Genomic DNA, 125,106 nt, shown 5'->3' with positions numbered 1-125,106 from the left:
TTTCTGACTTTTTAAAATTATAACTGTAACACAAATTTAAAAGGTCTTATCATAAAAAACCCAGAGCCAGACACTGGGGTGAAAGCTGAAAGATCAGAGAAGCAGAACAGCCAACCACTAGCTTACCTCTACAAAATCCTCAGCCTCAAGAGATCGAGTTCCTGTTTCCTCATATATACCTTATATACCTTATATACCTTTCTGTGTCCTGCCATATTACTTCCTGGGATTAAAGCAAAGGCATGGGATCTCAAGTGCTAGGATTAAAGGTGTGAGCCACCACTGCTTGCTTCTGTTCCTCTCATGTAGCCCAGTGTGGCCTTGAACTCACAGATATCCAGATCTATCTCTGCCTCCTGAGTCACAGGATTAAAGGTGTGTGCCACCACTACCTGACCTCTATGTCTAATTTAGTGGCTGGCTCTGTCTTCTGATCCCTAGGTAAGCTTTACTGGGGTACACAATATATCACCACATATAACTTTGTTTTTTGAGATAATAAATTTACATAATTTTCCCCTTCCCTTTTCTCTCTCCAATACCTCCAAGTACCCTGCCCCCTTGTTCTCTGTCAAATTTTTTTCTTTAATTATGTGTGTGTATATTTATTTAGGAATATATATATGAATATGTGCATACTCCTAAATAAATAAATACATACTGCTCAGTCTATAGAATGTTACTTGTATGCACACGTTTTCAAGGTTGGTATTGGATAACCAGTTGAGGCGGTTTTCCCTGGGGAAGACTATTTCTTCTGCTTTCAGCATTCCTCAGTAACCTGTAGTTCTTTGTCTAGGGTTGAGGCCTTCTGAGCTTTTCCCTTTTCATGTTAGCATGTCTTTTGGTGTTGTCCTTGTTCAGCTGATGTTTAGGCAGCCATGTGGTGAGACTTCATGGCTGTAGCTTCCCTGTTGTTTCTAGGAAATACTGTCTCAGAGCAGACTTCTGTTCCTCTGGCTTTAATCTTTCTGCCTCCTCTTCCACAATGATGCTTAGGTGGAGGAATTGTGTTGATGTATTTGTTGGGACTGGGCTCTACAACTGCATTGTGATCAGCTATCGTCTATAATGCTCTCCATCTGTTTTTGCAAAGAGAAGATTCTTGGATGAAGGGTAGAGCTATATTTATCTATGTGTATAAGGACAGATGTTTAGAATGTATTAGGGATTGTGCTGGTTTGGTAAAGTAGCAGCTGTAGGTTCTTCAAGATCCATGATTTCACTAGCCTTGGAAAATTGGCTAGATTTCCAGTACCAGGCATGATTTTCTTCTTGTTGAGCAGGTCTTAAGAACAATTACAGAGCTGTTAGTTACTGTGTATATTGATTAGACAGACCTATTAGGAACTAACACCAAGTTTGCAATGATACATTGGTGTTGCATTAAGACAAGAAATAAAAGCACTCCCCCTTGGAGTCATTTTACCAAGAGTGAGTCCAGGTTTGAATTCTCTACTTCATGTTCCCTGTATCACCCATCTTCTGTCTGTTGCATGAGTCTGAATCTGTGCCTGCCTGAAGAATGTCGTCTTGTGAATCTGTCCCTGTGTGTAACTGTCCTGCATATGTGTGTGCCTGTTGTGTGGATGTTCCTCAAAAGGGGCTTTGTTCTGTATTTATTGAACAGCATAGAAAGGATCATGTGGAGAAAAGAATAAAATACTTCTCAGAAATCTTGAAAAAGTTATTGGTTTCAACTGATCCCAGTTGACCCATAGTACAAGCAGTATTATAAATATTGTTTCTCAACTAATCTTCATAAATGAATGCTTTCAACCTTTAAGATAGCTGGTTGCTTCCCTCTTTCAGAAGCTTGCATAGAACCTTCTGGTACCATGAAAGTTAGTCTTTAGGGAAGAGATTCGCAAGTCAGATCTAAGTTGGGTCCTCTAGGCCCTATGTCTGAAGTAAATAGTGTCTTCAGCAATAGGGACTTAACGTCTCACCTCTGTGAGCAACCAAGGGCAGTAGCAATAGCCAGTGTCTTTTGGGAGTCTCTTGGACAACTCTGGCCAACAAATCAAAAGAGGGCTTCCTGTGCCTGGTGTTGGGGGTCTTGCCAGTTAGTCTCTGGCACTTGGAGGGAGCACTGCCAGCTAAAATGAGAAATTTCATTTAAACTTATATAAGTGAACACAGACTGATATGTATTATAGGTGTTTTAGCTAGATACACTGATGATTCTTGGGACTTTTTCAGACATCCTTACTATTATTTTAACATCTTCCTCTCCTTCCTGTATTTATGCCCCCTACCTCACACACACTTTCTGATTTCTTTTTATTTTTAGCTTTGCCTTCCTCCTCTGCTTTATAGGAACCCAATCTCCAAATTTTCTATTGCATTGTATTTTTCTAGTCTGTTAATTTTCATTTCTTTTGGTTGATGTGAGTATGGACATTGTATGTTCCACTTTATCAAGCTCCATCTGTCCCCTGAGACCATCTGCATTGAACCTGGCTTGCCATTTCATCTCGACTGGGTGACCGGCAAGCCTAGCATTCTCCTGTCTCTGTCCCCTAAAGTCTTGAAATTACTGGTACACACTCACCCTGACTTTCATGGAGTGCGAGGAGTGGAGACCTCGGGTCCTTGTGTTTCCACAGCTGGCATTCTAACCACTGCTCCATCTTCCCAGCCCCTGCAAGTTTTCTTCCTAAGAGCTTTCTTTTCTTCTTAGAGAAGTCTTTGTTTGAGACAGACAATGTAGCCCTGGCTGCCTCAAATTCATAGAGATTGGCCTGCCTCTGTCTCCTGGTACTGGGGTTAAAGATGTGTGCCACCATGCCAAGGGAGAATCCTTTAAAGAATCCTGTTCCGGTCCATAGCTATAATAGCTATATGTCTTTTAAGATATTATGTATGAGCCAAAGCGGCTCAGCAGGTAAAGGCACATGCTGCCACACCCGACAGCCTGACTTCAGTCCCTTGGACTCACATGATAAGAGGGGATTACTATAACCTGAAGTGACTCTGACTGCCATGCGTGTCATGGCACACATGTGCACACATTGAAATGCACACTAATAAAAGTTTAATACACTATTTAAATGTGTATGTGTACCTGCACATACAAACATTCATGTAGATATTTTCCTTCAAGGCCTCTCTCTGTTCTCTCCCAACCCCACCCCAATCTTGCTGTAGTCTTTCTCTTTAAAGTTTGACGCTTTCCTCAGAATTATAGATCTTGCTCATCTATTCTTTTTAGGTTTTTTGTGACAGGCTCTCTCTGTGTAGCCCTAGCTGTCCTGGAACTTGCTCTGTAGCCCAGGCTGGCCTCGAACCATGAGTGATCCACCTGCCTCTGTCTCCCAAATGCTGGCATTAGAAGCATGTGCCACCACCACCCATTTTGCTCATTTATTCTTACTGAAGAGTGTGAGAAAGGGTTTTTCCAGAACCTTCCAGAAAGGAAGGCACTTTCCATTCTGCGCTAGGACCTTACATTTTGCCCAGGCTGTCCAAGTTGGCTTGTTTAGTTGCCCTCTCCTCTGCCAGGCCAGGTCTGCACTCAGTCCTCTCACAGTGCAAGCCTCCCTGAAGTTTGTCCTTAATTCCCAGCAAAGCACTGAACTTTCAACACCATATTTCCTGTATGTTGGTGCCTACATGGATATTTTAATTTGTTACATGGACAGAAAAATCTGCATCTGTATGGTGTTTTGTGCCCCACTGGTGCTAAGTAAAGATGCCTTATTGGCAACTGAGTCTAGGATCATTAATTTTGTGTGTCATTTAAAGATACCACTGCATCAGCCAAAGGGTGTGGTAGAACTTTCAGAAATACAGATCAGTTGTTTCTCGAGCTAAAGCAGAGGAAGGGTGGGGGTTCCTGGTGTGGCTTCTCTTAAGCTGTTTGATGGTTATTCGGGTTGTCAACTTGACACACCTGGGAAGGGGGAATTGCCTCCATCAGATTGGCCTGTGGGGGCATTTTCCTAACCGCTAGCTGATGGAGGAGGGCACAGGCCGCTGTGTCAATGCTACCACCGGATAGGTGGCTGTGGGCTGTACTATAAAGCAGTTAGAGAGCCAAGGGAGGCAAGCCAGAAAACACTGCTGCTCCTGCTTTCTTCCCTGTCTTTCCTGGTTGATGACTAACCTGTCAAATACACCCTTTCCTCCCCTGAGTTACCTTGGGCCATGGTGTTCATAGAATCGACAGAAAAACTGAACAAGAACACTATTTAAAACACTATTCAGAGTTGAAAATCTGCCCAAATTTGCACTTCCTCCCAGCTTGCTCCTTGCTATCACCACCCAGATTTAGAGAAACGAAACTGGAAACTAGAAACTACCAGTGGTGCTTCCGGGAGTGCAGCTGCATAGCCATGGCCGAAGAGACACCACGGGCTGGTGACCCAGTCCCCTCTGGTGAGTACCAGATGGGTGGCGGCCAGCAGGAAGGGGCCACACTCCACTTTCCCTTTCCCCAGCTCTGGGAGCCTTGATTACTAGGGAGACTGCAGGCTGCTGCTGAGTGCCAAGGTCAGAGAGAGCCAGGCTTACAGCAGCTGGACAGCAGCTGGGAAAACTGTAGGCACGGCAGGCGGTGGGGTGTGGGGGGGTTGTGGGGGAGGTACGGGGTAGACCTCGGGAAGCTGAGACCTCTAGGTTGCCTGGTTCCATCCTCTTGGGTCCTTGCTTCACAGATTCGGGAGCTGTGCACGTTAACGTTAATACTCAAGACATGCTGTTGAAAAAGTTGAGATGCTGCCAATGTGGAAAGGGGACCCGGTCTGGGGCAGTTGGGGAATACTGAGGAACAGGATGTGGGGGTTGCGAGTGGCTATATGTTTCAGAGAAGCTGGAGTTGTGCAGGCTGAGGTTTCCGGGCCACCCATGGTGACAATCTCCTTGTGATGGTATTGTCTTATCTTGAGGGCACGGTGATCCAGGTATTTGAGAGTTTTGCAATCCAAAGATTCCCGGAATTGTCTTAGAAAAACATGAACTCAGGAATGTAAAGGCAGTCCTCTTCTGGGACAGGAAACAAGTAATCCACAGAGGACAGCAGGAACAGAACAAAAGCTGGTGGGGACAGGCTGTGGAAATCTGGCCCAAAGGTTAAAGCAGGAGAAAACAGACACAATAGGGAGGCACTGATGCCAAGCCTTTTCAACCCCTTCAATCACTCAGCAGTGATTACAGTGATCGCTGGTGCAAGCGAAGTCAAGGTTTTCAGCAAAAGCAGCCTTGTTTGTTCATTTATTCATTCATTCATTCCGGCTTGTGACCACCCCCCCACCCCTGCTAGCATTTTTTTAAAGATTTATTTTGTGTGTATAAATGCCTTGCCCGAATATATGTCTGTGTACCACGTGTGTATTTGATGCCTGTGTTATTTAGAAGGCATAGGACTCCTCCTGGAACTGGAGTATGAGAGGGTCATGAGTCACCATGTAGGTGCTGGGAACCAAACGTGGATCCTCGGCAAGAGCAACAAGACTCTTGTCTACTGAGTTGTAGCATAAATCTTAAATGGTCTTATTAATAGAAACAACCTGGAACCAGGTATTAGGGTGAACGGTGGAAGATCAGAGAAGCAGAACAAGCCACAGCCACCTCACCTTACCATTTCCTCAGCTGATCCTCAGACTGGAAGCCTCTGAGTCCTCATCCAGAATGAATCTTAGCTGAACTGTTGCTCAAAAGCCTAAAAGCTTAGCCAGCCTAGTTCCTGGTTTTCATGCCTTATATACCTTTCTGCTTTCTGTCATTACTTCCTGGGATTAAAGGCATGAGTCACCATGCCTGGCTATTTCCATTGTGGCCTTGAACTCACAGAGATCCATGCCTCTAGAAGGCTAGTATTAAAGGTGAGTGCCACCATTTTCTAGCCTCTGTATCTAGTGGCTATCCTGTTCTCTGACCCCAGATAAGTTTATTAGGGTGCACAATATTTTGGGGAACACAATACCACCACACTGAGCCATCGCTCTAGTCCCTGTTATGTATGTCTGTACATATGTATGTATTTATGTGCAAGTGTGTGTGTGTGTGTGTGTGTGTGTGTGTGTGTGTGTGTGTGTGTTCATATGCCATGTGTGTGGAGACCTCGGAGCTGGAGTTACATGTATTTGTAAGCCTCCCCAACCTGAGTGCTGGGAACGGAACTTGGGTTCTCCAGAAGAATAGCAAACACTTCCTCTCTCTCTAGCCCTTGGTCCTCCTTTGTCAAATCAAGAGTCAGTCATAGGTAGAAAACTTGAAAAGTTGTTCCAGGCAGAGAGGATGGCACAAATAAGGGTACCAATCTCCAAAATACATGCTAACCACTAGCCAGGTGATCAACTATTTCATTTCGCTAATCTGTGTATGGGCTGTAGGGCTCAAATCTTCCTTTGCTCTTTTCCCTATCTGGACTATTTCACTATCTCCAATTTGTGCTGAACATATACTCGTGCATGTGGCTACCCACTGGTGCATGGTGGACCTACCAGGAGCCACACCCAAAAGAAAACTGATACTCCCTCCCCCCCACAAACCATCAACTGACAGTAGCTTCTCACTTAGGGGTGGATACTCATGGTTATCCCCCCACCCCCTCCACCATGCCAGCTAGAATTTGACTGCTTTGATCTTGTGCAGGCAGCCACAACTGTACTCACAGCTGCAAACACAGCTGCTTTGAATGTATGATTACAGCACTTTCTGTCCTGTCTAGAAGACACTGTTTCTATGGCTCTTAGAATCTTTCCATCCCCTCTTCCAGTGTTCCCCGAGCCTTGGGGGAGGTGGGGTTACTGTGGTTGTCTTATTTATGACTGAGCAGCCCACAGACATATTCTCTACACTTTGAGGAGCTGTGAACTTTCTAAGACTATTGCTGAAGGCACCACACTTTTTAATCATAGGACACAGAGAAATTAAGCAATTACCAGGAAGTTCTTACCTCTTGGCTAGCTTTCATAGTTCTGGAAGTTGTCATATAGCTTGTTTGAGAATAAAAGACATCAATGATGTTACCCAGCTGTGAACACTGTGAGCTTCAGTAACAACCAGCATGGCAAGATGTGTTCATGGGTGCAATGGTGGTACAAATGTTATAGGGGTAACCAACTGATCTCTTCTTGGATTTAAGGCCTGAAGGAGGAAGCACATATACCTGGTACTCTGTTTAACCAAGACCCCATGGTAAGGGAGCTTCCAGGCCCCAGGGGTGAGCCTCCTACCACTATTTTTGCTAAATAGATATGGTATCAACCTTCACTCTAAATTCCCATCTCTTCCCATAGGTAAGTGCAGCTCTCAGACATCACTGGAGAATTTCTCTGTGCATTTTATGCTTTTCAGTAAGGCCCCTGGAAGGTTTTCAGTGACATGGTAGCCCACCTTTGTGGCTTGCTCTGTTGCTGTTGATAACACTGGCTTAGAACACCAATCAGAGGCTGTACCACACAAGCAGTGCTTTTTCCCACTCACATTGCTGATTTGGTTGTTGTTCCAGGAGTTAAGATTCTACCATAAAAACAGACGTCTTTAAGACTGGAGGAGCTAGCAAGGCCACGAAATGCTTTTCTGTTTTTAATCTGAATGTTATTTATAGGGGTCTGTCAGGTTACAGAAAAGATGGAAAAAAGGACATGTGCCTTCTGCCCTAAAGGCGAAGAATGGAGTGTGATGTACTTTGCACCATCGGAGAATATAGCCGCTCATGAAAATTGCTTGGTAAGTTACTTGAAAATATCTTTAAAACGACATGCTCAGTGGTTAAGAGCATTGGATGCCCTTCCAGAGGACCCAGGTTCCATTCCTAGGACCCATAGGGTGGCTCATAACCACCATAAACCCAGTCCCAGGGTATGTGATGCCCCCATCTGGCCTCTGAGAGCATCAGGCACACGTGATAATAGATTTACATGCAGCCAAATGCCCATACATACAAAACAAAGATAAAAAAGCCACACTCGACACCTCCACCAGTGAGCTCACTTCCAAGGCACACTCTACCCACTGAGTCATCTCCCAAACCTCCATGTCATGATTTCTTAAATGATTTTTTTCCTGTTTTGTTGAGTTTTTCTGGAGAATTCTATTGTAGTGATGATTAGGAGCAGTTCAAGAAGGGGGCCTTGTCTTGGTTCTATCAGGAGTATAGTTTTTAGAGTCTTATTGAAATTTGCATATAGAGATCCACCTGCCTCTGCCTTCCTAGTGCTGAGACTAAAGGTCTGTGCCACCACACCCAGCTGTCAGAGCTGTTTTAAATATGTATCACCTGTCCTGTAAACTTACTATTTCCTAGCAAGGGCATTCTCTCGCCTAAGTACAATTTAGCCATCCAAATCGGCCATTAGCATTGGGTCTATAGTACCATCTTACCCCAGACTTGAGTTTCCACCTGTGACCCTAACAACATGACAAAGGGTTGAAACATATAGATTACATGGAACTTTTACCCCTTAAAGGCTTTTCCTTTTAACCTCTTGTGTACTTATATTTTTTTCTTGTTGTTAAACCATTTCTCATGGACTGTTAATTTACCGGTATTTTAGTAAACTTTATTGGCATCCTTTTCAGAAACAAAGTGCAGCTGACTGAAATGTGCAGTTGAGTTTTGAGACACGTGATCACTGTCTAGTCTGAGAACTCCCAGCGCCCCAGAACATCTCCTCATGCCTCTTTGCAGTCAGCTCCCACCTACTCCAAGTCCTTCGAGACTGATCTTTTCTCAGAGGCCATGTTACAGAACTGCAACAGCACAGACTCTTTAGTGTGTGGATTCCTTTGCTCAGCAGTGTTGCAGAGATGCCTCTATGCCATGTGTGCATTTGGACCTCTTTGGGTTCTAGATCTACGTATTCATCCAAAATATTCAGAAAAAATGCCCCTGTACTGAACATACATGCACTTTTCCTTACCTTGTTATCATAACAATTATAGTAGACAACATTTCCATAGCATTTACATTGTATTATTCCAGAGATGATTTAAGCACACAAGAGGGCAGGCATAGGCTGTCTTAGTTAGGGTTTCTATTGCTGCAACAAAACACCACGACCAAAAAGCAAGTTGGGGAGGAAAGGGTTTATTTGGCTTACACTACCATATCACTGTTCATCATCGAAGGAAGTCAGGACAGGAAATCAAACAGGACAGGAAATCTAGAGGCAGAAGCTGATGCAGAGGCCATGGATGAGTGCTGCTTACTGGCTTGCTCTCATGGCTTTGCTCAGCCTACTTTCTTATAGAACCCAGGACCACCAGCCTAGGGATGGCACTACCCACAATGGGCTGGACCCTCTCCCATCAATCACTAATTAAGAAAATGTCCTACAGCCAGGTCTTAATGGAGGTGTTTTCTCAACTGAGGTTCCCTTTCAGATAACTCTAGTTTGTGTCAGGTTGACATAGACTAGCCAGGACAGGCTGTATGCTTAGGAGATACCATTCTATGTAAGGGGAACTTCAACACGAGAGGACTTAGGTTACCCCAAAGGAGGTCCCTTGAGAATAGCAGATGAATGTATCAGTGTTTGCTTCCCCATTTTCTTATTATTTTATTATATGGATGTGTCATAATCAATTTATCTACCCATCAACACATACATTATTTCCAGTCTGAGGTTATAACAAATTTGTAATGAACATCTATATCTGATCCTTTGTCTCCTATATGCTTTTATTTCTCTTGGGCAGACATCTACAAGAATTTCCACTTCCTAATATAAGTGTACATTTAACATTTAAATATTTATCACTTGAAAGCCAGTCTATTGGGTGCATGCATATTGGTATTGCCATGATTTTAATTTGCATGATGGTTAGTTATGTTGGGTATCTTTTCCATGGTTTTTTTTTTTTTTTTTTTTTTTACCATTCTGAAGTATCTATTTGAATTGTGTGCCCCTCCCTGTGTTTTGGTGGTGCTGAGGATCAAATCCACAGCCTGGAAATAATAAGCAAATGTTTTATCATTGAGCCATAACCTCGACCCTTGTCCATTAAAAAAGAAAGGTGTATGTGTGTGTGTGTACACATGTGCCACTGCTTGCACGTGGGGGTCAGAAGATGGCCTTCTCAGGCGCTTGCACTCTCCTCCACCTCACTTTGAGGTGATCTCATTCCTCCTGCTGCAGATGCAGGCTTCTGGCTGGTTCTCTCCCCTCTGCCTCTGGAGGATACCAGGATTGCAGGAGCGTGACTTGAGCCCTAACATCTGCCTTGTTACACTGGTTCCAGGATCTGAGCTCAGGTTGTCAGGCTTGTTCAGCAAATGCTTTTATTCACTAAGGCTTTTTCTCTGATACCCTTGTCCATTTTAAATTGAATTGTCTTATTGAGTTATAAGGTTTCCCTATATTCTAGATACGAGCCTTTGATCAGATCTATATATTGTATTTTTTCCTATTCTCTTGCTTGCCTTTAAAAAATTCCAGCTGTTTATTTTTTTTTATGCATATACCACAACAGGCAGGTGGAGGTCAGAGAACAACTTGCAGGATTCAGTTTTCTCCTCCATGATGTGGGTGCCAGGCTAGCCTCAGGTCATCAGGCTTGGCAGCAAATGCTTTTACTTGACAAGTCACCTCATTGGTCCACCTTTATATTCCAGTGTCTTTCAGAGAGCAACTTTTATCTTGATAAAGTACAACATATTAATGTACTAAGCTTGCAACTGGAGCAGATCAGCAGATACATAGAGACCCTACATTGAAACAAAGTGGAAAGAGAACCAACTTCCAAAGTTGTTCTCTGCCCTCACTTGCAAGTGTTAACATTTTCATTATGATTTCTGATTCTTATTTAAAAAAAAAAAAAGCTTTACTTATGTGTCACAGAATTCTTCTTGTGTTTATGCTCTTTGCTATCTGAGTTTAGGTATTATATTAATCTTCAACTGGAAGCAGGCAGATTGTTTAGGTCTTCTATGACTCAAATGCCAGCTACCGAGAGCTTGAGAGCTGGTAAAGTTCTTTCAGCATAAGTGTGAGGGCCTGACTTCAATCCCTAAGACCCATGCCAAATGTTGAACATGGTGCTGTGTGCTTGTAATCCCCTGCTGGGAGGGACAGACAGGAGGGTGCTAGGAGCTGGTCAGCCAGATGAGCTGAATTTGTGAGCTCTCCAGGTTCTGAGAGCGACTGTCTCAAAAAACAAGGCAGGAAAGGGCTAGAGAGATGGCTCAGTGCTTAAGCTGCTCTTGCAGAAGACCCAGGTTCGGTTCTCAGCATCCAGATGTTAGTTTACAACCAAGTGTAACTCCAGTTCCAGGGATCCAATGCCTTCTTCAGACCTCTGCAGGAACGTGTGATACACATACATGTATGCAGGCAAAAACACTTGTAATCATTGGGGGGGAAGTAGAGTACTAGAGGAAGACCGCCAAAGTAAACCTCTGGCCTCTACATGTACAGAAGGTTATGTGGGCATGCACCCCACCTCCTAACCCCCGCCCCTGATTTAATACAATTTAAAAAAGATTTTAGTGTGTGTGTGTGTGACCTTCTGGGGCTGGAGTTAAGTCAGTTGTGAGCTGCTCAAAGTGGGTGCTGGGAGCTGAATGTAGGTCCAATGAACACTAGAGGAGAAGTGTACATTCTTAACCACTGCGCCATCTCTCCATCCCCTAAGACTGAAGAGGAAAGAAACTTGTGCCAGATAAAACATACAAGGGGGTTGGTGGCTAGCTGTGGTAGCCCATACCCACATTTCCAGTGCTCCAGAGGCCAAGGTCCAGGCAAACTTGGGGTATATAGCAAGACCATGTCTTTTAAAAACATCATAAAAGCCAGGTGTAATAGCCTTTAATCCCAGCACTTGGATGACAGAGACAGGTGCAGCTCTGTGAGTGAGTTCCAGGCCAGGCAGGCTACAGTGAGACCCTGTCTCAACAACAACTAAAAAGAAGGGTTGTGGAGGCAGGCATGGCTCTCGGAGTTTAAGAAGTGGGTCCCGGAAAGCTATCAGGCATGGCCTCTTGTCCTTGCTTTTACTCCTCTGACTGCTTGGCTTCAGCCACTGCCGAGCCTGTTACACCTTCCTAAGCTAGGGAAAGAGCGGTGTAGGAGCCACTGTCGGCCCGGGGTCAGAGTCAGTGGAGATCAGTTACAAAGCACAAACCCTGTCTGGAGACAGATTACTCACAGAAGTCAGATGACTCCTGTCTGTTCATGTACCTGCAAAGTGGCCAAGACCCGGAACCATCGTTCACTCTGCACTCCTTGTAAGGCCTTTCAGTACCCTCTCTGACTTGTATTGGTCAGGACTACTACATACCAACTCTGGGTTTTTTTCCCCCCAACCTGCAGCTGTATTCATCAGCACTGGTGGAATGTGAAGCTCATGATAATCTTAATAAATCTAGAAATTTTGCTGTGAAATCGGTAAAGAAAGAGATCTGGAGAGGAAGAAGATTGGTAAGTTGACATGTTTTTATTTCTCACACAGGATGAATCTTGGGGGCTACAGTCAAAGCAAAGTCTGGTAGGGGGCGCTAGAGAGATGGTTCAGCAGTTAAGAATGCTTGCTGCTCTTCCAGAGGACCCGAGTTTGGTTCGCAGCAACCAAATGGTAACTGACAGCTGCTTGGAACTCCAGCTCCGGGGCATCTGGAACCTTTCCTGGTGGCTTCCACAGACACCTGCACTAGCATATTCACTCACTCAGACACACATACAAAGAAGTAAAAATAAAACTGTTCATTTAAAAAAAAAAAAAAGCCTGTTGGTAAAGTGGGGTTAGAGTAACATCCTGGAGAGCTGAAAGTAGGACTGTGAGGAACCGAGACTCAGCTAAGCACTGTCTAGTTACAATAGCCCATCACGCACGCAAGTAGGCTTCCGATGTTTCTGTCCGAGAGGAAACCCTCCAATCAGACAGGCTTTGACAAGGCCCTTAATGGCATTTCACCAAAGCAAATGCCAATTTCAGCAGCTCAACAGCGCCACCTAGGTTCTTCCTTCTGCTCTCTGGCTGCCCCCAAAGGCAGCTAGCTGGTCCTCTGGCTGCCCCCAAAGCAGCTAGTTGCTCCTCTGGCAGCCATAAAGCTGTCTTCTGACTGTCTACTGTGGCTGCATGTCTTATCACTGATCAGCATCTGCCTTGGAGCTGTGGTCATAAGGGGCCTGTCCCTGGGAGGGTATCCTCCTGGGGTCACTGGGGCTCCAGGCTTCCTTTGTAAAAGGCCATTTGCAGATTAGTAAACAGGAGAGCAAGTCTGAGTGCCTCCGGGCCGACCACAACCACAGTCAAGTATGAATGACTGGGGACACACTGGTACATGCTCTTTGTGAAGTGTCAGGATCTGTACCAGCAGGTTCTATGTAAACTCTCCTTCTAATTACAAAGTGGCAGGACACACTCAACTGGAACTTTATTCTTACCATTATTTGCTGATTGGATAGAATTAAGGAAAGTTATCGTTAGACTCTAGAGCAGTGGTTCTCAACCTGTGGGTCACAAGCATCAGAAAACACCTATTTCTGATAGTCTCAGGAACCACCAACCATAAATTTAGTTTCGTTGCTACTTCATAACTGTGATTTTGCTACTGAGCATCAACGGTCCTTAAGACCGTAAGAAAAAGGTTTTCTAGTGGTTGTCATCCACAAGTTGAGAACCGCTGTTCTAGAGGTGGCCTACATACAAACAGCCCAACTGCAGAATGAGGGCAGTTGAGTACAGTAGAATATGGAGAAAGAGCTTGTTCTCCCCGAGAGTTTTCAGACTTTCCTGTTGGGAGAACTTGGAGATACATCGGAAGTGAAGGATAACAGTGGGAGGAACGCAAAGTCATGTGAGGTGATGGCTGCCCACTCACTGACAAGTGTTTCCGGAACCTTGCTATCTGGACAAATGCTCAGTGTCCTCGTGGGGGAGAGGCCAGTCCCTCCTCATGGGAGGAATAGACCAGCAGTGTACATGCTTTGGGAGGGATCAGTAGTACCCTCACAGGAAGGCTCCTCCTGAAGCAGGGCCTCTGCACCCTTTCCAAGTGTGAAAAAGAAAGATAAGGAGTTCCCAAGGGAACTAACTGTCTTAGGGTTATCATTGCTGTGGTGAAACACCAGGACCAAAGCAAGTTGGGGAAGAGGGGTTTATTTGGCTTACACTTCCATCGTAGTCCATCATAAAGGAAGTCAGGACAGGAACTCAAACAGGGCAGGAGCCTGGAGGAGTGCTGCTTACTGATTTGCTTCAAATGGCTTGCTCAGTCTGCTTTCTTTCTTTTTTTTTAATATTATTTATTTTATTTTACAATATCATTCAATTCTACATATCAGCCAAGGGGGGGGGTTTCCCCCCTCCCCTTATCCCCAGCCCTCCCCCCATTCCCACCTCCTCCAGGGCAAAGCCTCCCCCGAGGACTGCGATCAGCCTGGTAGACTCAGTCCAGGCAGGTCCAGTCCCTTCCTCCCAGACTGAGCCAAGCATCCCTGCATAAGCTCCAGGTTTCAAACAGCCAGCTCATGCAATGAGCACAGGACTCGGTCCCACTGCCTAGTTGCCTCCCAAACAGATCAAGCCAATCAACTGTCTCACCTATTCAGAGGGCCTGATCCAGCTGGGGGCCCCTCAGCCTTTGGTTCATAGTTCATGTGTTTCCATTCATTTGGCTATTTTTATTCAATAATTGAGTAAATCCGAAATTTATTATAAGCCACAGTCGTCCTAGGGACCTCCATGCTATATATACAGTCTGCTTTCTTAATGGATCCTGGGACCACCAGCCCAGGGATGGCACCACCCATCATGGGCTGGACCCTCTCCCATCAATCACTAATTAAGAAAATGCCCTATGGACTTGCCTGCAGCCTGATCTTCTGGAGACATTTTGCCAATTGAGGTTCCCTCCTCTCAGATGACTCTAACTTGGGTCAAGTTGACATAAAACTAGTTAGCATGGGCACAAATGTGCAAAAGTGTTAAAGGCCAGGAGTGGGGCCCACTAGATCACTGACAGCCTGTGGTATCACTGTGGGTATTCTCTTTACCAGATCCCTCACACCTACATAGTGAAGTCATCACCTAGCTCAGTAACAAGTGTACACCAATGTTTCACTGTCACAGGCAGTGCTGAGTCAGACATTTCTGTCTAACCTACTCGAGTACTTCTGCAGTGGACCTCTGACAGCTCAGAAGTCCATCTTAGAATGGTGACCTGTGTTGACAAACTGTCTCTGGGAAAGGCTATGCCCATTTAAGCTTCTCTGTGTGGTGGGCAGTTCCTGCAGAGGAGAAAGCCTTACCTTGTATCTCCCTGACCCCTGGAAAGGTTAAACCCAGCTGCAGCAGTTCTTTAGGAAGCCCTCTGCAGTCTGGACCCACATCAGTCAGCCCACCAACACAACACACCTCTTCCTCACTCGGTGACTGTCTGAATAGAATGAGTGGCACTAGTACTTACACCGTGCAACAGCTGGAGGAAAGTCTCCACTGTTCTGACACCCAAGTCAGAGCTACAAACCACAGCAGGGGCTTGGCCGCTTCCTGATTTACACTCCTCCCTCGGCATCCACTCATCTCTGAAATCTCTCCCTACCCAACAGCAAGCTGAAGACTGTCCTAATTCGACTCCTTATCAGTAATCACCATTCACTCACTCACCACCCCCCACGTCCCCAAGTACCTTATTTCTCCTTCTGAGCAAACAGACACCTCCTGTCAGCCCCTCTTCCCATATGCCCTGCCATTTTCTATTCCTCTGCTCAGCTGGAGAGATCTGGAATACCTAAGCCTAGGCTGAGCTTCTTCCCGGGTCTGAACATGACCTAGGTGGCTTCATCCGCCTCACCTGGCTTTAACACCAACATCATCTACTTGTCCCCTCTCTAGAATTCCAGACCACCACCATCTCCATGGATACCCAGGTCAGCTCTCATCCAATTGGCTAAGAGCATCACCCCCCATATAAACCTTTAGCCCCCCCCCCCCCCCCCCCCCCCCCCCGCAAACAGCACCACCATTCACCTATCCTTCAAACTTTAGGTGTAAGGGTCATCTTCCCCTCACCCCCTCCTGCTCCACACCACGGCCCACTCGATGCTCCTGCATCCTCCAGGAACTTGCCTCTCAGCACTAATCCATTACAGTGAAGGGGCTGCTGTAGCTCTCCAGACTTGTCAAAGGCTAATGCTTGGTTTTTCTCTTCCACTGCCCCTACCCAGCTTATTCTACTCCTCCAAGCTTGTTCTCCACATGGCAGTCAAAATATTGATGAGTTTTTGCCACTTAGGTAGAAAAAAAAAAACAAACAAAAAACTATCTCCGTACTCTTGCCAACAAACCCTGCATGACCTAGCACTTTGCAGACACTGCTCACTCCCTGTACCCAAGTGGCAAGAGGCCATGCTTCCTGTACTTCTAGTAAATTTGCCGATGGGAGGTTCATCCTTGCCACAAAGCCTCAGTGACCTCTGCTTAGAATACATTTCTCTTTTGGTTCTTCTGTTCTTTTTCTTTTTGCATGCCAAAGGTTCTCGGTGTTTAGGTTTCTGCTCCTCTGTTCCTCTCTGCAGAGCCGCCACCTCACTGGGGCTCAAGTTTAAGAACATGACGACACTCCTGCTTTGCTTTACTCCATAGAACATAAAAACCACTGTTGTGTGCTTGATTTGTTGCAGTCTGGGGAGCAACCCCAGGTCTTGGGCTTTTTAGGCAAGATTACTTCTGCTGACCTGCAATTACGTGGTGTTTGAAATTTTACTTTATGAGATCATGTATATTTTCCTGTAGAATTTTCATTTCATTTTGTTTGTCAACTTGACAGAAGCTAGGGTAATCTCGGAAGAGGAATCTGAATTGAGATAATGTCTCCAACTAGATGGCCCACAGACAAATTCTGCAGGACATTTTCTTGATGATTGATGTGGGAGGGTTCAACCTGGGCAAGTCATGAGGAGCAAGCCAGTAAGCAAGCAGCACTTGTCCATGGCATCTGGTTCCTGCCTTGACATTCCTCAGTGATGGAGTATGACCTGGATGAGATAAACCCTTTCCTTCCCAAGTTGCTTTTGGTCATAATGGTTATCACAGTAACAGACAGCAAGCTAAGACATCCCCGTAACTTTCGTATGCGCAGGTACCTTCTCTGCCTTACCTACTCCTGCCTTTCCTTGTCCAAAAACAGTGGCTGCAACATCACAGCCACCATGTCCTCAATAACTAGTTTGACTTTACCTGGATGAAATGCAAAAGATGAGTCACTTGCTCTTCATCTTCTGTGGCCCCCACACTGGGGTACTATAGTTTAACCCGAGACTCAGCCATCTAGGGCAAATGCTTCACCACTGAGCTGCCTGTCTACCCTTTCCCCATTTCCTCCTTTGTGGGAGCCCACAGTGACTCCAGCTGTGGCTTGATTCCAACTTGTCTCAAAGTCAGACTTCAAGCTTGTGTTTGCTCCTTAAGGCTGCATAATAGAATGTTTGCCAAAGGCATGGTTACTGGATGTTTTGCTCCTCAAGGCTGCCAAATAACAGGATGTGGTTACTAGATGTTTTGAGAATTAAGGAGGTGTTTATACTTGTTTGTTCCTTGAACCATGGTAAGGAAGTCTTTTGACCCCTTGCCTTGAGTATAAAAAGGCTATGAGAAATAAATTTGGGGCTGCTGCAATATTCACTGAGTGCCCTCCGGATTCTATCCTATGTCTCTATCTTTTCTTTTCTGTCTATGTCTTTTCTTAATCTCACTCCCCTTTCAGGTGCTGTTTGACAGGTCGGCTGGTCCCAACACTCCTTTCCAACCAGGATCTTGTTAAGATGCTTATATTGGTCTTGAATCTGCAATCCTCCAGCTTCAGCCTCTTGAATAGCTGGGACTGTAGATGTGTACCACCATATTGGGCTGAGGGAATCTAAATCGTAACCCTTTAATTTACTGTGACTAGTTTACTTCCTGTCTTTCTTCACCTTTAACATCTTCAGATTTTACTCATCCCTGTAAAAACCAGAACCACCAGTTCTTATGCTTTTCCTTTGGGGCTTCTGTTGCCTGTGTTTCTTGGATAGCCCTCCTTTGCTATAATGCCATTAATATTGCTGTACTGCCATTATAATGCTTTAACCACAGCAGAACTGACAGCAAGTGTATGGTGAGGCAGCAGTCTCATGGTTTTCCCTGTACATGAAGCTACACTGTTCCTTCACAGTTAGCCACTCTTGTATGCTCGGGTTTAGAATTCTACTCCTATCTTAATCTTGTTTTTCACCTACTTTTGAATTTTCCTTATGTGCTTGTTTGTGCTTACCTGGGATACCGTGAACACTGTCTCTTGCTTTATGGAGTAGCCTCATTGTGCTTGAACCTCATTCATCTAGAGGATGGTGCCAATCAGCCTCGGTCATGGCTAGGTTGCCCCTCATCACAGCAGAAAAACTAGCACTGCTCAAAAAGGTTTTCTGGAGCTACCCAATGCCAAACTATCTCTACATCACCTTCATATAAAACCCGATAGGGAAATAAATCAAAGGATCAAGATAAACATTGTACTGTTGTGTTTTTGTTTGGTGTCTACAAATTTGAAACAGGTTCCCTTTATTTCATATTATCCCCGATAGTAACCTTGTAGAAGTTACACCACCCCAGGGAGACATGTCTAAGAGGAAGTCATAGTAAGTGCCAGCTGAGGTCACACATCTCAGTGGTACAACCAGGAGCTGCTCTGGCCTCAGGTTCCAGGTCCCCTAGCTCCCTGCCTAGGTAAAGAAGCCGGCCAGTTTTGCTCTTTAGAAATCTCTATTCAAATGGAAAGATTGTTTTTTGAAGCCAGCTATGCCTTGCATTTACATAGACCATGACCAACTGTGTGCCAGGCCTTCTATCCCAGCTGGTTGCAGTTTTGCTGAAACTTCCAAGTGGGTTGGCAAATTTAAGTCACTTTTAGTGTGGGTATGAAGGCTGGGATATACCAGTGGTAGCCGGGATAAAAATGCAGGGCTGCTGACTTAAATGACATTTAATGACACCCTTACTTCTTATCAAAGGAACAGGTACTTACCCAGTATGATCTGTTCTTCTATAGAAATGCACACAATGTTCTAAAGGAGGAGCCACCGTGGGATGTGATTTACCAACCTGTTCCGAGAATTACCACTTTTCCTGTGCCAAGAAGGTCAACGCAGTTCTACAAGTTGATGAAGTTGAAGGAACTTACAAGTAATTCAGCAGCTTTAAAACTACGAGGTGGAGGGGGTGGGTGGGTGGAGAAGGAATGGCTGGATTGTGACATACTTCTAAAGCTTAACTTATGCAAGTGGTTTTCACATGAGAACAGGATTTCCAGGACACCCACCAGGAACTCTGCTTTACAACATTTCTGCATGACAGGAAAAAAAAAAACCACTCAAGGTTTTGTCTGATTCTCTAACTAAAGGTCACCAAGAGCCAGGAGCCAGTTCAAGCCTGTTCTTCGGCAGCAGGAAGAGACCGCCTTTCACTTCATCCGCAGGCTTGGGGGTCTATACTGCCACCCGGTGGGGATGAGTTCTCTTCTTCCAGTGTTGGGCCCAGGTCTGGAACTCAGGTTCAGATCTGATGACAAGCCCTTTACCTGCCGGTCTTCTCACCAGCCCCTGGGTTGTCAGTTCAAGTTCCGTCCAGTTTCGCACTGCACTTGTAATATTTGGTTTGCTGTGAAACTTGGAACCTCACTTTGATTAGTTACTTTCACAAAGAACTCACTCTGTATTACAGTAGTCTTTAAACACGCAATCCAATCAAAGGGACTGAGGTCCCTGCTGTATCTAGCTTCTGTTTTTGAGACAGCATCTCACTAAGTAGACCAGGCTGCCTTGAACTCCCAGAGACACCGAAAGTTTTTTTTTTTTTTTAAACTATATTGACCATACTGGAAATAATTAACTCAATTAAAAACAAACTTTTAAATTGTTTCCACAAGGGACAGGTGGGCTTCTCTGCAGTTTAAATTTTCATTTGAACACTGAGGTGCATAGAATGCCTGAGGTACCTCCCAAGGGACTAAGAGACTAAGAGAATGAACCTACGAGGAGGTGTCACCAGCTTAGGGGAGGCACGCAGAAAGGCCGCTGTGACCACTCCCACAGGGGGGTGCTGAGGCAGGAGGAAGGGGCTTTGCCTTGACCTGAAAACTGCTGGCTGACGCTGGGGATGGGGAGGGCATGGGGAGGAGGGTCTGTCCTAATATTTCCTGTACTTTAAAAAAACTTACAGCCAAACATGGTAGTACATGCCTAAAAATCAAAGCACGAGAGGTGCAGGGCACAAGTTCAAAGTCAGTCTAGGAATTTGAGACTAAATGAGAAGGGCGCAGAAGTACCAGGTCTAAAGGTCCACTCTGACCTGGACGCTGCTGGGGAGGCTGCACAGAGGGGAGGACACGAGGTCCCACAGCGCACATGAGGGCAAGCCTAGGGGCAGGAAGTCAGTCTCTTAGAGCTCCCTCACGCCTGCTCTCCAGCCCGCTATGCCTCGTCCCTCTCTGAGGATGCCCATGGAAGATAAGCTCCAGAAGGCAGGCTCTGCTCTTCGGTCTTCTCCAGATGAATGCACGTGCTTCTCTATTACTTTTGAAGAGAAACAACAATCTGGGTAGTCAGACTGACGCTTGAACATCTTAGACATTAGTTCCTTAGACGTCTCTCATCACAGCACAGGAACTAGCACTGCTTAAATACTGACTCAGTATCCACGCCCTCAGACAACAGAGTTCCCTTTCTAACGCTCACAGGGCACAGTATTGGCTAGTCTCACCCACACTTGATGTGGGTTAATAATTTTACTCAGACTTACATACATTCCTTTTAAAAATAAATACTTTCGCCGGTGTAGTGGTATGCATCTTTAATCCCAGCACTGGGGAGGCAGAGGCAGGTGGATCTCTACAAATGAAAAGATTCAATGATTCTTTGAAATTCTGTATTTTTAGATTATTTTGCCAAAAACATGCTCCAGAACTGCCAGGGACCAGTCAAAGTGGTAAGTTTCTAAAGTGGGTTTAAGAAAAGTTAATTATTTAGATAAACCATGAAATAATCTAACTTCTTCTGAATTGTAATTTTATATGTACACCTGTTTGTATGGAGACCTTACAGAGGGCTGTGAGCCACCATGTAGGTGCTGGGGACCAAACCTGGGTCCTCTAAAAGAGCAGCCCGTGCTTTCAACCACTGAGCCGTAGTCATTATACTCACTGGAAAGTACCATTAAAGAGCTGCTTGCCATCACTGTATATGGACAGGGAATGATAGTAATGTGTGTATGTATATACACATATATGTACACACACAGAGAGAGAGAGAGAGAGAGAGAGAGAGAGAGAGAGAGAGAGAGAGAGAGAGAGAGAGAGATTGATTCTCTGTGTAGCCCTGAGTGTCTTGGAAATTGCTCTGTAGACCAGGCTGGCCCTGAACTCAGAGATTCTCCTGCCTCTGCCTTGCAAGTGCTGGGATTAAAAGTGTATCAATCTTTTTTTTTTGTTTTTCGAAACAGGGTTTCTCTGTATAGCTTTGCGCCTTTCCTGGAACTCACTCGGTAGCCCAGGCTGGCCTCGAACTCAAAGATCCGCCTGGCTCTGCCTCCCCAGTGCTGGGATTAAAGGTGTGTGCCGCCACCACCGCCCGGCCCAATCTTTTGCTTTATACACTCTAAGATTTAAATGGTTTCTATTTTAGCTGAGAGCCCAAGCTTGCAGAAAAGGACAGCAAAGAAGAAATGCCTCCCATCAGGCTCCCCTGAACAGGTAATTTGACTTATAGATCTAATTTCTTCACATAAAGTCCTTCTGAATGTCAGAGGCTCACACTTTACAGATCAGTGGAGGAGTTGGCATTTGCACCATCCTCCATGTGTGTTCTTTCCCTAGATGAAGCTGAAAGTAGTCTTAGGGTGGCCTCTTGGGAAGAATCCTGACGTGTTAGAAGCATCCTGAGATTAGTAAGAAGCTAGAAGCTCAGGAGATGGCATCATTTCCTCAGCTTCTACCAAGCATCCCTTGGCACCATGTTGGTGAAAACATCTGACCTTACAGGCTACTTGGTCCTAAACAGGCCGAGAGTACAGAGAAGCATTCGTTCATAACCAAGTGTTTCCCAGCTGCATGTCCACACCTGACCTAATTTCTAACTTACAATTTTCTGGGTTAGTAGATCTAAAATATGAAAGAATTTGGAGAGATTTGAAAAAGTATTTCTATCAGTTCATATAAACTAAATTAGTAGAGGGTAGCAATCTTTCCTTATTGTTTATTTAAGAGTTGTTTTGCAGGCCACAAACAGCCTACCTCATAGGTTTCAGCTATTTGAGAGTGCCATTTGGATTCAGGAGTTTACCAAGACTAACCCCCTCCCCCCAAAAAAGTTTGTCTAATACATTTGTTACATTTGATTAATACATTTAATTATATAGCAAAACATTTTTATGTGGTATTCAAAGCCAATATGAAAAGTCAACATAATCTGGTTTTCTCTTCTAGCCACCAAAGAAGTTCAAAAGACGTATGAGAAAAGAGCCCGGCAGCCACAGAGGTTTGTTTTCAGTGATGGCTGAACAAACACGGTGCCTCCAAGTATTTATAAAAATGTCGACCCATCTCTTCATGCTGGTGGCGTGCTCTGATCTTTAGTCTTCAGGACTTTTGGTACCTAATAGGAACAGAAGTCTTTCTTTTGTTATAACTATGCACTCTAGTAGAACTCCCGCCATATAAAATGACTGGAGTCGGAAAGGCCCGCTTCTTCTCAGCCTGAGGAGACACAATTACTAGGAAAGGTGGGTTTGCCTGAGGCCAGCATCCAGCAGTGTGCTACCACTCACTGACAGGTGGCTTTTGTTCTCTAAGAAGGGATGTCCTTACAACATAGCATCTGTGACAAAAAAGAGGGGCTGTCACCTCAAACACTTGAAGGTAAATTTTACAAAAATCACATTAATTCATACAGTTACTATAAGCAGAGAAAAGTTTTTATTCTTTGTAGCATTTGCTATTTGAGTTTCAGAAAAATCGGACAATTCTGCTCACCCATCAATGGTAGAGTATAATCACCACGTGATGCGAAGAGCTGCCCTAGGACCACTTCCTTCTAACAATGCATTCTCTGTTCTTAGATACAACTGCCAAAGTTCCTTTTCTCAAGAAATGCAAGGAAGCAGGACTTCTTACTGAATTATTTGAAGGGATACTAGAAAAACTTGATTCAATTCAAGGAAAACTCCTGAGTGAGACCGCTTCAGAATCAGGTACTGAATCGGCTAAATGTAAACAAATAGTAGAAAACAGAACATTTTCTTCCCATGCCTTTCCCTCCCTTCTTTAACCCATTCTTTACTAACACTCATTATGGGATGGAGAGATTACTCAGTGGTCAAGAGCACTTGCTATTTTTGCAGTGGATGTGAGATCAGCTCCAAGCATCTACATGGTGGCTCACAACCATAACTCCAGTTTGAGGCGGAATCTAACACTCTCTTTTATCCTGTACAGTTACTGGGCATGCACATGGCACCCATATGTACACGCAGGCAAAATACTCATACACAAAATAAGTAAGACTGAAAATATTAAATTATTGCCAGATCTACTGTCAACAATAATCAACAAGATATGGAAAAGTCAGATTCTTTAGTTGGTGGCAAAAATGCACTGAGGCCTGGTAGGCTGTTTCCCACAGGTACACACAGCTGAATGGGTTGTGTTTGTTTGGCTGGTTTTGCTGTTGCTGCAGCTGATGTTTTAAGATGTACTTTTACTATTTTTAATTATACACACACACACCCCTATGGGGGGGGTATGAACAGGGGGCGCAAGTGCCCATAGAGGAGGGAACTGTCTGAGACCCTGGAGCCAGCGGTCTTACTGGCAGTTGTAAGCCACCCATGGGCGCTGGGAACAGCCTCTAGGCTATAATTTTCATGTGCATCAAATTGTATTCCTTAATAAATCAAGGGTTTTAAAAAATTATTAAGGGCCTGGAGTGACAGTTCAGTGAAGAGCACATTCTATTCTTGCAGAGAACCTGGGTTCAGTTCCCAGCACCATGTCTAACAGCTCACAACTGCCTGTACCTCAAGCTCCTGGGGATCTGACACTTTTATGGACCCTGAGGACCTACACCCATATTCTCTCTTTCTCTCTCTCTCTCTCTCTCTCTCTCTCTCTCTCTCTCTCTCTCACACACACACACACACACACACACACACACACTCTCTCTCTCTCTCTCTCCTACACATACATTTAAAAATTGCCTCGTGCACCTGCCACAGCACACACGAGGAGGTCAGAGGACAAGGAGTCGGTTCTACTTCCACCATGTGGGTTCTGGGGATTGAACTTAAGTTATCAGGTGGTAGCAAGCACCCCTACCTGCTGAACCATCTTGCCAGACCATGGAGAATTTGTTTAGATCAACTCTAACTGAAGTTTGTTTGTTTCTTTCTTTCTTTCTTTCTTTCTTTCTTTCTTTCTTTCTTTCTCTCTCTCTCTCTCTCTCTCTCTCTCTCTCTCTCTCTCTCTCTCTCTTTCTTTCTTTCTCTTTTAAATATTTATTTATTTATTATGTATACAGCATGTATGACTGCAGGCCAGAAGAGGACACCAGATCTCATTACAGGTGGTTGTGAGCCACCATGTGGTTGCTGGGAATTGAACTCAGGACCTCTGGAAGAACAGCCAGTGCTCTTAACCTCTGAGCCATCTCTCCAGCCCTGACGTTTCTTTCTTAATGAGCTCCTAGGGAATAAAAAGGGTCACTTACAGTACGCAAGTATATAGTTATATACTGTGACCTCCTACAGAATGAGCTAAAAGCTTTAGTTACTTGTTAGGGGAATCTGGATGGTTCATACTGTAAGTGACAATGTAAAATCTGGACTTATTAAAATGATTTTCTGTATGCTAAAACCAAGAGATAAAACTACAACTAAACATTTCTAAGAGCTCATTTGTTACATGATTTTATTTACTTATTTTCTGAAGACCAAGAACTCTCAAATTTGTGGGTGCCTTATGATCACTTGGGGGCTCCCTGAAATAAGTTCCAGCCACACAGAAATACTGAGTTGCTGCTTCTCAGGGGTTCCCTGAAGTACTGTCCTGCACTCCTCGGCTGCTTACTCTTCCATATTGGGGGTGGTTTTCTGGTTTCTCCCCGTGTGATTCACTCCCATCAAATTAACACAGGAAGTTGTTTTCCCTCTAGACTATGAAGAGATCGATACTTTACTGTTTGACTCTGGACTGTTTGAAGACACATTAATAAAATTCCAAGAAGGTAGGTGACTCATAAAGTAACCAACAGTGTGTTTTAGAGGCATTTATGATTCAGATCAAAATGTCATGTGACAAAACAATTAACATACTTCTAAAAGACAGTTTTTACCAAATGAAAAGAGCCCATTACAACAACAGTATGACACAGCAAGAAAAACATGCAAAAACCATAGGTGCACACAGACACCGACGATAGACAGCTGATGCCATAGAAATAGCAGTGATTTATAGGTGGATGGATTATAGTTGTTTTCCAGGTAGACACACACATTCTTATGTAATCAGAAAAACTGACTGACAAGGCAGAAACAACACAAGGTTTTGATTCTAAAACTGCAGAGTATCGACCCATGTACAGCCAGGCACAGAGGCTTCCTGCAGCCTCTCTGCCCCCGCAGCAAGATGGAGGCATCAGTGGACCCATCCTGCAGCATGCCTCCTTCTCACTTGGAAGAAATGTCACTCTTTTCCTAAGTTTATCTTCAAAGCTCATCTCTTGAAGCAGAGTACTGTAATCCTAAAAATCATCGGGGGGGGGGGGGAGCAAGAATAGCCAAAATAAGTTTTTTCTTTGTTTTTGTGTTGTTTTGTTTTTAAAGAAACAATGGTAGTACACAGGTGGGAACAGTTAGCTGGGTGCTGTGGTGCAGATCTATAATCCCAGCAGTTGAAAGGGTGAGGCAGGAGGATTGCCAGCCTAGGCTACACAGTGAAACCTTGTCTAAAAACATAGGCGGCATGCGTTTATTCTGCCCTTTCAGAACTACAGACCACTATGCACGACACCCACAGACACGGTGTGGGCCAGATTCCCACAGGATTGGTGTGAATGGCCCTGGGGTCACCGCAGACCACACTGCTCTACCATGTTCTTTTCTACAGATGCGCCTATCAGTAACAGGGTAGCACAGTTCTCTCTGCGGAGAACACAGTTTGCCTGTGCCGCCTCAGTATGTACAGACTCTCTCATTTTGGTTTTCTGTTACTCATTCCTATTTGAACTCTGAAATATTCATTTTTTTTTAAAGATTTATTTATTTATTATGTATACAGCATGTATGACTGGAGGCCAGAAGAGGGCACCAGATCTCATTACAGATGGTTGTGAGCCACCATGTGGTTGCTGGGAATTGAACTCAGGACCTCTGGAAGAGCAGTCAGTGCTCTTAACCTCTGAGCCATCTCTGCAGCCCGAAATATTCATTTTTACCAGCAGATTGCATGTCTGTTAAGAATAGCTTGAAAACACAGCCTTCAGAAAGCTGTGTTTCCTATGGTACTTCCATGTGTCAATTAGTATGAAAATGACGTGTCTGGAGCACGTGACACACCCAGGACTGCACAGAAGCAGTGGGGAAGGCCATCACCTGACACAGTGCCGTTCCGGTCTGGCTGAATCCAGCCCAGTATTTCAAGCTGACTGCAGGTACGCTGTCCTGTCGACAACTATGAACTTAGAACTTCAACTGTGACGCTTTCACACCTAACGAAAATGACCTTGGTAGGTTTCTACAATAAAAGCTTTCCCTTTCCTAAATCACACCCAAAGGTGTGATGTAACAAATGTCATTAGAGCCAGAGATGTGCTCCTGAATGAGTTTTGGGAGTCTAGCTACGTTCTCTAGTCTCTGAACGAATGGATACATTCTGCTATAAAGGTATGCAGTCACGTGTGTTAAATGCTGGGGTTCCATCCTGAGTCAGAAAAGGAAGCGAAGCCCTGGAAAAAGCCGTTTCTGCTCATATCACTATCTTTTTAATTGAGGCACAACTACTGTCGAGTGTACATATGAACTGATCCGGACTAGAGACAGCACATTACTTCTAATCAAATTACTGCCTAAGCTAAAGCCACTTTCTTTCTTTTCAAAGTAATAAAGAGTAAAGCTTGTGAACATGAACAAAGGCAGAGGCTGCTGAAGGAGCAGCTCGAAGCACTTGGGAACTTAACACAAACTTTGTGCTCGTTTCAAGAAAATGGAGACCTGAACTACTCCAGCTCTACTTCAGGATCCTCCCTGTTTCCCTGAAGACCCCCAGTTCAAATGCCCAGTCTACTGAGATGCAAGCAGGCTGGAAGACAGCCTGTGACAGCTACGTAGGTCCCTATCCCCCCTGACCTGCTACTGCTACTGCTGATTGCTTTTTACACCTGACTGGGCGTTTCTTGTCTCCTCTCGTCATCCCACTTGCCTACTTTTTCCGCGCCAGTAAAAACGGCTCCTCAGGTCAACTGGGTCAGCTGAGAACAGATCCCCCCATCTGTCATCCAAGGAGAGAGGAAGTCTTTCTCTTTGTGGCGCCTTCCCTACCCACCCCAGTCAACCACAGCAGTACCAGAGCCCTTGCACATCCTGTGGTGAAATCTTAGAACGTTCTCTCGTCCCTGCTGTCCCTCCAGTAGGTCTCATAATAGCCTTCTCGCAGTATTAATAACTCCAATAGAGTAGAGCAGAAACCCATTCCCGTGGCTTGCTGTTACCGAGTTTCTGCTCACTACCACATTCCCAAGACTTAGCAAACTCAATAAATGTTTGTAAAATACATTGTAATGAGTGACAGTTTATTTAATACAGTTCACAGCAGCCCTCAGCTGTAACAATGTAGAATACACTGCTTTGTTTTACTGATTTTACAGGTCCTCATCAGTCTTTTTAGAAGCATCTTTTTGGCCACAGTTGTTAGTACAAGAGCATGTGCCATCTTCAAGACAAGCACCATCACTTGAAACTTGGCTCTTTGAATATGAGCATCATTAAGAATTTGGAATGGGGAAGAATTAAGACATTTTCCCCACCTAACAATATGCAACTCAGATCTGTATGCCTACATTGCTCCTGACCCTTGACTCCTTCACATTCAGTTCTGATTTCCTATCATGATTCTCAGGTCTATAATAATGCTAGCTACCAGAACGGGACTGAGCTGTGCCCCCAGTTTGGAATGAGTGCTCAAACATGCTTGTTAAAGAATCATTCCTGGTGCAATGCTGGTACCAACGCCAGTCTAAGTCACTTCATGAAAGGGAACCGGGAATGACTGCAATCTGACCACCCATCAGCATCAGCTGGGACACTTCCATGTTAAAGCTTCCTCTCCTGCCTAGATTCAGCTTTAACCTGTCAATCACAGTAAGTTATGTGGCACAAGGGAGCACCACTGAATTGGGTTCACAATGCTGGCAAATATTGGGCAAACTGACCAAATAGGCCTGCTCTCTTCTTATTAGTGAAAAATGAACGAAATAATCATACCCACCATTTCTATATAAGAAAATGTCTGGAAGCCCAGGGTCTATTAGATGGCACCGTGGGAAGTAAACATTCCCTTATTCAATGCTGCATTTTGTAGACCTAGGGGAAGGCTCATCAACACCCATGTTTAGCTTACTGTTTTATAGATGAGCTAAAAACAAGTTGATGGTTTTTCCCTATTCTACACAAACCATCTACAGAACAATTGTTTGTTGGGTCAACTCCATTTGGTTCCATTATTTCAAAGCAAACAAACAAACAAACAAACAACAAACTGGTGAGATGGTTTAGCACTTGCCACCAAGCTTGATGACCTGAGTTTAATGCCAGGAACCCACACAGCAGAACTGACTTCTACAAGTTGCCCTTTGACCTCCACAAGAGTGCCATGGCATATGCACTCTTGTACAAAATTAACATTAAAAAACTTTATATCCCATTATATCATTGGTTGTTAACCCAATCTCCACTTTCCCCTAATAACTGATATGTATCACAACTGATACAGCTGCTACTTTTCATTTTTAAGTATTCCCAATTCAAATGCATTTCCCACTCTGATAATTCAACTGCACTCTTTTAACAGAAATAAAATCTTTAGGTTAGGTGTAGTTGAGATAGTTGAGATGTTGTGGTATTCACAGTGGTATCTATTTTTATTCTAATATTGCTAATTTTTAAAACTGTGATACAATATACATACAAAATTTGCCATTTCAATGCTTTTAAGAATATCAGCTTGTCTATGAAGCTTTGCTAACTGTAAAATAAACTATGCTTAATTCATACAGCTGTGTGAGACTCAAATAAAATAATGTGAGGAAAAAAAGAATATATAGTTCAGTAGCATCAAATATAGTCAAACATCATCATTCATCCAAAAACCTCTTCCTCCTGCAAAACAGAAAGTGCCCATGTAACTGCTCTGCCCTCTCCAGCCCTTGACAACCACCCTCTTTCTACCTCTAGGAACTGGACCACATACTGCTTGCCTTTTGGTGGATGACTTTTTTTTTTTCACTTAAGTCCACAAATTAATCCATGTTGTCCCAAAATAACAAATTCCTTCCTTTCTAGGCTGTATACTGCTATATTGTAAAGGGAGAAAACAACCACAAGTGTACACGCCTACCTTAAGAGATTGTTTATTAATATGTCATTCAAGAAATTACATAAATGCATCCTAAACACTCGAGTATCAAACATTGTTCCAGTAAGTTCAAGGATACAGTTTAGATATTGTAAGAAATGTGACTTCTCTGGCTTCCATTATTACATCAGAAGAAAACGTTAATTTCAAGAATAGTTTTTGTTTCCTATGATTAAAAACAAAACCAAATAGAAAAATAAAAAGATTGTATTAAAAAAAAAAACCACTCAAACATCTTTAAAGGACTTGTTCTTTCACTGTCTCACACTCACTCAAGCTACCCAGGAAACCGAGAAGTGTGTCTTCAGCTGTATCAGGACTCAGTATGGTTTTGTCTGGTGGACTATCTATGGATATGCATCTACAGCTGTAATTTGTGCTTTTTTGTGCGGAGAGGTTTTCAAGTAAGAGCAATAGTAAACACACTAAAGTTGCCACCTTGAGACCCTAAGTATACTGCACTGTGGTTATACAGATGTCCTATTACAACAAGTCAAATTAATGTGCAACTCATCGTCCTAGGAGGAAGAACTGTCACTGAAGAGCCAGTTCTAACTTACCATACACCAGGCAACAATCACTGTGACACGATCAAGAAAAGGAGCTTGGAGTTCTGGGTTTGATTTCTTTTGCCTGTCAACAACTCCTATCGTTGGTTCCTCACTCACCACTCTACCCTGACACACACACTTTGAAGCACGGCTGCAACAGTGCCTGCAGCCTTGTTAACGTGGCTCTGAACTCAGGCTAAGTCCAAAGGTCTTAGTTAAGCGGGAAACAGAACACACTACGGGAACACACACACATGTAAAGGAGTTCATGGAGCAGACAATGCCTTATTCTGAAAGCAAGCTCAATGGGTGAAGCTGGGACACCAACATTCCTATACCCAGTAACATTCACAGCCAGATCTAAAGACAAACTATGACTTGGGGAACCCTATTTCAAGGCTAAAGTAAGCCAACAAGTATTCCTAACACAACTAAAGAAAAAACAAACTGGAAGGTGAAGCTTCAAATAAATTTGTGATGGAATTTGGCCCAGACCTCCCCCGAAAGGGAACATTCTATCGAGGCCTGAAAGAAGGGTGGTTTTAACAATCGAGTCACAAAGGGGCAGGTATGTATGGAGAGTTTGCCACTGTGAGTACTTACAGGGAGAGGTTGGGGTAGTGTACACTGCAGTCTCCAATGCGACCCTAATGAAACAGTGCTGGGAACGGGTTAGGCGAAGCCCAGAATTAGTGGCGACTGTAACTTCTAAACCAGTCTCCTTCATAGAACAGAGCTTCTTTTACCGTGAGCATCTCACAGGTAGTTCTAGTCCTGAATCTTGAGATATCTAAAGCTTTCAGTTTTTATTACACTTCTTTAAAAATGGTGTGCACGTGTGTGGTCATGGAACATGTATAGTGGTTAGAGGACAACTTGTAACATCTGCTCTCTCCACCACGTGGGTCCCAGGGACTGAACTTAAGTTCAGGCTTAGTGATAAGAGCCTTTACCTGCTGAGCCATCTTTCCAGCCCTAGGCCCACATCTTAAGAGAACCTCGGCAAACCTAAACAGTTCTGGACTGTTGAAGTGGGTTTAGTGCATATTCGACAATATTTCTTAGCCTCCCACAGGGCTGGTGCCCCACAGGAAGGTGGTGACAGTGAGCAGCTCTCAGGGAGCACCGGGCAGGGCTTCTCCTCCCCAGGCAATGGGAAAAGGCTTGTTGCCAAAGGCCCAGGGACATCTCACTGACTTCCTTAATCCAAGTTCAAAAGATCCTCTCATCAAAACTAAAAAATCAAAAGCAACTAAGCTTTCATCCTTTCACAGCGTTCAGCCCAATGTAAGAAAATCACATTTGACCGGGCGTTGGTGGCGCACGCCTTTAATCCCAGCACTCGGGAGGCAGAGCCAGGCGGATCTCTGTGAGTTCGAGGCCAGCCTGGGCTACCAAGTGAGCTCCAGGAAAGGCGCAAAGCTACACAGAGAAACCCTGTCTCGAAAAACCAAAAAAAAAAAAAAAAAAAAAAAAAAAGAAAATCACATTTAAAGTATACATATCTAGAAACAAGAGTTGTGAAAAACAGGCTCATAAAAAGCAAACATCCTTCATATATTCCTAGAGAGCACTGTCTCTGATGTGACAAAGGCAACCTGGTGGGGTTTTACCTGCAGAATCCCATCACCCACAGTGCCCCAAAGCACTCACACCCAGCCCAGCAGCCTCGGGCTTCAGTTCTTAAAGGCTCCACATTTACTGGCTTTAGCAATGAACTCCTTTAGCAGGGGGCCATCCATTTGCCAAAACGCCGCAGTCTGTGTAACTTCTGTCAAATGATTGATGCAAAACTTAAAGCAGAATTCTTCTAAATCCTGGACATACACAACAAAAATAAGAACAGGAAGAGGCCTTTGTTTATTAACTGTGAACTGTTTCTCGGCAAATCCCCTCATCCCAACTCTCTTGCCCTTCCCAGAAGAGATGCTTGAGACTAGCTAGCGCAAGCCAGGCAAGCAAGATGACTACATGTCATCAGAAAACCACCTGCCATTTGCTCATAGGAGTAAAAACATGGTTTTCTTAACTCAAGTGTCACACACACACACACACACTCATTAGAGACCTTCCATGGCCGTCCTATAGCACACGTATCTCAAGACATTGTACAAAGCCCAATGCCACTTTAGTCTGTACATGTTTTGTTACATTTAAGAAACCAGAAAAGAATTAGAATGTGGATCAGTTTAAAGAACAGAAGGCTTTAGGAAATAGACGAAAATTTGTACTCTACCTAAAATGATATTTAAAAAGAAAATCTCCAAAACTTTACTATCATGGTCTAATAAAAATGAATTCATTTTTAAAGTCTCACATAATATATTACATCTTCCAGCATGCTATTAATAAGCTCCCAGTCAACGCCAGACAAGTCTATTTACAGAGTCTCAGGTGGGCAGATGAATGAAAGTCACCAACTACCAACATCAGCCAGTAAAGCGCCATACAGAAATGGTGTCCATGGTAACACACCCATTCACTCCTGAAAGCCCCCAGTAATGCCTGCCAAGTCAGAAGTGCAAACACACACTTATTACACAAATTGTATGTATATAAAGAGCACTCCAACATATTAAAGCAAACAACACTAAAAAAGAAAAGAAGCTTTTTTATCAAAACAGCTTGATTTTTTTTTGCATTGGGCTAGCTGGTAAGTTGTGAGAAACTCTAAACAGAAGGGTCTTGACTTCCTGTTTCTAGCTGCCCTGAGATAAGAATTCTAGATAGTACAGAGAAGACCTCAGCAAACGGAGCAGGGAACAGAGTTCTTCTCTCTGCACTGAGGCATACTTCTGTGAACATCTGTATTTCCTTACTATAGGATTCTCTGTCCCAGACAGAAGAACATCCTACTTCAAGAAAACTCACCCAGACGAAAAGCCACTAAGAAAGAAGCCACAGCTAATTTGTCTCAGTCAGCTGCTGCTCAAGTTTTATTTTCCAGAAACTCAAGGGCGTTTACAGGGTTAGCACATCTATGGATCCGGGTTTGTTTATTTTGCTTTTTGTTTGTTTTTGGTGGTTTATAAATAACTTTAAAGACAAGGTCGCACTATGTAGCCCAGAATGACCCTAATAAAAACTCACAGTTCTCCTGCTTCATTCTCCTCAAGTTGGGGCTTATAGGCAGGTACCACCACACCTAGCTAGATCCATGTTTCTTTCTTATTTATATTTTAGTTGCTTTTTTGGGGTGGAGAGTGGCACAGGCAAGCCTGGCAAACAAGTGAATTCCGAGAACAATTTTCAGGAGCTGGTTCTCCTTTTCCACCATGTGAGTCCTGGGAATTGAACTCAGGTTGTCAGGCTTGGCACCCTAACCACTGAGCCATCTCATCAACCCTGAATGCCTCTACCCTCACCTTCTAAGAATGCACAGGACATGTTCATTTGCAAATGACCAGCTCTTCAATGACCTGGACATGAAAACTGCAACTTTTACATAGCTAGAAACTAACCATCACAGAATGGTTACACTTCAAATATAAAACATTCCAAAAAGGGACCATCTTACCATCTTAAAAAAAAAAGACGTTCACAATAAAATCCAAGTAGATGAAGGGGGCATTTAATTGGCAGATGAAAAAAGTTCATACATAATAAAACTAAGGAATCTTAGGCTTCATGGACAGGGAGGAGGAAAGGATGTAAAATTGAAAGGTCTTCTTTGTACTAGAAACTGAAATTTATAAATATCTAGGGCAGATCCAGTGTCAGATTTACTGTAGTTAGCAGGGAACAACAAATTTTTAAATGACATTTTGAAAAAATATTCCTAAATTAAAAAAGAAATAACTTGGAGGGGCACACAGGCCCGGAACTCCGAGGACACCGTTAGCAGGCGGTTCTCCCCTTCTCCGCGGCGGGCACCTCTACCCATCGAACCATCTATCTCACAGGCTCTTGGTCCAAGTCTTTTGTGCTGAAATTATTCCAATCATTAGACAATCTGAAAACCAGTCTCCTTCAAACACTGGCCCAGGGCCCTGACATTCTGGTTTAAAGTGCTAAAACACCAATAGAGGCAGTCTTATGTAGCCCAAGACTTCCACAGTGCCTAGTCAAACACTGCCGCGTCTTCAAACGGCCCCTCAGCTAGTGCTGCCCCCGGCGTTTAAACACAAGTCCCCCAGCAACACTTAACAACTGCTCTGCTGAGGCCGCGCTTTCGCTTCTCACCATCAGTCTGGGGACTGTGGCTCCTCCCAGTCCACTGTAAGGCGTGTCAAGTCTGACAGCCTTGAGACTGTCATTCCTAAGACTTTCAACACGGCTTTAATTCTGCAGGCACAACTACCAAGCCTGCCCTTCTTTTGTACATTAACTTCAAAAGTTTCCTTCTCAGGGCTCATGGAGGAGTCGGTCACTATAACAAAGCAGGTAACTGAGCAGCAGGCAGCCTTCATCTTCTGAGCACCAGCCGTGACCCAACGGCATCTGCTACCCCAAAGTTAGACTTCTAAAACTGGTTTTTGCAGTTGATTACCAATCTCAGTCACTTCCTATCAACTAAAGTATGTAATAAATGGGTTTGATTTGAACACCTAATACTATGGTCACTGACTACATTCCAAAGTTTTAAGGAAATAAAATGTAAAAGTATACTCATCGATCGTATAGCTCAGTATCAAAATCTAAGAAGTGTATCATAATGATTCTGCTCTATTTCCATGTTTAACGTGACATGTTTGTGAAACTTAAGGCTTGTTTGTTATCTTGAATACTTTGTATGAAAGTGCCCCTCTGTAGTGAAGTGCTTCAACCGTATTGACTCATTCAGTATGTTTTTGGGGTTTCAAACGAAATACTCAATTATTCAATTCAGCACATATTTTTGAGTGCTGGCTCTGGTCACATGGTGATAAGCTCCAGGTAATCACGTTCATTTGTAGTCTCTCTAAAGGAACGGTTCTTTTTTTTTGGTGGTGGTGGTGGTGGGGGGGGACAGAGAGGGTTTCTCTGTGTAGCCCTGGTTGTCCTGGGACTCACTTTGTAGACCAGGCTGGCCTCAAACTCAGAGATTTGCCTGCCTCTGGGTCCCCAATGCTGGGATTCAAGGCTTGTGCCTGGCTAAGTGAAAACAAGCGCAGGACAGGGGCTGCTGCAGCTGGAAGTGCACTGAGTTCTTCCCGTAAGGTTGGTTTTTGTCTTTTCTTAGACAGGGTCTTACTGTGTAGCCCTGGCTGGAGTGCAACACACTATGCAGAGCAGACTGCCTCAAGCTCCCAGAGATCCTCCTGCCTCTGTCTCCTAAAGTCTGGGATTAAAGGTGTGTGCCTGGCCCTTTCCTGTAAACTTTAAAGGTTGATTTTAGGTGAAAGTGGGGAACAAATTTCCAGTAACAGGATCTAAGCTGCAGCCTTTAGTCAGGTTGTTCGGGCTGTTGTAAATCAACAGGACTGAGCACAGAACATGGAGAAGAGTGGAGAGGCACAAGAAGAGTCTGCAGTCAATCCCCAATGGAGCACTGTGAAAATGCAGCCTAAAGAGACAGCATTTGGACCAGGCAGGCTCAAAGCGTGACAGGAAGGGGAGGAAAACAAACCACACCTCCATTTCCATTAGCTACAATCGACTCTGACCGTCTTCCCATTTGTTGTCAGGCTCGAAAGTCAGCTACAACTGACCTTGTGAAATATTTATCATAAAAAAACCACAAGCAAAAATAGGATAGGTTTTGAAAATAAAAGGCATAATGGTCAACTCAATCCCTAAGTGTGATAGATAAGAAGTTTATCCTCTGTTACACCTCAAAGGTCACAATGTGTATCTTTAATAAATTTCCGGCTACCAGAGACTGCCTTGTCAAGTGACAAAACACCTCTAAAAGATAGGCCCATGGTGTACTTAGCCAAGCTAGCCATTTCGACCCTGTTATTTTTGACGAATCTGTCCAACTAACCAGGTCAGCTATGAGTTCCTTAACTATCTCTACTGCACCCTTTTGTGGCACTGTCTTCACGATTCAAGAGCATCTGCCACACATCACGGCTTGTGCCTGCTGCTGCAGCACATGGTGAATCAGGTGCAGCTTCTGCCATGCGGCGTCTATATTCTGTGGCTCTGCTCAACTTCAGGAAAGTTCAGTGCCATACAAACTCCAGAACACCACTCGTCAGACTCTAGAAATCTGAAAAAGCCAGATTTGACATTCAACTAAGTATAAACAAATGGGGACTGCTGAGACGGCTCAGTGGGCAAAGGCACTGTCTGCATAAGCCTAACAACTGACTTCGGTCCTTGGAGTCCATGCAAAGACGGAGGAAGAGAACTGACTCCTGAAAGTTGTCCTCCAGTCTCCAGACACACACACACACACACCAAAAAACAAACAAACAAACAAAACCAAACTTTAAAATAAAAAATAAAAAGAGGGAGCACACAGTAAGTTCTTTACACCAGAATACTGAGCTCCAGGACAATGACAGAACTGCAGACCCACACAGATACAGTCAAACAGCATCCAGGGCTTCTGCCAGGGTGGACTCAGCAGAGTGGGTCTGGAGAAACAGATGCACTGACATCAGAAGACTAAAGCACGCTGCCTGCCAGTCCAGGAGTCCAGCACTTTACACTCCCACTGTGCAGCCTCCAGCCAATTAGTTAAAAGCAGAAGCAGAAACACAACTGATCCTGAAACAGTGAACAGAGATGTAAAGAAGCAAGGCTGGATCTCATCGGAGGCTTGTCGCCGAGTCACTAAGGAGAGGTGACTAGCCATGCTCCTTGTGCCACAGGAGAGAGGGAAGTGGGCTGGCGGGAGGGAGCTGGGGTACTTCTGTTACCTCTGCATCATATCTGACCGCAGCAGAGAATAACGAAAAAGCGTTCTCCACGGTAATGCCCCGCTTGATGATGTGCTGACAAAGCCTCTTGAGTCTGTTTTCACAGTACGATGTCGCCAAGTCCAGAAGACCTGAAAGGCAGGAGCACCGAGGTCACACCAGCTCGCAGTACCCACGACAGCTGCTAACACGCCACGTTCACTTCACGGGAGTGGTTTCTTAGCAAACACTATTCTGAACCTGAATCAGCATCTTTTTATTCCATTTCTCAATATACCTGTCCCGTATACACAATTTCTTCCACAGTACAAAGAGAAAAAAAAAGGATTCTCTTTTGTTTCTAAAAGGTTAAATGCATTAGAAACTCATCCTTCCATATTAAAATTTGAAAATAAGTTTACAGTTACAAAGTAGGTCCATAATTGTAAACAACAGTAGCAGTTTAGAGATGTTTACTTCACACATTATCTTTAAGTATACAAGAATCAATACACCTGTAAACTACTATGTGTCACTGGTCTAAGAACAGAAGAAGTCATGGGCACATGGCCTGGCAGGTCCCAGTGCAGTACCTATGGCGTCCTCGGGTGGCAGATCCACTGTGTCTGTGTAGAGGTACTGGAGAAAGGCACGGTACACAGGGTAAGAAAACTGGTCTATCTCTATCACCTCCTTCATGTCCTCATTCCAATAGGACTGGAACATGGATCGGAAGTGCTCACACCTACAACAAACGCAAATAACAGGTATTACAGGTATCCTTTTCCTTCTGAGCTGGCACAAGCTGAGGTCATTCACTATTAGTCCCAAAAGTATTTGCTATGCAAGGACTTTCATGTACAATGCTGCTAACTGTACTCATCTTGATATCACCATTTAACAGTATCAATTAGATAGAGAGCACTTGAACTGGTTTCCACCAGTCCCGGTTCTAATCACAGAAATGCATCTTGAACAACACAGTGAGGGCTGGCGATGCAGCTTAGTGGCAGAGTGAGATATGGTACAGAAATACACAATATTCACTCAGAGTCCTAAAAAAAATGGGGTGAGTGATAGTTACTCTGTGAAGTCTGAAAAAATATTTCTAAGCAAGGCATAATGGATGTAACAAGTCATAAAAGCTATATGAGAAAGATGTACATACACATATGCACATACAGAGTCATAAGTAAAACATCTTTTCATCCACTACTGTGGTTTATACAGTTATTGCTCAAGGTAATGAATGACATACGGCTATGCAGTTCTCTTAAAATTTCTTATTCTGCTGCTTCCACCCACAGATGCTGGGAGGCAGCAGTTTTCTGCAGTGCAAGGGCTTCCCACAGGCAGACAAGCCCTCTACCAACCGAGCTGTGCCCCATCCACAAATGGGCTTCCCACAGGCAGACAAGCCCTCTACCAACTGAACTGCGCCCCGTCCACAAATGGGCTTTTAACTGATTTTCCTGAAGACATAAATAGCAAATTTAATGACTTGAGTTCACGTGTATTCTCTGTAGAGGCATCTAAGTAAGCGATCATTCAATCATTGCTAATGAATGCTCAGTCCTCTCCCATTTATTTATAAGTGACTCCTGCCACTTATTCTATCTAAACAACTTTTCTTTAGTTGGCAATTTATATTCCTTATTATATGAGTTTTCTGTTTGGGAAAACTCAATCTTTAATAGTAGAAAAGGATAGATACTGATATTTGCTCACAAATTTAACACACAAATAAAATTAAGTAGCTACAAGTGCTGTAATTAATTTATTAATTCATTTCTTCTTACTGTTGGGGAATCAAACCGAAGGCACTGCCCACGCTAGGTAAGTGTTTGACTACTGATCTACATCCCCAGCACAATGTGTAATTTGAAAACAACACAAGAACTAGGGGTACTTGCCTGGCATGCATAAGCACTGGCTATAATCTGCAGTACTATAGAAAACTAAACAACAACAACAAAAACCAACATAAATATTTATACTCGCTGGGCAGTGGTGGCGCACACCTTCAATCCCAGCACTCGGGAGGCAGAGACAGGTGGATCTCTGTGAGTTTGAGGCCAGCCTGATCTACAGAGCAAGATCCAGAACAGGCTCTAAAACTACACAGAGAAACCCTGTCTCGAAAAACAACAACAAAAAACTTATACTCGCTAACTTCCTAAAAGTTGCATGAACACAAGCAAAAGATACTCTTTGATAACAAGTAAAACTGATAACTATCTGCCGAAAATACTAAGTTGTCAGACTTCTTTGTACTGCTATAGCCATTTCTTCTTAAGTGTCTATCCTGTGGTGTAATAAACAAATGGAAATAGCAAAGAGAAAGTCAAGTTACTGATGGCTCTAGACTCATGCAAAAATACCTGATTTTCAAAACAGCTTTATGGACATGAATGTATTTCCCATCAATTCGAAACTTCAGATCAGCAGTTTCTGGACTGTCAAATTCTTTCTTCAGTGAGTCTGCAACTGTTAGAAAGTCTTCATGCTCTGAAGGCAACAGACACACTGTTAACACAAAGCTCAGGAGACAGAATCAGACATGAGAGGCTTTCAAAAGGTAATTAGGGTGCATAATTCCATTCTATTTCTGGTCAATAAAGCTCATGACTCATTTGACAAATCAAACTCATAGTATTAAAGTAATTGATCTATAAACTATAAACAAAATGAGTATCTGGAAAAGTCAAAAATAACAGTCTTCGTGTATAATTAAACATGAAAATATACACTAAAAAGAAACCTCATGCTGGGCCGTGGTGGCACACAGTTTTAATCCCAGCACTCAGGAGACAGATGCAGGTGGATCTCTGTGAGTTCGAGGCCAGCCTGATCTACAGAGTGAGATCCAGGACAGCCAGGGCTTGTCTTAAAAAACAAAAATAAACAAAAATAAATAAATAAACAAGCCTCACAGGTAGTCTATGGGGATACAACTGCTCTCATAACCTGAGTGGTTTCTCTTCTGGGATGAACTGCTTACCAGTTTTCCTTGACTCTAACACTGACAACATCTTTGCTCTGATTTGAGTCCAGGATGGCATATTCAATCACGGTGAATTTACCTTACCATGCAAACAATTCTTAGGTGGAGAAACTTCTTACCATCTGATATCTAAACATTTCTCTTAACCCTGAAAATTAATGCTGTAACAATAATCCTACCATGCTATCTAGAAGCAGCCAACTTTCCTTCTAAGGACTCAAGCATTCTGCAGGAAAATCAATGACGTGCCGCGACATGAGCTGCTGTGTGAGTCTATCTAGGGAGCATGGTGTTATTGTGAACACAGTCAAGGATCCAACACAAACCCATCCGCTACTCTCTATGGACAGAGGAACAGAGGAACAAAGGACACTGAGAAAGACCCACCCAGAGGCTGGGAACTGTTAAGCCAAAGTGGACAGGTCTGTCCTGGCTGAGAATGATGACTGAGCCAGGAACACTGTGGCTTTGAAATAGTAGGGACTTCCCCACAGGACAGCCTCCCCTGACCCCAGAGCAAAGAAGAGACAAATGAGGTGGGCAGTGCCCAGGAGATGGGTGAGGGCTAAGCACTCACCCGAAACAAAGGTTTTATGGGTGCCTCAGCAGCTCACCACAGGATGGAAATAACCATTCCTTCTTTGTCCGTGATGACCATATAGCCTGCTTTTAGAGAACGATTTCTCTCTAACAACTGAACTCACATCTAGAGGAGAAAACCCTTCTGACTTAAGTGGCTGGAAGGAAAGAAGCAATTTACAAGCTAAGATCAGTGGCTAATTTTTCCCCCCTCTCCAAACAGTATAAATACTGTTGTGAAAAAGATATCTGCATTTTAAGATCAAGAACCTGGAGAAACCTTTCCTAGCTAGGCCAGCTGGAGCAGTCCAGGGAAATCTCAGGCTGTGCTGTACTGGCCTGTTTGACTGTGTGTGCTAAACATAAATGTAATTACGATCAAATGGTCCCACTCACTGACCCAAATGTGTGTCAGTCATTGTATTTACTGCAAACATACATTGTGTTATACTAACTGAGCTGGCAAAACAATTTAAAAATGGTTGTTGTTCCTCCTGAAGTTTAGTAGCAGCTTAATTCTTCCTTAACATCTTCCTCCCTCAGGAAAAGGGCATGTGGATGAGGTGTGGCTGCTTAGTGACTTGTGGTTGCCTTTGAGCAACAAAAACATTTGGAGCTTAATATAAAACAGTGGTGCAAAGCATTACGAATGGACTAAATTCCACTTGACTGTATTGGTTAATTTTGTTATTAAGTATGAATTCATCTAAAAGTACTCTGGGAAGAAAAAAGTCTATGGGAGTGTTTCATGACCTTTGAATAAATCTGATTATTATTCAGGAAAAGCATTAAAACTAGCATACAGAAAAGCCGAGAACCAAATCTGCAGGGACCAGGACTGGGTTCCCCAGGAGGGAGCAGGCCCCAGTGGCTCACCCACAGACAGGAGGCGCCAGCAGACGGCAGGCGTGGCAAAGCAGGCAAAGACGTCGTCGGTGCAGGAGAAGTGGGTGAGGTGGGGAAGGACCACCGACTGGCCCCGGCACTGGCCCCACATGTACACGTGCCCGCCCTGGGTCTTGGCGGCAGACGTATGGCTGGAGTGACAGGCTGCGATCTCTACAACCCTGAAACATTGAAGAAAAACTCATGTTACTTCCTTAGCACAAGAGCCTCCAGCACATCCAGATAGTCATCTAGAAATTCATGCCTGAACACCTCACAAGTCAGCCCAAGGTCAGTGAGGGAAGCAACTAACCCTGCCTTCAGAAGCAAAGGTCAGAAAGAGCTCCTCTAACCCTCCACTTCCTCTCTCCCTCGTCTCTCTCTGAGGGCCACACTTCTCACCTAAGTTCGCTCATCCTAGGTAGGAATAGATACATATTACATACTGTTGTGGTAAACTTGAAAAGAGACTGGAAATGAAAGTCACTGAGGACAGTGGACAATGACAAATGTCTTCACTGTTCTGGGAATAGAAACAGTAAACAGACAAAACAGTGGGGCTGGAGAGATGGCTCAGAGGTAAGAACACTTTTTGTTCTTGCAGATTACCTGGGTTTGTGTCACAACACCCACATGGCGGCTCACAACTATCTGTAACTCCAGTTCTAGAGGATCCAACACACTCTGACTCCACAGACACCAGGCATGCACATACATACATGAGGGAAAACACTCATACAAATATATTAAAAAATTTTTTAATTAGAAAAAAACGTATTTTGTGCGTGTATTCATGGAGGAGGGAGTTAGGATAGTGTGCAGACCTGTGTCAAGGCCAGAAGACAGCCTCAGGAGTAATCCCTCAGATACCGTAGTAAAGCTCTTTATTGGGATAGAGTGTCTAACTGGCCGGAACTCACCAAACAGGCTAGAATGGCCAGCGATTACAAGTACACACCAGCACATCTGGCTTTTTAAGTATGGGTTCTGGTGATCAAACTCAGGTACTTACAAGCACTTTCCAGATTTGACTATCCCTCTCCTTTCTACTATCCCCCCTTGTAAATATTATCTTCAATAAACATTTCCTTATAGATACATTTCCCCCCTCACCTCACCCAGCGTTCAAGTTATTCATTAGGATGAATACTACTGCACTGAGGTTCATGGGCTCTGGACATTCCAAAGGTCTGACCAAAAGGTCATCAGGCCAGACCAGCTTCATTTTCACAGTGCTCCTAGGGCAGGCTCCCAAACAAACTGCATAAAACCTCACAATCTGATGAACAAATATTAAATACCTATTCCAGAAGCAGACATTAAACCAAATCAATATTTAAGTAGATAATGTCCTTTAATTATTTAAAAGTGAATTTAGTCGGGACAAAGTTAGTGCTACACTCTGAATTTCAGTGTGATCGCAGACCCTAAATAACCTCCCTACACAATGGACAGTTCCAAGTCTTCAGAACTAAGATGCCTTAGTCTCTACCATCTCAGCTGGGTGCCTCAGAACTTGGCAAGTTCAGAAGACAGGGCAAATTTACATGTTCATTCTGACTTAGAAGCCATTATGAGCAAAATGAGAATGTTAATAAACAAGACTCACAAGTCTCCAAGCCATGGCATGGCAAATTTACCTTTCTTTTTCCACCATGATGTGTGTGGGGCTTAGCAGGTTGTTTTTGCTGCCAGTGCCCAGCTGCCCGTATGTGTTAGCTCCCCAGGCATAGAGCAAGCCCTCATCTGTTAGTGCGAGAGTGTGTGCATAGCCGCAGACAATCTGAAAGGAAACACAACGGTTACTACACCAGAAGACAGGCAGGGCCGAGCAACCGCCTGCTCAGGCCACAGTCGGCCTCTGCAGAATGCCAGGTCAGCAGCATGTGTCGACTGGCATCTGCAGGATACTCAGAAGCATCAGGGAAGTCTAATTCTTTGGCCACTTCTTTATGAATTTCTTTACCCCAAGAAGAAGACCATGGGCTTCCCTTTTCTAACAGAAAAATAGAAAGGCTAAAACATTCCATTGAAAAGTGAAGGCATAAAGAACTGCTCGAAATGAACGACACAAGAATTAACCTCCAAACATCTGTCATCAGAGCAGGGAAGGCGGGTGGGGTTGGCTGCAGGAAAGACAATGTGTACCTGGTTCACACACACGCCGTGCAGCGCTGCCACTCTCACTGGGGTCAACTGGTTGCCATTGTTTCCCAAGCCCAGCTGTCCATTGCCATTATAGCCCCAGCCATACACCTGAGAGAGAGGAGAGGAGAGGAGAGGACAAGCTGTGGAGACTGCCAAGGGGAAGAGCAGTCCTGTCCTACACAGATCAGATACTCCAAAACCTGTACTGTACACTACGTGATCCTACAAGTGCAATTTGGAGGTTCTGGGGGTGAAGACTGACTTTATCCCCATTCCATGACTTCACAAATGAGAAAGTTGAGGGTCATTAATGATTAGCAAGCACCTACCACATGTCCTACACAGTAAAAGGCACAGGAAGGAGTCTTTTGTTCAAGTTTAACAAAGACAATGAACATGTGCACACTTGGTGAGCAGGTAGTAAGAATTGTTTCTTAGGAAGAAACAATGTGAGGGAAGGCTGCTAGATGATGGCGTTCCAGACAGAAGGCACACAGAATGTCACAGGCAGAGATAGAAGAGAAGTAGATAGAATAGTAGAGACCCGAGCAGGGCTAGATGATGGTGTTCCAGGCAGAAGGCACACAGAATGTCACAGGCAGAGATAGAAGATAAGTAGATAGAATAGTAGAGACCCGAGCAGGGTTAGATGACGGTGTTCCAGGCAGAGACAAGATAAGCAGGTACAATAGTGGTAGAAGAAAAGAAGAAAGAGCCAGATAGTAAACTTAGAAAAGTTAAAAAAGCTAGGCAGTATGTACATGCCTGTAATCCCAGCTCTAAGCATGTGAGGCTGAAGACTGCCACAAATTCAAGGCAAGCCTGGGCTACATATCAAGTACCAGACCAGCAAGGGCTACACAGTAAGACACCACCTCAAAAAACAAAACCAAACAAAGGGGCAAACAGACAAACAAAAAAACAAAACAAAAAAAGAAAGTGGGATACATCTAAGAATTTTTACTACAATATTAAAAAACAGAAATTAAATTTGCATTTTAAAAGATCACAGAGACAAGGGTGAACAGGTGACAGACAAAAAAAAAAAAAAAGACTTTTTACATGTCCCATCAGTAAACAAGTGAGCTCTCATAAGACTGAGGTAAGAAGTGACAGGGGACCAGGAGACGGACTGGGTGAGAAAGGGACTGAACAGGAGAATCACAGAACTGGATGGTCCCGCGGGTGTTTCAAATGGCAGGCACCATCTGTTGAAAGTAGCAGCCGGCATAGGCTGGCTGGGAGGGTCAACAGTTTGGAATATCCAGCGTGGGCCATAGTAATAAATTCTAACCAAGAACAGATTTTTAAAAGGTCAAGTTCAAATTAGACGCCTATGACTTCTGGTGGCACCAAGCCCCACATGGATGCAGGAAATGCACAGTGGGACTTTCAGGACAAAGTAAAGTAGAAAGGGGCAGAGTGTGAGAGGTGGCTACAGGCAATCTCAGCAATGCCAGAAATGTAACAGGCATTGGAAATCTGGCAATAGCTTAATATTCTTAATGGCATCCTTCTTGATCTAAAAATTCTATGCTGGGAATTTATTCTATAGAAATACCTAAATAACGTACCAAGATATACATATAGTAACAGAATGTAATAATAATAATAATAATAATAATAACAATAATAATAAATCATTATTCACAGCAGCAAAACATTAAAAACAACTGAAAAGCCCTTCAGCAGAGTTCCAGGTGTTCGGCACCCCCAGAAGCAAAACTAAGCAGCATTCTGGGAAGTGCTACAGAGACAGTCTGAGACAGCACACCGGCAAAGCACATGCTGTGAAGTGAGGCAGGGAACTACAAGCCACAGAATGACAGAGAGGGACAGCAATGTATAATTGTCAGTGTTATATAATTGTTAAATAAGGTAATTAAACTCATCCGTACATAACTGCTTATAAAGAAAAGTCCAGAAGGACACACATGAAACTATTAATGAGATTAGGAAAGAGATATTTAATGTTTACTTTATATGCTTCACTGTCTTTCCCTTTGTAAAAGTAAGCACATAATAATCATTTTAAAGTTAAACTTAGTGCTCAGCAGTTAAGAGTGGTACAGCTCTCGCAGACCATCCAGCTCACTTCTCAGCACAGAAGGCTCCCAACAGCCTATAATTCCATCTGTAGTAGGCCTGACAGCCTCTTCTGAACTCCATGGGCACACTGCACTCGTGTGCACACACAGACACACATATCCACATAATTAAAAAATAATAACAATAAATCTTAAAGAAACAAAAGCAAGAAGAACACTGAACGGAGGGTACTAGATGATTGCCCACAGAATTCTAAAGTATTCAAGGATAATAGCAGGAGTGAATACAAAAACTCAACTTAGGTGAGTACTCAGAAACATGTACAGCACCCCAAACCCACTGCATGATGCCATACACAAAGACTGTATCATTTCCATGCACCAAGGAAAGCAAAGGTGGTACGTGGCCCACTGAAGTGTCATCAGTAATTTCATAGAAGTAACCATCAGCTCACAAGGGACCATGGTGCAGGGCAGAGGATAGGTTTACAGAAGTAGATAATGACGATCAAAAACAAGATGCTTCCTCCAATAAAACATGTGAGATGCTGTGGGTGGTTTAGTGAAGAATTCATTAGCTGACTTTCAAAAATGTACAGATGACTCTTCCACTGGAAGAAAGGCAGTTCTTTCTCAGCCCATAGCATTAAATCCAAATACCTATACAGATACCTATACAAATACCTATACAGATTAGACTACCCGGATCTAACATTTACCCCACCATCTCCTTTACCATGTGGCTACGGGGATCTTGCAAAAACTAAAATGAAGACACATTAGAATTTTTACTGCAGTCTTCAGACTTGAAGTCCTTCTGAGGATTGAGCACTTGCTAGCTGGTTCTCCTTTGCGTCAGTTAACCAAGACAAGCTCTCCTTCCCTCCATGCTGGATCCTTTGAATGTAGGTGGAGGGGACGGAGAGACAGAGTACGAACCTCACCACTGTCCAGAACAGCCATGGAGGAGGTCTGACCACAGGCAATGGTGACCACTCTCTTAGTGTGTAAACAGTTGGTGACTTTCCGAGGAGTTGGCTGATTCGCTGTAGATCCTGACCCCACCTGACCACAGTTGTTATAGCCCCACGCAAACAACTACAAGAGAAGGAGCAAGGAAAACCAGGCATGAGACCTTCGGCATGGCTTTGAATGCTTTACTTGCACTTACCTACTTACCTTCACAGAAATCCCACTCGGTAGTCCTGGGTAAGTATTCCCATCCCCTGGGCGATGGATATATAGAGAGAGCCCAAGTATTGTACTGTGCTTTTGACAACGTTACTATAGTGTCCCTCTAAGTTTGACAACTAGATACATACATTTTATTAATTTTGGTACTAATAAGGTAAAGCATCAATGATATAAAAAGCACGCTCAACTCTGGACACAAATTCTCCTTTCTCAGGAAAGCGTTCCTTTTGAACTATATTGTTCATTTCCCTGTCTCACTAATGCATAGTTGATGCCTCAGGACTACTGTTGAGGCCAGGCTGTGCCCTGCTCTAAATTACCCCACATTGTGTAAAATGGTGTTGTAGAAGATTATTTTAAGGTGGGTTATTTCTGTTTACGTTGCATTTGTTTAACTCTGTGAAACTGTGTTACTGTGCCTACCTAAAACACCCAATGGTCTAATAAAGAACTGAATGGCCAATGGCAAGGCAGGAGAGAGAAATAGGTGGGGCTGCCAGGCAGAGAGAATACATACAAGAAAGAAGGAGCAAGAAAAGGAGGAGGACATCAGGGGCCAGCCACCCAGCTACACAGCCAGACATAGAGTAAGAGTAAGATTTACAGAAGTAAGAGAAAGGGAAAAGTCCAGAGGCAGAAGGTAGACAGGGTAATTTAAGTTAAGGAAAGCTGGCAAGAAACTAAGCCAAGCTGAGACTGAGCATTCATAATTAAGAATAAGCTTCTGTGTGTGATTTATTTGGGAGCTGGGTGGCAGGACCCCAGAAAAGAGTAAAAACCCCCAACAACAAAATGGTTTTTAGATTGTGCTTTGTCCTGAGAGGATCCATCTTATAAGCAGCTTTTTACTCTACTAAGATCGATATACTTAGTGGACACCTAAAAAGCACCATCCACAAGACACAATAAGAGTGCTACTATATAGATTTATAAACATAAACTGGGACTGTAGGAGCCCACCAGCACATTAAAATTATATCAGAAAAATCAGGCACAAGAACTTATCCGACACCCCAGACTAAGAAAAAGGTGCAACACTCACTTGGATGTCATCAAGAACACTGATCAGATAAAAAACGTGTGGGGTCATTACTACTGCAGATCAGTGTGGAGAGGAAGCCGAAAATCCCCAAGTGTCCTAGGGACTTCAGCTCACCATGGACACTCTGCTGACAAGTTCTGTTCACCACCTGTCTGGACCTACTGTCCACCCACCTGCCCATTTATCCCTTCGGACCCAATCCTAGCCCTTGTCTCTAAAGCCTCTACTTCACCTTGCTTCTGAAGCGCAAGTCTGACCCCACACCTTGACTCGAGCACCAGCAGCAATCGCCTCTCCCAGAGAGCTCCAGCCAGAGTTCATCTTACTCCCAGACTCTTTGCACCTCTACCAGCTTTTGCCTCTTTGAAATGCCTTTAACTCTGCTGTGGCCTCTTTAACCCTTTGTAATATTTACATTTTACACCAGGCAGGAGGGAGGGAGAGCGAGCAAGCAATATAATGTGTGCTCTGAGAGTTAATATAAGTAATTAAGACTGAAATTTTAAAAGACTGGAATAAATAATTTGTGATGGTCTTCAGCCAGGGCAACCAAGGACAGCAGGGCTATTGGACAAATTGGTACCAAAGCTGCTGTACCTGCGGATTTACTGTTGCTCAATAAACTCTTGACATTATGTAGACACAAACATGTTTGTCTATGTTTCTGACACAGTCTATTTAAAAAAGCTATCAAGCTTCTAACTTTCCACTGTAATTTCTCACCATAAAATAGTAATGGTCATAAGTGCTAAGGACATGTTTACTCCTACAGAAATACCACTGATTATTAGACTGTTCTTCCAAGTACTTGAATTCTCACTTGCTACACGTCAACTTTGCACAACCTACTTTTGCTATCTATTATCTACCACAATTTGAACACTAGATATTTACTGGAGACACACAAACAGGTTTCTATGCTAGTCAAAAACCAGAAACAAATACGAGAAATGAAAAAATAATTTTGCCAATGGCCACACCCTTAAAAAAAGTGATTCTCCCTGCCCCTCCCACAGCAGCTATCAATTGCCAATAGCTCTCAGTAAGGAGTAGAGCCTGGAGCTCTCTCTCCATCTATTGTGGGAATTTGGGTCAACTTGGTCTTATGTGGGTAACCACAGCTGTTGGGAGCTTCTGAGTATGGTGGAGATGTGTTTAGGAAGGATACAGGGTTACTTGGAGGAGAAAACAGAGAATGGAGAGGCTTAATGGCAGAAGGAAAAAAAACAAAAAACAAAAAACAAGAACCTCTTGCAACACTAGCCCAATTTCTAAGGCCTGCATTTGCCCACTCCTTTCTGTGACCAGCAGTCTCCACACACCCTCAGCCTGGCTTGTACATCTTTCTTCCCTGTCAATACTTTCTACTTTCACATGCTGACAACAGCCTAACATACTACTGATGTCTTGACTATGAAAACTCGGATGAAATATGCATTTTACAGGTAGAAGAGAAATAACATATACTTCACCAAGGAACAGTCACAGAAATACCTAATTTACAAATACAGGGATTCTGCACCATTATCAAAACTAACACAGGCTAATGATTAAAACAAAACAAGAATCCAAGCCTCACAAATGAGCAAGATTTGTCTAATAACAATCATTCCTCAGGTGCTTCTGGAACATTCCAAGTTCCTTAAAAACACCACTGTCTTTCATTTTAAATGGGGACCATGTTTCCACTGAAGAAGCAATGGGCAAGGAGACAGTGGGTTTGGACACAGCCCAAGTGCTATGCCTACTTTTGGTACATCCCAACCATGAAACCTGGGTCACCATCGGCTTTGTGGTATTTTCCTCTCTGACTTGTTCCCAACTGGTAGAACTAAGTAACACCATCGGAGAAAGGAACAATGTGATTGACCTAATTTGTGCTTCAGAAATCACCGTGGGCCAGGGAAGACTGAACAGGTGGATCCCAGTTATTAACAAAGACCAATGACAACAGTGTAGGCAGGAGGCAAGACTCCAGCAAAAGCTTGAGGTGGAACAACAGTTACAGAGGTCAGAGGGACAGTGAACAGGGTGAGTAACCTGAAGATCAGCAGGGATATGGGGCTGAACAATTACTTACTACAATGCTGGGAAAGTTGTTTTCTCCAAAATTATTATATACACTGAAAAACAAAATACACCCTAAGAAAGGGGGTGTTTAGAAGCTTACATATCACGTGTAAGCTGTGATCATGGCAAAGAGCATGAACATGAACAATGAGTTCTCTCATGAAAAGTTGCTGGTGGCCATGTCAGAGGAGCAGGAGTTAGGCCACCAGAATACAAGGCACTGATGGGTGAACCTCGGATAGGCAAGGCCCCAGGGCTTCGGCTCCAGAATGTCTCTTGCTACTGCTGTGCCTTTACATGTCTGTCACTGCCATCTTTCTTTGCTTTCTGCCACGGTGTGAAGGGGTATGGGGGATCCCCACCGCCTTTATTAAATGTTGTAGAATGATCTCATGGAAATACCCCATTCTACTGGGCATTTTTACCTGTGGATTATTATGAAGATGATTTCCTCCTAAGCTGTACTGTTAAACTGAAGCAATGACTTTACACAATAATAGTGTTAGTTTAAATAGAATTTTGATGATTGAGGGCTTTATTTAATAAATATAGTAAGCGATTATGATAGAGGTTAGTTTAGTGGGAAAATTAATGTAGTTAAAGGATAAGGTGCTGCTCCTGCCCCGGTAGAGCAGGGGCTGTGGAGAATAGAAAACAGCAACAAGGAAGTGTTATGCAGTTAGGACTTATGAATTTCTCTTGATGAGTGTGGCTTAGGTTAATGATTAAAGAAAACAACTGAGTCCCAGGTAGGCTAGCTCAAGCTCTTTTAATCTTAATGTTGGGAGATGTGTTCATGGGTTTCAGTATGCATCATAGCTGAAACAAAGTTTTTAATAATGACTTAGGGTTAGGTTGTTTTTGTTAATGGCTTTGAGGTAGAAAATCTTGGGGAATGATTTAAAGTTTAGAAAGGTACACTTTTAATAGTTGAGTGAAGGACTCACTGAGGCCAGGGAACAAAAACAATGACAGCCTGGATATTGTTGGCCAATGTACCCTTCTTTCAAGGACGGGTTGGTAATCAAGGGTGATGATTAATTCCTTGTATGCATTTCTACCCTCAGCTTCCTGATATTAAAAAAAAAAAAAAAACTGTAGATGACTGGGTTTGCACCCTGAGGATTTAAAGTACAGCTGATTGTTTTTCATATATAAAAATTTAGGTTTGTGATTCTCCTATGATTTTTTTATAAGAGTACATTTTGATATACATAATAAAGTGATTCTTTCTTTATAACCACAAAATGTAGCCTGCCAGTAAAAGAACTGGCTGAGAAAAATACCTTGCTTACCTATACTCTGTTAATCTATAACAAGTTGTTTGGACATGAATGTATGTGGGTTCTTGGGGATTATTTGCTTTTCTCCTATAATGTAATGTAAAATGTTTACTCATGTAAGGGACATGGAAAACATGCTGCTATTTACTTGTATTCATTGTAATCATTCACTTAGTGCAGTTTTTGACAAAAGGAATCAAAGAGCACACTTACCTCTCCGTCAGCTGCTAAAGCCATTGAATGATGTGAACCACAGGCTACCTCAACCACCTGCTTGATCAGGAGATTCGTACAGACTTGGACAGGAGCAATTCCTTGATTGGTGGTCCCATTCCCCAGCTGGCTGTATCCATTATGGCCCCAGGCATAGACAACTCCATCTAAACACACAAGCACATGGAGCATTAGCTCCAACAGAACTGGTAACCCCTGAAACCTCCAATGCTCTGCATCTGTGCCTCCTCTCTACAAGAGAACAACCAGTGGGAGCCAGGGAGTGAAGGATCAGAGACTAGAGAGGACAGGGGCAAACCTTTTATGAAAGGACTGGGCACCTATATACAAGATCAGATTTGTGGTCAAAGTCAAAGTTTATGTACAAAAATAGGCTTCTCTCTATTGGAGTCTTGCAGCAGGACAAGAGGATCTTGAGTTCACGGTCAGTCTTGGCTACATGAGACAAAAGCTTTGGAGATGGAAAACAGACAGGTACTGTAACTAGCAAAGCAAACCAGAAAAGGCATCCATCCATCCATCCATCCATCGCTGTCTGCAAAAGGGGAAGTGGGCACAGAACCAACTGCAGCCCTAAGTTCCCAAGAAGATGTGCCATCAGTTATAAGAGAGTTACAGCAAGGAGATGTTGTGGCTCTCCTGTCATCACTAGTTGGGACTTGGCTGTGTGGTACTGCAGGAATTGAGTGAGGACTTGGGACACACACACACACACAATCATGCACAAACATGGGTATAAGTAAAATTTATTTACACATGGTTTTAATAAGTTAATTTTCCAGAACATATATAAGAAAGAAAATTAAGTCAGAATCTCTTTTATATAAGAAAAATTCCAAAAAGGACAGAGCAGAAAAAAAATTATCTATGAAAAGTTAGAAAAATGTTTTTTAGAAATGAAGGCAGGACCTACAGATTACTAGTAAGCTAAAAGGTACCCACTCCAGAGCAGTCATGACTCTTCCACAGTATCTGGAATAAAGACAAAGACTCCGTGTAATGTTAAAAAATGAGGAAACCGTCACACAGGGGGAGAGTGGGGCTGAGGAGATGGCTCTATGGGCAAAGCGCTTGCGGCACAAGCATGAGAAAGCAAGTTCAAGCCTCCGGCACGCGTAAACAGCAGGGCCTGACGGCATGCACAGTGATCGCAGAGCTGGGAGGCAGAAACAGGAGGACCCCAGGGGCTCACTGGACAACCAATCTAGTCAACGGATGAACTCCAGGTTCAGTGAGAGACCCTGTCTCAATGATACAGGTGGAGAGGAACAGAGTGGCATTGGCCTCAGCCTCCACATGTGCAAACACAGAAAGAGCGGAGGTCAAAAAGGAACTGTGTCAATACTAAATCTTAAAAAGTACCATGACGTGAAAATAATGAGAAAACAAGACACTCACCGTAGAATTCTGATGTCAACCAAACCCAAGTCACATCAGTGAGAGTGAAATAATGACATCTTAAGACAGAGACTCACAGATTTCTCAGATCCCTTTCTTGGAAAGTGTCTCGAGAATGTTTTTCCCAGATGAGGGTAGGATCCAAGAAGGATGGCATTGGACACACACACACACACACAAATAGGGACTAGAAAGGATAAAGTGAAGAGACTTTTGAGCATGACAGTGAAGAGAAGTTTTGGGCTGGCAGCTGTTCAGGTGGCCTGAGAGTGTAACCAGTCAAGTTTAACAGTTCTAGAAGAGAGACGGGAGCTCCAGAGATCATCTGATATGTGCTAGTCTGTAAAACAGCTGGACACATGTTAACGATGGATGTATACCGGTGTCAGCAAGTGAAACGTTCAAAGTAATTATCAGCCTCAGGAAGTGAGGGTGGGGGTCATGCAAGAAGGGAAAAGCTCTGCTATAAATAATACTTACACGGTCCCCAATAATGAAAACATCAATACTAAGTTAACCAAAATGGTAGTATCCATGTGTTTAAAAGCTAAAGGCAAGAAAGACAGAGGACAAAGAGCTAAATTCTATCTGCCACAATACAAAGTTAAAAGATAATACCCAAGACTAGAAACTCATATGTAGAAGCCTAAGTACCTTACTTTAAAAATAGGAAAGAAAATGGGCTGGCAAAATGGCTCAGTAGGCAAAAGCCCATGCTGTGCAATCCTGAAAACCACACACACACACAAAAAAAGGTGGATGTGATAGCAGCACACATTTGTAATCTCGGGACTACAGGGGGATGGAAGGCAGAGATAGGAGAATCTCCCAGAAGCCAGCCAGCCAGCAAGCCTGGAGTACACAGCACAGCAGAAGCAATAAAGACCGCCTCAATAAGGTGGAATGGTGGGCCAGCAAGACGGCCCAGTGAGCAAAAGTACTTGCCACCCGAAGATACAAGCCACTCCTATGCACGCTGTGGCACACGTACTCACACTCACACACATACACAACAATAATAAATACGAGAGATCAAATTCCTAAAGAAACATCTGAAGAGTTCAAGTGGTTCCTTCTAAACAGTAATTCACTCCCTAGCAACACACACACACACACACACACACACACACACACACACACACACACCCTACACCTACCTGTCCTCAAACATGAACATACATGTACACAAAGTTTTTTAAATGATTTGACTGTTTATAACACACATAATACAGATATAGTAATCATACATATGGCACACAATGTATAATATGCTTGATATATACTGTATAAAATATACTCTAAAGATAAAAATTAAATATAAAAAGAACATTTTTCTCACCAAGCCCTAATTATATATATACTAAATTAAATAATACTCAAGATACCTAAAACATATTGTCTAAACTATAGCATAATTCCAAAAGGATTATGATAGCTTCCAAAGGTCACAACTTTAAAGAAAACCAGTAATTTGGAAGTATGTCTTTTAGTGTGTTTGCGGTATTACAAATGTTCTTCAGTATTTAGGGTCAGATATCAAAAACTGGTTATGATGGGAAAACTTCAACCCCTTAGGCCATGATGGGTAAGAGGGAACCAGCTGGTAGGAGCTCAGCTCACAGGCCCAGAGTGGTGGCAATCAAGTGATGACGCAGAGCAGCTGGGACGGAGCTGCCTCACGATGCTCAACCCAGTCAGACTCCTGCATGAGGGAGAGCAGACACCAAGGCCGACACAGAGGCTGAGGCAGCAACCCGGGAAACCGAGGTTCCCTAGTACAGACACACAAAGCAGAGACGCAATCATCTCCCATCTAACAAAACCAGAGGACCTCTACAAGGGATAAAAGACCTAAAACTCAAAGGGAAGAAGTTACACATGACAAACTTTCAGGGTGCTGCTTGCCCACAGTACAGATAATTACCAAAGGAGAGTATCTGTGCTTCTTTGGTGACCTTGGTGAAGGACAGTCAAAAGGACAAGACTGTCTACTTCTCCTATCCCTTCAATATGGCACTCATACAGATGTTCTTCAGAATAAACTAAGATATCTTGATTCAAGATTTAAGAACTACACAAAGGAGAAAACCCAGATTATGTGCATTTATAAAAAATATACCAAAGAGGGCTGGAGTGATGGCTCCGTGGTTAACAGCACGTACTGCTGCTTTTCCAGAGGACTGAAGTTCAGTTCCTAGCATCCAAATCAGACAGCTCACAATCACCTGTAACTCTAGCTCCATGAGATCTAACACCTCTGGCTTCTGAAGGCCCTGTGCTAATATACTCATCCCCCACTGCATATACATAGAGTTCAAATAATAATAAAAATAAATTAAAAAATATATAAAAGAAACCCTCTCAAAGTTACCTTGTGTCCACACATCCACTGAAAAGTCAGACTGGAAGAACCACATCCTTTGACCTTTCCAGCCTTCTGCAATTACGCTGGAAGTCCAAGAACCTAGAGACTGTCTGTGTACAAGACACACTGCTGCTATTCAGTTGGCCTCAGGTGTCTTAAGTTTTACCTTCCTGGTATACTCCCCCTCCACAAAAAGAACAATCCAAAGTCACTTGATACAGGACTCTCTTTTCCTTGGCTCAGAATTAACTGCTCAATTACCCACAAACCCCAAAGCCAGAGTTTTCCCTCTTTACCTTCAGTGCTGAGGAGGACATGGGGGCCACTCCCATAACTAAGACTTTTGATCTTTTTTCCACACAAGGCTTCTAGTTTCTTGGGCACTAGAGTGCTCTGGTTATCTCCAGTTCCTAGACAGTTACTATAGTTCAGTCCAAACACGAAGACCTAGAGAACAAATACATTTGCCTAAGTCACTTGACTTGAAATCACGCTCCTTTCCCTGCTCAGAAAATAAGATACACTCAAGTCTATGAGTCCAGGTGTAAGAGAGACTACTATACTAAAGGTCATAGGAATCTTCAGCCTCTGCTGAGAATACTCTGGCTTTGCAGTATTAGTCTATACTATAGAGCAGAAGCATTAAAACATATCCAAGATACTCTTCTTGGATTTCAGGTTCTCTTTATCCCAAACCTATTTTCAGCCTTCAAACTATAGAGTTTCAAGTTCAACCCCCAAATAGGCCCCCAAACTAAACTCCAGTTTCCAGTCTTACCTCATCATTGTCAGTGACATAGATGGCCTCATTGGCAGAGGTACCAAAGACACATGCTTTCCTGATCGATGCCGTTTCCTGGGGTGAGAGCAGAGTGAAGATTGGCCACTTGCCTACATCCACCATGACTCTGGCTTTGGGTGGTTCCTATAAATAAGCTGACATCTCTGCTGCAAGAAAAAAATAATAACTACTAAGCCAGCTTTAACAAGCATTATTAATAACAGCCACCAAAAAATAATCCCAGAAAAGTCGACCTACCTTTATGGAAATGGGACATTACTTCCCCAGCGTGTCCAATCCTCTGGTTTCCAAAACCAAGCCTCTCCCTGAAATGAGAATATAGCATACTAGAACCAGGAGTTTCTCTTGCCAAATACTAGCAGACAAACTGGTATGCACATGTTAGTATCTATCAAAGAGAAGCCGGCTACCTACATGGATCTGGACTCTCCTAAGGGTATTTCACTCAGGGATTCAGATAAAAATTATAGTATTAAACCAGGCATGGTAGTGCACGCCTTTAATCTCAGCATTCTGGAGGCAGAGGTAGGTGGATCTCTGTGAGTTTAAGGACAGCCTGGGGTATATAGCGAGTTCTAATACAGCCTGAGCTATATAGTAGAAAGAAACTGTCTCAAAAAACAAGATAAAAAAAAAATCACAATCCTAACTTGTCTGTCAGTTCTTAACTAGGAGAGGGAGGGAATTAGAAAAATCAGAAACATTATCTCTGCCTCCATTCACACATGCCCAAACCCCTGCAGGATACCTGAAAACCTAATTCCTTGCAAAAACAAAACAAAACAAAACCAAAACAAAACAAAACAAAACAAAACAAAACAAAACAAAACAAAAAAACCAAAACCCTGCCACACAGAGCCATTGCTTCATGCCAAGAATGTGCTATCCCTCAGAAAGCTGAGAGTAGCTAAAGCTGCCAGAGGGACTGAATGAAACTGTCTACATACTGACACACAGCTATCACCTCACATTTACTCCAATCTGGGCACTGAGCTGATGACTCTGAATTTGAGGCCAGGCTTGGTTAGCTTAAATGGTTCCCTCCATGAAGCAGATATGATTCTGTTTATGGAGTTTTATGCAAAGAATCCTAGGTGGGGTTCTTATTTCTGAAAGGTTGAAAAGAAGGGGTGGAGATATTGGGGGGTCTGTACAACACAAACCCCCATCATGCTAGTGAATTTCCACTCTGGCTCTCACCTCTGCAAACAGAGCACAGCCAGGCTCTCCTAATGAGGACCCAAACTGCTGAAGTTCCCACCTCTCACCCTCTGCTCTTTAAACACAGTCCTTCCTGCTCTAACACCTCCCTAACTTAACACACTCTCTGAGCGGGCTTTGGGGCTTCAGCAAACCAGCCAACGCGCCTCAGCTCCGACCATCCAGAGACTACTCCCAACAGCACCAACCTGCACAGGGATCAGAGGCCTATTAGCCCTAAACATCGTATCACATTCAATGAGGGGTGAGCACCACAGAACATCACTAGAGGTGTCTTGTCACTGCAGCCAAACACTTCTAATGATGCTTAAGCATTCTAAGGATATGGGGCAAGGTAAAAACACAGAAGCACAATAAAAGTGTTCCAAATGGTACGGAAGAATATTGGGAAGTTAAGTCTCCCTCTGTGTTGAAAACAATCACTATTATCAGTGGTTTGTAATTCCTTCCAGAGGTAATGAATACCCACGAGTATAGTGAGTGTGTGAGTGCATGTATGGGATGTGTGTATGCACACATGGCATGTATGTTTTAGAACAAAACACAAATATCCCTTTATCCCCTTCTTACTAGTGGAAATTGCTCCCGTTTAGCACTAGGAGAGCTACATCACTTCAGCAGTTCTAAGGTATTCCATTACACTGATGTAACAATTTACTTGCCTCTTACTAATACACTTTAAAGTAATTGGTAGCTTTATTCTGGAACACTGAAAGTACTGCTCATATACAATACTGAGTAAATGTTTTATTTTATACATAAATCTCTAAAATAAATTCCTAAAAATGAAATTGCTGGGTCCGGGTCTGATAACTGGTTTTCCCTGACAACTGTTTCAAACTGCCCTTTATAAGTCATCGTATATGTAGAATGGCATCTTTTGCCCTTGATTAATAAGTAGGGTTAGATTATCTCAAAAGACAGAGATGGGGGGGGGGGAGAGACTGGGAAGAGGAGGAAGGAAGGAAGGAAAGAGAAGAGAGGAGGAGAAGCAGGAAGAGATGTCCCCAAAATGTCAGGGTTGCAGCTTTTACAGAACGAATGGGGCAGAAGCCACTGTGATGCAAATGCCTCTAAGCAGGTTCCTGTTTCAAGACTACTCAGAAGCACCTTTTCCTTTTATAATACAAAACACACAGAATTCGTCTTTACCATTCAAATTTTACAATATACAACTCATTGAAAACATAAGATTCAGGTCAGCAAGGCTTGGCAAGAGGTGACCAATTTTGACTAGTTGTTGACCTGGTCAAAATTGGTCACCTCTTGTCCAGCCTGAGTACCCGAGTTCAATCCACAAGACCCATATGGTAGAAGGATAGAACCAACTTCCAAAGCTGTCCTATGCTCTCCATGTCCACACCATGACACATTCACATCTACACGTAGACAGCCACACAAAATTTTAAAAAATGTAATTAAAAAAATTTAAATGCCGCCGGGCGGTGGTGGCGCACGCCTTTAATCCCAGCACTCGGGAGGCAGAGCCAGGTGAATCTCTGTGAGTTCGAGGCCAACCTGGGCTACCAAGTGAGTTTCAGGAAAGGCGCAAAGCTACACAGAGAAACCCTGTCTCGAAAAATCAAAAAAAAAAAAAAAAAAAAAAAAAAATTTAAATGCCAAGATTCATAGGTTGTGGACTATAGCTCAGTTTGATAGTGTCTTCCAAGCAAGCACAAAGCCCTAGGTTCAGTCCTTGTAATCCCAACACTATAGAAGTGAAGTGAAGAATCACACATTCAAAGTCATCCTCACCTACACAATCATTTTTGAGATCAGCCTGGGATGTCTGTCTGTCTGTCTCTCTCACATACACAAATATCAACATAGTTCAATTAAATGTCACTTACATCATCACCACAAAGGCTGTAGAATAATTCTGATCTCTCTCTCTCTCTCTCTCTCTCTCACACACACACACACACACACACACACACACTCCAGGTGTGCCAATGCCAAGGGGGACAGTGAGAGACTGATTCACTCCACTTTTCAAATATCACAACACAAAGGGATATTACCATTCAAAACCACACAGCTTCCAATGATACAATTACTCTTGAGACAGGCAACTCTGCCTTCAGGGCTTGGCAATTTCCTTCAAGACCAAGCTCACCTTCTAAATGAGGGTTAATTTTATGAGCTGACTTTGCATGTGGTTAAATTAGCTGGAGCTTTATTTTACAGGGCATTTCTCCAGGCTGGTATTTCAGGAGCCAATATAAGAAACAGTTCAGACATCTCCACAGGCACACCCTACCACTCAAGGAAAAGCACAACCAGAGGCCTGGCTGAGCCTCCTGTGTGAGGCCCGTGCTCTAGGCCCACATTTACGTTTAGCTAGCCACTGTGATAACTTTCTGAGCCTTGATTTCTCAAAAATCTGTTCCAGCTCTAAAGCTGTGTAATTCACGTTCAACATATAAAGAGCATGCTATGGGGGATTTCTTGAATGCATGAAAGGCAGTGTTAATACTGGTCAAGTGGATTCTGTCTTTAAGAAGAATCTGGCTAACAAGACCACTGTCTATCATATAAAGAGCAATATTAGTTAGGCTGACCCAAACAAGAAACACAAGTATTGACAGATTTGCTAATGGGCTATTAATTATGTAATCATATAGTTATATTAATTTACTTATGGGGTGTATGGAAAGTAAGCATACATATGCGGGAGCCCACATCCATGCATGTGCATGTGGAGGCCAGAGGTCGCGGTCAAGTGTCTCTATCTTAATTTGTGAGACAGTCTCTCACTGATTGGCTAGCCTCCTACCTGGAGCAAGCTTCCAGGATCCATCTGCTCCACCTCCTGGCACTAGGATCACGGGCCAACGCTGCCACAATCTGCTCTTTACATGCTATGAACTCATGCTTGCACAGCAAAGCACTTTACCTACTGAGCCGTCTCCCAAGTCCCATTTTAAAGACTTACTTTTATTATTTTTAAAATTGTGTGTGTGTGTGTGTGTGTGTGTGTGTGTGTGTGTGTGCATGTCAGCGTAGGTACTCATGGAGTTACAGGTAGTTGTGGGCCACCTGATGCGGATGCTGGGAAATGAGCCTGTGTCCTCTCCAAGATCAGTACATGCTCCTAAGTGCTGAGCCAATGCTCCAGCCCCTCCCAGCCTCATTTTAAAAGACTATCAATATAGTTCAATTAAACTTCACTTAAATCATCATCACAAAGGCTGTAGAATAACTCTGATGCTTCCTTCACACAGTAAGATATGAAGTGCTTCTATTGAAGTGCTGAGAGACACTGTTAACAGAAAGAAGCTTCAACTGGCCCACTCAGCCAGCCTCCAACAGGCATGTGCTGTGTTACGTGTTCAAAAATGTAAAGCCATGTTTCCTCAGACACAAACTCCAATGCTGTCCTTCCTCATGCTATTCTGCAACCTATAAACTCCTAAGGAGACAGCTCAAGGAAAGACGCTAAGGAAAACCTTACACAGCCAAACTATATTCTTAGTCAAGTTCAAAATAAAATCCAAACAAAAGCACAAAAAGTACCTGGGAGATTTAATAGCTATGTTACCAAGTACTATACACTGTATAGTTACAATTTTGAAACACACAGAAAAAGGCTAACAGGTATCTCTAGAGGTTACAGGTGACATTTTCTTTATTTAAAATATAAATGTAAAAAAAACCATAAAAAATATATTTTTAAAATAAATATATCCTCAGATTTCTTCAGTACTTTCTGACCAATAAAAAGAAATATTTTAGGGTCAGCAAAATGGCTCAGAAGGTAAAGGCATTTGCCATGCAAGCCTAGTGACCCGAGTTCAGTTCCTGGAATCCACATAAAGATAGATGAGAACCAACTCCAAAGTTGTACTCTGATTTCCATGGTGTGTGGCGTGCACTCCCCCCTCCCCATATGTCATAGATACTCAAGCAATAATAAATACAATTTTATAGTCTTCAAATACGTATTTAAATAAAACTATAAGCTTAACTATCTGAGAACTTGTTTTAAGGTTCTACCATAGGAGTGCAACTACTCATACACCTGTGAACAAAGACCCATCTTTCTTTATTCATGGGGGAGGTCATCAGCCACCATGTAGGGCTAAGCATGTAGTTTCAGGAGGGAAGCACATGGAGCCATGAGGGAGGGAGGAAACACTTCCCTAACCAGCCAGATCAACCATGATGACCAATGGGGTGACAGATGTCCCAGCCCGACTGCCCTCACATCCATAATTAATTGGATTCTGTAGCCAAAAGTTTCTCCGGTTCCACTCGGCCCTATGGTCTAGCAGCCACTTATAAAATAATCACTCAAAGGCTTAATATTAATTACAAACTGTATGGTCTATGGCTCAAGCTTCTTGCTAGCTAGCTCTTATAACTTAACCCATTTCTATTAATCTATGTATTGCCACGTGTTCCGTGGCTTTACCTGGGTCCCATTACATGTTGCTCCTTGGACGGTGGGCTGGCGTTCCCCACCCTGCCCTTTTTGCCCTCTCTATCTCTTTTGGATTTCTCACCTGGCTCCATCCTGCCCTGCCATAGGCCAATGCAGCTTTGTTTATTATCCAATGAGAGCCACACATATTCACAGCATACAAAAAGACATCCCGCAGCAGTATTATGTTTTAGTCTCCAATTCTTTAAGAATTTTAAGATTTATTTCTGTCTTAGGTTTACAACCTAGAATAGACTTTTTAGACATCAATCTATAAAGTTGAGAGTTGGGGGCAAGCGGTAAAGTGATCGTTATGTTTGTTCAATGACAGACTTCGGCTCAAAAAATAAGATGCAGAGTAATGCAGGAAGATACCCCAAATTCATCTCTGGCTTCCAAATGCACACGCACACACACCAGAACACACATAACACAAATCTATCATTTAAAAATTGCATTACTAATATTATCGTATGTATCTGCACTGTGTGGGGGTGCACTGTGTGGAAGGGAGTCAGAGGAGAACTTTGTGGGACTGCTTCTCTCATTCTTTCTTGAGTTCCAAGGATCGAATCCGCGTCACCAGGCTTGCACAGGAAGTGCTTTCACCTGCAGAGCCATTGCCCTGAACCTAAAATCTCTAAAATTAGGTAAAACATTTGTACAACAAAAATGTACAAGGTAGGAATAGAAAGCTGGGCATTGTAGCGTATGCCTATAATCTCAGGAGCCTGGAAATGGAGGACTGAAAGTCGGAAAAAATAAATTAATAAGTGGGACTGTAAGATGGCACAGCCACTAAGGAGTATAGTATGGCAGTTCTTCAAACAAATGAAATATGATCTAACAATTTCACTTCTGGTAGAGCCAAAAGAATTAAAAGCACAAACTCAGCTGTGTAGCAGTGGACAAGCAATGTTATCTGACAGGTAAACATTTAAATAAAATGTGACCTACCCATACACTCCACCTTAGGGAAGAAATTCTGAACATGCTGCAGCAATGATGTGAACTCTGAAGTTACTGTACGGCTGTGAAACAGGCTAATCACACAGGGCAAATACAGGATTCCACTGTGAGGTACCTAGAATACTCAAAATAGGAAGCAGAGGCAGGAGGAACTCTATGAGTTCAAGGCCAGCCTGGTCTACATAGTAAGTTCCATGCCAGCCAGGGATACATAGGGAGACCCTGTTTCAAAAACAAACAAATACAAGAATAAAAGAAAGAATAGTGGTTGCCAAGGACTGAGCACCAGAGGAAATAGGAGGAATGGTTACTGTTCCATGGGTACAGTTTTAATTTGAGATGATCAAGTTCTAGAGATGAATGAAGGGGTAACTTAAGAAAACGATCAATGTACTTAATGCCACTAGACATTTATAAATGTTAAAAATGATATAGAGCTGGAGAGAGGGCTCAAAAATTAGGAGAACTAGCTGCTTTTGCAGAAGACCAGGGTTTGATTCCCAGCACCCACATGGACTCACAACTACTTGTAAACCTAGGTCCAGAGGATCTGGAGTACAGGCACTAGGCACACACATACACACATGTAGGCAAAATACTCATATACATAAAATAAATTCTTTTTTTTTTTTTTTTTTTTTTTTTTTTTTTTTTTTTTTTTGGTTTTTCGAGACAGGGTTTCTCTTGTGTAGCTTTGAGCCTTTCCTGGAGCTCACTTGGTAGCCCAGGCTGGCCTCGAACTCACAGAGATCCGCCTGGCTCTGCCTCCCGAGTGCTGGGATTAAAGGCGTGCGCCACCACCGCCCGGCAAATAAATTCTTAAAAAATAAAAATGTTTAAAATGTAAACTTAATGCTACATATATTTTACCATAATTTTTTAAAAATCCAGTAATTTGATGGGCTGAGATATCGCTCACTTGCTCAAGAGCGCTTGTCTAGCATGCACAAAAGCATGGGTCCAATGGGAGCACCACATAAAGCCAGGCATGGTAACACGCACATGTAATCTCAGCACCCCCTATTCCAGAGGTGGAGGCAGGAAGATCACAAGTTCAAGGCTCTCCTTGGGTTACAGAGTGAGTCTGACACTAGCCTAGGAGACGTGAATCCCTGCATCAAGAAAAATCCAAGCAATAATAGGCTTACATCAATCCTTCAGTAAATTCAAGGATATGTTATTAAAATTAAACATAAGGTTTCAATACTAAAAAAATTCATCTGCTAAAGTACAATTATACTTCATTAATTCTATATTTTGAAGGTTAAGTACAGATTAGAGACAAATTCAATAGAACATTTCTAAAAGAAATAGCTTCTTAGACTTTTTCAGAAGAAAAGCCTTTTCTGGCACATACAGCAATACAACTAGACCCAATAAAATTACAAAGGTGATGTCTTAGGGCTTGACTGATAATCACAACCACGAGGGCTAATTATATGTCCATCACATTCAATAGCTGTTCCTGTAGTGCTTAATTAAGGCAGTAATTTTTGCAATTTTTCTTAACCTGTGTTTTTTTCTAGGAAATGCTCTCTCACCAACAGCATTAACATATTCAGCCTGAATTAGCTTTTATTTTTATTTTTTTGGTGATAATAAACAATGAGAAGAAGAGACAAGTGATGAGCAGAGGTAGAAGAGTTTGAGCACCTTTCACCCACTTGGTTCTTGGCACTGAAGACAGACCTGCCCTGTCTCTGTCCATTAGCATTGCAGATCAATAACCCATTTCCCACCACGGCTTTTCCTAGCTAAGGTGCCGGCTCTCAGAGAGCCTGTGGCATACAGAGGAAAGATGATGTTTTACTTCTCGAAAGTAAATTCAGGGAATACAAATGCAGACCTTCCAAATTTAGAAATCTACACTTAGAACTAGATGGCTGAAGGGGCAGTGAACCAATCCTCTGAGACCTCTTAAGAGCCCATTTATTTTACTTCCCCCTGGGAATCAAGTATTAAGGCAAGCTGGGGAAAATTTTTATTTTGTTGACCTGGCAAAAACATATTTGAATGTTACAGAGTTTAAAAAACAGGAAATTGAGATAAATAGTATAGAAAGTTTGTTTTTGATGAAATAATAGTCTCAATATTTAAAAATACTAAGATTTTAGGCTGACCTATAAGTGTATGTCTTTCACAGACCTCAGGGCTCCTCTCTGACTGACCAGAACGTATCTGGGACAAAGGGAATGATGTCACCAACAGGACTTTCTCCCTCTGAACAGCTCTTCTGCTGACTTGAAAGCTACTAAAGGAAAAGAAAATAAGGAAAGCAACTCTTTAAAGCCAGCCAGCACCAAAATTCTACCCAGTCTGATGTGATCTGGAGAGCAGGAAGGAGTCTGCCACATTCTCCAGCATGGCCATAGCTGGCCAGTGAAAACACAGGACTCCAGAGGCTGAATAGTCCCAGCATTTGCTCGATAGCCAGACTTATACTATTAGAAGCCACAATGTCAAATACACAAGACCTCTAAATTTCAAATTGCATTTAATTAAGCACTTAGATACATGCCAAGTCCAACAGCAATGTCTCTATTTTATAAACGGAATGGGACATGATTTTTGTTATCAATTTAAGAAGTTACGCTGCCTCAAAACTCAGCTTTTTGTGTGGTACATGAGCTACTGATAAAGTCTAAGATGCCTCACAAAAAAACCCAACACAAAATAATAATGCAAACCAAATGAATAGTATAGCTAACTAATTCCTCTATAATTACCCTAGATACTGATAATGCTAAGGACACTGTGAAGAGAGCAATACAATCATGGCCGATGCCCTCTGAAGGTCAAAAGGCCTGATAGGGATTCTGATAGCAAGTGGAAACCTTAAATGCAAAAACCATACTGGGCTGAGCAAATGATGGGAGACAGCATGCAAATACACGATCCATGCGACACAATCATGTGCTAAATCTGCAAAATAGTAACAATTATTAAAAATTATCACAGAAAAGCTGTCATAGGAAATTTTTGAGGTCAAATGCTCAGTGTTCTAACAATGATAAAGTATACACACTTCCTTAGGAAAAAACCATCATATTCTCTCCAGAGCAAGCCTCTTTAGCTTCCTTCCTTTCCAGTCAGCCTTGTGTACACTGGGATGACAAGAATGTGCCACCCTGCCCAGCTCTAAGTGCCCATCTGCGCATAAAGATTTAACAATATGGTCATTGTCTCCATTTCTTAGTTCACTGTATCTGTATTCTAGGAAAACTTTCAAATAAAAGGGTTCTAGGGTTTGGGGCAAGCTTTCTGGGAGTATAACCTTGCAACAATCATCCATCCATGTTACAACGTAAGATCAAGAAATCCTTTGGCTTACAGGAGAGCCAACTGTTACCTGTAGCAACTTCTTCCATACCTATTCTTTGGGATACCGAGAGGCTATCCCTCCTGATTAGTGCGGTGCCCAGGTCCAGATGAGCCTCTAAGATAGACCAGCCTCAAACCTTCCAGAACAGAAACACACCTTAAAACTTTTCCTCGACTTCAATGTTATAAGGGCTACAAATAAAATGTAATTTCACAATTTTGCTGAGCACTAATTCTATCACTGCCCCAGCTGCAAGAACAGCTTACGGAAGAATAGAAGGCAGAGCAGGCCCCGAATCTGGACAAGACGCGACATCTGTGAATACAGCAGCATTCTCTCTTCACCAGACACAGCTGAGACCACCTGTACAGAGGTGACTGAAGATCACCTTCATTTAAAGGCAGCATGACACTGTCCTAGAATTTCCCAACACTGACAATGTCCACATTCTGCATAACTGGTTTGTTAAACTCATTATTTAAGACCAGAATGGAAGGTTCTATAGCTGTCCTTCCCTAACAGGCAGAAATGACTGGACCGTGAAGCATAATCTACAGTAATGGCCCCTGGAAGCATTTCTTCAGCCTGTCACCCTAGGGGCTGCTTTCATTTCACTGCCCAGAAGTTTCTGGCAATTCTAGGGCAGAGACTCTGACAGCTCATTGTCAAGTGGAGGAATAACACTGAAATCATGTGCTCTGGTTGGAAAACAAACCACCCAAGTGGCTATAGGGTTAGTAGGAGAAAACACATCCTGGAAGGTGGACTATGATAAAGAATACTTTTCTTTAATTCCAGCACTCAGGAGGCAGAGGCAGAGGATCTCTATGAGTTCAAGGCCAGCCTGGTCTACATAGCCAGTTCCAGGCCAACCAAGGCTACACAGTGAGACCTTGTCCTAAAAACAAACAAAACAAACAAAGCAGGTGAGGCAAGCCCAAAAATTGGATACCACAGTTTCTAGATTCTACAGTCTAGAGGTAGGTTCTGATCTCAGAATTTTCTTCTCCAGGAAAGAGTTTTCTCTTTCTGTTATTTTTTTTTAAGCTCTAGCCTAAAATGGAACTGGAAGCTGCTCAGAGGATTTTTTCTCAAAGGTAGAGACAAAAGTACCCCTAAGAAAACCAACAATTTGTTTGCTCAAAGTCCTGTGACAAACACTTCAGAAATGAGTTTGCTTAAGATTCCTTCTCCCATATGTTCATGGAAGATCTAACATTTTTTGAAAACAAGAATTTAAACTACATGCATGATGCTAAACTTCATCAAATGACAATCTACAGGGGAATCAATCATTCATCATTCAGATAATATAGAGAATTAATATAAAACCAGTGGCAATAATCACATCAGTAATAACCAATGACACAGAAGAAAACTAGTTTTTATATATAGCCAGTTACCATCTTCACTTTAATTCAGTATATTTCTATGTGTTATACAGTAAGATTTAAAGATTTATCACCAAGCCTGCTACTAGACATGTTGACTACAATCTTGGGACTCAGTTATACATGGCCTAGACTGATACCAAGGGTTTTAAAGTACAACAGATTGTGTTGTTTCAATTATCTATTTTTTATACTTTTTTTTTTTTTTTTTTTTTTTTTTGGTTTTTCGAGACAGGGTTTCTCTGTGCAGCTTTGCGCCTTTTCTGGAACTCGCTTTGGAGACCAGGCTAGCCTCGAACTCACAGAGATCCACCTGCCTCTGCCTCCCGAGTGCTGGGATTAAAGGCGTGCACCACCACTGCCCGGCTCAATTATCTATTTTTTAAACAGGGTTTCACTTGACAGCTCATGATAGCCTTGAACTCAAGATCCTCTCTCTCAACCTCAGAAGTGCTCTTGGTAAGTAATTTACCAGCCTAGAGGTGGACAAAGGATTTCCTTCACCAGAGTGAAAGCTGAAGCCGCCATGCCTCTTAAGGGCCAGACCCAGAACTGGTGGAACACTCTTTAAGGGCCTGCCTAGATTCAAATGAAGCAGAGAAAATCACTTCCACCTGCTGAGGAGAGAAGCAGGCTGTGAGGCTGTGCTAGGTATCTCCGGAAGGAAATTTCCACAGATTTAAGTGATGGCACTGAGTCGCCTCTACCATGCTGAATCCAGGATTGGCCGATCTTGAGAAAGGACACTTCATCTCCACAACCATAAGTATTTCGAGTGCATCACAAAGTTATTCCAGTCAACTGCTGGACACTTGGAACGCTTACCTCTGCAAACAATGGACTCCCCTAACACTCCAGAGAAGATTCCAGAAAAGGCTTGCTTCCCTGAATGAACTCCAGCACTTCCTGGAGTCATTTCACACCTTACCATCTACGACTATGGGAGCATGAGAATGATCGTATTTTTAAGAGTATATCTACTACCCCGAAACACAAAAGTAGCCTACTAATTTGAACTGCTAATCAAACTATCTAAATTCTAGAGTCAAGTAGAACTCTGGCAGCTTCCATTCCCAAATATTGGCTAGTGGCTTTCTCTCACTATCTGAAATCTATGTGAACTCTGCAACTCCCCCAATTTCCGAAGTAAATAGAACTCACACCCCCAAAATACGAAATGTCTTCTCTAGGTAGTCAATTACAAATTATGTACATTCTTCTTTATATGTATTAACATTTTCTAAAGTTTCCTCCATTCTCTGCTTGGAAACTTTTTACAAACCGGACACTGTGGCCTAGATATACTTGAAAACTTTAAAATTGAGTCCATATTGTGAGTCAAATGCATAGTAGATAATTAACTGACATCCTAGGAAATCTATTCGAGTTCAAGTGAAGCAATTCTCATCACATTCCTCAATACAGAGAAGGTAATGTAACACTTTAAGAATTTAACCACAGAACCCAGTAAGAGGGAAAAGGTGTCTCAGTGTCTTGGATGGCCTCTAGGCTCAAGGCCCAAGCCTTGTTTCCTAGGCTTCTTTAAAGTACCGGATACAGAAGGAGCCTTTCAATTTCTTGACTCTCAGATAAAGATCCCATACTTCACAGCTCCTGGAACACACAGGCACTCAATTAAAAATCTTAAAAAAAGGAAAGAAAAGACAAATTTTGAGCTACAAGCTCCATAGCTTTGGTTTTTCTATATATTTTCTGAGATTCGTGTTACTTAACCCTTTGGATCATAAGCCATGAAAGCCACTTGCAGAAGAAAGACTTCAAAGATGAATACATCACTTCTTCCTCAATAGGCACAAATTAAGAGGGGAAAGAAAAAAGACCGGCCCAGAAGTACTAATAAATTCACTGGTGATTCATACAATAGATTAAAAGCCAGTCCCCATGAGAAGAGAAGCTAAATACAGTTGTGATTTACGTTGGAGTTAGAATTTAAAGCATACTCTAAACTCCCGTCTGGGTCCAAGCATCTTCTCATGCCTGCCAGCATTCTTGCTTTTGATGCGATTCCCGCTACAACACACAGCAGTCCCAGGACCTCAGATTTTTACCTCCTGACTAGCTTTAGTCCTCGTAACAACAGGGCAAAGGCAGGGGAGACCGTGAGTGGGTTTTGTTTTAAGCGAGATGTATTGTCTCGTAAAACTGCAACCCTCAGCTCCTAACGCTCCGCAGCCGACAGCTTCCCACCGCTCCCCAGCGTGCCTCGATGGTCCCCTCCAGGAGGGCAGGCCGCGGGACAACGCCATTTGCTCCGCTCACCGCACACCTGGCTCAAGTCCCCGCAACCCCGAATCCCGGCGTGTGGGGTCCGCGGAGCGCGCCCGGTGCCCTGCGGCCCTCGGAGGCGGCCGATGCGCGGACCCCGCAGCCGAATAGCCAGGCCCCGCCAGCCCGCCCGTCCGTCCGTCCGCCCAGCCTCTCCGCACCGCTCTACCTGCCAGGCCGCTCCGCCGGGCCCACGCTCCGCCAGCCCCTTAGCGCCGCCGCCGCCGCCGCCTCCGCCTCCGCCGCCGGCTCCGCCCGCAGCCCGGGTGCGAGCGCAAGCGCCGCCGGTCACGTGGGCGGGGCCGCGTCACGTGACGCCCAGGCGGCGCGCGCCCTCTGTCCCCAGAAGCCTGGGTTTTTTTTTTTTTTTTTTTTTTTTTTTGGTTCCAGGTCCCCGGGCCGGAGGGGCGGTGCAGAGTTACGAAGGCTCGAGTAGCCCCGTAACTACTTTACCTCTCTGGGCAGAACCGGAACATGAAGGCTCCCCAGCATGGCGGCGGGTCGTAGCCTTCCTCCCGCCCCGCGCCCCGCCAGTTCCAGGCCGCTGTTTACCAGAACACGTGTTTCTCCGCCCCGCCCTGCCCGGCATCCAAAGCACCCGAGGGAAGCCTGGACACCTTAGCCCAGGGGACCAAGAGGCCAGGATCCTGAAAGCGATCTGCCTCAACACGTCTCTTGTGCTAAGCAGGTAAACTGAGGCCTGAAAAGGAGAGGCTGCTCTGGGCAGCACAAGCCTGTCAAAGAACACCATCTGCTGTAAAGTTCCCTGCTGCTCTAGGAGCTCCCATTTGGCACTAGAGAATGAAGTCCAAACTTGTTGGCACAGCATTCAGGCAAGTCTTCTTGTTCAGGCTCACCTTTCCCTTTGGACCTCCCAGAAGTAACTACAAATCTCCCTTGTTTTCTGTGTACCTTTAGGCCAGTGGTTCTCAACCTCCCTAGCGCTGTGACACTTTAATAGTTACTTATGTGATGAACCCCAGCCATAAAAGTATTTCATTGCTACTTCACAGCTGTAATCTTGCTGGCTATGACTCATGTAACTCATATGAGACTCCTAGGTCGGGAACCACTGCTAAGCAAGCGGATGTGGTCCTACAAAAACCTTGCTCTCCGCTGATACTTCCCTGACCACAACACTGTTTTCTGCCTTTAGAGAATTCCTGTTTCTCTTGAGTAGTTAAACTTTCGGTGGATTACATTTTTCCTTAAATTGCTGTAGGCCTCTCTGGGTTAGTTCATTCTTTTTGCCTCGATCTGGAATGTTCACAATCATCGCCTCCTTCCTCGAAGAGAAACAGGAGGAGGAAGGGAAAAAGCCAGGCAGTGAAGAGGTTAAAAACAAACTTTAATTTAGAAATTATTGCAATACAGAAATTGAGCCCTGTTCTATACTCTAATGAGTTCCCCTATTGTACTAGTTCCTGAATAAAATCTATTTTTACCAGTTTAATGACTCTGCCCCCCCCCTCCTTTTTTTTTTAAACAACTCCCAAAATACTCGTCGGTCTCTTCTCATCTTTCAAAATTGAGGTCAAACACCACCTACTCTTCCTTCTGACTCAACATCTTCAGTTATTGAAGTTCATTCACACAGCCTCGGCTGCACTAATTTCTGAAACACTGCATATTCAAAACAGGGATTCCACAACACAGGGAAGTGTGCTACTGTGCATTTCCTCAGAGAGTCTCTCCTGCCACCTGCTCTCGTATGCTATGAACTCTTTGAAACAGGACTGTATGGGCTCACGATAACTGACAGCTGGCTAGATTCTACCTGCTAGATGGAGTAGCTCCATCCAATGAATGGCAATTCGGTAGACTTGAGGGAGGACAGAAAGGGGAAATTATGGGGACATATTTTCTCCCTTATTTCAGCGTCTTTCTGAAGCTCTTTGGCAGCTGAGAATCAAGATTGCCTACAAAGAGACATTCCTTTTATATAGAAATATTTTCAAGTGAGAATGTTTAAATGCCAATGAACTACAAGGCCTGAGTGTATCTGACCTTGAATACTGCCTTACTTCTTTCCCAGATATTCTGTAGGATTCTCACAGTATATTAATTTCTGTAAACAATGAAAACATTCAGCTTTTCCACACATCCCTGTGATCTAGGTTTTGTTTTTACCTAACAGCTGTAATCCCATCCAGTGCCCATCAGAATCCTGATAGTAAATCTAACTGATTTCACTGTAGTCTCATTTATATCAACTCCAGATGTCACCAACATTGAATATATACAACTATAGCAAATTCAAAATATGGTGGGGATTAAAACACACACACACACACATTATGATTAACATGGAAGAAGCCAGTTGGTAAAAAGACTGGAAAGCCCTTGCAGAAACGACATGAAACAAAGCAGAGCATGCTGGAGAAAAGCCTCCTGGATGGTCATCTGAATGTAGGAGAAGGATGAACCTATTTAAATAACCTACAATGGGGCATGCCACTGGGGACCCGCAGCATTTGAGGCTTGGTCCTGTCCCACCTCTCTGGACTGCCACCTCTCTGAGAAGAGCCTCTCTCTTCTGTTATGAAACCTGTATTTCCATCATATTCCTGCATCCTGGATCAATTTTATTGCAGGAAACAAGAACCTGGAACCCCAGCAGCTGTCCCCAGACTCAGACCTGTCTATACCACAGCTGACAAAAGACAATCATGGCACTGAGAAGCAGACACACATGTGCTTGAAGGTATATTCCCTCTGTTCAAGGGCCTCTCTATTAATCCTATGCTTAAATCTGTGTTAAAAATCACTTAATAAACATCTACTTCTTTTTAATTGACATTTTTGATAATTTTATGCATGAGTACTGTATCTACATTATCTGTTCCCCTCCTTCTTCCCACCCTCCAACTCCTCCTATGTCCCCCAAGTGCCTCTCAAATCACTGACACCCCCAGTGTATGTGTGTGTGTGTGTGTGTGTGTGTGTGTGTGTGTGTGTGTGTGTATGAGCACATACAAATGTTCATGCACGCAGATGTCTTAGCATAAATGTGGAGATCAAATGACAGCTTGTGGGAGTCAGTTTTTTCTTTTCACTATGTGGATCGTGGGTATTGATCTCAGGTCATCAGTGTAGCAGCAGACATCTTTACCTGCTGAACAATTTCAGTTGTCTGTCAGCTTTATCATCAGCCATGCTTGCACTGGCACAACAGACCCACGAACAGAGATGACACAGTATGAAGAGAATAACAAACTACACATAGACCTACTCCATGATTTCTCACTTACCAATGTTAGTTTAACAACTGCAAACTGCCACCAGCAGAAACCACTGCCAAGATCCAGCATGGTATAAAGTGGGTAGGTAACACTTGAAAATACCAACCAACCAGTTGGTGGTAGGTTAATCATATTGGACTCTTAACACACCAGGAAGGCCAGCCATTTATTTTAATAGGACAGGCAGGTGTTGGGGGATATTTGATCACACTGTGAACCCAGAGTTTGCATTTGTGTTAATTAAGTAAAATTAACCGTGGGTCAAGAGGCTGAGTTAGCAACTAGTTGACATAAAATAACTATAGAGCCTCAGAGAGCATCTGGAAGAGATAGAGAGATGTACTGGAAGTAGTAGGGAGGGATTCTGAGTGGCATGGATTTTTTTGTTTTGTTTTGCTTCTGTGGAGCTGAAGGGTGCTCTCTTGGGAAGACACCAGCAAGGACAGAAGGCTAGCTAGTTGCTATTCATCTTCTCTGAGCTAGCAGGTTTTCACTCCAGCCTTTGAATCTCGAGTCTTATTTATAAATAGAACGACAGAGATTTAGTTAAAGCTAAAAGCTACCTTTAGCTGTAACAACACAACCAGTGCCTGTGAGAACAGAATTTCTACCAGGCTGCAACCTGAGCTGGTGGGCCACTGCCAGAGAAGCAGGCTAGTAACTATGGAGTTGCAATTGCTGGCTGAAATAGCAGTAGATTAAGGCACAGCCACTGTGCCAAAGTTAAAACAATAGGCAAGTATACTCTTTATGAGTTTAACTTCCAGATCTCAGCCAATATGACTATCCAAGGGCTTATAGTTTATAATTAATTTTTAAATTTTATTATTGTATATATATATTCACATATATAATATGGTGTATGTGTATCTATGCGCGGTTGCACATGTACCACAGTGTGTGTGTAGAGATCAGAGAACAACTTTCAGGAGCTGATTCTCTTTCATCCATGGATTCCAAAGATTGAATTCAGGTCATTAGGCTTGAACAATCTCATCCATTTATGTTATAGCTGATCTACCAACACAGCATTCCACCTATCATGGTATCAGAACAAGGGACCTACTTAACAGCAAAGGAGACATAGTCTTGCTCACATTTCCACAGAATCTACCAGACCTGCCACATGGTACACCACCTGGAACCTTCTGACCTCATGAGCAATGGAGCAGCCAGCTGACAGCATGACTGAAGAGTCAGCTTGGAAGTGATAACCTGTGTAGATAAAGCACTACCTGAAGGGGGCAGTGATGGCCTAACTCACTGACCATTGTATGGTTCTGTATTGCTAAAAAGAGCATACCCAGAGTGGAGGTATGGAATCATAGAATAGGTAATATCCCTACTTATCATCAACCTAGTGAGTAATTGGGGAACTTGCCACTTTAATTATATCTATAGGCCACCAGTTTGTAGACAAATTTCTAAGTGGTCTTATTAAATAAAAAAATATGGAGCCAGAAATAGGGGTGAAAATCTGACAGAGATCAGAGAAATCGGAACCACCATCTAACCTTACCTCATCAGGCCGCAGCTTCCAAAGTGTGTTACTTCCTGTCTACCTGTGCCTTTAATGCCTTCTTTTCTGCCCTCTCATTGGCTCTTAGCCCAGCTACCTCACTTCCTTATCACTGCCTGTCTATACAGACCTCCAGGTCTCTATGGTTGGTACTTGGATTAAAGGCCGGTGTCACCACGCTTGGCTCTGTTCCTAGTGTGACCTTCAATACACAGAGATCCAGACAGATTTAGGGCATGTGCTAACATTGCATGACTTCTGTTTTTACTAAGGTTGACCTTTATCCTCTTATCCTCAGATAAATTTTATTGGGGGACACAGATAAATTATCACCACACCAGTTTAAAGGTCTTTGTTCCCAATGGGGAATCATTCCTAAAGGGAACACAGCAAGAGTCCTCACTGAAATTGAAGTTATATCACAATCCAGATACTTTAGGCCCTGTTGCAGAATATCTGTACACTGTGTGAAGATGTATTGCTGTGACTGGTGTAATAAAAAAACTGAATGGCCAAGAGCTGGGCAGGAGTGGATGGGCTGAATTTCTGGGGAAAGAAAGGGAGAAGGAATCTAGGTGTGCAAGGAGTTGCCAGCCAGATGTGGAGGAAGCAGGATGGACAGTATGGAGATGAGGTGACGAGCCATGTGGAAGAACATAGGCGTGGTGATATTTTATTTGTGCTGAAATGTGGTGATATTTTATTTGTATGTTAAGAAATAAAGTTTGCCTGGAGATCAGAGGAAATAGCAAGTCATTTTAAGTAAACACAAAAGTCAGGCAGTAGTAGCATATGCCCTTAATCTGATCACTTGGCAGGCAGGGTCTCTGTGTGTTCAAGGTCATACCAGGGAACAGAGCCAAGTGTGGTGACACACACCTTTAATCCCAGTACCAACCATAGAGACCTGGAAATCTGTACAGACAGACAGAAAGTGACAGAGCTGTGTAGAAAGAGGAAGTGAGGTACCTGGGCTAAGAGGTACCTAAGAGGTCTGGGCTAACAGAGGGCAGAACAGCAAGGCATATAAGCCTGGGTAGACAGGAAGTTGTGGCATTTTGGAAGCTGCAGAGCTGGTAAGGTAAGGTTGGTTGGTGTCTCTCTGATCTCCAAGGCTTTCACCCCTATATTTGGCTCCATGTTTTTTATTTAATAAGATTGCTTAGCCAGGTGGTGGTGGTGGTGGTGGTGGTGGTGGTGGCGGCGGCGGCGGTGGCCGCGGCGGCAGCAGCAGCAGTGCACGCCTTAAATCCCAGCACTTGGGAGGCAGAGGCAGGCGGATCTCTGTGAGTTTGAGGCCAGCCTGGTCTACAAAGCGAGTTCCAGGAAAGGCGCAAAGCTACACAGAGAAACCCTGTCTCGAAAAACAAAACAAAACAAAACAAAAAAAAAAAGATTGCTTAGAAATTTGACTGCATATAGGTTAATTTCAGTTATAAGAACTAGTTAGGAACAAGTCAAGCTAAGGCCAAGCTTTCATAACTAATGATAAGTCTCCGTGTCATTATTTGTGAGCTGGCAGCCCAAAGACAAGTCCAACTCTGGGGCCCCTCATGCCAAGGGCCAATATTTAACCAGGAACAAGATCTTGCTTAGAGTAACTGATTGTCACGCAGAGACCTCAGATCTGCCACACTATTGAAGCATTGTTTGACATTGAGATAATCAATGTACATAACTTTTGGTGCTGGCAGGTCCTGAGAAGGTAAGCAGGAAGGGAAATAGAACAGTTCTGGGATTCTGAGGCACTCCACTAGATAAATCACTTAGACTTTCACAAGTGCTCATCCCCAACAAGGATCTGGAAGGCACAGCACAAAAGGGAGAGGTCTATGGTCTGCTGCAGCAGCAGGGTCTCTATGTGGTCCACTGACCTTCTCTGTAAGTCAATACCATGAAAAGAGGTCTTCTAGCATCCTGAAGGAGCTGCTTCCAGAACTCAGCTGAGGAAAGAGGCTCCGCTGCCACAGGCAACAGACCATCTTGGAAGATGCCTTGCTCTGCCTTAGTTATAGCAGTTTGCGTTCTTTGGATTGCTTCAGTTGAGGAAAGCTGCTTCACTCAAAGGAAGGCCTCTTCTGGGCAGTCACCGATTGACTCCCAATATTGTTTCTTTTCTGTTCACCCATCGTTGATTAGATGGCTTCTTGAGTACATTTATGTGTGTGCATGCAGACACACAACATGCCATGCCACAGATGTGGAAGTCAGAGGACAACTTTTAGGAATCAGCTTTCTCCTTCTGAAAGAAAATAAGGTGGAAAAGACCCGTTATTGGATATTGGTTTATCAATATATTTAGTGATTTACTAAGCACTGCTTTGTACTGCCTGTTTGCCAAGCATGACTTCACTTGCTACCTGGAACAGAATGACTTGGAGAAATAGCTGAAACCATGGGCTGTAGCCTTTAACAATCTGCTGACTGCCACGTATGCTTCTGTAAAATCTTGCTTAGCTGCTCGGCCGACCTTGTCGTTTTGTAGTACAAAACAAGAATACAAACAAGATCTGGCATTGAAGCCTTTAAGGAGCTTTGGTCTACCAGTGACAACTCCTCTATTCCACTCTCATTGGTGTCTGAGTGCTTATTCCAGAAAGATTCCCATAATGCTGGTACCCTCAGAGATCAAAAAAGGGCATTGCATCCCTTGGACTTGAAATGGTTGGTAACTGCCATGTGGGTACTTGGAATCAAACCCAAGTCCTCTGCAAGAGCAGCAAGTGGTCTTAACCACTGAGCCATCTCGCCAGTACTTGAAGACTTGGATTTTATTCAGGGCCACTTGAGGGATGTTCAGGATCCAAAATGTAGCATACATACCTTCCTATCATCTATCTGACAGTGACCTTTTTATAAAGTCCATTTATTTATTTTTTTATAAAGTCCACTGATATATTTTGAGATAAATAAATCTCATCATGTATCTATCCCTTACTGGCCTGAAACTCACAGAGATATACCTGCTTCTGCCTCTGCCTTCTCCCAAGTGGTGGGATTAAAGGCACATGTTATTAAGCCTGGCAGAAGTCCATTTTGATTATGGTAGACCTAATTGATAATGCAGGATAATTTTCCAACATAAGATCTTTAATCACATGTAGTAACCTTTGCCATATAACACAATATATCTGTAGGCTCTGAAGCATAGATATCTTTGAGTATTGTTCAGTTTATTGCATCTTATAGTCTTAATGAAAAGATTTACTTATAACATGCTTAGGAAGTTCCCTTAGGATAGTCTACATGATTCCCCTAGATCTAGAGAAATAGTTTCACTTTTTCTATTGAATTCTTTTTAACTTGCAATCTGTGTGCCCTGCCTATAACATCCCAGGACATATGTATGGAGGTGAAAGTGAGCATCCTTGTCTTGTTCCTGATCTTAAGGAGTGTTTTAGTCTCCTTTCTATTGCTATGATAAAACATTGTGACCAAAAGCAACTTGGAGAGGAAAGGGTTTATTTCCAATAATAATAGTTTATACTTCTATATAACAGTCCCACATAGAAGGAAGTGGAGGTAGGAACCCAGAAGCAGGAACTGAAGCAGGTGCCATGGAGGAACACTGCTTAATGACTTGAACTCAGACTCATGTTCAGCTTCCTTTCTTGTACCTTCCAGGATCCACTGCCCATATCAATCTTTAATCCAGTAAATATGATTAAATTTAATCTTTAATCCAGTAAATATGATTAAATTTAATCAAGTAAATGTGGTCTGGAACCCCCCCCCCCATAGCAATCTTTAATCAAGTAAATGTCACATAAACATGCTTCCCTGCAGGTGGCGGAGACAAGCAGATGCAGGCAGGCCGGCAGTGGCAGCCAGCAGAGACATACAGGCCCAGCGGCAGCAGCCCACAGAGGTAGACAGGCCCAGCGGCAGAGACAAGTGGAATAGGTAGGCCCTTGGTGGTGGCTGGCAGAGGTAGACTGACCCAGCAGAGGCAGGCAGGCCCGGAGTGGAGGCAGGCAGGCACGGCAGGCGGCGGCTGAAACACAGTCGCAATAAAGACCAGAAACAGAGCTATTACCCGCTGAAGAGTTAGTGAAAACAAACTCTTAATTAAAAGCTTGGAACAGGGACGCCTCTAACCCCAACACCCGGGGAAGAAGTTATCTCCATGGGACGGAACCAGAACGAATCTGAACACTCTGTCTGAGGCCAACCCAGGGCCCAGCTGCTGATCCTACAAAACCCAACAACTTGGAGGTGTTGGTAAGACTACCCCGCTCAGCTGAAATCCATCCAGGAGAGGATTCAGATCCCTACAGTTTGAAGTCTGAAGACACAGGATCAGCTGAGGAGTTGACGAATGAACAAAACGTGACCTGGAAACACAGAAGAAGGCGCTGCCCAGTCACCAAACCAGATCACCAGAATCATAAGTATATACTTCACCGACTGAGATCAGCTGCCCCTGAAGAAACAGCCCAATAGCACCAATTTAACCAAGAACTCCTACTGAACCAAGACTAAAAATTAGAACAAGAGAGACACTCTCAGACACAGACACCACCTGCACCAAGCAGAGGAAGAGATGAGTAGACGCCAGTGCAAAAATACAGGCAACAAGATAAAGACCTATATGGCAACATCAGAACCTAGTGATTCTACACCTGAAAGACCTGAACATATCAAGACAGAAGAAACAGAAGAAATCAATCCTAAAAATGACTTTAAAAAGATGATAGAGGCCCTTAAAGAAGAAATAAAACATTCCCTTAAAGAGGAAATAAAAACTTCCCTTAAAGAGGAAATGAAAAACTCCATTAAAGAGGAAATAAAAACTTCCCTTAAAGAGGAAATGAAAAACTCCATTAAAGAGGAAATAAAAAACTCCCTTAAAGAAATGGAAAAAAAAAATGAACAAAAAATGGGAAGAAATCAAAGAAAGTCAAGAAAAAGCAATTAAACAGATGAAAGAAACATTCCAAGATCTGAAAAATGAATTTGAGACAATAAAGAAAACATATGCTGAGGGAATGTTGGAAATAGAAATCCTGACTAAACAAACAGGAACTACAGAAACAAGCATAACCAACCAATTGCAAGAAATGGAACAAAGAATCTCTGACACTGAAGACACAATAGATTCGTCAGTCAAAGAAAACACTAAAGACAAAAAAGTCATAACAAAAACCCGTCCAGGAAATTTGGGACACCATGAAAAGACCAAACCTAAGAATAATAGGGATAGAAGGAGAAGAATACCAACTCAAAGGCACAGAAAATATATTCAACAAAATCATAGAAGAAAACTTTCTTAACCTAAAGAAAGAAATACCTGTGAAGATACAAGAAGCTTACAGGACACCGAATAGGCTGGATCCAAAAAAAAAGTCCCCTCGCCACATAATAATCAAAACACTAAACACACAGAACAAAGAAAAAATATTAAGAGCCGCAAAGGAAAAAGACCAAGGAACATATAAAGGCAAACCCATCAGAATAACACCAGACTTCTCAATAGAGACTATGAAAGCTAGAAGATCATGGACAAATCTTATGCAGACACTAAGAGACCACGGATGCCAACCCAGACTATTATACCCAGCAAAACTCTCAATCACCATAGGTGGAGTAAACAAAATATTTCAGGATAAAACCAGATTTAATCAATACCTGTCCACAAACCCAGCCCTAAGAAAGCACTAGAAGGGAAAATCCAACCCAAAGAAGCTAAACACATCCATGAAAAATCAAGCAATAGGTAATCCCACACCAACATACACCAAAGAAGGACAACATAACACAACCACAAAAAATAACAGGAATTAACAATCACTGGTCATTAATATCCATCAACATCAATGGTCTCAACTTACCTATAAAAAGACACAGGCTAACAGAATGGATAAGAAAACAGGACCCATCCATCTGCTGCATACAAGAAACACCTTAACTTCAAAGACAGACACTACCTCCGAGTAAAGGGCTGGGAAAAGGCTTTCCAAGCAAATGGACCTAAGAAACAAGCTGGTGTAGCTATCCTAATATCTAATAAAATAGACTTCAAACTAAAATCAATCAAAAGAGATCAGGATGGACATTACATATTAATCATGGGAAAAATCCACCAAGATGAAGTCTCGATTCTAAATATTTATGCTCCAAATACAAAAGCACCCACATTCATAAAAGAAACACTACTAAAGTTTAAAACGCACATCAAACCCCACACATTAACAGTGGGAGATTTTAACACACCACTCTCACCAAAAGACAGATCTACCAGACTGAAACTTAACAAAGAAATAAAGGACCTAACAGATATTATGACTCAAATGGACTTAATAGATATCTGCAGAACATTCCATCCTAACACAAAAGAATATACCTTCTTCTCAGCACCCCATGGAACCTTCTCAAAAATTGACCACATGCTTGGCCACAAAACAAATCTCAACAGATACAAAAAAATTGGAATAACCTCCTGTATCTTATCAGACCACCATGCCTTAAAGTTAGACCTCAACAACAACAAAAATTATAGAAAACCCACAAACTCATGGAAACTGAATAGTGCCCATCTGAAACATCAATGGGTCAAGGAAGAAATAAAGAAAGAAATTAAAGATTTCCTAGAATTCAATGAAAATGAAAGTACAATATACCTAAACTTATGGGACACTATGAAAGCAGTGCTAAGAGGAAAATTCATAGCTCTAAAGGCACACATAAAGAAGATGGAGCAATCCCATACCAATGAATTAACAGCACAACAGAAAGCTCTATAACAAAAAGAAACAAACTCATCCAGGAGAAATAGACACCAGGAAATAATCAAATTGAGGGCTGAAATCAATGAAATAGAAAACAAGAGAACAATACAAAAAATCAATGAAACAAAGAGTTGGTTCTTTGAAAAAAATCAACAAGATAGACAAACCCCTTGCCAAATTAACCAAAAGGCAAAGAGAGAGCACCCAAATTAACAAAATCAGAAATGAAAAGGGAGACATAACAACAGACAATGAGGAAATCCAGAGAATCATCAGATCATACTTCAAAAACCTGTACTCCACAAAAATGGAAAACCAGGAAGAAATGGACAATTTTCTGGATAAATACCAAATACCAAAATTAAATCAAGACCAGATAAACCATTTAAATAGACCAATATCCCCTAAAGAAAGAGAAACAGTCATCAAAAGTCTCCCAACCAAAAAAAGCCCAGGACCAGATGGTTTCAGTGCAGAATTCTACCAGACTTTCAAAGAACTAATACCAATACTCTTCAAAGTGTTCCACACAGTAGAAACAGAAGGAACACTACCAAACTCTTTTTATGAGGCTACAATTGCCCTGATACCCAAACCACACAAAGATGCAACAAAGAAAGAGAACTACAGACCAATCTCCCTCATGTACATTGATGCAAAAATAGTCAACAAAATATTGGCAAACTGAATCCAAGAATACATCAAAACAATTATTCATCACGACCAAGTAGGATTCATCCCAGGGATGAATGCATCCTTGCAGGAACCATACAATGATGGTTCAACATACTAAAATCAGTCAATGTAATACACCATATAAACAAACTGAAAGAAAAAAAACCACATGGTCATCTCATTAGATGCTAAAAAAAGCCTTTGACAAAATCCAACACCCCTTCATGATAAAGGTCTTAGAAAGATCAGGAATACAAGGAACATTTCTAAACATAATAAAAGCAATTTATAGCAAGCCAACAGCAAACATCAAATTAAATGGAGAGAAACTCAAAGTGATACCACTAAATTCAGGAACAAGACAAGCCTGTCCACTCTCCCCATATTTATTCAATATAGTACTAGAAGTTCTAGCTAGAGCAATAAGACAACAAAAGGAGATCAAAGGGATACAAATTGGCAAGGAAGAAGTCAAACTTTCACTATTTGCAGATGATATGATAGTATACATAAGTGACCCCCAAAACTCTACCAGGGAACTCCTACAGCTGATAAACTCCTTCAGTAAAGTGGCAGGATACAAGATTAACTCAAAAAATCAGTAGCCCTCCTATGCACAAATGATAAAAGGGCTGAGAAAGAAGTCAGAGAAACATCACCCTTTACAATAGCCACAAATAATATAAAATACCTTGGGATAACACTAACTAAACAAGTGAAGGACCTTTTTGATAGGAACTTTAAATCTCTAAAGAAAGAAATTGAAGAAGATATCAGAAAATGGAAGGATCTCCCATGCTCATGGATAGGTAGGATTAACATAGTAAAAATGGCAATCTTACCAAAAGCAATCTACAGATTCAATGCAATCCCCATCAAAATCCCAACACAATTCTTTACAGACTTGGAAAGAAAAATACTCAACTTCATATGGAAAAACAAAAGACACAGGATAGCTAAAAGAATCCTATACAATAAAGCAACCTTTGGAGGCATCACCATCCCTGACCTCAAACTCTACTATAGAGCTATAGAAATAAAAACAGCTTGGTTCTGGTATAAAAACCGACATACGGACCAATGGAATCGAATTGAAGACCCTGACATTAATCCATGCACATATGAACACCTGGTTTTTGACAAAGGAGCCAAAACTATACAATGGAAAAAAGAAAGTATCTTCAACAAATGGTGCTGGCATAACTGGATCTCAATATGTAAAAGATTACAAATAGATCCATATCTGTCACCATGCACAAAACTCAAGTCCAAGTGGATCAAAGACCTGAACATAAATCCAGTTACACTAAACTTAATAGAAAAGAAAGTAGGAAGCACTCTTGAACGCATTGGCACCGGAGACCATTTCCTAAATAAAACACCAACAGCACAGACCCTGAGCACAACAATTAATAAATGGGACCTCTTGAAATCGAGAAGCTTCTGCAGGGCAAAAGACACAGTCAATAAGACAAAAAGACAGCCAACAGAATGGGAAAAGATCTTCACCAACACCACATCTGACAGAGGATTGATCTCCACAGTATATAAAGAACTCAAGAAACTAGACATCAAAATACTGAACAGTCCAATTAAAAAATGGGCTAAAGAGCTAAACAGAGAATTCACAAAACAAGAATCACAAATGACTGAAAGACATTTAAAGAAATCCTCAACATCCTTAATCATTAGAGAAATGCAAATCAAAATGACTCTGAGATACCACCTTACACCTGTCAGAATGGCTACGATCAAAAACACCAATGACAGTCAATGTTGGAGAGGATGTGGAGCAAAGGGAACACTCCTCCACTGTTGGTGGGAATGTAAACTTGTACAACCACTGTGGAAATCAGTATGGCAGTTTCTCAGAAAATTAGGAATCGAACTACCTCAAGACCCAGCCATCCCATTCTTGGGCATATACCCAAGGAATGCTGATTCATACCATAAAGATACATGCTCAGCTATGTTCATAGCAGCACTATTTGTAATAGCCAGAACCTGGAAACAACCTAGATGCCCGTCAACAGAAGGATGGATGAAAAAAATGTGGTACATATACACAATGGAGTACTACTCAGCAGAGAAAAACAATGAAAGCATGAAATTTGCAGGCAAATGGATGGAACTAGAAAAAAATCATCCTGAGTGAGGTAACCCAAACCCAGAAAGACAGTCATGGTATGTACTCACTCATAAGTGGATTCTAGATATAAAATAAAGAACAATCAGACCACAACCCATAGATCCATGGAGGCTATATATATAGCATGGAGGTTCCTAGGACGACTGTGGCTTATAATAAATTTCGGTTTTACTCAATTATTGAAAAAAAATAGCCAAATGAATGGAAACACATGAACTATGAACCAAAGACTGAGGGGCCCCCAGCTGGATCAGGCCCTCTGAATAGGTGAGACAGTTGATTGGCTTGATCAGTTTGGGAGGCAACTAGGCAGTGGGACTGAGTCCTGTGCTCATTGCATGAGTTGGCTGTTTGAAACCTGGAGCTTATGCAGGGACACTTGGCTCAGTCTGGGAGGAGGGGACTGGACCTGCCTGGACTGAGTCTACCAGGTTGATTGCAGTCCTCGGGGGAAACTTTGCCCTGAAGGAGGTGGGGATGGGGGGTAGGCTAGGGGTAAGGGGAGGGGGTGGGAGAGGGGAGAACAGGGGAACCCGTGGCTGATATGTAAAATAAAATAAAATAAAACAAACATGCTTCCCTGACAACCTGATAGAGGCATTTTTCTCTTTGAGGGTCCTTCTTTCCAGATGACCTAGCTTGTGTAGTTGAAGAAAATAAAAAAACAAACCTACCTGACCATCACATGGAGAAAGCATCAAAGTTTCACCATTCGGCATGGTGTCAGCTATGGGGTTTTGCTGATGGATTTTGTCACAGTGAGACCATTCCCTTCTATTCCCAGTATGTTGCATTTTCTTTCTGTCATTAAGGTACTGGGCCTTATGGTGATATTTTATTTGTACTGAAATGTGATTTTAATTTTATGTTAATAAATAAAGTTGCCCTGGGGTCAGAGCTATTAGAGCCATAGCAAGAGCGTGGTGGTTAGAAGAGCTAGGTAGATTTCTGTATGTTCAGGGATACAGCCAGTATTGGAGACATACGCCTTTAAGACCTGGAGGGCGGTACTTACAGGCAGTGATGAGGCAGTCATGTGGTTGGGTTTACAACCAATGAGAAGGCAGAACAGAAAGAATATTTAAACACGGACAAACAGGAAGTAGCTCTCTCTCGGGGAAGCTAGGAGCACTGCAGGAGGTAAGATTTTATCTCTGAGCTCTGACCTCTCAGCTTTTCTCTTTTACCTTGGCTCTGTGTTTCTTATTTTAATAAGACGATTGGTTACATCTACAGGGCCTTGTCACTTTTCCTGAATTCTATGCACATGGATTTGATATAGTATTTCTATTGTATTCTGATATTTATTTAATCTTGAATTTTTTAGAACAAATTCTATGTGGAATATAATCCTCTTTATATGATGGTTCATCTGTGAGTTTTTCTTGAGGCATTTTTTTCATGTATATTACGAAGAGAAAATATATTGTTTTGTGTTTTCATTATCCTATAAGAGCTTTGTTTGGTTTTAACATGAGGATATTCCTGGCTTTAGCTAAGCATTGGGAAATGTTTGTTCCTCGCTACTTCTTATGGAAAATTGGTACCAATTATCCTTTAAATGTTGGGTGGAATTCAATGACAAAGCCATCTGTGGTTGAGGCCTTACTGTAGAAGTGTTAAAATTCTGTTTTTAAAGAAATTATTTACATAGGGCATGAATCTCAGCACTTAGGAGACAGGAGGTAGGTGGATCTCAAAGGCCAGCCTGGTCTATACAGAAACTGAGTTCTGGGGCAGCCAGAGCTATGTAGTGAGACTCAGTCTCAAAAATAAAAAAAAATATTCTTATTCATCTAAGTCATCTAACTCATAAACTTACATTCATTCATATAGTTCTAAATGATCCCTTATGTTTCTATAAAAATCAGTGCTGATGTCTACAGCAAATGATTTTAATAATTTGAGTTTGTTTTCTTCTCAGTCTAACTAAAAGTTTGACAATCTTATTGATCTTTTTAAGGAATCACTTTTCATCCTGTTTACTCTGTTTTCTTTTCCAATGCATTAGTTTTTCATCTGAACTACATTAGCTCTTTCATTCTGCTCACTTTATGTTTATTTCCCCTTTTTTCAGAACATGAAAGTGCAAGACTAGGTTATTGGGATGAGACCTTGTTTCTTTTAAAATGTAGCCATTTGTGGCTGAGGAGAGGTGTACGGGGTGGGAATGGGAGGAAAGGAGGGAAGGGAAACTAATGCATTATTTAATTATTCTTTATCAATATAAAATCTGTAATCAGGTATCAGGGAATGATCAGAGAAGCTGTGGAAAAGTGACCATGACCTCCTATCTCCTCCATCCCTCCAACCAAAAAGCTGATCCTCTCTGAGATTGTTACTGCTTCTGTCTCTCTATCTGTCCTCAGTTCTCCAAAACCTCTATGGTATTTTGGTCAGCTAGTGGCTAGCTCCACCCTCTGATTCAAATCAAACTTTATTGTCAGAATGCAATCAAAATATCACACAACAGGAAACTCTGGTCAGATGTAAAATAAATGAATAAATTTAATTAATAAAAAATGTAGCCATCCAAACTATAAACTTCCTCTTTACCATAGTAACGTTGCATCTGATACTTTTAGGGATGTCTTGTCTTCATTCTACATGTTTTCCAAGTGTTTTCTTGTTTCTCCTGTGATTTTCCTTCCGTTCATCTGATACCTGGCAGTGTACTGTTTCCTTCTGTTTCCAAGCCCATGAATATTAATAGATGTGGTGGTTGAAAGAGAATGGCCTCCAGTAGGATCAAATATTTGAAAGCTTGGTCTTTAGGTGGTAGGACTGTTTGGGAAGGATTTGCGGTCTGACCTGTTGGAGGTGTGTCACCGGTGTGGGGGTGGACTTTGAGGTGTCAAAAGCCAACACCATTCCAGTTGACTCGCTCTGCCCCATGGATGTTGCCCCAGGATGTGACCTCTCAGCTAGTGCCTCAGCATTATGTCTATCTAGCTGCTGCCATGTTTCTGGCCATGATAGTCAGGGGCTAACAACCCTCTGAAACGTCAGCAGGTCCCCAGTTAAATGCTTTCCTTTGTCCCTTGGTCACGATGTTTTGTAACTGCAATAGAAAAATATCCAAGACAATGAATTTCTCAGTTCATTTTGTCAAATACATTGAACTATCACATGCTCATTGCAATCACTACAGAGCTGCAGTTTGTTACAATTTGTCGAAATATCACACTATGAACTGACTGATGGATTTGAACACAATTTGCTTACCTTTAGTGCTTTTGTAGAGAAACTAGTGACTTATATGGGATGTACAAACACAACTCAACCTCTGAAGCCATCTTAGGTGATGATCACAGGTCCATCCCAAAACTATCACAAAAATCTAAAGCTTTCTATCATGCCACACCTCACTAGGTAAGTTTTGTCTTCATGGAAATAAGTTCTAGGTACTTTCTGTCACAGCTAGCATCAACTACATTTTCCCAGAAAGTATTGGAAATGGACATAAAAAACGAGACTATATGTGTTCAAGGCTTTCACATAATGGATTGCTCACCTCAGCAAAAGTCACAGAATAGTTACCTGGCCAGACATGTTTAACCACCTGCTTCTCTCTGCTCAACTCCTACCAACACCACAAGTCTACTGACTATAAACTAGAGGGTTTTAAAATCAGTTCAGCCACTGTGCCCCTGGACTTGTTGAAAATACCTCCCCCAACTTTTCTCTTCTGAGACATTATCAATTGTTTCCTATTGAGATAATTTTTTTTTTAAATTGAAGTAGGTTCAATAGATTTGGAAGTACTTAGTTGAAAAGTATATTACTTACTTTTCTCCTTGCTGTGATAAAATACCTGACCTAGAGAAAATAGCATTTATTCTGGCTTATCTTTCTGGAGGATCATTCCATTGTGGCTGGGACACATGGCAGCTGGCAGAGAAGGCTAGTAGCTAGTGACAAGACAGAGTAGTGGCATGGGAAGGGGTGGGTATGGGTGGGTGGGGTAGTCTGTGTACAGGCATGCTCACTGGTGGGAGGTGGGAGTCTGTGTACAGGTGTGCTCAGGGGTGAGAGGTGGAGTATGTATCCAGGCATGCTCAGGGATGGGAGGTGAAGTCTTTGCATACAGGCGTGCTCAGGGGTGGGAGGTGGAGTCTTTGCATACAGGCATGCTCAGGGGTGGGAGGTGGAGTCTTTGCATACAGGCATGCTCAGGATAATGCCCACAGGCCAGCTCCAGTGACTCACTTCCTCCAGAAAGCTCCACTACCTCAAAGTTCCACAACCTTCCCAAACAGCACCACAAGCTGGGAAACAAGTGTTCAACAGGTAAGCCTGTGGGGAACCATTTCACATTAAACCACAAGCAATTATACTGGCCAACTTCTTCAGACTCAGTAGTCAAAAATCTGAAAAGGGACAGAAAAGGCAACTCAGATTCATGTAACCTTACACTCTCTGTGAATATTATCTTACAATCAAACAGAAAGGTAAGATCATTTCCCTTAAAAATTAAATCCCAGTTTTATGTGAAATCTCATGTAAAATAATCTCCAATTCACACATTTCTCATTATCTGTATTACCTATAATTAAAAAAAATCATCTCAAATCCAGTTTTTCTTCGTAAGTAGTTTAGGGAATGGAGAGATGGTTCACAGTTGGTTAAGAACAGTTGCTATACTTGAAGGGGTCCAGCTCCCAGCACCCACACACATTAGGGAACTTACAACCACCTGTAACTTCATCTCCAGGGAATCCTATACCCTCTCCTGACCTCCACAGGCACCCAAATGCATAAGTACATGCATACATATATGCACACCCAAAGATGAATACATTAAAAAATAAATCTTTAAAAATAAAATGTGTTTGCTTAAATGGATGTTGTCAATAAATATGCTCCCATTATTGTTTGCTTTTGTTACATAATAAGAAGCTCAGAAATACCTTACGTTTCTACAGTTACAGCCAGTAGGGTTAAAAATCTGTTACCTGTTAATATCATAAAGTTCACTCTTAGTATTTGAAGATTTGTTTATGTTTAGTTTATCTGTATGCCTGAGTGTCTGCATATATGTATGTGTACCATGTGCATGCCTAGTGCCTGCAGACACTAAAAGAGGAAGTCAGATCCCCTGGAACTGGAATTACAGGTGGTTGTGAGCCACTTGATATAGGTGCTGGGAACTGAACTCAGGTCCTATGCAAGCGCAGTCAGCCAGCGTTCTTAACCACTGAGCCATTATCTCAACTCTACCTTTCCTCCATTTATATTTTATTTATACCTGTGGTCTCTGTGTCGCTTATATTTTTCTAGAAATTTTTTTATTTTGAGACAGGATTTCTCACTATGTAGACCAGACTGGCCTGGGACACACAGAACTCCACCATCCTCTGCCTCCTGAGTGCTGGAATTAAAGGCATGAGCCAACATGCCTGACTCCTCAGGAATTTTTAATCATAAAAGATACACATTGAAAATAATCACTGTAAGATACTATGGAACAGTAAAGAGTTTTAAATCATAAATTTATGTTGCTTCTTGTGGAATTACAGTTTTCATTCTGCATGGCTACTGAGTTGTATAGTCTTTGAGTATAGTTAATTTAGGTATTTATGTGATTTGTATGTGTATAATTTTTATAATAAAGTTCAAATTTTTAATTAAAAAGTCATAGATGGGAAATTATTTTTGAAATAAATACATTTTTTGTTTGTTGTTTTTTGAGATAGAGTTTCTCTGTGTAACAACCCAGGCTGTCTTGGAACTCATAGAAATAGGCCTGCCTCTGCCTCTGAGTGCTGGGATTAAAGGCTTGTGCCACCACACCTGACATAAATACCTTTCTTATTGTAATTACACAAGGGAGTAGCAATATAGTCATAAATTTTGAACCTCTCCTATAGCAATCTCATCAGAAACTTCTACTTTGCCGTAATGTATTTATTTATTGAAAGGTTAGTGAAGAATAAAATAATCAAAATTCATGAATACATATGACTTCCTTAAGATACTACTGCTAATGTATCACCTGGGATTGTGTTTAATATATTCCTTATCAAATATTTGGCTTAGGGAAACTAACATGCTCTTAATTCCTTTCCTCCAGCCAATAAGGAAAGCATCATCCCAGTGCTGGGAGGACATCCGAGAGAATTCTGAAATAGTACCTGAGATACATATAATATAATAAATATAGCACACAGTCATTGTCATTGTCAGCAAACAGAAGTATAATAAAGTTAGTTTTAAGCCCAATTGAATTTTATTCATGGCTCATAACTCTGGGCAGCTTCCAGTCTACCTAAAATAAAGTTTTATTCATTTTTTAAATTTTCTAGAAAAAGTGTTTAATGGGATTACAGTTCCAGAGGGTTAGAATCCATGAGCATCATGGCAGGGAGCATGGTACTGGAACAGTAGCTGAAAGCTTACATCTGGTCCATAAGCACTAAGGGGGAGGGGAGAGAGAGAGAGAGAGAGAGAGAGAGAGAGAGAGAGAGAGAGAGAGCGAGAGAGAGCGCTTATATGGCATAGGCCTTTTGAAACGTCAAAACCTGCCACCCACCAACACACATCCTCCAACAAGGACACACCTTTTATCCTTCCCAAGTAGTTCCACCAACTGAAAACTAAGTGTTCAAATATAGGAGCCTACCTTAAGAACCACATTCCATTCCCTGGCCTCTATAAGCATGTAACTCTAATGCAAAATGAATTTTGCCCAACTTTAAAAGTCCCCATATTCTTTCAGTCTCAGCAGTTTAAAAGTGCAAAGTTTGTTCAGGGACCCAAAGTCTGTTCAGGGACCCAGTCTCTTAACTGTAACCCCATATAAAACCAAAGACCAATTACATACTTCCAACACACTGTGGCACAGAATACACATTACCATATAAAAGGGAGGAAAAGGAGCACAGTGAGGAGACACTGGGCCAAAGCAAGGCTGAAACAAAGCAGGAAAACCTCTCAACCTTAACTTCCATGCCTGCTGTGAAAGGGCTTAGATAGCTCTGCACTCCCAGAGTTAATGGCTGAAACACAAACTCCCCTGTGCAGGTTCCACCCCCTGTGTGCAACACTCCTGGGCAGCTATCCCTCAGCTCTGGCATGCCTAACATCTTAGAGTCTCCAGCACACATCCAAGCTCCACTTTCATGGCCGCAGGAAATGGCTTCTCAGGGCCTTCAATGCAGGGCCTCCTCATCCACACACCAGGGCTCAGCAGCTACCTTTAAGCCTGGATGAATGTTTCCGAAGCCCGTTGTTTGTTTGTGTGCCCTTCCTGACGCTAAAGCCAGAACCAGGCTGCCAGCGCTGTCAAGTTCTGCTGTGCCCCTGGGACGGAACCCGACCCCTTCCTTCAATTACTTTGTAGAAGCTTTGATTTGTTGTTGCTTTCTGGGGACAGATAATTCCTTAGGCCTTTTCATTTTACAAGTTGCAGAATTAACTGGATGGGGACCGAGCCTGAGGGCAACACTCTCTTTATTCCATTTCTGCTCATCTCTTTCAGCACAAGCCTTAGTTCTAACGTTAAATGTCCCGGTTCTCTTTCTCTCCTCAAAGTATACATTTTGTATCTCTCTGCCCCACTTGTTCTTTTTTCCTGTAGACCATCATAAGAGTGATCACTAATAACCACATGCCACCGTCAATACTAGGATATCTTGGAATCTCCTCTACCAAAGAAATGAGTCCAAAGCTCTTCAGTTTAGCCTCAGGCAGATTCTTGGGACAAAGGCAGATAGCTGCCACATTCCTTGCCAAACTATCACAAGAAAGGTCTTTAGCCCAGTTTGCAAATATTGTTTCCCTCTGAAACCCCTTGAGCTGGGGCTCCATGGTCCACATTGTTCTTGGCAATATTGTCTTCCGAGATCCTACTAGATGTTCCATTAAGCCCTAATTACCAAAGTCTTCTCCTTGCTCTGAAACCTATTGGACCCACTGAGGTTTCCTAGTGGCTTTATGCAACAAGATTGCATAAGAGAATATTGGACCACTGGCCTGAGTATCAGGTGCTTGGAAGGGTCTACACTTGGCTGTATCTAGCAAAGGGGAGGTCTTTTGTCCCTCCCCTAGGCATTGTTATAAAAAGCCCTTTTGAATAAAGTTCTAGGCTGGTGGGTTTTGACCCAGGCCCTCACGAGTCTATCCTGTGTTTTCTGTCTTTCCTTCCGTCGTCTAGGTTATCTTTTTCATCTAATATTTCTCACTTCTCCCTACTCAAGAGTACCTGGGTCGTAAAAGTGGGGCTGGTCCGTCACAGAAACCAAGCATGATCAGGCCTGTCACAGCAAGACCAGCACTCTGATACTACATCTGCTTTAGTTACTGGGAAGAGACACCATGGCAAAGGCAACTTACAGAAGAAAGAGTTTAATGGGCTTACAGTCCCAGAGGATGAGTCCATGACCATCATGGTGGGTAGCATAGCAACAGGTAGGTGGTCATGATGCTGGAGCAGTAGCTAAGAGCTGACATCTGATCCATTGACAGGAGGCATGAGGCAGAGAGAGAAGTATGGTTTAAAAAGGGACACACCCACAAAAAGATCTCTAATGCTATTTGTTCTATTCTGTAACATGAAAACCCTTTAAAATGGCACTTCAACTGATGTTCGCACATTTTCCTAGTTCCTGTTTTAGGACTGCTACCCCAGGACCCAGGCACATGGACCCAGCCCACTCGTCTGACTGGTCTACACCAGTGAAAGGAAAACATGATCCAATGGTAAAGACTAAAGTTACAGCCACGCCGCTCAGTGCTATTTGCCATGGTTGCTCTTACAGGTCGAGCCTGAGCCCATTTCTCTGGGAGGTGGGGCTGATGTACTGGGGGACCAGAGGGGGGCGGTGTGCACTTCACAATGGACATTCTGTCATGGAATGAGGCTGGCCTGTGACATAACTGCCACAGCAGACCTAGCCAAGCTCAGTCACTAAGTGCCAATAGTAAAGGAAGGGCTTTGCAGAGTTCTGGGAAGATGAGAAGGAAGCACCCGAGAATTTTGGGAAGTCTACGCAATCCTCTCCCCCATGAGGCTTACCACCAGCCCTCTAGTTATCCAACCAGCATTCACCTCATCCCTTCCCAGCCACCCACTCCTCGGCCTGTTTTTCAGTCCAATCCTCTGTCTGTTTTCTACCCTACCTCTTTCCCTGCCCTGAAGAACACTTCCTACTTCCCCACCTTAATCATGGCTATGCCCAGCTCCTCCTGTGTAGACAAACTTTTCTCTAAGCGCTCTGCTCTCTTTGAACCCTCTTCCTGTTTGTCTACCCTCATGACCACCTCTCCAAAAAGAACATCACCGGATAGTTGCCTAGTCTCTCTTTCCTATCAAGAAGCTGGCTCCCCACAGCCAGACTGGGTAAGTCTACAACCTCAGACAAGGAATCCTTGCAGATGGTTCACTTCAGAGATGCCAAGATTGTTTTCTTAGCAGCCCATCGTGTGAGCACAGGGAAAGCAATGTAGTCAGCTGATGGTCTGGATCTCATCTCCTGATTTTTGTATTGGCCTCTCCTCACACTGAATCCGGTCGTAACTGAGAAACGGCCCAGAGGGTTTAGAGAAATCAGAATCCCAAGGAAGGCTTTCCATAGTCATCAGAAAGCCTTCTTTGGAGAGATCCACACATGGTTTCTGAATGTCTTTCCGCAAATCCTTCAGGAATTGAAGAATTCTTCAGCTACAGAGCCTGGAATGGGAGGAAACAGATGGGACCCCGCAGCCTTGGTGAGCATGGCTTAGTGAGCACGAGGAAGCCCAGCAGAGTTGCAGGTGACAGCCAAGAGGAGCAGGAGCCAGCCTGGCCTGAGCCTGACTGAGTTCTGGGTTCAGCTGAGGATTAGGCTCCATTGGGAGGATAATCTTCAGCCATTTCATGACTCAGGTTCCTTGCCATGAAGTGGAAATGCTGTGGAGCAAGTTCTTTTCCCAGTGGTTAATGATGTAGTGACAAATGCTATCAATTGTGTGAGGACACCAGTAAAAGCTTAAAATACTTCCCAAGAGAGAAAAGGAAAAGCCAGGCAACGAAGGAGCAAGGTATTCAATTAGAGCACTTCAAACACACACAGGCACACATGTTGCAGAGAAAAGCGTTACTGTCCAATGAGTTAATTATGCAACTCTCCAGTCGAATGAACATATTGTAGTGGTAAAGTATTGTGTTGTCTCAAGAGGAGGATTGTGCTCCGAGAGTATGAATATCTGGATGGTAAATCCAGGGCAGTCAGCAAGAAGTTTACAAAGGAGGTATAACGGACAGGGGAGAAGAAAATGCTCCCCATAAAACACTCGTGCAAATCTGGGGAACAGCCTGTGCTGAGAGAAGAGCAACACAGTACAGGGACGACAGACAGCAGACAGTTCCAGATGCAGCAGATAACGATGCAAAAACTATATGGCATATTACGTCCACAGTTAAATGACTGAAATGGTATCCCTGAACAAGACAAGACCCACCAACTTGTTGTCTATGAGAAAACTGGTTTGAATAAGGACACATTTGTGTTAAAAATCAAAGGCTGGTGTGGCTTCTGAGCAGACCCCCCTCCTGTCATGGTCTGCAGATTCCTCCTGCTTGATAAACCGGAAGAATCATCTCTTCTCCAATTGCCCGAGTCTCCCCAGTGCTGTAAATGATATGTGAGGCCTCTGGAAGATGCGCTCATGCGGCACTGACACTTTTCCTAGTTCCTGATTCAGGGATGCTCCCCTAGGTCCCAACAAGTTTCCTCTGTCCCCTGCTTTACCATCTGAAGGGAGCTGCCCCTGTTATCCCAAGCACACACGAAAGTTACTAAAGCTCCGTTTCTTTTATTTGCCACTTGCCCTGATCACTCTTAGACTAGACAGGGGAGCCTCTTGCCTGGTTGGTCAGGTGGATGCACAGGACGAAGAGGGAGGCAATGGTGGTGCTTCACAGTGTCTGTCAGGCACCACGGGACATGAGGTGACCTGGAAGGTGACTGCCACAGCAGGTCTGGCCCAGGCAAGGTCCCTCTCTGCTTTTACTGGAGAGGTTTGGAGAGTCTTCCGGAAAGATGACAAAGTGACTTCCTGGCATTTTATATATTAAAGCTCATTTCCCACTCCTTTCTCCCTGTTCTTGTCCCCTGTCCTGTCCTGCCGGCTCTGTAGCCTTCAGCCTGTCCCCAGCCAACCCATCCTTTCTGTTCTCTGTGCCACCCTCCCACTCTGATACACTTATCTTATCTCTACGCCTGGCTCTTCCTCTTTCCAGTCTTTTCTCTGAGAACCCTGTTCACCTTTGTTTCCTTCACCAGTGGACCCAACATTTCCTAACATTTCAGTCCAGTAGTTTCTTTTTCTCTTATCCCCAGCACAAAGCCAGCCACCCTCCACCAGACTGGATGAGTCCGTCTTCCTCCATGGGAGGGGTTACCCGCCATACCTGAGGTTCAGCAGTGTCAAGGCTGTGGCTTCCGAACAGACTGGGTGGCGGGAGGTGGGGAGGCTGACATAGCCAGCATGCCTTTCAGAGCATCACTGTATCCATTTCCTCACTGGCTCCCCACCCCCATCTGACCATACCTGAAATGTATCTCAGAGATATGAGTGAAACCAGTGCCCTGAAGATTTTACTGCCAACTGTCACGCTAAGGGTCTAGCTTTTACCTGATACCCTGAGGGACCTACAAGTGGCCATGGATCCCGTTCACTGTTTCCTCAGGTACCAGGGGAGCAGCACCCAGAAACACAGACTGGAGGCCATGAAGTGGAAGAGACTCAAGCCCTGGCTAAGCCTGACGCCTTCACTCCGTACGTACAGCAGTGGGAGATGCCGTCTGAAAAGACAGGGCGGAGGTCCAGGCCTGCTGGGGTTTCAATCTGGACTCAGTTTACCACTTGGTTTGGCTGGGAACCACTGTGATGACACAGTAATCTTGTTATAACTGGAGACTTGACTGTGGTCTGGGGCTGGTTAGGAGGGGCAAATAAGTAGCCGTGATTTCTCTGTGGTGCCTGTCACACTGAAAGGTCTCAAGAAATGGAGGCGTCAACTTGTGGATTTGGGTTTGCATGACTAACATTGGCTTATAGAGAGTTGGAAATCTAAAAAAAGTCAGGTCTATCGGAAAAATACCTCAGGATAGCCTAAGTTCTCGTTGGTCAAGAACACAATTTCTATCAAATAACAGTTTTGGCATGGAGAAAGGAGAGGGTAAGATAAAAGCTTACCTCCATTGGCAAGTCAGGAAACTCAGACCCTCACACTACTTCCGCCTTCATAGATTATAACCTGGTGTGCATGGGCAGACACTAGTGTGTGGAAGGGATGCAACTTGAATCTGCCAGGCCATTTCATAACAACTTCATCAAGATAAGAAGCACAGGTGTGAGCTGGGGGTGGTGGTGCATGCCTTTAATCCCAGCACTTGGGAGGCAGAGGCAGGTGGATCTTTGTGAGTTCCAGCCCAGCCTGGTCTCTAAAGCAAGTTCCAGGACAGACAGAGCTACACAGAGAAACCCTGACACTTCTGCACATTTCAGATCAGAGGCTGCACTTGTCCAAGCTACAGATGCTCAACAAGTTCCACATGCTTGTTTTTTTCATTATAAAACTGGGGACAATGCTCCTCTATTGGCACTATTGGCAAACACAATACCCCAACGAATATTAGATCCAGGGGTTCCAGATCTTTAAGAAGTAATTAATCTGGAGTTCCAGAACAATGCAGCTGTGGCTGGAAGAGACTGCCCCCCATGTAGGGTTCTTTGCCCTGGAGGGTCTTATATTCTTTAATATAGGGGAAGGGAAAGTCATACCCAATGGGAAAGTTTGCCCCATGTCAACTCGTAACATTTGTTGAATTTTTGTCTTTTACATTAATCGCATAGTATAGATTCTCTAAAATTCATTGAGGTTTTCTTCTTTTATTCATTTCTTGGTGAGACTTCAACAGACTCATTCTTTCATTAAATATGCATTAAGATTGCATCCTTCCTGTAAGCGGCGTACATCCCCAGGATCTAGTAAGGCAAGCAAGCAGAAGGAACAGTTAGTTCCAGTCTCTTCCACGATACTAGGGAAAACCAATGTGATCAGGTTTGTCACGGCACTGGCCCTTCACATCAGTCCCTGCCCTAGGTTCATTCTGTCACTGGATAAAATGACCTGAGGAAAAGCAGCTGAGCGAGAAGGGTTTTACTCGGCTTTTCAAGTCCGTTACAGTCCATCATTGTGGGGAAGTCAAGATGGGAATCTGAAGCAAGCTAGTCAGTCATATCCATAGTCAGGAGCAGAGAGACCATTCACTGTGGCATGGGACTCTAATAACAGTCATGTCCCCAAAGGAGAATTCTCCCTCCCTCCTCCAGCAGCCATCAACAGCAGCTCTTCCACTGACGGTGGGGCAAAGGGGCCCTCCACACACCCAGGCTGAATTTTGACTGCCTTGATCTTGTAAGGCTGTGTGTAGGAACCATAACAGCTATGAGTTAATGTGTGCCGTAACCAAGTCATGCTCAGAAGCTGGCACTTCACAGCTCTCCTCCCCATCCAATGGCTCTCACGTTCTTTCTGTACTCTCTTTCATGATGCTCCTTGTTCCCTGGAGATAGGGAAATCTATTATAGAGGACCCCAGATGAGCGCTGAGTTACTCATACGTGGCACTTTGACCAGTTATGAGTGTGTCTGCATTAACCATTACCAATTTATTGCAAAGGGAAGTAACCACATACCACCTTTCCTCAAATCTCATTAAGAGCAAGGGCCAAGCAATAGTTCCTGCCCCCAGGTCACTTTACTCGGTGGCCATTGCCTCATTTGCAGTGTTTTCTGGCATGTTCCATGGTTTTGCTTTCAATGTCTCCCTGCTGCTTTTGCAATCTATAATGTACATTCATTCAACTCCTTGGCTGAGAACATGGAAACATCCCACCCTGGACACTGATCACCAGTAATACCAGAATCCTAACAAGACTGATGCACCAGTCACCTCTTCAAACCACTTCTCCCTGAGAGTTTCTAACTATGCTCTCTTTTGAAGCTGGCTAGCTGTCTATGTGGAAGGTAGAGATACTCGACTATACACAGCACATTCTCTTTGAACTTCATTACACGTCTGATGTCATGTGATAGCTCCACTGTGGAAACATTCAGTACGCAAAGGAAATTCAGAGGCACAGTTTAAACCAGGTCCAAATCATTGCCATCCCGACTGTCCCGGATCCCTATGAGCTCCTGTCTGACCCTGTTTCCTTCTCTCCAGGGAACCCTGCAGTGAGGGGAACCCGGAAGTTCCCAAGTAACTCCAGGACCCCAACATGATGTTACTGTCTACAAAGCTAAAGTCTAACACCCGGGACAAGATGATCATCAGAAGCCGCATGCTTCCGTGTGGCCATCCATGTATAAAATAAAATAAACGTTTCACTTGCAAATAAATTATTAGTAACCGAATCAATTTTAGACTACAGATTTCTAAACAAGTTAAGAGGGAGTGTTATTTATTTATTTTTTTTACTGATAATGGGTCAGTACTGAAGGAAGAAAACATAACCTTTTATTTGTATTGAAAGAATATAGTGTGTCAAATTTTTTGAGGAAAAAACTATGAAAAAAAATAAAAGTAGAAATAAGAAGAAACTGCTATTTTCACTGGACATTTCAACTTCCCTTCAGAAGTGGAATGAAGGAGAGGATGAAAACCAGCAAGGACAGAGCTCCACCTGATCGTTGACTTCCTGTGTCAGCAGCAGGTCATACATTTTTCTCCAGGTCATGATAGACCACAGTCAAGGTCAAAGCACATCTTATAAACTGAGAAAATCATGGTCTCAATATCCCTTGCTCATATAATCCCTCCTCTCTCTTGCCGATTGGATTCCTGGAGCTCCACCTGGGGTTTGGCTGTGGATCTCTGCATCTGCTTCCATCAGTCCATGAGAGTTCTATCATAACAGTTAGGGTATTCGGCCATCCGTTCACCAGAGTAGGTCAGCTCAGGCACTCTCTTGACCATTGCCAGTAGCCTATAGTGGAGGTATCTTTGTGGATTTCTGGGGACCTCTCTAGCACTCTGCTTCTTCCTATTCCCATGGGGTCTTCATTTATCATGGTATCTCTTTCCTTGTTCTCCCACTCTGTTCCTGATCCAGCTGGGACCTCCCACTCCCCTAAGCTCGTTCCTCCCCCACTTCAACCCTTGCCCTCCATTACCCCCTCTCATGTCCTCTTTGCTGATGTAGATCTCATTCATTTCTCTGTTGCTGGGTGATCCCTGTCTTTCTTAGGGTCCTCTAATAGATGGGATGACAAACTAGAAGTGTGGGAATCTAGAATAGGAGGAAAGTAGTGGCCTCCACCAAGAAAGGGAGTTGGCAACTTTAATCCAGATATTTTAATTCCTCCTGAAGGAGTCCACGTGGAGACAATGTGGCAATGGTTGGAGTGATTGCTGCAAGTTTTATTGGGTTCCTAGATTAAAAGGAGCTGCCAGAAAAGGTGAGCTTCCTTTCATAGAAGCTCGAAAATTGGATCAGGTCTTCCTTGGAATTGTTGGGATAAGAAGGACAAAAGTTGCTGACTTGCAGGGACAGATTTCTTGTCTGAGGTCATTGTGGCCCACCAGTCATGGGCGTGGTGTTTGCAGAGGGCTGAAGAGGAGCTTAGGCAGCTGCAGGGGTCTTGAGGTCAGAGCAGACTGTGTGAGAAGGAAATGACTATCTGGTACATTAACCATTGTTCTTATTTTCACCCTTTTTGTGAAACTGCATGTTGCTAGCCTCTGGGTCAAGTGCTCAGAAGATTGTATAATCATTAATAATAAAAATAGATTATGCTTGCTTTGGTGTTAAGTCTGGGATAGTTCCTGTGTTTAGTTAAAGATGTTGAAGAATATATTGGTGATTTTCTAAGAATAACCTTTGGAATCATGAGAATATTTCATATTGGGTGATTTCCCCTTTTCTTTTGTTTCCCCTTTACTTATGATAATAAAAGACTGAGGTCACCAGGGCAAAAGCGGAAGCTAAAGAAGCTGTAGGGAAAAAGCTACTTAGCAACTGCAGAAGCCCGAAGTGACCTGTCAGCTTGCAAGGGAAAAAAAATGAGAAAAATAGAAGTCAAAGTTTCATCTCTCAAACCCTAGGAGGTAAATCTAGAAACTGGCACCAAGACATTAATACAAATTTTCTAGGTACAGAGATGAAATCATATACTTTTATATAAAGTAATAGTGAATAAAGAAGTCTTAGGAATTGTAAAATATTTTTAAATAAAGGGGTTTTAAAACGAAGTTTGTATGACTCTGTGTGAAGCATAATAATTGCATAGAGGAAAATTAACATCATATAACATTGACAAAAGGAAAACAATTATGCTTTTATATTAAAATACAGATGCTACAAAATGAATTAAATTGAAAGTAAACACAAGGAAAACAAATGAGATAGAAAAATATACTCAGGCTGATTAGGTGAAAAGATCAATCACATCAAGTTTCTAGCTAATTTAAGAAAAAAAATAGAAAAACATGGATATTAAAAGTAAAAAACTTGCCTAACTCTGAACTAACATACATTAAATATAAAAACAAGCTAATCCTGAAAAGACACAATTAGGAAAAAAAGTTATATATGCACTGCATCAATGTGCATATCTCAAATCAATTATTGGGGTTCAGGATGTAACCCAGTGCCACAGCACTTGCCCAACATGTGACTGCACAGGTGTGCCCAGAGAGTAACCTAATCTAGATGTTCCCTCACAGGCTTGAGTAGAGTTTAACCTAATCTAGATAGTGCTGCATACATTCTTCTGGAGGCTTCGTATCATTCGGGATTCTAGATCCTGTCAACTCAGCAATACAAACTATCGCTGGTAACTTCCAACCATCATATAAGAAATGAAGGGAACTTTTCATGGGCCAATGAGCAAATAACACATGGACTAGGCAAACTCTCTGAGACCAAAGAAGCTATATGAAATTTCTGATATTTGAGGAAGAATTAGCAGGGGAAAAAAGAATAGCAAAGAACAGTCAGGAAACTAGAAAACACCTATTGTATGTGTAGCAGAATGCCAGAAAATGGAGGAATGAGCATAATACTTGAGGCAATTGTAGTGGGTAGCTGTTTCAGCTTTGACCTGGAAGTACTACCCCTAGTGTGGCTTCTGGTAACTGCCACACCTACCTATGACCTGCCCAGGGGCAGGGCTGAGATCGGAGCCCTTAAGACCCGATATCCGGATGTGCTGGCCCTCTTGATTCCTGGTGGTCCTGGATGCTGGATGGTAGGACCGAGCAGAGTTCTCCAGAGAACCCTGCTGCACTGCACTTCACCTCTCCTGGATCCTATAACAAACCCCTTTACTGGCGGCAAGTTACCCCCAAATAAACCTCCTTAACTATGTGAAGTTGCCTTGTTAATCCCCACAATAGGCAATAGTGGATAAGTGCTGTGGATATTGCTCTATATAAATAAAACACTGATGGCCAGTGACCAGGCAGGAAGTAGGTTGCCAGGCAGGAAGTAGGTGGGACAAGGAGAGAGGAGAATTCTGGGAAGCGGAAGGCTGAAGAGGGAGACACTGCAGCCACCGCCAGGACAAGCAGCATGTGAAGATGCCGGTAAGCCACCAGCCACGTGGCAAGGTATAGATTTATAAAAATGGGTTAATTTAAGATATAAGAACAGTTAGCAAGAAGCCTGCCATGGCCATACAGTTTATAAGTATTATAAGTCTGAGTGATTATTTTATACGTGGATTGTGGGACTGCGGGGCTTGGGGAACCTGGAGAGAAGCCCTCCAGCAACAAATGGCGCCCAACGGCTCGAGTTTCCACCTTAAACCTGAGAATGTTTAATAACAAATTCTCAACAGAGCCAAAACCAGGTTCCTGCTTCTTGTCTCATATGGGCAGCTAGATGCCACAAAACGCAGGTTTGAACACTGGCGGGTTCCTGGCCTTTGCGTTTGACCGTTTGACCGGCAGTATGGTGGAAATGAGGCGTCTGCCAGTGGCACAATATGCTGTGTGGTAGATTTAGTCTTTACTAGTATTAAAAAAAAAAAAAGAGGCTTCTGGGCTACGTGCTGCTTTGATAAAAGCGTAGACCTACTATTTCTGAGACTTGATGACTCCCAGAGCTGGAAAAAACATACCACCGCCTTGTTGAAAAGCTAAAGGGGGTAGAGCCAGCAGCCACAGTGCTGTTTCAGGCTTAAAAGGCTACAGTCAATAAGACTGATTCAGATAAAATAGTTTATAATACACGTAAAAATGTACGTAGGCTTAAAAGACAAAAAAAATACCATTATATAAACAAATAGTATCTAAAAATAAATTGTTAAAAAAAACACTGAAGGTAATAAGCCACATAAAGATGGCTATCACACACAAAATCTGGATTATGTTGTCTTTGATATTTGTAACTGAAGAAAAACATTTGATTACAAAAGCTGTTGAGTTATGCCAAAATGTATATTTTAAAGGTACCTTGACTTCAAAATTTGGATTTAAGGATATGTTGCTTTGGAAAAGAGGTTCTGCTTTTGTTTCCACAGAAAGCCAGAGGCTGTGGATTTGTTCCAGATTAAGGTACATCAGGTTTCACCAGCCAAGACCCCCTGAAAGGTCTCCGAAGACACCATGGCCCAGATGATCCAACATCCAGAGCGGTTTCAAGGCAACTGGTTCACACAATACAGCCTCACGGACTACCCCATAGGCCTAAAATTTTCTTTGCATCCCCAAAAGATACAGTGCCCCCCTCCAGCAGGAAGTAGTAAGAGATGCTACGCCCAAATTCCCAAATATACCAAGCTGGCTTTAGAGGTGGAATTGGCTTACTCCCCCTCTAAACCCAGACATATTGCTTAAAAAAAAAATGGTTAAGAGATTCTTATGTCCCAAATCAGAAGAGCCCTCTGGTGTGGGACAGAGAAAACCAATATTTTTATTTAAAACAGGTTGATTATAAATGTGATCTCTTTTTAAAAAAGAAAAGGGGATATGATATAGATATATAGGAGGATATGGAGATAAGATAAAAGGGTAGATTAATGAACCTACTTTTAAAGAACAACTTGTTTAAAATGTTTTACATTGGTATAGATTTTAGTTTATGTTTAAAATGTTTTACATTGGTATAAATTTTAGTTTATTGATACAAACTGAAGTTAATTTTGTTATACTGTATATATATATATATATATATATATATATTTCTATTCTTGTTTGAGGTATTATGTTTATGTAACTCATTTAAAATTGCAATGGATAATTAAAAAATAGATTAATAATTAGTCATCTATGATAATCATATCTGTAGCCATGTTAGTTAAGTCTTCTAGGTATACATAGATATATTTCAGATAGATAGGTAATCTTCAAACACTTCATAGACCTAGAGAATATGGCATTTAAATAACTTAAAATTCTGTTGACATGAGACACAATTGCTCCTGGCTACACCAATTGATCCCGAGAGAATGTTGGGCTTCTAAGACATTTCCATTTGGAAGTTTATCTTTTTGGCACAAAATGGCCTACTAGGCAAAGAACTGCCCTTGCCTTGACGGCTGACAGTACAAATGCAATGCTGTCCTTTCTGGACAAGCGGGACACAAAGAAAGCGACCACTGTACTCTGACAAGACAGGGTAAGATGGTCTTTCAGAAATCCTGCTTCTAAAAATGGTCTGTCAGATACTCTAGGCCTGTAGCCAATTTGAATGCACCAACAATGCTGAAAAACATTAGGTGACTGTCCAGGCTGCCAGGGGTCTTGGTCTACTTTTGCAAGATTCCTGAAAGTTGCTTGCATCCATCTACCATTTCTCAGGTACCATTATGTTCCTTCTCAGGTCTTTGATGTGGTTGAAAACTAGATAGTTGTAATTTCCTCAGTTATGATAAAAGATAAGTTAGATATAAAACCTTAAACTCACAAATATAAGATAGATAGGACATCTTCTTTAATATTGTAACTGTAATTCTTGCTCGATAATTGTTTTGTTATATGTAATTTTATCATGTTAAAGTTAAAACCTTCCTTTTTAAAAAAAGAAAAAGGGGGAAGTGCTGTGGATATTGCTCTATATAAATAAAACACTGATGGCCAGTGACCAGGCAGGAAGTAGGTTGCTAGGCAGGAAGTAGGTGGGACAAGGAGGGAGGAGAATTCTGGGAAGTGGAAGGCTGAGGAGGGAGACACTGCAGCCACCGCCAGGACAAGCAGCATGTGAAGATGCCGGTAAGCCACCAGCCACGTGGCAAGGTATAGATTTATAAAAATGGGTTAATTTAAGATATAAGAACAGTTAGCAAGAAGCCTGCCACGGCCATACAGTTTATAAGTATTATAAGCATCTGAGTGATTATTTTATACGTGGATTGTGGGACTGTGGGGCTAGGGGAACCTGGAGAGAAGCCCTCCAGCAACAGGTAAGAATTTCTTCTAAACTAAGTTAGGTCCAGAGACAACATTGCCATGAAAGTCAGAGGGTTGTAGGGCAGGTAAACACCAGAAAATTCTACCTATAAAGTGATAAATGATCAAATGATACCCACAGCCTCATATAAAATTCATAAATATGATTAAGAAAATACTTAAAAGAAGATTAGAGTCAGGGTCACATGACCTGCAAGTGAGCGAGAGAGTCAGCCTCTGGATCTATGGGGACAGCTCAGTGGCAAAGTGCCTGATTCCCAAACACGAGCAGTGGAGCTCAGTTCTCAACTCCGATGGACACAGCTGGGCACGTACAGCACTGTGCACCTGCAACCCCAGCACTGGGAAGACACAACACAACACAACACCCTGGGGTCACCTGAAGCCAGACTAGCTAAAAGGGCTGAGTTACAGGTTCAGTGAGAGACTCTGTCTCCAGTCTCAATACCCACAGTCACAGGCAAGTGCACCAATACCAACACACACACACACACACACACACACACACACACACACACACACACACACCCCAAAAAGAATTATATGTATTTTATATAAAATACCTAAGAGCTTGGGGAGGGGAGCTGTGCTAGTTAGGGTTTCTATTGCTGTGAAGAGACACCATGGCCACAGCAACTCTTATAAAGGAAAACATTTAATTGGGACTGGCTTACAGTTTCAGAGGTTTAGTCCATTATCATCATGGCAAGAGGCATGGAGGAGTGCATGCAGACAACGTGCTAGAGAATGAGCTGAGAGTTCTACATCTTTTTTTTTTTTTTTTGGTTTTTTTTTTCGAGACAGGGTTTCTCTGTGTAGCTTTGCGCCTTTCCTGGAACTCGCTTTGGAGACCAGGCTGACCTTGAACTCACAGAGATCCGCCTGCCTCTGCCTCCCGAGTGTTGGGATTAAAGGCCTGCGCCACCACCGCCCGGTGATTTCTACATCTTATAGTGCCACTCCCTATGTACTAAGCACTTAAACACATGAGTCTATGTGGGCCATACCTATTCCAACTACCACAGGAGTGAATATGATCAAAACTTTTTGAACAAAACTACCAAAGAACTAATAAGATTTTTAATCTTAAAATATAACATAAAAATTTAATCCAATAAATGAGTGAATACAATTTAAAACATTACTGCTGATTCATCTCACCAAAAGCAACCCCTCCAAATACGAGCAAGAACATATTGTCTCTTCATGTCCATGTAGGCAGCAATGTAAGCAAATGTAAATATAAATGAGCATGTGAGTGTTCGTGGATAAGATAAATGACATGAGAATGGAAGGAGGGGAATTAAGGATATTTTAAAATAGAGGGAATTATAACACATGAATTTGAGCAGGGGACATATGTGTGTTTCTGAACTTCACAGAGAAATTCATTCAACTGTAGGCCTAATATGAGAAGAATTAAAATAAAAATCACAGATAATATTTCACTATTACATGTACTGCACATAAAGTAGTGCAATGTGATGAATTAGTCTGAAATCTGTATTTTAAATATGAGAATTCAAAAACATCTTTTAAAGAAGCCCATGTATGTAGAATGTAGACTATATGTCCTAGCATGGGCAAAAATGGATTCCAATAAATATTCACTAGTAAGGGAGGCACAAAATGTGGGGCTGAGAGAAATGGGAACAAGAAACATGAGAGGAAGAGAAACATGTAATAGGCTGGATAGGTATTAGTTCAACTAGGAAGTTGCCTTAAATCCAATGCTTTACATTTATATTTTTTTAATGGTTTGAGAATTTCATACAAATCTATAATGTGTTTTGATAAAATCTACTCCCTAATCCACTGCTCCCTAGCCCCTCCCATATCTGCCCGCACTATCACTTCCCTCCCAACTTCACACACTCTCACTTTACAAAAACACATTGCATACAGTTAGTGCTGCCCGTATATGCGCAGGTGTGTGGAACCACCTACTGGCACGTGTGTAGCCTCTCACTGACTACATTCCTGAAGAAAACTGGCTCTTCTTCCCTCATGGGTCATCAACAGCTAGTAGCTTCCCAGCTAGGGGAGGGACTTCAGGAGGCCCTCTCCATGCATACTGGGATTTTGACTGGCTTAATCTTGAGCAGGTCTTGTGTGCAGTGAGTTTGTGTGTGTGAAAGCTCTGTCATGTCCAGTAAATATCATTTTACTGCAGACTCCTGTTACTTCAGGCTCCTACAATCTTTCTGACCCCTATTCCATGATGGTACCTGAGCTTAAGGAAGAGGATATGATACAGATATCCCTTTTATATCTGAGTAGTTCATGGTCTCTTATTCTTTGCATACCGTGCAGTTGTGCATTTCTAAAACAATCACCATCTATTGCAAAAAAGTTTCTTTGATGAAGGCTGAAAGATGCACTGGTCAAGGGTGAGACTTCAAATTCAATGTTTTAAAATAATTAAAGAGGATGAGCAGGAAAGGGTAGAAAAATTAATTTTGATGACATGTCTGAAAATTACAGTTTAATGTGATCACATATATGTATTTGAAATAAAATGACTTTGCATGTGGATAGGAAGAATTAAAGTTGTAAAAATGGCTATCTTATCAAAAGTAAGCTACAGATTCAACACAATCCAAATCAAATCCAACACCATTTCTCACAGACATAGAAAAAATGATCCAACAATTTATAGGGAGGTGCGCACACACACACACACACACACACACACACACACACACACACACACACACACACAATCAAGAATGGCCAAAGCAATCCTGAACAAAAAGAGTAATGCAGGGATATCATCACACCTGATTTCAGATTATACTACCAAGCCATCATAATAAAAACAGCATGGTATTGGCACAAAACAGACATAGATCAATGAATTATGAATAAGAACCCAGATATGAGGCTATGCAACTACAGTTATCGGATTTTGACAAAGATGCTGAAAATACACAATGAAGAAAGCACGGTGTTTTCAACAAACGGTCCAGGGAACACTGGATTTCAGCATGCAGAACAGTGAAATGAGTGAGACCCTTGCCTTTCACCCTGCACGAAACTCAACGCCATTTGGATCAAGGATCTCACCTAAGACCTGCTACCCTGAGACTGCCAGAGGAAAAAGCGGGGTGCTCTTCCACTTACGGGAAGAGGTAAGGACTTTCCGATTAGGACAAAGCACAGACAGTGAGGCCAACAGTGGATAAACAGCAGAGCAGCAAAAGAAACAACGAGGGGACCGGCAGTCCTCACACCAGGAGAAAAATCTTTGCCAGCTGTTCATCTGACAGAGGACTGCTGTCTAGAATATACAGGCATCTCCCTTCAGTCAGAACGGCCATCACCAGGAATACGAGTGTGAACCAATCCTGGCATGGGTGTGAGGAGAAGAGTTACACTGAGTACAAACTAGTTCAGCCACTTTAGAAATCAGTCTGGAGGGTTCTCAAAAACCTAGATAGAGAACTGCCACATGATGCACTCTTGGGAATATATCCAAAGGACTCTATAGACTACTTCAGAGACACTTGCACCGTTCATTGCCATTGTTAGCAATAGTGAGGAAATGGGATCAATCTAGATGGCCATCAATAGATGTGTGAATAAGAAAAATGTTGCTGGGTGATGGTGGCACACGCTATTAATCCCAGCACTTGGGAGGCAGGGCCAGGTGGATCTCTGTGAGTTCAAGGTCAGCCTGGTCTATAGAGTGAGATCCAGGAAAGGTACCAAAATTACACAGAGAAACCCTGTCTCGAAAAAACAAAAAAACAAAAAACAAAAAACAAAAAAGAAAGCAAAATGTCATACATACATACAATGGACTATTACCCAATTGTAAAGGAAAAATGAAATCATGAAAATTACAGGTAAATGTAAGAACTGGAAAAACATTGCAACTTAGGCCTAGAAAGAAACGTGTTCTCTCTCACTTTCAAATCTTTTGTGTTTTTAAGTTCAAGCACAGAGCCAGAAAGCTGGAAAGATATGACAGGGGAGAAAGGGGAACGGATTATAAGGCAAATGAAAGCAGAAAGGTGGAACACTGGGTGTGAAAAGGTTCATGAGGAGGGTCAGGAGGATGGAGGAAATCAAGGGATAGAAAGGAGGACTAACTCAAAGGAAGGTGTATGAAAGCCATCTGGAAGCCTACTTCTCACAACTCAATTGAAAATATCCTGGAGAGACGATATGAAAGAGGGGGGGGGCGGGGGGGCCCACAATGGTTAACAAACTAAGCAGGGTTGAGGGTGGGAGAAGCAGCAGGAGTAGTGAGTAGGTTCACCAGAACTAAGGTTACCTGTAAAGGCCTGATGGGTACCAACTAGTTAGTGAGTTAATTTCATAATATCCTTTAAAAGAGTTTGTGTGGAAAACAATGCTTCTAGAATAAGTGGCTTATTAAAATTGCAGTACAGAACATGGGATACCATCCTGTGAGTTATTAGTCAGAGAGGTCAGGTCTCCAAAACAACACAGGCCGTGGTCACTTTTCTCAGTTAACTACCACAACTCCAGGGTAAGACCCTATTGCTGAAGACACCACAGACTTTGGTTACAGGATATACAGAAATCGGCCTCAGATCCACCAGGACTCCTCTTTCTTGCTGGCTAGATTTCATAGTGCCAAAAGGTTGCCATGCAGACTGCTAGGGAAGCAACGGACTCATACAGGGCTGGACCTCACGTTTCAAAATACTGATCTGTAGGCAAAATCCGCTCATTAATGCAATACTGGCGATGACTATTTTGGGACAACTAACTTCTTTCTGATTTGAAGACTGATTGACAGGGGGGACATTTCATACCTGGTACTGCAATCCTGATTAGAAGCCCATGGCTACCGAGGCCCTAGGCCCTGGGTAGAAACTGCTAATGTTCTTTTGCCAAGAGGTGGTGCTGTGAAATTTCTCTGTAAATATTATTTTTATGCCCATAAACTTGGTCTGTTCTCAACTCTGGTCAGAGAACTTCTCTTCCCTCTGGGAAGCAGTCAATGCAGAGATGCATAACAAGTAAAAACTTAACCTGAACCCTAAATTGGACAGCTCTATCCACACTGCCTCCACCCACCACGGCTCAGGGAGCATCCAGCAAGACAGCGGAGAAAGAATGCAAGAGTTGGACAGTGGAGGAGAGCTGTGCGATGCTGTTTTCCCGATTACCTGCATAAGATCTGTACAAGGATAAACCAGCTAAATGGGAGGAGGAAGGACTTCTCAGGTCCCACCCCTTCCTGAGGAGCTATTGGCAGGTAATAACTGCTGGAGAGCCAATCATTCTTTTGTGAGGGTGTGGCCATTGGGGGATTTCCCATGCTCCACAGATGACACTATACCCATGCACATATTGGCAGCACCAATTGGACTTAGTGGGTTATTAAAAAAAACAAAGGAGGGGACATTGGGAAAGTTGGAGGGGAGAATATTGGGTAGATATGATCTTATTTTATTGTATGCATGCATGACATTCTTAAGAATAAAGAAAATTTATCAATTGAAAAAGGAGAAAAAGAGAAATCAAAGAAGCAAGTAGAATGACATTCTTCAGAGAAATAGAAAAAATTTCTAAATTTCATATGAAGGACAAAAGGCCTCAGATAACTACAGCAACCCTGGAGGAAAATAACAATGTTGGAGGGATTACCACACCAGATTTCCAGTTATATTCTAAGAGGCCTTGAGACCTTAACACAACTGAAGCCTTGTTGGAGGCACCATTCTCATCTTAGAACCCAACATATAGGCACCAACATCTGCCAAAATGGAAAGAAAGACTTAATCCATCAAAGACCTAGCCCGTGTTTCCAGGATCTGGGAAAGTCTCTAAACACACCAGTCTTGCCTTTCCACTTCTGTAGTTTCGCTTCTTGCCAACTGTTCTTGCTCACCTAAGTGTAGCAACCAGGATGTGGTTTTTTGTGCATAAAAGGCAAATAATGGTGAGGCCCGGGGCTGCATGATTTGGGTGATTTCCCCATGCAGTCACCAGCTGGCAATACAGACTTTCTATTTGGTTTTAAGAGTGTAAGTGTTCTCTAGTGGAATTACCACACAATATTACAAAGCCATAGTAATAAAACTGGTATTGGCACAAAATAAACATGCAAAGAACCATGTAACAGAACAAAAGTCCCGTTCTTAAGCATGTCTAATTATAGCCATCAACATGACAAAAACACACATTGGGGGAAATACAGCATCTCCAGCAAATGGTGCTGGGAAAACTGGATGTCTACATGTAGAAGAATGAAATTAGACCCACATAGATCACCCTGAATAAATATCAACTCCAAACAGATCAAAGACCTCAACATGGAACCTGTAACCATGAAGAAAGCATAGGAAGTGCCCTACGTGGTATAGGCATAGAAAAGGACTTGCTGAAGAGTGCCCCCTTTGTTTGGAAATTAGTTCCAACAATTGACAGATGTCATAAAGCTAAAAAGCTTCTCTACAGCAAAGGAAACAATGTAAATGCAAATAAATATGAAATCTTCAGGTAGTGGATGGAACTGAAAAAGATTGCACTGAGTGAGGTAAGCTAGACTTAGAGAGACAAACAATGCATGTACTCCCTTATTTGTGGATCCTAGCTTCAAATCTCTAGGTTTAAGTCAACAGCTTGGGAAAATCACAGAAGAGAAGAAAGTAGAAACCGACTACTTTTAGGGAGTTAGGGAGAGGGAGATCTAGACATGGAGACAGCAAGATACAGGTGCAGTGAAGGGGGAAAGGGAAAAAATGCACATGAGTGCTTCACTGAGAGTGGAAGGAGAGAGAGAGAGAGAGAGAGAGAGAGAGAGAGAGAGAGAGAGAGAGAGAGAGAGAGAGAGAGGGATAAATAATGTTAAGTATGTAAGTATGTTTGGGAAAGCTTTAGGGAAACATCATTTTATAAGCTTACTTAAACACACATACACTATATCACCACATAAATAGCTTGTGTGTGTGTCTCATAAACACACACACACACATACTTTATCACCATATCACTATAAATAGCATGTGTGTGTATGTGTGTGTGTCATATAAACACACATATACACATACATACATCTACATATACATATACACAGTTTTAATGCAGTTGCTGTACAAGTCAGGATAATATCCTCCCACCTCCAACTAGTCATAGATCTAAAATCCCCATTGCTAGATCGGGACAGATCCCTTTGAGTTGTTGGTCAGGAGGGTCCAAGGGCCCCTCCAAACAACACAGGCAGTTACAATTGCTCTAGTTGTCTGCCAGAACAGGAAGCTAGGACTCTGCTGGAAAGAGAGCACACATTTCTGTCACAGGGGGTGGAGAAGTCAAGCTGGAACTGACCTCCCTGACAGCTAGCTCTCACAGCTTGGGCAGTGTTATGCATGCTACAAAGGGGAGAAAAGCTACTAACAACCCTCTGCAGCTCAAAAGCCTGAGAAGCATAGAAACAATGGGACAAGTAAGATATCCCCCAGTAGGGCTACAGTGGCTCTTGTAATCTTGGGGGCAACCAACAGCTGTCTTGCTGGACCAAAAGCCCACTTACTGGGAGGAACTCACACCCAGTGTTGTAAACCTAGAATCCATGGCTACAGAGATCAGAGTTCCTAGAGGCAACCCAGTACTACCATATTACTGAAGTATCGTAGTTTTCAACTGTCTTCCGGATGTTCACCCTCATACCCATAGGCGAGTGCAGCTCTCACATCTCATCAAAGTAGTTACTTTTCTGCAGCAGATGAAGACCACTAGTGTAGTGGGTAGCCATTCCAGCTTTGGTCTGGAAGTTCCAACCCCCATTGAGGCTTTGGTAACTATCACGCCTACAAGGTGGGGCCAAGGGAGGGCCCGGAGGGCCCTGAAGACCCGAGATGAGGATGCGGCACTCTCTTCCTGCTTGGACCCCGGACGCTAGAGGTGGACTGAGGAGAGTTCTCCAGAGAACACCGCCAGACTGCCCTGCATCTTTCCCAGAACCCTCAACCTACCTATCCCTTCATTTGTAAGTTACACCATTAAATAAATCTCCCTTTTAACTACGTGGAGTGGTCTTAATAATTTAACCAATACACCAGGGTGATCCATGATGAGTCAGACTGCAGAGAATAAGTCACTGTAGGGTTCCCAGCTCCAAATGAGACATCTGTAGTCCAATCCTAGGCCTAAGGTTCAGGAAACATGAAGAAGGGGCAGAAAGATTTTACAAGCCTGAGGACCAGGATGACTACTGAATAACAGGTTCTTCAGACAAGACAGGATGGTTGCTCCCATCAATTAATAAGAATATGCTTGCTGAATAAGACACCACCAACTGATTTGCCAACATGGATGGAGGAAAATTTCAAAAGGCCTAAGTCCTAGATGAAGATCTACAGGCACTCAATGGTTACTGAGAGAGAACCAGCTTTTCTTTTTCTTTTCTTTCTTTCTTTCTTTCTTTCTTTCTTTCTTTCTTTCTTTCTTTCTTTCTTTCTTTCTTTCTTTCTTTCTTTCTTTCTTTCTTTCTTCCTTCCTTCCTTCCTTCCTTCCTTCCTTCCTTCCTTTCCTTCCTTCCTTCCTTCCTTTCTTTTCTTCCTTCCTTTCTCTCTTTCTCTCTTTCCCTCCCTCCCTCCCTCCCTCCCTCCCTCCCTCCCTCCCTCCCTCCCTCCCTTCCTCCCTCCCTCCCTTCCTTCCTTCCTTCTGGCTGCATTCCTGCTGAGCTGCACCTGGCCTGCCCCCAGAAAGCAGCACCTAGCCCTAATCCATCTTTTGTTTAGCAGACACCTTTGGTTTCCCTTGTTGCCCTCTATGTGAATCTTGTCTCAGAGTCTCTCAAGGATACAAAGGCCTATGTAAAACTTGGTTCAGGAAACCGGGAAAACCCTGGTACCTGAGAAATTGAGGAATTTGCACTTGGCATTGTATTGTTGGGAGCTCCTTTCAGGTTGTTTTGAGCATATGAAAATTAACTGGCTAAATTGTAATGAAGAAAAATAAAAATGCCCAAGGTGAAGGGATAGTGCTTCAGTCCTTTGAGGCTGGAACCCCCCTGCAGCAATGAAAGGCTAGATTCATTCTTAAGATGCCTCTGAGTCTTCATTCCATGGATCTGCGTTAACCCACACATTCGTGTTGTGACACACAGCGACATTCCCTTCCTTCCTTCCTTCCTTCCTTCCTTCCTTCCTTCCTTCCTTCCTTCCTTCCTTCCTTCCTTTCTCTTTCTGGGAAGAAACCCCAATCCTCAGGGGTCAGCTCTAAATATAGATGAATAAGGGCAATACTAATTAGACTCAGTATGTTTTATGTGTGCATGTATATTTATATAAAAATAACTCTATAAGAAATAATGAATTTGAGATGGGTGGTTGGGGGACCAGTGAGGAGCTAGTCAGGGAGAAAGGGGGTAGAAAGAATAAAAATAGGTTGTACTCAAGTATGAAATGCTGTGGGATATTGCTTTTGTACACTGGTTTAATAAAATGCTGATTGGCCAATGGCCAGGCAGGAAGTATAGGCAGGGCAAGCAGATGGAGAGAATTCTGGGAAGAGGAGGGCTGAATTAGGAGTTGCCATGAGGAAGCAAGATGACAAGGCAGAGAACTGAGAAAAGGTACCAGGCCACATGGCTAAACATAGATAAGAAATATGAGTTAAATTAAGCGTAAGAGCTAGTTAGTAATAAGCCTGAGCTAATGACCAAGCAGTTATAATTAATATAAGCTTCTGGGTGATTATTTTATAAGCAGCTGAGGAACAGTGTGGCTGAGCGGGACACAGAAAAACTTCCAGGTACAGTGAAATCCTCAAATTAAAAAAGAAAAACATAGGAACTAAAGATTAATGACTATAAATTAAATAAGTAAGATAAAATGATGAAGAGGCCTGCCTACTATAGCTCCTTCATGGTATACAGTGTTATCATAATGGACAAGGTTATTTCTCTGAAATCCTCTTTCCATATTTCCACAAAGTGATGAAAAAGGTAGAAAGCCCTGGAAAATGCATAGTTAAAGTGGGGTACTGGCTTGTTCCAGGTCCAGGTCTTTCAAGGTCCAGGAAAGCTCCCCAAAGCCTCAAACACGTGAGCATATACCATGCTTGGGCCCAGTCTTGGCCAACAGACTGCCAATATCCATGTGATCCCAGGAGCAGAGCCATGGTCAGCATCCCATTCTTGCTCAGTACACACACACCCTTACACCCAGCCCCTGGCTTGACTAGCCTGGTGCTCTGTCCCAGAGGAAGAGTGCATACGCATCATAATGTGAACTACGTCATAGGTGAGGTCACCTAGGAGATAACTGCCACATTTGCCACAAGCTCAGCTGCTCCCAGATTTCAGCTGTGCCTTCTGAAGAGATGACCAGAAAGCTTCCTAGACCTCTGGGCTCTCTACGAAACCCACCTTCTCCACCTCCTCCTTCCCCTCTTCCTCCGGTCTCCTTTCATTTCCTGCCTTTGCCAGCAACCACCCCTAGACCTGCTGCAGAGACCAATTCCCTCTTTGTTTACCAACCTACCCATTTCCCTTCTATAAGGCATGCTTCCTTCTTCCCCACCTTAAGGGTCCACATGCCCTCCTCTTCCTCTATTGACAGACTTCCCACTAAGTGCCCTGATCTTGTTTTTTTCCCTTCCCCCAACTTCTCTAACTTTCCCTTAACTCCTCCCAATAGCCCTACCAAAGCCATGCATTTTATCTCACGACCACAAAAAAGGCAGCTACTGACTGCTAGACTGGGTAGGTCCGAGTTTGATTCTCGGAAGACTTAGTTGGAAGGGGTATGGACCATGGTTTTCAGTACTTCAGGCTCCTAGCAGTCTGACCTGCTGAATCCAGGGTAGGTGAAGACGATGAAGCCAGGACTCAGCCTGGAGCCTCCCAACACTGACTTCTCTCCTGGGCTCTTCTCTTCATCAGGCCATCATTGAGAAATACCCCAGCCAGTCGGAGAGAAACCAGTGTCCTTAAAGGCTACTTCGCAGAGTCAGCCAGGAAGCTTGCTCTTTCACAGGACAGCTTGGAAAAGTTTTATGTGGTGACTGAATCTCCTTCACTGTGCTTGTTCTTCAGGACCAAGGATGAAATGTCCCAGGAGACACAGACTATAAGTGAAGAAAGTGGTTGGGAATTGGAGCCTTGAGTAAGTGTGGTTTCCTCACCTGCGAAGCTCTGAGAGGCACAGCAGCAATGCCATGTGGGTAGGAAGCTGAGGGCTATACCACAGTCTCCGGGTAGGATTTGGGACCCTCACTATCGTATGTGACTGTGGGTAACGTCAAACAGCTTCATGAGACAGTTTCCTTGTAAGTAGATGGAGGTATTATGAGCTTGAGGCAGTGAATGAGGTAGTACTTGCAGTGGGCCCGTGACTGTAAAGGAGCCACTCAGTGCTTGAGGGTAATCTTCAAAGGCAGTGAAGCAGGACAGGCAGGCATGAGAATGGACCCTGCTGATGCCTGTGCTCTGCACATCTCATATGTAAAATACGGCTGAGAACATGTTGTTTTGCACAGTTCCTGTGAGTTAAGTGTATAAAAAAAATTTAAGGACTATTTTGCTCTATTAATGTATCCTGTAGCACCTACGACAAAATACCGTCATGTCAACATGAAATTCAATGGCTTTGTCTGTATGTAAAGCATATGCCTGAGTTTCCAGTTAGTTGCTTGATTTCTGTCTATCTCTTTGCCCTGCTTCCCTTCCAGTTCTCCTCTTTCCATGACCAAGATGACGTCATTTGGCAAAAATCTGCACAAGCTGTCTCCAACTATATTTCAACTGAGACCGACTGAGGAATTTCATGCAAGAATTTCAAGGCAAGAGCTGGAGTTTCCAAGAGGAAGTGTCACTGATAAGGAAGGGCTTATGAAATGGTTTATCTAGGTACTCAGTTGATGTCAAAGTGGCCGACAAGCTGTCGCTGATGATAGGAACATCCTAGAGGGACAACTGCCAATAAATTACAAAGAAGACAGAACTGTTTGTTCAACTGGAATGAGTCACTGTCTTAAACTGACCGAGTTTCTGATGAGACAGAACAACAGGCCCAGTCTACACGTTATCTATACAGTCCAGGATTTCTCTGTCTATGACAGCTCCGTTCTCAGTGAGCAGAGAGTTCACTTTGCTGAAAGGACAGAACATTGTATTTCTATTCACCAGGCATTCACCAGTGATGAGGATAATGACGACAGCCTCTGGAGAAATGCACTCAACCATGTTAGGGTACTGACTCTTTCCCATTTTCCCAGTTCCTGGTTTGGAGTCCTCATTAAGAACACAAATGTTGCTTGCTCTGCAGATGAGGTCCTAATGTCTCTGATCCCGAGGGGAAGGGGTTGAATAGATGCAGAACCAAATAACACAGGCTCAGGGAGGTTGTAAGCAATCTTGCTTATTAAACAAAGGACTGAGGTATTTATGTGTGTACGTTTTGGTGGGCTCTGCTTCCAGCTGCTGTGGTATTTCCTGGTTGGCTCTGGATCATATGTCAACAGTGGTCATCTTGAGGGTCCAGTTTCAGGGTCCTCTGGGTCAGGATACTGCTGTGGGATGTCCTATATGCTGTGAATGTGTTGCTCTTATTGGTTGATAAATAAAATGCTGATTAGCCAGTAGCCAGGCAGGAAGTATAGGTGGATAAACAGAAGAGGAGATTTCTGGGTAGAGGAAGGATGAGTAAGTAGACGCCATCCTGTCATCCAGGGAGCAGCATGTGGTGGCACACAGGTAAAGCCACAGAACATGTGGTGACATATAGATTAACAGATATGGGCTGAGTTTAAATGTAAGAGCTAGTCAGTGGTAGGCCTGAGCTAATGGCTAAGCAGTTTTAATTAATATAAGCTTCTGAGTGATTATTTTGTAAGCAGCTGCAGGGTCTGTGGGGCTGGGGAGGACTGGAGAAAACTCAGCTACAGGATACTACTGAGCATGTCAGAGCTCTTTGTTAGCTTAAGTCATGGACCAGTACTTTAGGCCTTATCCGCTGCACACAATCATACTCTCTGCCTTCATCCCCACCAAGTGGCAGCCACACAGAGTTAAATGATTTATCTAGATACTCAGTTGACACCAAAGTGTCAGACATGCTGTTATTGACAAAATGGAAACACACTGGAGAGACAACCACTTCTCTTCCTGCTGCCTACCAATCCAGATGTAGGACTCTCAGCTACCTCTCCAGCACCACATCTGCCTGCATGCTGCCATGCTCCCTGCCACAGGATAATGGATTAAACCTCTAAAACTGTAATCAAGCCCCAATTATATGCTTTTTAAAAAATTCATAAGAGTTGCTATTGTTTTTTAAAAATTCATAAGAGTTGCTATGATTTTTTAAAAATTCATAGGAGTTGCTATTTTTTTTAAAAATTCATGAGTTGCTATTGTCATGATGTCTTTTCACAGCAATATAGCACTGACTAAGACAAATACATAGTTCAAGAATATTTGTCAGTTCAGACTGACATAAAATATAATGCAAAATAAATGTTATCTTTTTGTTGACTGCACTAAAAACTTTTCTTCAAATGACGGTAGTAAAAGGATATTGTTTACAAATTTTCTTGTTAAAAACTAGAAATAGGCCGGGCGGTGGTGGCGCACGCCTTTAATCCCAGCACTCGGGAGGCAGAGCCAGGCGGATCTCTGTGAGTTCGAGGCCAGCCTGGGCTACCAAGTGAGTTCCAGGAAAGGCGCAAAGCTACACGGAGAAACCCTGTCTCGAAAAACCAAAAAAAAAAAAAAACTAGAAATAAAAAAGAGTGTTCATACATATACAGGAGACTGTATGACATGTGTGACTGGAGAGTTAGTGTTTTATAAGACTGAGAATAAAGGCAGATAGCTTTGAGTACAGGAGGAAGAACGTTTGTCTGAGAATGTCACAGAGAAACCCATTCAGCTAAGGGATCAATAACTAGAAAACTAGAATAAAAAGTTTACAGCTATTCCACTTTTCATTGTGATGTGGAAGTCAACATGCATTGATTTGTTTTATACATATATTTTCAGGTCTACTGAAAACTTCAAAACATGTTTTTTTTAAAAGAAAGTATAATCTGCATGTTAAACTACAAAAAGATGAACTGATATAAAAAAATGGTCAAAAATCCTGAAAAGGCAAGAAAAATGGGGCTGATAAAATGGGAATGAAGAACACAGGAATCAAATGGAAAAGCTTAACACTGATATTGTTCTAACCATTAGCAGTGTGGTGGTTTGAAAGAAAATGGCCCCAAAGGAAGTAGCACTATTAGGAGGTGTGGTTTTGTTGAAGTAGGCGTGACCTTGTTGGAGGAAGTGTGTCACTGTGGAGGTGGGCTTTGAGATCTTACATATGCTCAAACCATGCCCAATGAGTCAGACCACTTCTTGTTGCCTTTGGATCAAAATGTAAGGACTCTCGGCTCCAGTACCATGTCTGCCTGCAGGCTACCACGCTGCACCATGATAATAATGAACTAAACCTTTGAACTGTTAGCAAGCCCCAATTAACTGTTTTCCTTTATAAGAGTTGCTATGGTCATAGTGTCTCTTCACAGGAACTGGAACCCTAGCTAAGATAAGCAGTTATTACTGTAATTAAAATTTTAAATCACCAGGTTTGGAGAATGATAGTCAAGATATAACAAAAATTGATTTGACAGTGGAAGCTTCTTAATACAGGGGATGGTGGTTAATGAAGAGACTCATGACTGCTCAGAGTACTGAAAAGAAGCAAATATGAGTGGTCAGCCTTAGATGGGACATTTACATCTACCCCAAAGCCAAGAGAGAATCATGTAAGAAGGGAAATAGAAAGACTTCAAGAGCCATTGAGATGGAGAGGAATGCTGTGAAAGCTAGCCTCTGGTCACGACAAGGTTACACATGAACTCATACCAGCTGTGGTTACCTGCACAAGATCCATACAAGATCAAGCCAATTAAAAATTCAAGCACGGAGGGAGGAGTTATGGCTGATGCCCCACCCCTTACCCAGTCTATATTGGCAGTTAAAGTTTGCTCGGGGAAGGAGATTCACTATCTTTGGTGGGGTGGCCACTAACAAGCTGCTGAAATGTCTGATTCCATTCCCATGCACATACAGGCAGCACTAACTGGGTTCAATGGGCTACAAGAGAAGAGGGTGTGAGGTTGGGAGACAGATGCATTGTGGGTGTTTGGGGGAAAATTGAAGAGCTGAGTAGTGGTGGATATAATTAAGATACATTGTATACATGTATGCACTTTTCAAATAAAAATGTTCGACTCTATGTCACCATTTAAATATCATATACACATGTAAAATTAAAAAGATGGATGAACCTGCTATCATCGTTGATGGTTCCCTCCCTGATACACAGTGCTGCTGCAATGGACAAAGCCATCTATTCTCCAATCAATCGTTCATTTACCCAGTGACACAATGAGGCAGGAAGATCTGAGAAATGCATTTAACCATAGTATGGCGCTATCTTCCAACACTTTTCCCAATTCTTGCCCCAGGAATGCTCCCCCAGTCTCCAAACACATGGGCCTATCTAATGTATGGGACCAGGTCTGACCAAGAGATAGTAACCTCCATGTTACCCAAGACACAGGCTAATGTTAGAATCCAGTGCTGTTTGCCAGGGTCATTTCATTTCCCTGGGAGTCGAGGATTCATCAGGACAAAAGGAGGGGACATTCACCTCACAATGGGCATTCAGTTTTCTGCCCTACCTGCTTCCCTCCCCTGAAACATGCTTCTGCTCAGCTTCTTTAATGACTGCCATGACCAGCTCTTCCTCCTTCCAACCTTTTCCTCTAAGCAACAGATGAGCTCTTTCCTGTTTTTTTCCTCTTCCCTTGTGGCATACTGCTAAGAGTCCTTCCTAATAGTCCCTTGCTCTATAATCCCTACCATGCACCAGCCACAGTATGCCATACTTGCTGAGTCAAAACACTCAACCTGAATAGCCGGATTCCTTGCTAATATTGCATTTCATGAATTTTCAAGGACTGTGCCTTGCTAATAGATTGACCCTGGTGAACACAGGATCACAGGCTAATAAAACCTGCAGAAAGCTTGGCAAAAGACCCCACTTATTTCTCTGTGGATGTTAAATCTGCATGTAGCCATAATGAAAGTAAAGGCAGACATAATGGAAAATAAGACAGTCCTGGTAACTAGACCATGGTGTCCCTCTACTATAGGACCAATAGTCTTTGATATCTAAACTCCATCTCCAACCATGGGAACCAATCAGACCTCCATCTAGTCCCTAGTAACCAAGAACTCACTCAGCCATTCCTGATGACCACCATGTGCCTCCCATACTGCCCCATGACCAGCATCTTCCAGCACTCAGAATCTGTTAAAACCTCTCTCCTCACCCAGTCCCTTGTAACCTGGATCTCCTCATATCCAGTCCCTCCTCATCTGAGCCAGTTTCTATTAACATTTCTACCAAACACTCCCTGGTAAACAAAATCTTCCCTGACTAAAAACCTGGCTACCAGCCTTCTCTCACCCAAGGCCTCTCTTCGAATCCCTGGTAATCAACATTTTTCCATCAATGGTCACTGGGAACCAACATCTCCTGCCACCATCCTGTCCCCTGGCAAACTACCTCAGTTCATCTGGTCCCTGCTAACATCCCCCTTTATCCCATCACTAGCATACTGGTTAGTTTTGGTCAACTTGACACAAGTTTGACACATCTGAAAAGAGAGAACCTCAATTGAAGACCAGCCTCCACCAGACTGTCCTGAGTGCATATCTGAGACCCTCTCTCTTTCCTTCTCTCTCCCCTCTTCTTTTCCTCCTCCCTTCTTCCTCTTCCTTCTTTTTCTTCCTCCTCCTCCTCTTGTTCCTCCTCTTTCCGAGACAGGGTTTCTCTGTGTAGTCCTGGCTGTCCTGGATCTTGCTTTGTAGATTCAGAGATCTGCCAGCCTCTGCCTTTGGAGTGCTGGCATTAAAGGTGTGAGCTGCCATTGCCTGGCTAAGAGGCATTTTCTTGATTGCTAATTGATGTAGGGGGGCCCAACTCACACTATGTGTGTCACATTCTTAGACAGGTGGGCTTGGGCTACATAAAAAAACAGCTGAGCAAGCCAGAGGTGGCGAACCAATAAATAGTGTCCTTCTGTGGTCTCTGCTTTAGTTCCCGTCTCTAGGTTTGTGCCTTGGTTTTCCTTGATGATGGACTATATACGCTAAAGTGAACCTTTTGGGCAATGTTTTATCATAGCAGCAGAAAAGCAAACTAGAGCATCTGGTAACCAACATTTCCCACCATCTTGTCCTTAATAACTGATATGTTTCCTGGTCCAAATAAAAGTTTCCCACTGATGCAGTAAGCCAAATTACAAATTCAACAAGTTCAATAAGAGCATAGCAACCCCTGGGCAGATTCACTGGTCTTGGAGAAAGAAACCAGAGAAGTTGCAACCCTCAGCAATTGGGGAACATTTTATAGGTTGTAGGCAAGGGGTGATGACGTGCCCACCGTAAGTTTGGTTTGTGTGTAAGTATGGTCAAAAGCTGAGCACTTAGGTGGGGAACTTGGGAGGCTGGCAACTTTAGGGGAGGGACTATGTAGGGGCAAGCGAAATGTTCCAATGGAACAGTAACCAGTATCTCATCTACCACATCCCTGGTAACATCTGCACACACCAAGTCCCCAGTAACCACTGTGTGCCTCCACATTGTCAGCTGTAGCCAACATCTCCCAACAGACAGCCCCTGCCTATATGTTCACCAACCCAATCCAGGGTAACCATCTCTTCACACCCTGGTAACCAACATGCCCGTTGCTACCAAGTCCTAGGAAACCAATCTCCCCACATTCAGGCCCTGGTAACCAAGACCACCCACCCAGTTCCCGAAGACTCTCACATGTCTCAGTACTCTTCCAGGTAACCAATTTCTTTCTCCTCTCGGTCCCTATGTAAAAACCTCTCCTCTCACCAGCCCCTTACTACCTGGTTCTCACCGATTACCTGAAACCCTTCTAACTAACTCTCAGTCACGAAGATCTCCCAATCCACTTGTCAGTGTAGGGTAAAGGGGGCTAAGGAAAAGCACTTTACCCCTGACTTCACCCCAAGACCAGGGACAAGGACTTGAAATCCCACCAATCCCTGAGCTTTCCCCAGAGTCGGACCACAGCATCCCACCAATCCCTGAGGTACCTGAGCATGAAATCCCACCAATCCCTGAGCTTTCCCCAGAGTCAGACCACAGCATCCCACCAATCCCTGAGGTACCTGAGCATGAAATCCCACCAATCCCTGAGCCTGCCCCAGAAACAATTTTCAGCAGAGCGGGACTGTAACACATTCGCTGCAGACCGTTCCCCTGGCGGAGCAGAGTTGTTATACTCCGGGGGACCTGAGCAGAGCTGTAACTCGAGCCTGACTGGAGCAGAGCTGCCAGGGTACCTTTCCATCAGAGCTCCGACGCTTACAGTCATCATCGACACCTTCCTCTGAGGGGGCTCTGGTATCCAGATCAGGGATTGCTTTGTTGACCAATATCTCCCTCGACCAAGTCCCAGATACACAAAGTCTCTCCTGTCCTGTTCTAGTAACCAACAGAACCCCCACTCAGTTCTTGTCCCTGGTAACTAACATCTCCATCCATCTAGTTCCTGGACAATATCATCTCCCACAATGTAGTCTGAGTTAACCAAAATCTCTGTCCACAGTATATCTCTAGTAAGCAACCGGTTCAAGCATGTAGTCACCTGTAACTGTGATTTTCTTTCACCTAGCCCCGATACCATGCAACTTAAGGAGGCACCATTTATTCTGGTTTAGGTTTCTAGGAACTCATTCCATCACAGGGTAGATTGGAAGACTTGGCAGGAGATAGAGAGGACTGGAGCTGGAGAGAAGATTGGAAGGCATGTTAGCAGAAGCAGCAGGAGACTTGACAACCCTGCTGTCACTCCCACTTGCGAAGCTGAGTGGGCAGCAAGTGGGGCTGGGCTACATAGCCTCAGGGCCGGCCCCCAACGACTCACTTCCTCTAGAGAGCCGCCACTTCCTGGATGCTCTAAAAAAACCTCCGCAAACAGCGCCATCCAGTGTTCAAATATTGATAAGACAAAGAGAAAAGGGCTCAGGCTCCAAACTCCCTACAAGAAATGAAACCCTTTAAATCGTGCATACTTTAATGTGTAAGTTACAGTATAATAAAAACGTACTTGTGTAGCTAATATGTTAGGAATAGCAACACAGGATTTTTTTTCAATGCACTGAGATCAGTTTTTAAAGTCCCTGGAGCCATCATAGTTAGCTGTCAAGTTGTTAAGCTCAGTGTGCACACTTCTGACATACGCTGTCAATTTACAGCCTTGGCTGGGTGGAATGTACAGTTTCCATAAATTGTCTTATGAGCCTCCTGAGGCATTCATAATCAGGGTGAAAATAAAAGAATTTGTCATACTGACAACTAACAAGAAAACTACAACTTCATTTCCAAATTGCAATCGCCACTGCCTATAATTTTATGCGTTCAGCAGGCAAATTCTTCTTACTCCTAGAAACCGTATACAGCACTCTGAGCCCTTTTATTGGTGGTGTTTCTTATCTCTTTTACTTTGACTTACTTTTTTCTCTGTGTCTCTTTGTGTCCAGTCTTTGTGCATGGCATATGTTACATGTTTCTGTACACATGTGTGCATGTTGGTTATCACACACATGTTGCACTGATGTCTGGCATCTTCTTTGATCACTCTCCATCTTATTTTGCTGTTTTCATGTTTTGAGTCGCTTTGTTCTTTATTGGATTGAAAACTATCAATACAATAGTAATAGCTGTGACCCGACCTCAGGTGTTCTGAGTACATGCTGCATTTCTTAACACATATGAATACAAAAGCCTTTAAAAACGAACAAACAATGAAGCAAGAATACTGGACCACTTCTTCACACTCCTATTCATTGTGCAACTTTTGGGAAAGGGTGGGCTGTAAAAATAAAGCTGCAATTCATTTTCTGTACGTATAAAGTGGCTGCTAAACTATTTAATGTCCTTTCTATATGTTCCTTCCCTTATGCAATGCATGTTAGTTGAACTGTTCTGTGAGCACTTATTCATGTATCACCCTCACTGTGTTCTTTTCTTCCCGGATTCTCCCCTTTTCCCTAAGTTCCCCACAAATGTCTGCTCAAGCCAAAGCACAAAGGTCTGCCTCTGAGAAGTTTTTTTCTAGTGACCACAGACAGCACAGAGCACAAAGAAGTACGTTCCCGCTTGTGCTTTGGTGTGTGGAATGTTCACGCACTCAACACGGGCTTTTTTAAGAAATGCTGGTCATGGCAGTGATGGAGTCTAGGGTTGGTCATTCTTTGCATTGATGCTTCTCTTCTTGGGCATCGCCTTAACTCCTTGATATTTTCATTGCTGGTCCGATAGGACCAGTCCACCTTATTTTTTGATACAGGCTCTCTTTCTGAACCCAGAGCACATCTGTTTGACTATATTGGCTGGCCAATGAGCTTCAAAGATCTACATGTCTCCCTCCTCCCTTCCTGTCAACACTGGGCTTATGGGTGGACATTGCTGTGCCTGGCTTCAGCACGGGTAAGTCCTTGAGTCCTCACACGTGCATGGCTTCAGCATGGGTAAGTCCTGGAGTCCTCACGCGTGCCTGGCTTCAGCATGGGTAAGTCCTGGAGTCCTCACGCGTGCCTGGCTTCAGCACGGGTAAGTTTTTGAGTCCTCACACGTGCCTGGCTTCAGCACGGGTAAGTCCTTGAGTCCTCACATGCGCATGGCTTCAGCACGGGTAAGCCCTTGAGTCCTCACATGTGCATGGTGCGCGGGCACTGCACCGACTGAGCCATCTCCCCAGCCTCTGTTTTTAGTTGACAAAA

General features: G+C 43.0%; 3 protein-coding genes and 2 long non-coding RNA genes across 12 annotated transcripts; 3 read left to right on the top strand and 2 right to left on the bottom strand.

Moving 5' to 3' along the window:
- The first annotated feature begins 4,122 nt into the window (after positions 1–4,122).
- Positions 4,123–29,825, top strand: Phf11 (PHD finger protein 11). 3 transcript variants are annotated; one of them, XM_076545110.1, is made up of 10 exons: positions 4,123–4,380; positions 7,556–7,677; positions 12,261–12,368; positions 18,977–19,110; positions 20,861–20,910; positions 21,606–21,673; positions 22,406–22,457; positions 23,038–23,169; positions 25,128–25,199; positions 27,837–29,825. In XM_076545110.1, exons 1-10 carry the CDS (start codon positions 4,338–4,340, stop codon positions 27,854–27,856), a joined length of 801 nt encoding a protein of 266 aa, XP_076401225.1. In that variant the 5' UTR covers positions 4,123–4,337; the 3' UTR covers positions 27,857–29,825. The 3 variants fall into 3 exon arrangements, with proteins under 3 accessions (XP_076401225.1, XP_006988504.2, XP_076401224.1); XM_006988442.4 differs by lacking the exon at positions 27,837–29,825 and adding an exon at positions 27,071–27,744 and having other exon boundaries at positions 4,125–4,380; XM_076545109.1 differs by lacking the exons at positions 4,123–4,380; positions 27,837–29,825 and adding exons at positions 7,124–7,143; positions 27,071–27,744.
- Positions 29,826–31,686: 1,861 nt separating this feature from the next.
- Positions 31,687–70,058, bottom strand: Rcbtb1 (RCC1 and BTB domain containing protein 1). 5 transcript variants are annotated; one of them, XM_076545103.1, is made up of 13 exons: positions 70,038–70,058; positions 56,210–56,277; positions 55,949–56,118; positions 55,467–55,617; positions 51,387–51,553; positions 46,524–46,682; positions 43,537–43,644; positions 43,029–43,171; positions 41,380–41,570; positions 39,302–39,428; positions 37,514–37,665; positions 36,942–37,072; positions 31,687–31,970 (listed from the first exon to the last, which is right to left on the bottom strand). In XM_076545103.1, the coding sequence occupies exons 3-13, from the start codon at positions 56,072–56,074 to the stop codon at positions 31,830–31,832; spliced, it is 1,596 nt and encodes a 531-aa protein (XP_076401218.1). In that variant the 5' UTR covers positions 56,075–56,118; positions 56,210–56,277; positions 70,038–70,058; the 3' UTR covers positions 31,687–31,829. The 5 variants fall into 5 exon arrangements, with proteins under 5 accessions (XP_076401218.1, XP_076401221.1, XP_076401217.1 ...); XM_076545106.1 differs by lacking the exon at positions 70,038–70,058 and adding an exon at positions 69,754–69,894 and having other exon boundaries at positions 55,949–56,138; XM_076545102.1 differs by lacking the exon at positions 70,038–70,058 and adding an exon at positions 69,754–69,894.
- Positions 70,059–86,387: 16,329 nt separating this feature from the next.
- LOC121832306 (uncharacterized) lies at positions 86,388–89,468 on the bottom strand. The gene is made up of 2 exons (XR_006075927.2): positions 88,107–89,468; positions 86,388–86,958 (listed from the first exon to the last, which is right to left on the bottom strand). It is a non-coding gene; the product is annotated as an uncharacterized LOC121832306 (long non-coding RNA).
- Positions 89,469–92,761: 3,293 nt separating this feature from the next.
- On the top strand, positions 92,762–99,700 carry LOC102905619 (uncharacterized). 2 transcript variants are annotated; one of them, XM_042284944.2, is made up of 4 exons: positions 92,780–93,237; positions 93,540–93,605; positions 95,569–95,657; positions 98,113–99,700. In XM_042284944.2, exons 1-4 carry the CDS (start codon positions 92,851–92,853, stop codon positions 98,150–98,152), a joined length of 582 nt encoding a protein of 193 aa, XP_042140878.1. In that variant the 5' UTR covers positions 92,780–92,850; the 3' UTR covers positions 98,153–99,700. The 2 variants fall into 2 exon arrangements, with proteins under 2 accessions (XP_042140879.1, XP_042140878.1); XM_042284945.2 differs by lacking the exon at positions 93,540–93,605 and having other exon boundaries at positions 92,762–93,237.
- Positions 99,701–114,553: 14,853 nt separating this feature from the next.
- Positions 114,554–116,673, top strand: LOC102905402 (uncharacterized). The gene is made up of 3 exons (XR_443032.4): positions 114,554–114,991; positions 115,172–115,394; positions 115,960–116,673. It is a non-coding gene; the product is annotated as an uncharacterized LOC102905402 (long non-coding RNA).
- Positions 116,674–125,106: the final 8,433 nt, after the last annotated feature.

This window comes from Peromyscus maniculatus, chromosome 9, assembly GCF_049852395.1.
Source record: "Peromyscus maniculatus bairdii isolate BWxNUB_F1_BW_parent chromosome 9, HU_Pman_BW_mat_3.1, whole genome shotgun sequence".
Taxonomy (NCBI): Eukaryota; Metazoa; Chordata; class Mammalia; order Rodentia; family Cricetidae; genus Peromyscus; species Peromyscus maniculatus.
The sequence above is the reverse complement of the archived record's forward strand: the minus strand, read 5'-3'. Positions and strand labels throughout refer to the sequence as shown.

Excerpts from the sequence above, each read along its gene's own strand:
- LOC102905619 (XM_042284944.2), top strand. The coding sequence starts at position 92,851 with ATGAGAAGGAAGCACCCGAGAATTTTGGGAAGTCTACGCAATCCTCTC. Across the intron at positions 93,606-95,568 it reads GATGGGACCCCGCAGCCTTG|GTACCAGGGGAGCAGCACCC; the intron begins GTGAGCATGGCT and ends CTGTTTCCTCAG. Across the intron at positions 95,658-98,112 it reads AAGCCTGACGCCTTCACTCC|GGAACCCTGCAGTGAGGGGA; the intron begins GTACGTACAGCA and ends CCTTCTCTCCAG.
- Rcbtb1 (XM_076545103.1), bottom strand. The coding sequence starts at position 56,074 with ATGGTGGATGTAGGCAAGTGGCCAATCTTCACTCTGCTCTCACCCCAG. Across the intron at positions 55,618-55,948 it reads ATGTCACTGACAATGATGAG|GTCTTCGTGTTTGGACTGAA; the intron begins GTAAGACTGGAA and ends TTTGTTCTCTAG. Across the intron at positions 43,172-43,536 it reads ACGGCGTGTGTGTGAACCAG|ATTGTCTGCGGCTATGCACA; the intron begins GTACACATTGTC and ends GTTTCCTTTCAG.
- Phf11 (XM_006988442.4), top strand. The coding sequence starts at position 4,338 with ATGGCCGAAGAGACACCACGGGCTGGTGACCCAGTCCCCTCTG. Across the intron at positions 7,678-12,260 it reads CCGCTCATGAAAATTGCTTG|CTGTATTCATCAGCACTGGT; the intron begins GTAAGTTACTTG and ends CCCAACCTGCAG. Across the intron at positions 21,674-22,405 it reads CATCAGGCTCCCCTGAACAG|CCACCAAAGAAGTTCAAAAG; the intron begins GTAATTTGACTT and ends TTTCTCTTCTAG.